Here is a 144,179-nt window from a genome sequence, read left to right as displayed (position 1 = left end):
CAGGAATGACTGACTGCTTTTCTCTGGGGGCTCACTGAGCAGTGGGGCCCTGAGTTCTCGGCTCCTCTGAGGCGGAGATTGGGAGGCTGCCATTTTCACTCTATGCCTCCAAAGCTGTACAGAAAGCTTGCAGGGAACAAAAGCTCCCGAGAGCAAACTCGAACAGATTACTTAGCTCGGACTGGGCAAGGGTGGGACAATTCCGCCTCCGGCAAAGACATTTGGAAACCACGGCAACAGGCCCCTCCCCCAGAAGATCAGCGAGAACAGCCAGCCAAGACCAAGTTTACCGATCAATGAGAATGGCAGAACTCCAGCACTAGGGGAATACTACACATAGAATTCATGGCTTTTTTACCATGATTCTTTAGTCTTTCAAAGTTAATTTTTTTTTGAACTCTTTTTTTCTTCCTTTTTTTTCGTTTTGAATTTTTCTTTTTCCCTTTTTCAACCAACACCTTATCAATCCCTTTTTTAAAAAAACATTTTTACTTTTCATTTTTAGAGTCATATTCTATCCCTTCATAGTAGTGACCCTTATTTTTGGCATATATATATATAAGTTGTTCTCTCTTTAAAATTTTGAGATAGTTTCTTCTAACAGATCAAAATATACCCTAAATCTCTAGTATATGTTTTTTTCTACTCCCTGCCTGATCACATTCTCTCCCTTTTTTTTTCTTTTTTCCTTTTTTAAATCCTCTTCTTTCTTTTTTCAAACAACTTCTTATCAATTCCTTTTATAAAATTTTTTATAAGTTCCATCTTTACAGTCATATTCCATCCCTTCATCATATCAACCCTTATTTTTGTACATATATAAGTTTTTCTTTCTTTAAAATTTTGGGAGGCACTTTCTTCTAAAAGACCAAAATACACCCCAAATCTAGTGTGTGGCACTGATCTATATACCAGCCTGATCATATTTGATCACATTCTGTTTTTTTTTTTTGTTCTTGTTGTTTTGTTTTATTTCTTTTTATCTTTATCTTTTTCTTTTTTTTTCTTTTTCTTTTTTCTCTCTTTCGCTTTCTTTTCCCACTGTTTCAGGTCTTTTCTGATTTGTTTAGAGTGTATTTTCTGGGGACGTTGTTACTCTGCTAGCATTTTGTTCTCTTATTTATCTATTCTCCTCTGCACAAAATGACAAGACGGAAAAAATCAGCTCAACAAAAAGAACAAGAGGTAGTACCAACTGCCAGGGACCTACTCAATATGGACATTAGTACGATGTCAGATCTAGAGTTCAGAATCATCACTTTAAAGATACTAGCTGGGCTTGAAAAAAATATGGAAGTTACTAGAGAAACCCTTTCTGAAGAAGTAAAAGAACTAAAATCCAACCAAGTTGAAATCAAAAAGGCTATTAATGAGGTGCAATCAAAAATGGGGGCACTAACTGCTAGGATAAATGAGGCAGAAGAGAGAATCAGTAATATAGAAGATGAAATGATGGAAAATAAAGAAGCTGAGAAAAAGAGAGATAAACAACTACTGGATCACGAGGGCAGAATTCGAGAGATAAGTGATACCATAAGACGAAACAACATTAGAATAATTGGGATCCCAGAAGAAGAAGAAAGAGAGAGAGGGGCAGAAGGTATAATGGAGCAAATTATAGCAGAGAACTTCCCTAATTTGGGGAAGGAAACAGGCATGAAAATCCAGGAAGCACAGAGAACCCCTCTCAAAATCAATAAAAATAGGTCAACACACCGCCATCTAATAGTAAAACTTATGAGTCTCATAGACAAAGAGAAAATCCTGAGAGCAGCTCGGCAGAAGAGATCTGTAACCTACAATGGTAGGAACATTAGATTGGCAACAGACCTATCCACAGAGACCTGGTTGGCCAGAAAGTACTGCCAGGATATATTCAGAGCACTAAATGAGAAAAATATGCAGCCAAGAATACTCTATCCAGCTAGGCTGTCATTGAAATTTGAAGGAGAAATAAAAAGCTTCCAGGACAAACAAAAACTAAAGGAATTTGGAAACACAAAACCAGCCCTACAGGAAATCTTGAAAGGGGTCCTCTAAGCAAATAGGAGCCTAAAAGCAACATAGACCAGAAAGGAACACAGACAATATACAGTAACAGTCTCTTTACAGGCAATACAATGGCACTAAATTCCTATCTTTCAATAGTTACCCTGAATGTAAATGGGCTAAATGCCCCAATCAAAAGACACAAGCTATCAGATTGGATTAAAAAATAAGACCCATCAGGGCACCTCGGTGGTTCAGTCGTTAAGCGTCTGCCTTCGGCTCAGGTCATGATCCCAGGGTCCTGGGATCAAGCCCCGCATCAGGCTCCCTGCTCGGCGGGAGGCCTGCTTCTCCCTCTTCCACTCCCTCTGCTTGTGTTCCTTCTCTCACTGTGTCTCTCTGTCAAGTAAATAAATAAGTAAATCTTTAAAAAAAAAAAAACAAGACCCATCGATATGCTGTCTGCAAGAGACTCATTTTAGACCCAAAGACACCCCCAGATTGAAAGTGAGGGGGTGGAAAACCATTTACCATGCTAATGGACACCAAAAGAAAGCTGGGGTGGCAATCCTTATATCAGACAAATTAGATTTTAAACAAAAGAGTGTAATAAGAGGTGAGGAAGGACACTATATTCTACTTAAAGGGTCTATCCAACAAGAAGATCTAACACTTGTAAATATCTATGCCCCTAACATGGGAGCAGCCAATTATATAAGCCATGGGAGAAGCCAATTATATAAGCCAATTAATAACAAAAGCAAAGAAACACATCGACAACAATATAATAATAGTGGGGGACTTTAACACCCACCTCACTGAAATGGACAGATTGTCTAAGCAAAAGATCAACAAGGAAATAAAGAGTTTAAATGACACACTGGACCAAATGGACTTCACAGACATATTCAGAACATTCCATCCCAAAGCAATGGAATACACATTCTTCTCTAGTGCCCATGGAACATTCCCCAGAATAGATCATATCCTAGGTCATAAATCAGGTATCAACCGGTACCAAAAGATTGGGATCATTCCCTGCCTATTTTTGGACCACAGTGCTTTGAAACTAGAACTCAATCACAAGAGGAAAGTAGGAAAGAACTCAAACACATGGAGGCTAAAGAGCATCCTACTGAAGAATGAATGGGTCAACCAGGAAATTAAGAAGAAATAAAAAATTTCATGGAAACCAATGAAAATGAAAACACAACTATTCAAAATCTTTGGGATGCAGCAAAGGCAGTCCTAAGAGGAAAGTATATAGCAATACAAGCCTTTCTCAAGAAACAAGAAAGGTCTCAAGTACACACCCTAACCCTCCACCTAAAGGAGCTGGAGAAAGAACAGCAAATAAAGCCTAAACCCAGCAGGAGAAGAGAAATAATAAAGATCAGAGCAGAAATCAATGAAATAGAAACTAAAAGAACAGTAGAACAGATCAACGAAACTAGGAGCTGGTTCTTTGAAGGAATTAACAAGATTGATAAAACCCTGGCCAGACTTATCAAAAAGAAAAGAGAAATGACCCAAATCAACAGAATCATGAATGAAAGAGGAGAGATCACAACCAACACCAAAGAAATACAAACAATTATAAGAACATATTATGAGCAACTCTATGCCAGCACATTAAATAACCTGGAAGAAATGGAGGCATTCCTAGAGATGTATCAACTACCAAAACTGAACCAGGAAGAAATTGAAAACCTGAACAGACCTATAAGCACTAAGGAAATTGAAGCAGTCATCAAAAATCTCCCAACAAACAAAAGCCCAGGGCCAGATGGCTTCCCAGGGGAATTCTACCCAACATTTCAAGAAGAATTAATACCTATTCTTCTGAAACTGTTCCAAAAAATAGAAATGGAAGGAAAACTTCCAAACTCATTTTATGAGGCCAGCATTACCTTGATCCCAAAACCAGACAAAGACCCCATCAAAAAGGAGAATTACAGACCAATATCCCTGATGAACATGGATGCAAAAATTCTCGCCAAAATACTAGCCAATAGGATCCAACAGTACATTAAAAGGATTATTCACCACGACCAAGTGGGATTTATCCCTGGGCTGCAAGGTTGGTTCAACATCCACAAGTCAATCAACGGGATACAATACATTAACAAAAGAAAGAACAAGAATCATATGATCCTCTCAATAGATGCAGAAAAAGCTTTTGACAAAGTACAGCATCCTTTCTTGATCAAAACTCTTCAGAGTATAGGGATAGAGGGTACATACCTCAATATCATAAAAGCCATCTATGAAAAACCTACAGTGAATATCATTCTTAATGGGGAAAAACTGAGAGCTTTCCTCCTAAGGTCAGGAACACAGCAGGGATGTCCACTATCACCACTGCTATTCAACATAGTATTGGAAGTCCTAGCCACAGCAATCAGACAACAAAAAGAAATCAAAGGCATCCAAATCAGCAAAGAAGAAGTCAAACTCTCACTCTTTGCAGATGATATGATACTTTATGTGGAAAACACCAAAGACTCCACCCCAAAACTGCTAGAACTCATACAGGAATTCAGTCAAGTGGCAGGATATAAAATCAATGCACAGAAGTCAGTGGCATTCCTATACACCAACAACAAGACAGAAGAAAGAGAAATGAAGGAGTCGATCCCATTTACAATTGCACCCAAAACCATAAGATACCTAGGAATACATCTAACCAAAGAGGCAAAGGATCTGTACTCAGAAAACTATAAAATACTCATGAAAGAAATTGAGGAAGACACAAAGAAATGGAAAAACTTTCCATGCTCATGGATTGGAAGAACAAATATTGTGAAGATGTCAATGCTACCTAGAGCAGTCTACACATTCTATGCAATCCCCATCAAAATACCATCCACTTTTTTCAAAGAAATGGAACAAAGAATCCTAAAATTCGTATGGAACCAGAAAAGACCCCGGATAGCCAGAGGAATGTTGAAAAAGAAAAGCAAAGCTGGCGGCATCACAATTCCAGACTTCCAACTCTATTATAAAGCTGTCATCATCAAGATAGTATGGTACTGGCACAAAAACAGGCACATAGATCAATGGAACAGAATAGAGAGCCCAGAAATGGACCCTCAACTCTATGGTCAACTCATCTTTGACAAAGCAGGAAAGAATGTCCAATGGAACAAAGACAGTCTCTTCAACAAATGGTGTTGGGAAAATTGGATAGCCACATGCAGAAGAATGAAACTGGACCATTTCCTTACACCACACACAAAAATAGACTCCAAATGGTTGAAAGACCTCAATGTGAGACAGGAGTCCATCCAAATCCTAAAGGAGAACACAGGCAGCAACCTCTTCAACCTCAGCCGAAGCAACTTCTTCCTAGAAACATCACCAAAGGCAAGGGAAGCAAGGGCAAAAATGAACTATTGGGACTTCATCAAGATAAAAAGCTTTTGCAAAGCAAAGGAAACAGTCCACAAAACCAAAAGACAACCGACAGAATGGGAGAAGATATTTGCAAATGACATATCAGATAAAGGGCTAGTATCCAAAATCTATAAAGAACTCATCAAACTCAACACCCAAAGAACAAAGAATCCAATCAAGAAATGGGCAGAAGACATGAACAGACATTTTTCCAAAGAAGACATCCAAATGGCCAACAGACACATGAAAAAGTGCTCAATATCGCTCGGCATCAGGGAAATCCAAATCAAAACCTCAATGAGATACCACCTCACACAGTCAGCATGGCTAAAATTAACAAGTCAGGAAACGACAGATGTTGGCGGGGATGCGGAGAAAGGGGAACCCTCCCACACTGTTGGTGGGAATGCAAGCTGGTGCAGCCACTCTGGAAAACAGTATGGAGGTTCCTCAGAAAGTTGAAATTAGAGCTAGCATATGATCCAGCAATTGCACTACTGGGTATTTACCCCAAAGCTACAAAAATACGGATCTGAAACGGTATGTGCACCCCGATGTTTATAGCAGCAATGTCCACAATAGCCAAACTGTGGAAAGAGCCAAGATGTCCATCGACAGATGAATGGATAAAGAAGAGGTGGTATATATATACAATGGAATATTATGCAGCCATCAAAAGGAATGACATCTTGCCTTTTGCAACGACGTGGATGGAACTGAAGGGTATTACGTTGAGCAAAATAAGTCAAACAGAGAAAGACATGTATCATATGACCTCACTGATATGAGGAATTCTTAATCACAGGAAACAAACTGAGGGTTGCTGGAGTGGTGGGTGGGGTGGGAGGGAGGGGGTGAGTGGGTAATAGACACTGGGGAGGGTATTTGCTCTGGTAAGCTCTGTGAATTGTGCAAGACTGTTGAATCTCAGATCTGTACCTCTGAAACAAATAATGCAATATATGGTAAGAAAAAAAAAAGAAGAAGAAGGTAGCAGGAGGGGAAGAATGAAGGGGGGGAAATCGGAGGGGTAGACGAACCATGAGAGACAATGGACTCTGAAAAACAAACTGAGGGTTCTAGAGGGGAGGGGGGTGGGAGGATGGGTTAGCCTGGTGGTGGGTATTGAGGAGGGCACATTCTGCATGGAGCACTGGGTGTTATGCACAAACAATGAATCATGGAACACTACATCTAAAACTAATGATGTATGGGGATTAACATAAGAATAAAAAAATAAATAAATAAATTAAAAAAGAAAAAAAAGAGTTTGTTTCTTGGTTTTCCTCTCTCTCTCTTTTTTTTCAACTTTCCTTGTTTGTTTTGTTTCTTAAATTCCACATATGAATGAAATCATAGTGTGGTGTTTTTCTCTGACTGACTTATTTCACTTGGCATAGTACTATCTAGTTCCATCCATATAATTTCAATGGCAAGATTTCATTCTTTTTATGGCTGAATAAGATTCCATCTTCTTTCTCCATTAATTATATCTTCTTTATCCATTAATCTATTAATGAACACTTGGGCTGTTACCATAATTTGGTTATTGTAGTAGATAACACTGCTATAAACATCAGGATGCATGTATCCCTTTGAATTAGTATTTTTGTATTATTTGGGTAAATACCCAGTAGTACAATTGCTGAATCATAGGGTAGTTCTATTTTTAAGTTTTTGAGGAACCTCCATACTGTTTTCCACAGTAGCTGCACCAGTTTGCATCCCCACCAAGAGTGGGATTTTTTATAAAGATTTTATTTATTTATTTAAGAGAGAAAGAGCATGAGTGAGGAAAGGGACAGAGGGGCAGAGAGAAGCAGATTCCGCACTGGACAGGGAGTCTGATGTGGGGCTGGATCCCAGGATCCTGAGATCATGACCTGAGCCAAAGATGCCCTGAAGGGGGTTCCTTTTTCTCCACATCCTTGCCGACATCCATTGTTTCTTGTGTTGTTGATTTTAGCCATTCTGACAAGTTTAAGGTGATATCCCATTGTGGTTTTGATTTGCGTTTACCTGAGGAGGAGTGATGTTGAGCATTTTTCATGTGTCTGTTGTCCATCCATATGCCATTTTTGGAGAAATGTCTATGTCTTCTGCCATTTTTTAAATTGGTTTACTTTTTTTAGGCGTGCTGATTTTTCTAAGTTCTTTATATATTTTGAATACTAACCCTTTACTAGATATGTCATTTGCAAAAATCTTCTTCCATTCTGTAGGTTGCCTTTTAGATTTGTTGATTATTTCCCTCACTGTGCACAAGCTATTTACTTTGATGATGTCCCAATACTTACTTACTTACTTATTTATTTATTTATTTATTTATTTATTTATTTATTTATTTATTTTGCTTTTGTTTCTCTTGCCTCAGGAGACATACCTAGTAAGAATTTGCTAGGGCCAATATCAAAGAGGTTACTGCTTGTGTTCTATTCTAGGATTTTTATTGTTTCAGGTCTCACATTTAGATCTTTAATCCATTTTGAATTTTTTGTGTGTACAGTATAAGAAAGTGGTCCAGTTTCATTCTTTTGCATGTTGTTACCCAGTTTTCCCAACACCATTTGTTGAAGAGACTGTCTTTTTCCACTGGATATTCTTGTCTGCTTTTTTGAAAAATTAATTGACCATATAGTTGTGGGCTCACTTCTGGGTTTTCTATTCTTTTCTCTTGAGCAGGGATGGGGAGGTGCAGAGGGAGAGAGAGAATCCCAAGCAGGCTCATGCCCAATGTGGAGTCTGATTAAGGACTTGATTTCACAACCCTGAGATCAGGACCTGAGCCAAAATCAAGAGTCTGACCATTAACTGACTGAGCCACCCAGGTGCCCTAGTTACATTTATTCTTAAGTATTTTATTGTTTCTGGTGCAATTATAAATGGGTTTCATTCCTTAATTTCTCTTTCTGCTGTTTCGTTACTGGTGTATACAAACACAACAGATTTCTGTACAATGATTTTGTATCCTGTGACTTTACTGAATTTGTGTATTAATTCTAACAATTTTTTTGTGGATTCTTTCTGGTTTTCTATGTAGAGTATCATGTCATCTGCAAATAGTGAAACTGTTACTTCTTTTTACCTGATTTAGATGCCTTTTATTTCTTTTTGTTGTCTGATTGTTATGGCTAGGACTTCCAGTACTATGTTGAATAACAGTGGTATATTCCCTCTAAACCCACTTTGTTGAGGGTTTTGATCATGAATGGATGTTGTACTTTGTCAAATGCTTTTTCTTCATCATATGTTTCTTATCCTTTCTTTTATTAATGTGGTATATTCAAAAGGATACATGCACCCTGATGTTTATAGCAGTGTTATCTACAATAGCCAAATTATGGAAACAGCCCAAGTGTCCATTGGTAGATTGATGGATAAAGAAGATATACATATATATACATATATATAAAATATATATATAATATATTAAATATACACCATATATATAAATATATGAGTTTGTGTGTGTATATATTATATATATATATTTATATATATTAGAATATTATTTAACCATAAAAAAGAGTGAAATCTTGCCATTTGCAATGACATGGATGGAGCTAGAGGGTATTACGCTAAGTGAAATAAGTCAGAGAAAAACAAAACCATATGATTTCATTCATGTGTGGAATTTAAGAAACAAAACAAGTGAGCAAACAAAACAAAGGAAATAGAACAGAGAGGCAAACCAAGGAGCTGACTCTTAACTATAGAGAACCAACCGATGGTTACCAGGGGAGAGGTATGTGGGGGGAAAGGTTAATTAGTTGATGGGGATTAAGGAGTGCCCTTGTTGCAATGAGCACTGGATTTGTATGGAAATGTTGAATCACTATTTTGTACACCTGAAACTAATATTACACTGTATGTTAACTAACTGGAATTTATTTATTTTATTTTTATTATTTTTTATTTAAATTCATGAATCACTGAACACTAAACCAAAAACTAATGATGTACTATATATGGGCTAATTGAATTTAAATAAAAAATAATAAAAATATGGCAGTGACCTTTTAAATCTGGAAATTACTTCAGCCAGAGGAACCGGGATTTGAAACAATAACGGCACTGCAAAAGCCATGGCCTCTACTTCCTTATTGGCACCTCTGTGATCAGAGCGGCAATCAAGATCAGAGTACATACCTTCAATTTTTGGAGGACACAGTGCTTTTTGCCCATCATGGCTCTTGCAAGCTACTACTGGAATACACACATCTGCCCACCATGTGGTTGAGGGCTGGGAGATGAAGGCTGTTACTGTGCTAAGAGCTGGACAGACCCAAATTAACCAATATAGCAACCAAGTTTTTCCCTGGAAATTGCAAGTCTTCAATCGACTCCAGATTTCCAAAATAGTTACATTAGACAGATTCTGTCAGTTCAATTGTGTATATGCAAAGAAAGATTTCTGGTACTTCCTACTCTGTCATCTTCCCAGAATCTTCTTACCTTAACTGAGTCTTTTAGAATCAATTCTCAAGTCACATACATGCACACAATCCTGTTGGCATTTTGATTGAGATTTCATTGAATTCTAAAGTACTTCAGATAGAATTACTCTTTTACAATGTTGAATCTTCTAACCTATAAACATGGTCTATTCCTATACTTTTTTATGTCTTCTAAAATTTACATGAGTAATATTTTATAACTTCTATATGAAGGCTTTACATATCTTCTGCTATGTTGATTATTGAATATTGGAAAAAGAATTTTCCTTGTGAATTTTGTTTTTTAAATTGTACTGCTGGAATATGGTAATGAAAGTTAGTTTTGTCTTTTATTTAGCAAATTTTTAAACACATTTATAAATTATAATAATTTATATTTAGATATTTTGGATTTTCTATGGACAGATAAATAATGACAGTTTTATTTCTTATTTTCTAATATTTTAATTTTATATTCTTGCCTTATGCATAATGTTTAACAAAAGTGAGAATAATGACAATTCTTTTATTGCCCCTCAATTTGAAGGAACTATTTTATCTAAATATGAAGTTTTCTGGATGCCTGGGTAGCTCAGTTGGTTAAGCGTCTGCCTTCGGCTCAGGTCATGATCCCAGGGTCCTGGGATTGAACCCCACATTGGGCTCCCTGCTCAGTGGGAAGACTTCTTGTCCCTCTGCCTGATGCTCCCCCTGCTTGTGCTCTCTCTCTATCTATCTCTGACAAATAAATAAGTAAACTCTTAAATAAATAAATATATGAAGTTTTCTACTGCTTTTTAAGAGATTATTTTCTAATTAAGTAAATTCACTTTTTGTTTTCTCTATTCATTGAGATAATCATATAATTTTTCCACTTTCTCTATTATGAAGTGAATTACATTGACAGATTTTCAAATGTTATGCCCAGTTTGAATTCTAGAATAAGTTTTAACATTAAGTATGATCTTGAGTTATCAAAGTCTGATGATAATTGGTATATTTGCTCTTTTCCAGGCTGATCTCCATGGGCCTGGATTGATTGTAGGCTGATGTTCTACCCTGATTGACCTTGTCATTCTTCAATCCTTCTTTATCTCCTTTAGCTTTGCTATCGATACTGTACTATTAGTACCTTACTGCATACTATTTTATCCTTGATTGTCTGTTCCAGCTCTTTATTAGATAATTCTGTTATTTATAATAGCCTCTCATTTGGGGTGTGTGTGTGTGTGTGAACAAGGTTCATGTTTTTTTATAATTAAAATGGTGACATTAATGATAGGTACCAGTTGTTGAGTGCTCTCTATGCATGTCCCATATTTCTCAGAGCCTTCTGAATACATTTTCTTGCTTTGACTTAATTTGGTCATTGAGATAATTTATTAGATGCTCCCATATTACTTTTTGATAAGATAATTTAGAAAGCTGACAATTTATCTCCTTAACCAGGAAAAAAAATATGTTTTGGGACTGTGAACTACTTTGCTTGGTTTTTGAAACCTTTGTGGAAATTTTAATTTTAATTGGGATAGGACTACTCTGTACCACCTTTGATCAACACAATTTTAAACATAAAAATAAGGCTATGAATTAAACAAATAATTTTCTTCCAAAATAGAACAAATTAAAATAATTATATCTTTAAAAAAATGTTACTTCAAACACACACACACACACCAAAATGGAACTAAAGTAAAAATAAGGTACAAAACTATTCCCAGGAAGCAAAGATCTGAACTCTGCTGTAGATGGAGCAACATCAGTCTTGGATAGCTGAGTGACACCAGGACAGTGCTGTGTCACAGCAAATGTTTTCTGATGGCATAAAATAGGAAAGGCCTTCTCTCCACTACCTTCACCTGCATGATTTTGTTGTTGCTGCTCCTTCTTCACTCCCTGAAAACAGAGGATCCGAGAAGGCAGATGGTATTAGAACTGTAAGGACTCATGGCTGAGAAATGAATCTACTCACCATGCCAGTTCTATAACCTGAGACCATGCAAGCACTCTTTCAAGAGTGTGCCACTTCTACCTGGCCACTGTTCAATAATAATTTAATAATAATTTAATTTTCAAAGAACTATAATGCTTTGAAGGGCAGAAAAGAGCTTTTTTGCAGAATAAAGAGCAACTAATTTTCTTACTATATATTTTGTTAAAAAATAACAAGGTCTTTGTCTTCTAGGTTTTGTTTTCAATTCACTTCTCCCTGTGTATAAAAGCATGACAAATGTTTTTATTTTGCTGTAAGCCTAACCAGAAAAATGGATTTTGTAAATTTGTGTCATACTTTTTCATCTTGTAACTTGAAAATACTCATTTGGTATTTTCTTTATCTGTAATAGCTATAGACTATTATTTAATAATAGTTGCTTTGTAGGCAGAAGAGGACAAAAGTTATGTGGCAAAGGTGGTTGCATCCTTGTTCTAACTCAGGGCTCCTTTTGGCTTGAAGAGTCTATTCTTTGATGTTCCTTCCAAAAACCATTTACTTGTTATTGGAAATAATTACATGTAACTACAGTTGTGTAGAAGCAACACAGTTCTCTGCTAGAAAATATAGTGAATTCCATATAACTGTAAATTTAAGGGTATTAATAACAAGTGTTTTGAGTATGCATTTGCTGGACAGTGCCTTAGTGAACTGAATAACATCACTAACCCCATGCTGTAAAGGAAGTGTAGTTCTTTATTTTTTCTTTTAATATTACAAGGAATATTTACAGAAAGATGTATTCTCAGAGCCCAAAGTGATCAAAGACATTACGATTTTGTTTAAAAGATAAACTCTTGCACCAAGGATTTTAATTTAAATATAATCCTTGATGTCTCTAGGATTCAAAGTTGGGCATCTCTAAAGCAATGGTAAAGGAGGGTCTACTGAATACCTGTTACTCTGGGGAATTAGGGAATTCTATGAAGCATGTTGTTGCAATGCAAAGAAGGCTTAGGTCTCTGGGAGAAAGCAGAGCACCAAAATTGGAGAAGAGAGAGGATGCCAATCACAAGATTTCTAAGGATAGCCCTTGGGCTTGATCTCTATAATCATAAGCCTGAGTATGTGAGTGCAAGCATGTAAAGCATGTCAAATAGTACACAAACCCACAGAGCCATGTTTTAATAAAACTAGACATGGAAAGGGCAGCTTATCCAACTGGCAGCAATCCCCATTGGTAGTGACACAAGATGGGGGTCCTCAGAGGGCACAGGGAAGTCAGAAAGGGGAAGTGGAAAATGGTAGATTCTTTGATTGGTGAGGTTCCATATAAGGGTCTCCAGATATGGGCAGTGGTGCTAGTGGTCAAAGTCAGGGCCAAGAAAAGACTCAGTGACTGTTCCTGGACACTCTTTTGTCCCAGGGTAGGAACAGCCTGTGAAAATGTGGATGACAGCCTGCTTTGTCCCAAACTGTATTATCTTTATTTGTGCATTATAACATTGTACTCCTCAGAGAATGGCTCTGAAAGTAATTTAATGACTTCTTAATGTAGGCATTCCTCTCAGCTAATTTCTTGTGCAGCACTTTTTTTAAATCAAAATGTATTACTATTCCCCATAATAGAAGAGTGTACATAGAAGTCCCCCAAGAGAAAATGAATTAGTAACCAGAAGTTTAATCAAGTGCTAAGAGATGACTACCTTTCTATTTGGTATATTATTGTTTCTATTTTCTCAATCTGTTCCTCAGTCTTAAATCCATCCAGAGTTCATTAACCATTCTTATTTTAGAACTACACTTCCTTTACAGCATGGGGTTAGTGATGTTATTCAGTTCACTAAGGCACTGTCCAGCAAATGCATACTCAAAACACTTGTTATTAATACCCTTAAATTTACAGTTATATGGAATTCACTATATTTTCTAGCAGAGAACTGTGTTGCTTCTACACAACTGTAGTTACATGTAATTATTTCCAATAATAAGTAAATGGTTTTTGGAAGGAACATCAAAGAATAGACTCTTCAAGCCAAAAGGAGCCCTGAGTTAGAACAAGAATGCAACCACCTTTGCCACATAACTTTTGTCCTCTTCTGCCTACAAAGCAACTAGCCTATGCCCACATATGGGTAGTGTTTCAAAAATTAAGGGTTTATAAATATTACAAATATTGTTATTTTTAAACACAGCTTCACATCAGTGGACTTATATAAAATTTTGGGAGGAATTATTATACCAGTGGTAGTAGACATCAAGATCCAGCATGAGCTCATGTCCACAAAAAGATATAATATAGTGATCTATGAGGAACTCATTCCTACCTCATAGAGAAATATAAAGCTCTGCCCCATTCTCACTATTTAATCATGTTTCCTGTCAGAAATTATATAAAGTTCACTGGTACTTTATCTCATTGTTGGCTTTATGCATTTGTTGCACTTATTTATTTTTATACCTTCCCCTGTCCCAGTAAGATTCTTGAGGTAGGTTCCAAATTACGTTATAAATTCCTATTTAATATTGATCATCTTCACTTCAGAAGTAAGAGTTCATCTATGATACTACAAGTGACATTCATCACAATGTACACCATGCTTCATTGACCTTATTCTAAGAGTTTTTCTAATCCCAATAAATGAGCATTTGAAAACTGAGAATGCTTCTCCTTTAAATAGGTGAGTAACATAAACAGATCAATACAGGCATCTTTTATTCACATTTTAAAAGACACAAACTTTTGAGAAAGGTGACCAAAAATTTACTAAAAGCACATATAGAAGACCAGGCTTTGGATCTGATCAAAGGTTTCCTGAGTCTTTTAGTTTCTTCTATGTTTAGTATTTCTCGAGCATCTTTAAGGTGGGAATTGCTTAGTAGGGGGAGCTAAGATGGTGGCATAGTAGGAAGACCTTAGGCTTGTCTTGTCCCTCAAACACGACTAGATAACTATCAAATCATTCTGAATACTCAAGACATTGACTTGAAAACTGACAGAACAAATCCCATAACTAGCAGGAGAGGAGAGGCCACATAGAGGATGGTAGGAAGTATGAAGATGTGGTTTGGGGGAGAAATGGATCACAGGTGCTGCAGAGGAAGGAAGCCATAGTTGTGGAGAAAGATGAGAGAGAGGAGCACATAGGGAATGCACAAAGAGAACGCTTCCCCAAAGCCATTGGCTGGGAAAACGACAGGGGCTGATTTTCATGAGTTTTTGCAACCAGTGAGCAGGGTTTGAAGACTGAAGTTTTAAAGGTTGGTGGGCTTGCCTGAGATAGAGCCCTGAGTGTGCTGCCCTACTTCTGGAGAGAAGGCAGGCAAACAACCCTGAGCAGACAGCACAATCTGAGGAATGCCTAAGGCACACAGGCGAGAGACTGTTCGCTCTTCTTGGAGTGCGTCTGTGAGAGGTGACATTCACAGAGATGCCTCTCCTGGGATAAAAGAACCAGTGGACAGCATTTCCCCCCTACCACCCCGCTGTGGGTGACTTTCCCCAACACTGGCTGCCTAGCCTGCTTGCTCCAAGTCCCACACCCCTGCAGTCTGGCACAACTGCTCTTCTTGATCAAACCTGCATCAGTTCCAGCACAGTGAGACCCTCCCCCAGAAGACCAGCACAGACCCCTCCACACACCACATCCCTAAAGTTTGGAGTTTTAAAAGTCAGCAGGCTTGGCTGGGATAAAGCCTGGAGTACACTGTGCTGCTCCTGGAGACAAGGCAGGCAAATAGCATGGAGACAGCATGAAAACGGATATCTGAAAAATGCCTGGGATGCAAAGGGGGGAGATGATTCACTCTTCTGGGAGTGCTTTCCTGAGAGCAGTAAGCACAGAAACCCCTCTCTGGGGTCAACAGAGCTGGCTGGGGTCATTTGCTTCCCCACCCCGTAGCATAAACACAGAGCCACCTACCTGCAGTAAATAGCACAGCGCTAACACTAGCTGTCTAAACCGCTTTAACCAAGTCCTGCTCCTTGCACTCTGCCAGTACTGCCCTCTTTGGGCAAGTGTGCCTCAGTCCCAACACAGTGGGCCCATTTCCCGGAAGACCAGCAGAAACCCCTGCCCACACCATGTCTCCCGACCAGAGTTCTGCAAGGCTTCAGTTCTAGTGGAAATAGCATCAGGTCTCATTTAACAAGCAGACCGGAGCACATCTGCTAAAACTTGCAACACTCCGGCCAAGGTCCGAACGCTGCCCACTGTAGGCGAGGAGAGCCTTTGCAGGCGCCCTGAGCTGGAGGAGAGAGCAGCCAAAACACAGTTGCAGAGTTCAGGCAGCACACAGCAGAGACACTTTCTGAAGCTCCAGGCCCTAGACAGTCTATGACCTCTTCTTCATAAAGCCATTACTCTTGAAGCAGGAAACACACAGAAGACAGAGACTTAGACAAAATGCCAAGACAGAGGAATTCATCCCAAATGAAACAAGATAAGGTCACAGCCAGAGATCTAATAAAAAATATATATAAGTAATATGCCTGATGGAAAATTTAAAGCAACAATCATAAGGATACTCTCTGGGCTTAGAAAAGCATGGGAGACACCAGGGAGACCCTTACCAAAGAGATAAAAGAGCCAAAACAGTCAGAAATGAAAAATGTAATAATTGAGATTTGAAACAGACTGGATGTAATGAATACAAGGATGGAAGAAGCAGAGTAATGAATACGTCATATATAGGAGATAAAATAATGGAAAATAAGGAAGCTGAACAAAAGAGAGAAAGCAGAATTATGGATCATGAGAGTAGACAGGGAACCCAGTGACTCCATTAAACGTAATAACATTTGTATCATAGGAGTCCCAGAAGAGAGAGAAAAGAGGGCAGAAAATTTATTTGAGGAAATCATAGCTGAAAACTTCCCTAATTGGGGGAAGGAAACAGACATCCAGATCCAAGAAGCACAGAGAACTCCCATCAAAATCAACAAAAGCCAGCCAACACCAAGACATATTGTAATTAAATTTGCAAAATATAATGATAAAGTTGGGAATTGATGGAAATTTACAAATTTCCCTAGCAACTATTTGACAGATTTTTAAAAATTAATTTATTAAAGTAACAGGAAGTAGTATAAATTTATAGAACTACTCATTAATTGAAATATGTATTTTTATTCATAAGGTAAGTATTTTATAACCCATTTAGTCATTTTTGTGGCATTTATACTAAAAGGGTTTAGAGTTGAGAGAACTCAGGAAGAAGGCAGAGTAGAAGGACCTGAGCTCACCTTGTCCCATGTTTACAACTACGTATCATCTACAGCCAAGTCAATAAACCAGAGAGCGATCCAACACTGGCAGAACAAACTCCACAACTAAATGTAGAGAAGAAGATGCATCTCAAAGATTAGGAAGGTCAGAAAGGGGAAAGGAGTCTGCTCACAGGAAGGAGGGAGCTATGAGTGCAGAGAGGGCAGAGGAACAGGCCCTTGTACCTGGGAGCTGACATGGAGAAGACTAATCCTCACTGGCTTTAAAAACCTGAGGGGCTGAATTCTGTACGTTTGTAAAACCAGTGGGACATAGAGCCTGGAGCTTTAAAAGTCAGCTGACTTAGCACTGGATGATCTGGGAGGCAAAGAGACAGCAGGCTGCTTGGAAATGGAACACAAAAACGGCAATTTACACAATGCCAGGGGCAAATGGGAGATAGATCTGTTCACACTGATTTTGGAGTGTGTTGGGGGACTTCTTTGAAAAGGAGGGAGCTGACATTTTCATCTCCCACTCCCCAGGATAAGCACAGAGCCATCTGCAGGAGACAGGGCTGCACAGACACTTATAGCTTCAACCCAGGGCTCAGAGAAAATTCTGTTAAAACTGTGCACACATCCTGCCCAGCTGCAACACAGAGCCTGTCTGCACACCCCCAGCCATTGTAGTGCACCATGCCCAGCCACCATGTGGAAAGCTCCCACTATGTGCCATGTACAGCCAAGCATTCCAGCCACTACCCCCATCCCATGCTAGAACCATTCACACTCAGCCATCACTCATGCTGCACAGACAATCATACCCACAGCCACCCTAGCACAGAGCTTCCAGCTGCCGCAGTGCTTTGGGGAGCCCAGCATAGGACCAGTGGCCTAATGCAAATTTTGCTGTACTGCTGCCTGCTCCCAAGCTCCCCAGTGGGCATACCCACTCATAGCTGGCTTGCCTGGGTCCCACTAACACCACAGAGAGCAAACAAAAACCACAACATGCAGACTGTCAGTGCATCTGCACTGAAAGGAAAAGTGACTCAGACACAACAGCAGGGCATAAGAAACACATAAGATACTCCCCTGACATGCCAATTACTGGTGTACAAAGGACATGGCACTGCATGGCACTCCAGGACCTCTTCATGAAGTCACTACTTTGAGAGAAGACACACCTGACTTTCTTAACACAGAGATACAGATGTAGAGAAGTAGACCAAATGAAGAGACAGAGAAATTTATCTCAAATGAAAGAACATGACAAGGCCATAGTTAGAGATCTAAGTGAAAGAGATATAAGTAACATGTTTGATTGAGAACTTAAAGCAATGATCATAAGCATTGAGAAAAGGGTGAAAGACATGAGTGAGACCCTTAACACATGGATAAGGAATAACATAGCAGAGATAAAGGGACATAAAGGGCTTAATAAATGAAATGAGAAACATGCTTGATGGAATGAATAGCAGAATAGAAGAAGCAGAGGAATTAGTGACTTAGAAGACAGAGAAATGGAAAGCAGTCTGCTGAAAAGAGAGAACAAAGAGGAGAATAGACTTAGGGAAGTCTCAGTGATCCCATCAAACATAATAACATTCATGTTATAAGAGTCTGAAAAGAAGAAGAGAGAGAAAACGGGGCAAAAAATTAATTTGAAGAAATAATAGCTGAAAATTTTCCTAATATGGGGAAGGAAACAGATATCCAGACCCAGGAGGCACAGAGAACTCCCATAAAAATCAACAAAAGCAGACACACACCAAGACATATTGTAATTAAATTGGCAAAGTATTGTGGTAAAGAAAAAAAACTTACAAGCAGCTAGACAAAGAAGAGAGTGATTTCTAAGGGAAAACCCATAAGAGAGATAAGAGATTTTTCGACAGAAACATGACAAGCCAGAAGGGAGTGGCATAATATATTCAAAGTGCTGAATGGAAAAAATCTGCAGCCAGGAATACTCTATCTGGCAAGGCTGTCATTCAGAATAGACAGATAAACAGTTTCCCAGATAAACAAAAACTAAAGAGTTAATGACTACTAAACCAGTCTTGCAAGAAATATTAAAGGGGACTGTTTGAATGGAAAGGAGAGACCAAAAGTCATAGTATTAATTTTGGAAACACAAAAGCAGTAAAAATGAATATTTCTGTAAAAAAACAAAGAACTCACAGAAAAAAAGAATGCAAAATATGACACCATATACCTATAATGTGGAGAAGAGAAAAAAGTAAAGAATGGGTTCAAACTTAAATTATCGTCAACTTAATAATAGGCACTGTTATATGCAAAAGATGTTATATACAAACCTAACAGTAGCCATATATCAAAAACCACTAATAAACATGCAAATAATAAAAAGAAAGAAATCTAAATATATCACTAAAGAAAATCAGCAAACCATGAAAGAAAGACAAGAAAAGATCAGAGAAAATCTTCAGAAACAACCACAAAACAAGTAATAAGATAAATAAATATGTATCTATCAATAATTACTTTGAATGTAAAAGGACTAAATGCTCCAATCAAAAGACACAGGATGAAAGAATGGATGAAAAAAAACAAGACCCATCTATATGTTGCCTATAAGAGATTCATTTTAGACTAACAGACACCTGCAGATTGAAAGAGACAGGATGCAGAAACACCTATCATGCAAATGGATGTCAAAAGAAAGCCAGAAGAGCAATACTTATATTGGACAAAATACATATTAAAACAAAAGACTGTAACAAGAGACAAAGAAGGATACTATATAATAATAAAAGGGACAATCCAACAAGAATATATAACAATTGTAAACATTTATGCAGCCAGCATAGGAGCACTCAAATACATTAAACAGTTAATAACAAACATAATTTTTAAATTATTAAAACTAATTATTAAAAAATTAATAATAATAATAAAATAATAGGGTCTTTAACACCCCACTTACATCAATGGACAGATCATCCAAACAGAAAATCAAAAAGGAAACAATGGCTTTGAATGACACACTCAATCAAATGGACTTAACAGATAGAACATCCCATCCTAAAGCAGCAGAATACACATTCTTTTCAAGTGCACATAGAACATTCTCCAGAATAGATCACATATTACACCACAAAACAAGCCTCAACAAATACAGGAAGACCAAAATCATACCATGCATCTTTTCTGACCACAATGCTAGGAAACTAGAAGTCAACCACAAGAAAAAATCTGGAAACAGCACAAATACATGGAGGTTAAATAACATGCTACTAAACAATGAATGGTCAACCAACAAATCAAAGAAGAAATCAAAAAGTGCATTGAAACAAATGGAAAAGAAAACACAATGACCTGAAACCTCTGGAATGTGGCAAAAGTGGTTCTAAGAGGGAAATTTATATAATAATACAGGCCTCCCTTGAGAAGCAAGAAAAATCTCAAATAAAAACCTAACCTTAGAGCTAGAAAAAGAACAACAAACAAAACCTAAAAGCAGAAGAAGCAGGGAAATCATATAGATTAGAGCAGAAATAAATAATACAGAAAAGAAAAAACTTCAGTAGAATAGGTCAATGGAACTCAGGAGCTGGATCTTTGAAAAAAAATTAATAAAATTGATGAACCTCTCACTAGACTTATCAAGAAAAAAGAGAAATGACTCAAATAAATAAAATCCCAAAGGAGAGAGGAGAAACAACCAACATCACAGAACTACAAACAATTCTAAGAAAATATGAAAAACCATATGCCAACAAATTGGACAACCTAGAAGAAATAGGTAAATTCCTAGAAACATATAAACTACCAAAACTGAAACAGGAAGAAATAGAAAATTTGAACAGACCAATAACCAGCACTGAAATTGAATCAGAAATAAAAAAACTCCCAACAAACAAAAGTCCAGGGCCAAATGGCTTCACTGGTGAATTCTACCAAACATTTAAAGAAGAGTTAATACCTATTTTCAAACTACTCCAAAAAGTAGAAAAGGAAGGGAAGGCTCCAAATTCATTCTATGAGGCCAGCATTACTCTGATACCAAAATCATTTAAAGATATCACAAAAAAAAAAAGAGAACTACAGGGTGATATCCCTGATGAACATAGATGCAAAAATCCTCAACAAAATACTAGGAAACTGAATCCAACAATACAGTAAAAAAAAATCATTTACTACAATCAAGTGGGATTTATTCCCAGGTTGGTGTTTCATTATATTCCCAAATCAATTAAAGTGCTATATCACATCAATAAGAGAAAAGATAAGAACCATATGATAATTTCAATACATGAAGAAAAATAATTTGACTAAATACAACATGCATTCATGATCAAAAGTTTCAACAAAGTGGGTTTAGAGGGAAAATACCTCAACATAATAAAGGCCGTATATGAAAAACCAACAGCTAACATCATACTCAATGGTGAAAAACTGAGAGCTTTTCCCCTAAGGTCAGGAACAAGACAAGGATGTCCACTCTCACTATTTTATTCAACATAGTACTGGAAGCCCTAGCTATAGCAATCAGACAACAAAAAGAATTAAAATGCATCTAAATTTGTAAGGAAGAAGTCAAACTATCACGATTTGTAGATGACATGATACTATGTATAGAAAACTCAAGACCCCATCAAAAAACTCCCAGAACTGATAAAAAAAAAGTCAGTAAATTCATAGGATACAAAATCAATGTAGATAAATCTGTTGCATTTCTATACACTAATAATGAAGCAGCAGAAAGAGAAATAAAACAATCCCATTACAAAGGCATCCAAAATAAAAGCATACCTAAGGATAAACCTAACCAAAGAGGTGAAAGACCTGTACTCTGAAAACTATAAGACACTGATGAAAGACACTGAAGAGGACACAAAGAAATGGAAAGACATTCCATTCTCATGCATTGGAAGAACAAATATTGTTGAAATGTGTATACTATTCAAAGCAATCTATAGACTTAATGCAATCCTTATCAAAATATCAACAGCATTCTTCACAAAAAACAATCTTAAAATTTGCATGGAACCACAAAAGACCCCAAATAGCTGAAGCAATCTTGAAAAAGAAAAGCAAAACTGGAGAGATCACAATTCCAGACTTCAAGTTATATTAATCAAAACAACATGGTACTGGCACAAAAATAGACACATAAATCAATAGAACAGAATAGAAAACCCAGAAATGAACCCAAAACTATAAGGTGAATTAAACTTTGACAAAGCAGGAAAGAATATCCAATGGGAAATGGACAGTCTCTTCAACAAAAGGTATTGGGAAAACGGGACAGCAACATGCAAAAGAATGAAACTGGAACACTTTCTTCCACCGTACACAAAAATAAACTCAGGGGTGCTTGGGTGGTACAGTTGGCTAAGTGTCTGACACTTGGTTTCGGCTCAGGATGTGATCTCAGGGTTGTGGGATCAAGCCCCACGTGGGGCTCTGCATTCAGCATGTCTGCATGAGAGTCTGTCTCCCTATCCCTGCCCCTCTTGCTTGTGTGCACTCTCTCTCTCTAAAATAAATAAATAAATCTTAAAAAAACCTCAAAATGAATTAATAACCTAAATGTGAGACCTGAAACCATAAAAATTAGAGAAGAACACAGGCAGTAACTTCCTTGACATCAGCAGTAGCAACTTCTTTCTAGATAAGTTTCCTGAGGCAAGGGAAACAAAAACAAAAATAAACCACATCACACTGAAAAGCTTCTGCACAGTGAAGGAAACAATCAACAAAATAAAAGGCAACTTATAGAATGGGAAAACATATTTGCAAATGGCATATCTGACAAAAGGTTATTATCCAAATTATATAAAAAATTTTTACATCTCAACATCTAAAAAACAAATAATCCAATTAAAAAATGGGCAGAATGTGCTATGGTGAGTGCTGTGAATTGTGTAAGACTGTTGAATCACAGACCTGTACTCTGAATCAAATAATACATTATACGTTTAAAAAAAATGGGCAGAAGACATGAATAGACATACAATGGCCAACAGACATATGAAAAGGTGCTCAACATCACTCATTATCAGGGAAATACAAATCAAAACTACAATGAGATATCAGCTTACACCTGTCTGAGTGGCTAAAATCAACATCATAAAAAAGTGACAGGTGTTGGCAAGGATGTGACAAAAAAGGAACACTTGTGCACTGGTGGTGGGAATGCAAAATGAGGCAGCCACTGTGGAAAATGATATGGAGATTCCTCAAAAATTTAAAAACATAACTACCTTATGATTCAGCAATTGCACTATTGGGTATTTACTGGAAGAATACAAAAACACTAATTCAAGGGGATGCATGGACCCTTATGTTTATAGCAGCATTATTTACAATAGCCAAGACATGTAAGCATCCCAAGTATCCATTGGTCGATCAACTGATAAAGATATCTTATATATACAATAAAATATTATTCAGTTGTCAGAAAGAATGAAATCTTGTCCTTTGCAACAACATGGATGGAGCTACAGAATATATGCTAAGAGAAATAAGTCAGTCAGAGAAAGATAAATATAACATGATTTCACCCATATGTGGACTTTAAGAAACAAAATAGGCAAAGGGGAAAAAAAACAGGAGAGATTGTGCAACAAACCAAGAAACAAACTTTAATTATAGAGAACAAACTGATGGTTACCAGAGGGGAGGTAGCTGGGGAGATGGTTTAAATAGGTGATGGGAATTAAGGAGTGTACTTGTTGTTATGAACACAGGGTGAAGTATGTAAGTGTTGAATTACTAAATTCTATACTTGAAAGTAATATAACACTGTATGTTAACTAAATGGGATTAAAATTAAAAATTTAAATAATAAAAAAATAGGGGCGCCTGGGTGGCTCAGTTGGTTAAGCGACTGCCTTCGGCTCAGGTCATGATCCTGGAGTCCGGGGATCGAGTCCCGCATCGGGCTCCCTGCTCGGCGGGGAGTCTGCTTCTCCCTCTGACCCTCCTCCCTCTCATGCTCTCTGTCTCTCATTCTCTCTCTCTCAAATAAATAAAAATAAAATCTTTTAAATAATAAAAAAATAAAAGGGTTTAGAATTGTAGTTACTCTATATACAGTTGGAGAGTGGCCTCCAGTAAGATTCAAAGTATTGCTACTAACTCCTGTGTAATTCATTAGACAGAATTTTCATTCTACAGATGAGAATAATCCCTAATAAAATGTTGGTTTGTGTACAAAATAGAAACATAGTTGTGAGGTTTCTGTCTTGTTTTTTTTTTCTGTTTTAAATTAGCATTGTGGGCTAATAAGAAGCAAAATTAATCTATATGCTACCTGCTAACTGTCAGGCCATGGACAGTGAGAGAACTGTCACATGTTTGGGCACAGGATGGATTGGACACATGAAAGCAATTCTATGATGTTATAGCTTAAGAATCCAGATGATCAGTGCTCCTCACAGAGGGTCCATGTTGGGTCTGCTCTTTGCTTGTTAAGTGATTGTGATTTTTGGTGATTAGACAACACTCAGAGAACAAAAAGATAATAAATGAACAGAGTACACTATTGATGACCAGTGGTCTAATTCACAAATATATTTCATTTTGAATACTGTAACAAGTTATTAGTTATGAAAACCCCTAAATAATCCAAGATAAAATGGCCTATGAACATGAATAGGTGCCCTGAGTTTGAGAGCAATGTCTTTACATTTATATTTTGCCTTGTATTTGTGAAAGGGCTTTCATATACAACATTGCATTTGATCTTCTAGGTACCTTTATGGAACAGGTATGCCTTTCACTTTTACAGAAGAGGTGGTGGAAAAATAGAGAAATTAAGTAATATGTTTAAATTTTTGAGGTTAATCACAGGGGAAAGCCTGCACTAAAACCCAGGTTTTTCTTTTCAAATCAAGCGATCTCTCTAGTGCCTCATTTTAAATGACTTCTTCAGACTAGGTATAATAGAAATACTACCTTAATTAATTTATTATTCAAAATTCTGAATTCACAAAATATGCTTTTTGTTTCTGGACCCTTCAAATAAGCCAAGAAAAATAAATATTGAACATTTTATATAATTAAATGAGGATTGTCAAAAATTTTGTATTTCCCCCAGCATATCTGGGTGATATAAGAGATGAATCCAATACACAGAGAGCAAATATTTATAAATTTTTATCTATCAGATCAATTCAAACTCAAGTTCACCCCCAACCCACAGGCATGTATGTACAACTTTGTTTTAATTTCATAGTCTATTCTGTTGATAAGCCAGTTTGACTTGAGGATAAAACAATAAACTTAGATGTCACCAGATGTATTTTCACTAAATACAATAGAAAAGAAAGTTTTCTTTTTTTATTTTTCTATATATAGCACAGAATCATAAATGTAGTCCTTCACTTCAAATTGCATTCCAGGGGTTTCAAGACCCAGACTTCCTGGTTTTTTCAAGGTAATTCTGATAATGGGTTATTTTAGTTTCCAATGCATAACACACTTATATGTGAAATTGTCAAATTTAGTATTCCACCAAAAGTTGTCTTTTACAGTCAAAATTTAAACTTCAAGTATTAAAAGAAAAAGTTAGAATTTATCTAGTGTTTATATCAGACATGAATTCATTTAATCCTTCCAATCACCTTATGATAAAATATAATTAATCCATTTTAACAAAGTGAGTACAAGAATCTGAAAGGGTTAAGACCGCCTGCCCCAGGGCACATACCTGGCACTGGCTTTGGAGTCCTTCCTTCCTGTGTGACATCTAGTCCACACTCCTGTGGGAACAGATTCACAATCCCTAAGGCAGATCCAGGCTCTGAAATGTAAGTGTACTGGGTTTGGATCACAGATTGGAGACACTGGGGAAGTGACAGAGTCTGAGAAGGAAACAGCAACCCATCAGGTCAGGGTAGATGCTGACTGAGAATCATACTAGTGCATATATCCAAGAGCATTCACTGCCTGGCTGGATGCTGATTCTCCCAAACAGACTTCTGAGCCAAAATTTTAGCAAATGTATTCTTCTCTTCATATTTATCTGAATTTTAAAATGTAATTGCAAAATCCACTGAGAAATTCAGCAGCAAGCTAACTTCCAATAACAACCTCCACAATGTCATGGGCATGTACTGAAGAAAATTCCACTAGAGTAGGCCTTTATAAATGTGCAAAAATATCTTTCTGAAGCTCAAATGTGGAAGTCTAATGTTTTTAAACATTCATATAAATGTATAATCATAAGAGAGAAAAGTGTACAAACCATAAGCATATAGGATGATCACATCACAAAATTAGAAAAATACCATGTGGGCGCCTGGGTGGCTCAGTTGGTTAAGCGACTGCCTTCGGCTCAGGTCATGATCCTGGAGTCCGGGGATCGAGTCCCGCATCGGGCTCCCTGCTCGGCGGGGAGTCTGCTTCTCCCTCTGACCCTTCCCCCCCTCATGAGCTCTCTCTCTCTCTCATTCTGTCTCAAATAAATAAATAAAATCTTTAAAAAAAAAAAATACCATGTAACCACCATCCATCCAGACAAATAAATAAAGTGTTAACAGCCTGCAAAAGTCCTCATGTGCCTTTCCCAATCACTAATCCTTCTTCCTCCCCAAGGGAAACCACTATGGAGACTTCTAAAGTTGCGTATCACATTTATCTGTTTTTGAACTTTATAAAAATGGCATCACACAATAAATATTGTTTGTGCCTGGTGATTGTTTAGAAGATTTTTGCATGCTGTTACATGGAGCAGTTATTCATTGCTGTGTGGTATTTGCATGAATATACCATAATTTATTTATTCAACCTATTATAGATGGACATTTGTTTCCAGATTTGTCCATTATAAATAATGCTGTTAGGAATATTTTTGTACATGTCCTTTGGGGCACAGATGCACCCATTTATATGAAGTATTGAAAGTATTGGGTCATAGAGTGTACGGATGTTCAATTTCAGTAAATTTTAGTAAATAATGTCAAGCAGTTTCCCAAAGTAATTATACTTTATTTTTTAAATTTTTTAAAATTATATTTCAATTAGTATACGAGTATATTAGTATATAAGAGTTTCAACTGAAACATATCCTTGTTGATGCTTAAGATTGCCAGTATTTCCAATTTAAGTCATTCTCAGGCTATAGGGTGGTCCCTCACTGTGGTTTCATGTGTATTTCCCTGGTGACTAGTGACACAGAGCATCTTATCAGATCTTTACTGACCATTCAAATTTCATCTGTGGTAAACAAACAAACAAACCCCCCCCCAAAAACAAACCTGTTAAAACTGTTGCTGATTTTTTTTTCTATTGATTTTAGGAATCTTAATATATTTTCCACATAAGGCTTTTGACAACTAAAATTATTGCAAATATTTTTCCCACTCTTTGACTTTTCATAAACAAAAGTTTTACATTTTAATATAGTTCAATTTATTGGTCTTTTATGTCTTTGATATACAACTTACCTAGAATTGATTTTTGTGATCAATTTTGTGATCAATTTTGTAATCCATTAAAATGGATTAATTATATTTTATCATAAGGTGATTTTTTTTTTCAATATGAATGTCAAATTGAATCAGCAACACTTGCTGAAAAAGACTATCTTTTCTCCACTGCACTACAATGTCCCTTTGTTATATACAAGGTGACTGTGTAATCGCTGTTCCTTTTTGTTGATTTCTCTGTCCTTGTGTCATTACCCTATTATATAAGTTACTATACTATTAGGGGTTCTGGTTCAAAGTAGTGAGGCAGGAAGATCCTGAATTTACCTCCTCCCATGAATACACCAAATCTACAGCTATGAAGAACAAGTTCCTCTAGGGGAAACACACACACACACACAAAGTAAAAACCGGCAGAACAACCTCTTCACATCAGGCAGAAGAGAGGGAAACCACCCTGAAAGTGGGTAGAAAAGTCTGAGACACAATCTTGCTAACCTTCCCCACACACACACAGGGTGACCCAGAACCTGGAGGAAACTCACAAAATCAGAGCTTCTCTCTAAGGAATGAAAGGTTTGTTCAGCACACCAGACACCCCAACTTTTAAGACCAGTACCTGAAATATGAAGCCCTGAAACATCTGTCCTTGAAGACCACAGAGTTGTGCTGAACTAAGCAAAAGCTCTTCAAGAGCCCCGGGGGTAGAATAACCTGCCCCAGGGCCCAGAGAATAAGCAGCCCTTTGAAAAACACCCAGACTCAGTGTGAAAGAGACTCATTTGTTAATTTTAAAGCATTGATTTTAGAGGCAAGGTCCTGCTGCGATACTCTGGATTCTGGAGCCAATGTGCAACATCTTCCTGATCTCCCTCTGACTTGCTAAACCTGGTGGGCACCATTTTTTTCTTCCTGTTCTTTCTTTTTAATTTCACTTTTTCCTTTTTTTCTTTTCTTTGCCATTTGCCATCTTTGTGCTCTTCCTCTGCCTCACTGCAACCACTAAGTTCCACCTTTGCACTTTCCCTCTGTTGCACTCCAAAGCTGAAGTATCTCCAAGAAGGGAGCTTCTACACATGTCTGGAACCCTGATTTTTATGTCTGGTGACCCAGTTTTTATGGCTACTACTCAGAGGACACCTCTCGATTGTCTGACTCTGGAGGCCAGGGGTCTTGTATTCCTGGTCCCAGGACTGTATCAATCAGAGAGAAAGTTCTTGGCAGACTCCCACTCCTAGGGCATTACACAGAAAGCAGACTGAAGTACACACCAGTCTTTCTGAGAAAGAGGCCTATTTGTCTGTATAAGAGCTTTGACCTCAGGGGCAGGCTTCTAGTTTGGCAAACTTCTAGGAGCCTCTGGAGGGGCTTTGACAGAAGGGAGACCTGTGGACACAATCTCCGCACTGTCCTTCTGCCTCACTGTAGCCCACTGGCATCTTCCAGAAAGGAGCTTATTCCTTTGACTGGTGCCATGATTTTTGTGGTTGTTGCCAAGGTAAACCTCCACATTGTTTGGCTCTGGTGGTCAGTGGGGCTTATATTTGTGGGTTCACAAGTCTGTAACCTACCGAAAAAAAAAAGTTCTATAAATGGTTACCAACCCAGGGAATAGCAAGCAGAAACAGACCCAACAGCTCAATCTTTCTGTGAAAGAGGCTTATTCACTTACCATCATAGCTGTAGCCTAAGAGGCAGGCTTCTCGTTAAACACACATCTAAGGATGGCCTATAAGCCTTCCCTGAGAACATGGAGGGTGGGCATTATCTTCACTATCTCCTTCTGCCATGCTCCAGAGTGCCACTGTCTCCTAAAGGGGAGCTCTTATATGTGCCTAGTACTCAAGTTTTTATACCTGGTGCTCTGGTTTTTATGGCTATTGCCCAGGGAATATCCCTAGATCTTGTGGCTCTGATGGCCCAGGGGGCTTGCCATCCTGGGTCCCACAAGACTGTAACAATTGGAGAGACAGTTCTTGGCAGGCTACTACCCCAAGGGCATTGCACACACAACAGACTAAAATACACCTCCAGCATTTCTGTGAAAGAAGTCTACTTGCTGGTCCTGGAGTTTTGGCCTTAAGGGCAGGCTTCAGGTTTGGCACACATCTAGGCATTACACAGGTGATCTCAGGAAATGTAGGCTGAGGATGCCACCTTTGCATTCTCTCTCTGCCTCACTACAGCTCACTGTTATCTCCAAAAAGGAGTTGGTACTCATCTGGAGGCCCATTTTTTGTGGCTGCCACTCAGTGGACACATCCAGATTGCCTGGTTCTGGAGTCTAATGGGAATTATACTTGTGGTCCCACAGGACTGCATATACTTGCATTCTTTAAAAGCTGCTGCCTGAGGTTTGGGCTTCCAGTCAGCCTGAATTTAGGTGCTGACTGAGATCTTCCCTTTTCAGACACCAACTGGTCTTGGTACACCTGAACTACTCAGAGATATTAAAAATGAAATAGGCTGCTTGGACAAGCACAAGGTTTTAGAGACAATCAAGAGCTAAGGCAGGGTTGAATAAGAAGTTTCATCTCCTACATAAGGCTAACACTTCAAGACTGGGAGGCATGGTTGTTTCATCTAATGCATAAAAACCAACACAGAGAGCCATGCAAAATGAAGAAATAGAAGAATATGTTACAAATGAAAGAACAAGATAAAACCTCAGGAAAAAAAAAATAGAAATCGAGATAAAGAGTTCAATGTAATGGTCACAAAAATGCTTACTGAACTCAGGAGAGGAATAGATGAACACAGCAAGGATTTCAACAAAGCAATAGAAAATATAAGAAAGTTCCAAACAGAAGCCACATTACTGAGGAGAACAGTCACTGAAATTAAAAAAAAAAAAAAAAAAAAAAAAAGGGGAATTAAACAGCAGACAAAATGAAGCAGAGAAAAGAATCAGTGAACCAAAGACAAGGACTCACCCAATCAGAGTAGCAAGAAAAAAAATAGAAAAAAAGGAAAGACAGCTTAAGAGGTTTATGGGACATTAAGTGTATGAATTATAGGGATATGAGAAGTAGAAGAGAGAGAGAAAGGGGCAAAAACATATTTGAAGAAATAATGGCTGAAAATTTGCCTGATGTGGAGAAAGAAACAGACAACCTGATCCAGAAATCCCAGAGAGTTCCAAATAAGGTGACTCCAAGGATACCCACACCAAGACATTTGATAATTATTTTTGCCAAAAGTTAAAAACGAGAGAATCTTAAAGGAAGCAAGAGGGAAAAAAAAACTTTTTATGTACAAGGGAACCCAAATCAGACTATCAGCAAATTTTTAAGCAGAAACTTTAAAAGCCAGAAGGGAGTGACATGATATGTTCAAAGTCCTGAAGAAAAAATAATTCCAACTAAGATTATTATACCCAGAAGAGTTATCACTCAGAATTGGAGGAGAAATAGTTTTCCAGATAAGCAAAAGCTAAAGAAGTTCATCACCACTAAACCAGATTTACAAGAAAAGTTAAAGAACCAGTTTTAAAGCTGAAAAGAAAGGGCACTAATTATCAACAAGAAAACATATGAAAATATAAATTGCACTTGTAAAGGTAAATATAGTAAAGGTAGTGGATTAACCACTTATATAGCTAGTATGAAGATTAAAAGACAAAAGTAGTAAAAATAACTGTAACTGTAATAATTAGTTAAGGGATACTCACAAGTTAAAAATAAGTAAAATGTAACATCAAAAATGTAAAACATGGAGCAGGATGAGGAAAAATGTAGGGCTTTAGAATGAATTCACATTTAAGTTGTTATCAGTTTAAAACAGACTGTTATAAATATAAGTTATTTTATGTAAGCTTCATGGTAACCATCAAGCAAAAACTTAGAGTAGATACACAAAAAATAATGAGGAAGGAATCTAAACGTACCACTAAAGAAAGTCATTTAAACACAAAGGAAGAGATCAAGAGAAGAAAGGAACAGAGGAACTGTAAAACAGCCTAAAAACAATAAGCGAAGTGGCAATAAATGTATACCTACCAATAATTATCTTAAATATAAATGAACTAAATTCTCCAGTCAAAAGACACAGGGAGGCTGAATAGATAAAACACAAAGAAACAAACAAAAAACCCAAGACCCATCTTTATGCTGCCTACAAGAGACACATTTGAGATGTAAGGACATACACAGACTAAAATGGAAGGTATAGAATGAGATATTACGTGTAAATGGAAACAAAAAGAAAGCTGGGATAGCTATACCTATATCAGACAAAATCAACCTTAAAACATTCTGTAATAGACAAAAAAAGGCTATTCTAATGGTAAAAGGCTATTCATAATGATAAAGAATTCAATCCATAGATGATATAACATTTGTAAATATTTATGCACCCAAAAAGGGAGCACCTAAATATATAAAGTAAATACAAACATATCTAAAGGAAGAAAATGACAGCAATCCAATAATAGCTGGGGACTTTAACATATCACTTACATCAATGGATAGATCATACAGACATAAGGAAACATTGGCTTTAAACAACAGGTTAGACCAGATGGACTTAACAGATATTTATAGAACATCCCATCCAGAAGCAACAGAAAACACATTCTTCTCAAATGCATATGGAACATTCTCCAGGACAGATTATGTGTTAGGCAAAAAACCAAGTCGTAACAAATTTAAGACTGAAATCACATCAAGCATCTTTTCCAACCACAATGGTATGAAACTGGAAGCCAATTACAAGAAGAAAACCGGAAAATTCACACATATGAGGAGACTAAACAATATACTACTGAACAACTAATGGGTCAAAGAAATAAAATATTACCTTGAGATAAATGAAAATGAATATAGAGCATACCAAAATTTATGGGACACAGAAAAAGCAATTTTAAGAAGGAAGTTCAGAGCCATAGATACCTATGTTAAGAAACAAGAAAAATCTCAAATAAAATCCAACTACACCTAAAGGCACAACAACAACTACAAAAAAAAAAAAATGCATTCCAAAGTTAGTAGAAGAAAGGAAATAACAAAGATCAAAGCAGATTAAAGAAATAGAGACTAAAAAGACAATAGAAAAGATCAATAAAACCAGAGTTAGTTCTTTAAGAAGATAAACCAAATTGACAAAACTTCAGCTACAGTCACCAAGAAAAAAAAGAGAGATGGCTCAAATAAATGAAATCAGAAATGAAAGCAGAGACTTTACAACTCATACCACAGAAATGCAAAGGATCATAAGAGACTACTATGAACAATTAATTATACACCAAATTGGAAAACCTAGAAGAAATTGATAAATGTCAAAAAAACATACAACCTTCCAAGACTGAATCATGAAGAAATAAAATACTAAAACAGACCCATTACTAGTAAGGATATTGGATCTTAATAATAATAGTCCAGGACCAAACAGCTTCACTTGATTTCTACCAAACATTCAAAGAAGAGTTAATGCCAATCTTTCTTAAACTATTCCAAAGAATAGAAGAGGAAGGAACACATCCAAACTTATTTTTGAGGCCAGCATTACCCTGATGCCAAAACCAGAAAGGTCACAAAAAAGGAAAACTACAGTTCAATATCCCTGATGAATATAGGTGAAAAAAATCCTCAACAAAATATTAACAAATCAAATTTAACAATACATTAAAAGGATCATACACCATGATTAAGTGAGATTTATTCCAAACTTGCAAGGATGGATCAAAATCTACAAATCAATCAATGTGATGCACCACATCAAGAAAATGAAGAATAAAAATCTTATGGTATCTAAAGCTGAAGAAATAGCATTTAACAAAATTCACCATTCATTTATGATAAAAACTCTCACCAGGGTGAACATAAAGAGAACACAACTAACGTAATACGCAACAATAAAAAGCTGAACCTTTTCCTCTATGATCAGAAACAAGACAAGGATGCCTACTCTCACCAATTTCATTCAACATAGTATTGGAAGTCCTAACCATAGCAAATAGGACAGAAAAATAAATAAAAGGCATCCAAATTAGAAAAGAAGTAAAATTCACTATTTGCAGATAACATAATACTATATGTAGGAAACCCTAAAAACTTTACAAAAAAAAAAGTTAGAATTAATGAATAAATTCAGCAAAGTTACAGGACAAAAATCAATATAGAGAAATCAGTTGCATTTCTATACACTAATAATGAGCTATCAGAAAGAGAAGTTTGTTTTTTTTTTTTTAAAATCCCATCTACAATCACATCAAAAAGAACAAAATGCCCAGGAATAAATTTAAACAAGGAGATTAAAAACCTATATGCTGAAAACTATAGGACATTGATGAAAGTAATTGAAGACACAAATAAATGGAAAGATGTTCTATGCTTATGGATTGGAAGAATTAATATTGTTAAAATGTCCATACTATCCAAAGTAATCTTGAGTATAGATTCAATGCCATCTCTATCAAAAGCCCAATGGCATTTTTCACAGAACTAAATGAAACAATTCTAAAATTTGTATGGAACCACAAAAGACTAAGTATCTTAAGCAATCTTGAAAAAGAAAAACAAAGCTGAAGGTATCACACACCCTGATTTCAAACTACATTATAAAGCTATGTATTCAAAGCAGTATGGTATTGGCATAAAAACAGACACATAGATTGGTGGAACAGAATAGACAACCCACAAATAAATCCATGCATCTGTGGTCAACTAACTTATGACAAAATATCCAAGAGTAAACAATGGGGAAAAGAGAGTTTTTTCAATAAATGGTCTTGGGGAAACTGGACAGCAATATGCAGAAGAATGAAACTGGAAAACTATGTTCATACACAAAAATTAACTCCAAATGGATTAAACAATTGAATGTAAGACCTGAAACCATAAAATTTCTAGAAGAAACAGGCAGTAAACTCGTTGACATTAGTCTTGGTTATGAGTTTTGGGATTTATACAAAAACAAAGTCAATAAAAACAAAAATAAACAACTGGATCCATATCAAATTAAAGGCTTCTTCACAACGAGGAAACCATCAACAAAATGAAAAGGTGACCCCCCAATTGGGAGAAGATATTTGCAAATCATATATCCAATAAGTGGATAATATCCAAAATATATAAAGAACTCATGCAACTCTGTAGCAAAAAAGAAACCAAAAACCCAAATATTCTAGTTTAAAAATAGGCACATGATCTGAACAGATATTTTTTCCCAGAGAAGACATACAGAAAGCCAACAGGTACATGGAAAGATGATCAACATCACTAATCATCAGAGAAATGCAAATCAAAACCACAATGAGATGTCACCTCATGCTTATTAGAATGGCTATTACCAAAAAGGCAAGATAACTAGTGTTGTTGAGGATATGGAGAAAAAAAGGAACCTTGTGCACTGTTGGTGAGAATGTAAATTGGTGCAGCCACTATGGACAACAGTATGGACTTCCTCAAAAAATTAAAAATAGAACAACCATAGGATCCAGCAATTCCACTTCTGGGTATTTATCTGAAGAAAACAAAAAGACTAACTCCAAAAGAGAGCTGCACCCTCATGTTCATTCCAGCATTATTTACAATAGCCAAGATATGGAAGTAAACTAAGTGTCCATCAACAAATAAATGGATAAAGAAAATGTGGTTTATATATATACAGCAGAATATTATTTGGCCTTAAAAAAGAATGCAATCTTGCCATTTACAAAAGGATGGATGGAGGGGGCAGAGCAAGATGGCAGAGGACTAGGAGACCAGGATTTCGTCTCCTCTCAGGAATTCAGCTGGATAGGGATCAAACCATTCTGAACACCTACAAACTCAACAGGAGATCGAAGAAAAGAATAGCAACAACTCTCTCATCAGAAAAGCAACCACTTTCTGGAAGGTAGGACGTGCAGAGAAGTGAATCCGAGGCGATATTCGGGAGGATAGATGGCGGGGAAGGGGCCTCCATCGGCTGCTTCTGGCAAGTGATAGAACCACGGAGAACAAAATTGGAACTTTTAAAAGTCTGCTCCGCTGAGGGACGTCACTCTGGTGGCTAAGCGGGGGGTGGAACCCTCCGGGACAGTGGGGTCTCAGGACCCTCGGGGTCACAGAAAGACCGGGGGTGCCTGAGTGTGGCAGAGCTCCTGGGTATCGGAGCAGGGAAGCCGGCTACAGAGGCGGAGCCCAGGCGCGGGCTCTCAGCTCAGGGTTGCCATAAACCAATCGGGGGCACAGTCTGGCCCCTGCTCCTCCAGCAGGGACCCAACAAGCGTCATATACGGGGAGACTCACCTTCCTCCCCCAGGAGGAGATGCACGGGAGTGCACCGCAGGGATCTGCTGGGTTTGGAGAGTCCACCCGGGGACGGGTGACAGAGATAGAAACGCACGGTCACAGGCCGGTGAGCACGGAGTGTGGCCAGAGACTGGGGAGACGGGAGTGACTGACGGCTTTTCTCTGGGGGCTCACTGAGGAGCGGGGCCCTGAGTTCTTAGCTCCTCCGGGGCGGAGATTGGGAGGCTGCCATTTTCACTCTATGCCTCCAAAGCTGTACAGAAAGCTCGCAGGGAACAAAAGCCCCGGAGAGCAAACCCGAGCAGATTACTTAGCCGGGAGGGGGCAAGAGCGGGGCAAATCTGCCTCCGGCAAAGACATTTGGAAACCACGGCAACAGGCCCCTCCCCAGAAGATCAGCGAGAACAGCCAGCCAAGACCAAGTTTACCAATCAATGGTAACGGCAGAACTCCAGCACTAGGGGAATACTGCACATAGAATTCATGGCTTTTTTACCATGATTCTTTAGTCTTGCAAAGTTAATTTTTTTAACTGTTTTTTTTTTTTGAATTTTTCTTTTTCCCTTTTTCAACGAATATCTTATCAATCCCTTTTTTTAAAAAAAAATTTTGTATTTTTCATTTTTAGAGTCATTTTCTAACCCTTCATAGTAGTTACCCGTATTTTTGAGAATATATATAAGTTGTTCTCTCTTTAAAATTTTGAGATAGTTTCTTCTAACAGATTAAAATATACCCTAAATCTCTACTATATGGTTTATTCTACTCCCCTGCCTGATCACACTCTCTCCCTTTTTTTTTCTTTTTTCTTTTTTTAAATCCTCTTCTTTCTTTTTTCAAACAACTTCTTATCAATTCCTTTTATAAAATATTTTATAATTTCCATCTTTACAGTCATATTCCATCCCTTCATCATATCAACCCTTATTTTTGTACATATATAAGTTTTTCTTTCTTTAAAATTTTGGGAGGCACTTTCTTCTAAAAGATCAAAATACACCCCAAATCTAGTGTGTGGCAGTGATCTGTATACCAGCCTGATCATATTTGATCACATTCTGGGTTTTTGTGTTGTTGTAGTTTTGTTTTGTTTGTTTTTGTATGTTTTTATCTTTTTCTTTTTTTTCTTTTTTCTCTCCTTCCGTTTCTTTTTCCACTGCTTCAGGTCTTTTCTGATTTGTTTAGAGTATATTTTCTGGAGACGTTGTTACTCTGCTAGCATTTTGTTCCCTCATTAATCTATTCTCCTCTGCACAAAATGACAAGACGGAAAAAATCACCTCAACAAAAAGAACAAGAGGTAGTACCGACTGCCAGGGACCTACTCGATATGGACATTAGTACGGTGTCAGATCTAGAGTTCAGAATCATCACTTTAAAGATACTAGCTGGGCTTGAAAAAAATTGGAAGTTATTAGTGAAACCCTTTCTGGAGAAGTAAAAGAGCTAAAATCTCACCAAGTAGAAATCAAAAAGACTATTAATGAGGGGCAATCAAAAATGGGGGCGCTAACTGCTAGGTTAAATGAGGCAGAAGAGAAAATCAGTGATACAGAAGACCAAATGATGCAAAATAAAGAAGCTGAGAAAAAGAGAGATAAACAACTACTGGATCACGAGGGCAGAATTCGAGAGATAAGCGATACCATAAGACGAAACAACATTAGAATAATTGGGATCCCAGAAGAAGAAGAAAGAGAGAGAGGGGCAGAAGGAATAATTGAGCAAATTATAGCAGAGAACTTCCCTAATTTGGGGATGGAAACAGGCATCAAAATCCAGGAAGCACACAGAACCCCCCTCAAAATCAATAAAAATAGGTCAACACCCCGACATCTAATAGTAAAACTTACGAGTCTCATAGATGAAGAGAAAATCCTGAGAGCAGCTCGGGAGAAGAGATATGTAACCTACAAGGTTAGAAACATTCGACTGGCAACAGACCTATCCACAGAGACTTGGCAGGCCAGAAAGGACTGGCAGGATATATTCAGAGCACTAAATGAGAAAAATATGCAGCCAAGAATACTCTATCCAGCTAGGCTGTCATTGAAAATTGAAGGAGAGATAAAAAGCTTCCAGGACAAACAAAAACTAAAGGAATTTGCAAACACAAAACCAGCCCTACAGGAAATCTTGAAAGGGGTCCTCTAAGCAAAGAGAGAGCCTAAACACAACATAGACAAGAAAGGAACACAGACAATATACAGGAACAGTCACCTTACAGGCAATACAATGGCACTAAATTCCTATCTTTCAATGGTTACCCTGAATGTAAATGGGCTAAATGCCCCAATCAAAAGACACAGGCTATCAGACTGGATTAAAAAACAAGACCCAGCGATATGCTATCTGCAAGAGACTCATTTTAGAACCAAAGACACCCCCAGATTGAAAGTGAGCGGGGGGAAAACCATTTACCATGCTAATGGACACCAAAAGAAAGCTGGGGTGGCAATCCTTATATCAGACAAATTAGATTCTAAACTAAAGACTGTAATAAGAGATGAGGAAGGTCATTATATCCTACTTAAAGGGTCTATCCAACAAGAAGATCTAACAATTGTAAATATCTATGCCCCTAACATGGGAGTGGCCAATTATATAAGGCAATTAATAACAAAAGCAAAGAAATACATTGACAAAAATACAATAATAGTGGGGGACTTTAACACCCCCCTCACTGAAATAGACAGATCGTCTAAGCAAAAGATCAACAAGGGAATAAAGACTTTAAATGACACACTGGACCAAATGGACTTCACAGACATATTCAGAACATTCCATCCCAAAGAAACGGAATACACATTCTTCTCTAGTGCCCATGGAACATTCTCCAGAATAGATCACATCCTAGGTCATAAATCAGGTCTCAACCAGTAACAAAAGATTGGGATCATTCCCTGCCTATTCTCAGACCACAATGCTTTGAAACTAGAACTCAATCACAAGAGGAAAGTCAGAAAGAACTCAAATACATGGAGGCTAAAGAGCATCCTACTAAAGAATGAATGGGTCACCCAGGAAATTAAAGAACTAAAAAAATACATGGAAACCAATGAAAATGAAAACACAACTGTTCAAAATCTTTGGGAGGCAGCAAAGGCAGTCTTAAGAGGAAAGTATATAGCAATACAAGCTTTTCTCAAGAAACAAGAAAGGTCTCAAGTACACACCCTAACCCTCCACCTAAAGGAGCTGGAGAAAGAACAGCAAATAAAGCCTAAACCCAGCAGGAGAAGAGAAATAATAAAGATCAGAGCAGAAATCAATGAAATAGAAACTAAAAGAACAGTAGAACAGATCAACGAAACTAGGAGCTGGTTCTTTGAAAGAATTAACAAGATTGATAAACCCGTGGCCAGACTTATCAAAAAGAAAAGAGAAATGACCCAAATCAACAAAATCATGAATGAAAGAGGAGAGATCACAACCAACACCAAAGAGATACAAACAATTATAAGAACATATTATGAGCAACTCTATGCCAGCAAATTAAATAACCTGGAAGAAATGGATGCATTCCTAGAGATGTATCAACTACCAAAACTGAACCAGGAAGAAACAGAAAACCTGAACAGACCTATAACCAAAAGGAAATTGAAGCAGTCATCAAAAATCTCCCAACAAACAAAAGCCCAGGGCCAGATGGCTTCCCAGGGGAATTCTACCCAACATTTCAAGAAGAATTAATACCCATTCTTCTGAAACTGTTCCAAAAAATAGAAATGGAAGGAAAACTTCCAAACTCATTTTATGAGGCCAGCATTACCTTGATCTCAAAACCAGACAAAGAACCCATCAAAAAGGAGAATTACAGACCAATATCCCTGATGAACATGGATGCAAAAATTCTCACCAAAATACTAGCCAATAGGATCCAACAGTACATTAAAAGGATTATTCACCACGACCAAGTGCGATTTATCCCTGGGCTGCAAGGTTGGTTCAACATCCGCAAATCAATCAATGTGATACAATACATTAACAAAAGAAAGAACAAGAATCATATGATCCTCTCAATAGATGCAGAAAAAGCATTTAACAAAGTACAGCATCCTTTCTTGATCCAAACTCTTCAGAGTATAGGGATAGAGGGTACATACCTCAATATCATAAAAGCCATCTATGAAAAACCTACAGCGAATATCATTCTCAATGGGGAAAAACTGAGAGCTTTCCCCCTAAGGTCAGGAACGCGGCAGGGATGTCCACTATCACCACTGCTATTCAATATAGTATTGGAAGTCCTAGCCACAGCAATCAGACAACAAAAGAAATAAAAGGCATCCAAATCAGCAAAGAAGAAGTCAAACTCTCACTCTTTGCAGATGATATGATACTTTATGTGGAAAACACCAAAGACTCCACCCCAAAACTGCTAGAACTCATACAGGAATGCAGTAACGTGGCAGGATATAAAATCAATGCACAGAAGTCAGTGGCATTCCTATACACCAACAAGAAGACAGAAGAAAGAGAAATGAAGGAATCGATCCCATTTCCAATTGCACCCAAAACCATAAGATACCTAGGAATACATCTAACCAAAGAGACAAAGGATCTGTACTCAGAAAACTGTAAAATACTTATGAAAGAAATTGAGGAAGACATAAAGAAATGGAAAAACGTTCCATGCTCATGGATTGGAAGAACAAATATTGTGAAGATGTCAATGCTACCTAGAGCAGTCTACCCATTCAATGCAATCCCCATCAAAATACCATCCACTTTTTTCAAAGAAATGGAACAAATAATCCTAAAATTTGTATGGAACCAGAAAAGACTGTGAATAGCCAGAGGCATGTTGAAAAAGAAAAGCAAAGCTGGCGGCATCACAATTCCGGACTTCAAGCTCTATTACAAAGCTGTCATCATCAAGACAGCATGGTACTGGCACAAAAACAGACACATAGATCAATGGAACAGAATAGAGAGCCCCGAAATGGACCCTCAACTCTATGGTCAACTAATCTTCGACAAAGCAGGAAAGAATGTCCAATGGAAAAAAGACAGTCTCTTCAACAAATGGTGTTGGGAAAATTGGATAGCCACATGCAGAAGAATGAAACTGGACCATTTCTTTACACCACACACAAAAATAGACTCCAAATGGTTGAAAGACCTCAATGTGAGACAGGAGTCCATCCAAATCCTAAAGGAGAACACAGGCAGCAACCTCTTCGACCTCAGCCACAGCAACTTCTTCCTAGAAACATTGCCAAAGGCAAGGGAAGCAAGGGCAAAAATGAACTATTGGGACTTCATAAAGATAAAAAGCTTTTGCAAAGCAAAGGAAACAGTCAACAAAACCAAAAGACAACCGACAGAATGGGAGAAGATATTTGCAAATGACATATCAGATAAAGGGCTAGTATCCAAAATCTATAAAGAACTCATCAAACTCAACACCCAAAGAACAAAGAATCCAATCAAGAAATGGGCAGAAGACATGAACAGACATTTTTCCAAAGAAGACATCCAAATGGCCAACAGACACATGAAAAAATACTCAATATCGCTCGGCATCAGGGAAATCCAAATCAAAACCTCAATGAGATACCACCTCACACCAGTCAGAATGGCTAAAATTAACAAGTCAGGAAACGACAGATGTTGGTGGGGATGCGGAGAAAGGGGAACCTTCCTACACTGTTGGTGGGAATGCAAGCTGGTGCAGCCACTCTGGAAAACAGTATGGAGGTTCCTCAAAAAATTGAAAATAGAGCTACCATATGATCCAGTAATTGCACTACTGGGTATTTACCCCAAAGATATAAAAGTAGGGATCCGAAAGGGTACGTGCACCCCGATGTTTATAGCAGCAATGCCCACAGTAGCCAAACTGTGGAAAGAGCCAAGATGTCCATCTACAGATGAATGGATAAAGAAGATGTGGTATATATACACAATGGAATATTAAGCAGCCATCAAAAGGAATGAGATCTTGCCATTTGCAACGACATGGATGGAACTGGAGGGTATTATGTTGAGCGAAATAAGTCAAAAAGAGGAAGACATGTATCATATGACCTCACTGATATGAGGAATTCTTAATCACAGGAAACAAACTGAGGGTTGCTGGAGTGGGGGTTGGGGTGGGAAGCATGGGGTGACTGGGTGATAGATACTGGGGAGGGTATGTGCTCTGGTAAGCGCTGTGAATTGTGCAAGACTGTTGAATCTCAGATCTGTACCTCTGAAACAAATAATGCAATATATGTTAAGAAAGAAAAAGAAGAAGAAGGTAGCAGGAGGGGAAGAATGAAGCAGGGGAAATCGGAGGGGTAAACGAACCATGAGAGACGATGGACTCTGAAAAACAAACTGAGGGTTCTGGGGGGCAAGAGGGTGGGAGGATGGGTTTGCCTGGTGGTGGGTATTGAGGAGGGCACATTCTGTATGGAGCACTCGGTGTTATGCACAAACAATGAATCATGGAACACTACATCTAAAACTAATGATATCATGTATGGGGATTAACATAAGAATAAAAAAAATAAAATAAAACATCAGGATGGATGAACATGGTAATGTATCTTCTCTTCCTTATGATTTTCTTAAAAACATTTTCTTTTATCTAGCTTATATTGTTATAAGAATATAGTATATAATACATATATCACACAAAATATGTGTTTATCAACCATCTGCACTATCAATAAGGCTTCCAGTCAACAGGCTATTAGTAGTTAAGTTTCAAGTAAACTTTTGACTGCATAGAAGGTTAGCACCCCAACCCCTGTGTTGTTCAAGGTTCACTGTCTTACTTTTTCTATGTATATTAATTAAACTTTCTAATCAAAAGACAGAAATAGAATAGATAGAATACATAAAAACATGATACAACTATATGCTAGCTACAAGGGACTCATTTTAGATTCAAAGACACAAACAGGTTGAAAATGAAAGGATGGAAATAGACATTCTCTGCAAATAGTAACCAATAGAGAGCTGAGGTGGCTATATTGACATTAGAAAAAATATACTCTAAATTAAAAAAAAGGTTACATGAGACTAACAAGGTCACTATATATCAATACAAAGTTAAATACAACAAGAAGATAAAATAATTATAACCATTTATGAACCCAATAACAAATCCTCAAAGTATAAAAAGAAAAATTGATAGTATTGTAAGGGGAAAAAAAGATAGTTCTTCAACAATAATTTGAGATTTCAATACCCACTTTCAATAACAGATGAAACTAAATGTTGGAAAGGAAACATTTTTTTCCAAACCTTTAATATTCCTCTAGCTAGTCTAATAATTAAATTGACTAAATTAAATTGATTAAATTAAATTAAATGGGACAGATTAACAGGAGAAAAAAACAAATTTTTACTACATACACACAGGGAACCAGCAATGAAATTGAGACCCAAAGAAATAACCAAGGCAGGTAGTCTTTATTCTTCCTAGACAAAGAGGTAATAAACTTGTGAGAAGCTGACAGGAAAAAAAATAAACATATATCTAGGAGCTTCAATTAGTAAGGAATTCTAAACAGAGTTTGGGCTGGGGTAGTAAATTACTAAAAAATAACAAGGGTTATTTATATAGCCTTCTTAGCTCTAATTTCCTATCTTTGGTGATAAGGATGTCCCTTTACCTCCTGGTACAGGGTAGGTATCTCTTTCACACAGGAATTTATTTCCTGCTCTCTGAAGATTTTTTTTATGTAACTTTTAATTCAAAATAATCAATATGCCAAAGTGGGACTTCTGGGGCAACCTGCCTTTGGCCCCTACATAGACAGCAGATAAGTAAGAAAATAGAGGACTTAACACAATAAAACAACTAGATCTAAGAGCAATATACAGAACACTCTACCCAAAAAACAGATTGTCTCCTGTACATGGGGCATTCTCCAGGATAGACCACAAATCAAGTTAGGCCACAAATCAAGTCTCAATAGATTCTAAAAAGATAGATATCATAAAAAGTATCTTCTCTGACCATAACTGGGTGAAATTAGAAATCAATAATAGAAGGAAAATTGGAAAAGTAAGATATATGTGGAAATTAAACAACACACCTTAAAACAATCAATGGTTAAAAAATAAATCACAAGGAAATTTGAAAATATTTAGAGAAAAAAAAATGGAAACCCAATATCTCTAAAAGTTATAGGATGCAATGAAAACAATACTGACATGAAAATTGATAGTCCTAAACACTTACTTTAAAAGAGAAGATCTCAAATCAACATGCTAACTTCACAGCTTAAGAAACTTGAAGAACAGACTACACACAAAGCTAATAGAAGGAAAAATAAGTGAAATAGAAAACAGAAAAACAGAAAAAACTCAACACAACCAAAAGTTGACTCTTTGAAAAGATTAACAAATTTGATGAACTTTTAGTTAGACTGACTTTTAAAAAAGTAGAGAGAGGGAGAACTTAAATTACTAAAATCAGAAATGAAATGGAGACATTACTACCAATCTTAAAGAAATAAAAATGATTATAAGAGGGCACTATGAGCTATTGTATATCAACAACTGGGTAACTAAATGAAATTGTCAAATTCCTAGAAACACAAAATCTACTGGGACTGAATCACAAGAAATAGAAAATCTGAATAGATCTGTAACTAGTATGGAGATCAAATCAGAAATCAAAAACTTCTAAAAAAAAAAAAACAACTCAGGATCAGATGGCTACTCTGATAAATTCTAACATACACTTAAAGAATTAACAGCAATCCTTTCCAAGATGTTCCAAAAAGTTGAAGAGGAAGGAACACTTTCTAACTCATTTTGTGAGGCCAACTTTACCTTAATACCAAAACCAGACAAAATCCCTAAAAGAAAATATAGACCAATATCCCTTATGAATATTGATGCAAAAATTCTGAACAATATACTAACAAACCAAATTCAGGTGCATATGAAAAAGGATTATATACAATGACCAAGTGGGATTTATTCCCGGAATGCAAGGATGGTTGACATCAATCAATGCAGTACACTAAATTATCAGAATGCATAAAACAAAAACAAACAAAAACTTATTGGTCATATCAATTGATGTAGAAAAAGCATTTGACAAAACTCAACACCTTTTCATGATAAAAATACTCAACAAACTAAGAATAGAAAGAAACTACCTCAACAAAATAATGGTCATATATGAAAAACCCAGTTGCCATCATGGATGGATAAAGAAAATGTGGTTTATATATATACAGCAGTGATGAAAGACTAAAACTGTTTTTCTGATTAGAAACAAAACAGTGATACTCATTTTGCCCCTTCTTTTCAATATAGTATTGAAAATTATACCAGAGAAATTAGGAAAGAAAAATAAACAAAAGTCATCTAATTGGAAAGGAAAAGTAAAATTATCTCTGTTCACAGGTAATATCATCTTGTATGAGAAACACTAAAGGTTACACACACACACACACACAGATAAATTGACAAAAAAAATTCAGCAGAGTTGCAGGACATAAAAATCAACACTTCAGGGCGCCTGGGTGGCTCAGTCATTAAGCGTCTGCCTTCGGCTCAGGTTATGATCCCAGAGTCCTGGGATCGAGTCCCACATCGGGCTCCCTGCTTGGCAGGAAGCCTGCTTCTCCCTCTCCCACTCCCCCTGCTTGTGTTCCTGCTCTCGCTGTCTCTGTCAAATAAATAAATAAAATCTTGAAAAAAAAACTTTAAAAAAAATCAACACTTCAAAATCAGTTGCATTTCTATACACTAACAATGAAAAATCTGAAAAGAAATTTTAAAAAATTCCATTTATAATCATAGCAAAACTAATAAAATACTTAAGAATTAACCTAACCAAGAATGTGAAAGACTGTACAATGAAAACTACAAAATATAGCTGAAAGAAATTACAGAAGACTTAAATCAATGGAAAAACGTTCCCTATTCAGTGATTGGAAGACTTAATATTGCTATGATGTCAATTCTACTCAAAGGGATATGCAGATTTAATGCAATCCTTATCAAAATCCCATTGCCATTATTTTGCAGAAATAGAAAAACATTTTCTCAAATTCACATGAATCTCAAGGAACACTGAATAGCTAAAACAATCTTGAAAAAGAAGAATGAAGTTGGAGGACTCACACTGATTTATGAACTTACTACAGAGCCACAGTAAACAAAAGAGTGAGGTATAAGCATAAAAAAAACAACTAAAAAGCCCAGAAATAAATTCTTGCATATATGATCAAACGACTTACCAAAGGGTGCCAAGGGTGATCTCACTGCCATTCAGTGAGAGACAAAAATAATCTTTTCCACAAATGGTATTTGGAAAACTGGACATTCACATGCAAAAGAATGAATTTGAACCTTTACCGAACACCATATGCAAATATGAACTCAACATAGATCAAAGATGTAAATGTAAGAGCTAAAACTATCAAACTTGAAGAAAACAACATAGAGGAAAGCTTCATGACTTTGAATTTGACATTGATTACTTGGATATGACAACGAAAGCACAGGCAACAGCAACAATAAATAGACAAACTTCATCAAAATTTAAAATTTTGTGCATCGAAGGGCACTATCAACAGAGTAGAGAAGCAACATAAATAATGGGAAAAAATATTTTCAAATCATATATCTGGTAAGGGATTAATATCCAGAATATATTTAAAAAAAAATCTATCACTCAAAAATGAAAAAAAACAAAACAAAACAACCCATTTCAAAACTGGTCAAACCTGTATGGACATTTCTTGAAAGAAGGTATACAAATGGCCAATAAGCACATGATGTGATTCTCAACATCACTAATCATTAAATAAATGCAAATCAAAACAACAGTGGCTGTTAAAAAAATCAAAAATAGAAAATAGGTATTGTTGGGGCGCCTGGGTGGCTCAGTCGGTTAAGCATCTGCCTTCGGCTCAGGTCATGATCCCAGCGTCCTGGGATCGAGCCCCGCATCGGGCTCCCCGCTCAGCAGGAAGCCTGCTTCTCCCTCTCTCATTTGTCCTCCTTGTGTTCCCTCTCTGGCTGTCTCTCTCTCTCTCTGTCAAATAAATAAAATCTTAAAAAAAAAAAAGAGAAAATAGGTATTGTAATCAATTTTTTTTTATTCTTATGTTAATCCCCATACATTACATCATTAGTTTTAGATGTAGTGTTCCATGATTCATTGTTTGTGCATAACACCCAGTGCTCCATGCAGAATGTGCCCTCCTCAATACCCACCACCAGGCTAACCCATCCCCCCACCCCCCTCCCCTCTAGAACCCTCAGTTTGTTTCTCAGAGTCCATAGTCTCTCATGGTTCATCTCCCCCTCCGATTTCCCCCTCTTCATTTTTCCCTTCCTACTACCTTTTTTTTCTTTATACATATTTATTATTTATTTATTTATTTATTTATTTATTTATTTATTTATTTTATTCTTATGTTAATCCCCATACATTACATCATTAGTTTTAGATGTAATGTTCCATGATTCATTGTTTGTGCATAACACCCAGTGCTCCATGCAGAATGTGCCCTCCTCAATACCCACCACCAGGCTAACCCATCCTCCCACCCCCCTCCCCTCTAGAACCCTCAGTTTGTTTTTCAGAGTCCATCGTCTCTCATGGTTCGTCTACCCCTCTGATTTCCCCCGCTTCATTCTTCCCCTCCTTCTACCTTCTTCTTCTTCTTTTTTTTTTTTCTTAACATATATTGCATTGAGAAAATAGGTATTGTTGAGGATGTGGAGAAATTGGAACTCTTGCTCTTAGGAATGCAGAATGCTGCAGTCATTGTGGAAAACAGTAGGCCGGCTCCTCAGAAAATTAAGCATATAATTACCCTATGATCCAAAAATTCTACTTCTGGGTATACACAGAAAAGAATTGAAAGCAGGGGCTTAAACAGGTATTTGTATACCAATGTTCATAGCAACATTATTCACAGTAGTTCAAAGGTGGAAACAATCCAAATGTCCATGGACACATGAATGCATAAACAAATTTTGGCTATATGTATACAGTGGAATGTTATTTTGCCTTAAAAAGGAATGAAATACTAATTACATGCTACAACATATATGAACCTTGGAAACATTATGATAAGTAAAACAAGGCAGACACAAGGGAGAATTATTATATGATTCCACTGATATGAGGCAGACACAAAGGGAGAATTATTATATGATTCCACTGATATGAGGTACCTAGAACGGTCAAATCCTTTAATGACAGGAAGTAGAGCAGTAGTTACCAGGAACTGGGGGTAGGGAGAGTTTTTTAATAGAATTTCAGCTGGGGATGATGAAAAAGTTCTGGAGATGGATAGTGATGATTGTTGCACAACAACATGAATGAACTTAATGCCACAGAACTGTACACTTAAACAGGGTTAAATTTTATATTATGATAAATTTTATATTATGCATATTTTACCACAATTAAAAAAAAAGATAATTCATTGTTAATGTAAAAGACAATTGAGTAACAATTAACCTATGCAGAAGTAATGTGTGACAACAACAGCAAATAGGACAGAAAAAAGAATAGAAATATATTGTAAGATTCATATACCATACATGAAGTGGTATAATGTTACTTAAAGGTAGACTATGTAATACTTTAAAGGTATCTATTTTAAACTCTTGAACAACTAGTAAAAACAAAATAAAACAGATATAACTAACAAGCCAGTAATACAGGGAAAAATGAAATCAGAATAAAAAATTATAAATCTTTTTAAAAACCTCAATTGCTTCCATTTGCCAAGTAATATAAGTGAAGGGGTCAGGCTAAGTGTAAAAATAAATAGACTACACTGTTCTAAGAAGCCCATTCCCAACATAAGTGGAGCGGGGTAGGGTGAGAGGATGGGAATGTATGCTTATTATTGCTAAATCTACTTTCAATTTTTTTCTCTTTTAAGAAAAGTCAGAAATCTAGAGTATTTACTTACTCATTCCTTTGCTTACTTATTCATTTATTTATGTGAAACCTGGTTTTTAATTGTTGTCTCTGATTTATTTTAAAATAGTACTGGCTAATTAAAACATGGTCATAGTCTATATGTAGCCTTCCATGAGAGTTCTAATTTAAATAAGGTGACTGCTCGATTCGGCAACACATATACTAAAATTGCAATGGTACAGAGAAGATTAGCATGGCCCCTACCCAACGATGACACACAAATTCACGAAGTGTTCCATATTTAAAGATAATAAATAAATAAATAAATAATAAAATAAATAAATGATGAATTAAAAATACAGAGTGTGCTTTCTATGAATGGATCGTTTATTACATAGCGCACCCTGTACCTTCTACCCTTGTTCCTACTCTTTCTTTTGCTTTTTCTGATATTTTCTGTCCAAATACTCTTTCAGAGTCCAGATCAAGTGTCATCTTTCCCTCGGAATTTTCCTTCTTCTAGTCAGACATGACCTTTCTGTTTTCTTAACAATCAAGACTCTTTTGTTTCTGTTTGGCAAAACACTTAAAAATCTGCTATGAATACCTGAGAATCAATCGGTTTATTATTCCATTAATGAAATAACTCAAACATTTATTAAATTCCTGCCATGGACTGGCACTGCAATGTTCTTACGTGCTTTTAGCCTGGATTTGCTTCCTCCCAACACTTTCTCTATACAGTTGCCAACGTGAATCTCTTCTAGAATCATGTCTTTCCCCTGACCAACAAAACTATTCAGTAGCTCCTTGTTTGCAGGAGGAAGTTAACTCCTTCTCCACATTTCCTGTCTTCTTGTACCTGGCCCTTGTATATCTGCTTCATCTTACCTTTTGCTTTCTTTACCCTGATTCTTCATAAATACAAAATTACCCACAGTCCCACAAAATTGCCTTATTCTATACAAGCAGGCTCCTGGTTTAGGACATCCTCCACTCAACTTGTCAAATTCTGCTTCCTCATAGTGACACTGGCTCTGGGTTTTAGCCATTTCTACTACACCTACCCACATAAACAGAGCCTCCCTTCTGTTTTGGATGGCACAGAGTGGGTGTTATTGGGGCAAGTGGTCCACCCATTGCCCAGTTTCCCCAAGTTCAGCTATTTTAGTCTCTCACACTGGAAACTAAATTCTTATTGAGACTGGTTAACCCCAAGGTTATGTGGAGCTGGGGTGCCCTCTACTGCTTTCCAGAACTGTAACTATTTTGCTTTATGTCATTCAATAAAAGGGAAAATGTTAATGGAACAAATGGGAATTCAGCTGATAGACTGTTATTTCTCAGGGCAAACACTGAATTCTATATCAAAACAAACAAACACTATTAAAATGGTAATAAATATTCTTCTAAGTATGAGTTTCTATATAATTTTGATATGTCACTATTTCACTATCCCCTCAGGCCCACCTAACCTAAGGCTCTGTTATATGTTCATAAAAATTAAGAAGAAAGACTGGGTTATCATTTCATCACATGGAGGAGGTAAGTATCTAAGCCACATGCTTAAATACAATTTTAAAGATTAGATTTTATTTAAGATAATTTCCATATGTTCAATAATATGCACTGAAATTAAATTGATAGAAAACGTACCCAAAACATGGAAAGTTTAAAATTAATTCATCAAAAGAACATAAATTCACTTACAGTGGATATTTCATTATTTGTCAATGATACCCTGATAAGGTATTATTGTGGAGATTTAATGTCCATACCTCTCACTAATCCAAAAGTAATCTCTGACTTGTCCACATTTTCTTTTTTTGCAAAAATTTCTGAATAACTTTGTTTCATAATCTGGAAAGCTTTAAATTCACTAGTTATTTGAACTCTTTCATTTGCCTTATGCTGTTTAATCCTGAGAGAAAAGTAGCTGTCACTGGTATATTTAAATCTAGAATTCTAACACCTAAAAGCTGAAAATTATATTAAGTTGATTCTGATTGTTTTTAATTTAATGATTTTGACTGTCAACAAGCCTATCTCAGTGATTGGTCTTTTGAAAAATTAGAAAATGAAGAAATGTATGTGTTTAAGTTAACCAGTTTAGAATCAGAAATGCCACCGGCGCCTGGGTGGCTCAGTTGGTTAAGCAATTGCCTTCAGCTCAGGTCATGATCCCAGGGTCCTGGGATCGAGTCCCACATCAGGCTCCCCCTGCTCTGCGGGGAGCCTGCTTCTCCCTCTGCCTCTGCCTGCCACTCCCCTGCTTGTGCTCTCTCTCTCTCTCTCTCTGTCAAATAAATAAATAAAATCTTAAAAAAAAAAAAGAAAGAAATGCCTTTCAGATGAACATCTTATCTAATTTATATTTCATCAGAACCACTAAAATCAGAATTATTTAATACTGTGGCTAAATGTATATCCAGAGTAACACCTCCTGTATATTTGTGATATTCATACATTTTTTATGTCCTATTCAGAAATATATTTACAATTACCCATTTTTGAAGAATCCCAGAATTTTTGAAATGTGCAAAAGTACCAGCAGGTAACTTAGATTTGAAATACATGGTATTAGGCACAAGAATAAAGTAACTTCACACCCTGAAAGATTAAAGATCCTTTCCGGAGCAGAGTTAGAGATCTGCCTTTTCTCACAATTATTCTGTTAAAAGTGACTATTGACAATGCAGCGTCACAAAAGCTGTGGAACGATAGTATAAGTCTCATCATTTTCTTGGTGGTTTAACTTTACATCTTGATCATTTTCTCTCGGATGTTTTCATAGTCAAGAGGCATCCACCTCCTGAGGAAACAAGATGCTGCAATCTGGAAAATTAAGGTCTGTGCTTGCTTTTGCATCCATCTTGTTTGTGCTGCTTGAAGGGGACCCTATTTCCTTACGGTTGTCGTTAGTGCCGCCTCTCAGGATCTGCACCACCGAGACAGAGACAGACATAACCCCACAATCCCAGTCCTGAAACCTACGTGTGCATGGGTACCAGCAGCAGTGCAGGGCACCCACGTCCTGGTCCCAGGAGCACTCCTTGGGGGAGCTTCCGCCCGCTTAACCCCGGAGCTGCTCTCAGGTCTTCAGACCCACATGCCCTTGCTATCGACACACCGTTTCTTGTCAATAAATAACACTACAGAAAAAAACAAAAAGAAAAACACAACAATGTATATTGCGATTAGGTATGGGTTTAATTCTAATCTAATCCAGTTTTGCTCTTTCCCTCCCGTAGCAATGAATTACAGGTAAAAAAAAAAAAAAAAAAGCCTCGTAAAGGAGTTTCTTCCTTAAGAGAATAGGAGATGAGGGCATGAAGGAGTGTGAGGACTGAGGAGGAACACCAGGTTAGGGAGGTACTCAGATTTGGACCTAAAGAGAAAAACTCGGAGCAACGGCCTCTGGCTACCGCTTTGCTGACAGTCCCCCCTCCACCCTTGCTGTAAAAAAGGGAAACCAGTGGTTATTACAGGAGGCTCCAAATATGCTCCTGAAGGCCTTCAAGAAACTTCAGATATATGGCCTATCCCAAACCAGGCCAAGCGCGGGCCCTGAGCCCTCCCCCTCTGCTGAGCCGGCCGGAGGGCGCATTTGGTGAGAGTCTGGCGGCCTCTACCGGAGCGCCTCTGCAGAGGAACGTTCCTCAAACCCAGAGACGACATGTGGCGCTCAGGAGAGGTGAGAGCGAGCGCGCGAGTGCACTGGGGGCGCGGGGGGATCTGCAGCGGGGCAGCGCGCGGCCTCGGGCGCGGCGCAGAGCGGAGCCGCAGGGCGGCGGCGGGAGCGCGGGGCGGCGGATCCGCTCGGCCGGGGAGAACTGGGCAAGTTCGCGCTGGCAGCATGGGGCGGTGACGCCGCACCGGCCTTCCGCGCCTGCCAGCCGGGCGAGAGCAGGCGGAGGAGGAGGAGGACGATGCACCCTCGCCGACGGCTCGCTTCCCTGGCAGTGGGGTAAGAAGATGCGGGCGACGGTGAGAGGAAGGGCGGCCCCAGCGCGGCGCGCACCCCTCCCCTCGGGGCTCTGGAGCCGCGAACTGCATGGCCGGGGAGGGGAGGTGGAGAGCAGGCGGGGCGCCGCGGGCGGCCGGGAGCGCAAACTTTCCCCCGGTGACTGCGGGGGCAAAGCCAACGCGGGAGGGCTGGGGCGGGCCTGAGCGGTACAGCCCGGCCGGACGGGGCACCGGGGCTCACCGCGCGCGGGCCCGCTGGTAGGACTTGGGGTGTGGGGACGCCCGCCGCCGCCGTCCCTGGAGCCGGAGAGGCGAAATCGCCCACTTGGAGGGCCCCGCCAGCCCCGGGGCTCTGAGGCGCGCGGCGTCCCGGCGCTGCTTGCGGGGTGGGCGCGGACTCCGCGGGGGTGTCGCGGGTGGGTTGGGCGGGCTGCTCGAGACCGGGGGTCTCGGAGCCGCCGCTGCACAGCGCGCTCCTCGCGGAGGAGGCTCAGACCTGAGGCTGGAGCAGTGGAGGTGTGAGAGGGCCAGAAGCGAGAGGGGAAGGGTCGGCGAGCGGGAGGCGCTGGGCGCGCTGCTGCGGACGGGGTGGGAGGCCGACGCTGCCCGGCCGCCGGCGCCAGGTTGGCCAGGCTGCGGCTCCGCAATGCCGCCCCCGCGCCCACCTGTGCCCGCAAGCCCCCGCTTTGTGGTCAGGGGGGCGGTGGGAGCGGAGCCTCTCTTTGGGGGTCCTGGCTGAGGGCTGAGGGCAGCAGGAGGCGCCGCCTCGGCTTCCCGCATGCAGCGCCGAGTGCTCGCCGCCCGGAGTACGGCCTGGGTCAGGCGACAAGCCCCAGGACGCGCCCAGGCGACCACCGCATGGCATCCTGCCCTTCTTGACATGAGGGCTTTAGCTTCTGAGGTGGAAGTACCTGTTGTATGTTTCCCAATTCCGGAGTTTGCCTGGGGTCTCCTTGGGAAAATGTTCCTTGTGAACACGCGGTGTTCCTCTGTCGTGTGCACCTATTTGCGTTATGCGCATATTGAGAAATATGTGCCTTAGCTAAGGTTAGTTGCAGAGCCCAGGGACTGTGCCTGCCTGGACTTCAAATGCATTAATTAGGGCCCAGCACAGAGATGAGAGACTTCCCCAAATGCAGTGATTATTAAGTTATTTAGTTATGGGGACAGAATGCTGAGAAAGTGGCAACCCTCTCTTACAAGCAGTTCTTATATTATCGTGATCCTGTAGATTTGTTTCTTAAATGTGCCTTTTTTCCCCTCTTTCCACATACTTTCTCTCAGCACCTTGCAGAACAAGGACTAGCTTGCTGGCTTTGAACGCGTGGCAAATATTTCAGAAAGGTAAAATGATTCCACTTGTGGATTTGACAGATGCAAAAAACAGTTAATCAGATAACTTCAAACATTTATTCTAATAATAGGAGTAATGGGTCCTTTGGTAATATGCTGAAAAGTAAAACATAGTATTTGAAACGTGTAAAAAAAATTAGAATGAGTCTGCACTCTGAGTAAAAGTGGAAATTGAGCCATATTGTAACTCCTTTTCATGCCCCAACTTACTGCCCAGTTGACATAGCTAACAAGCCCATGTGGAGCTGTGCTGGGGAAGGACGGCCAGGTTCCTTTCTTTGTAAATTGTGCATGCTGGCCGTATGATTTGATTTCAGGAACTGTGACACAAAAACATTCATGTTATATGTTTTCTCCCTTTGTGTACCTTTCAGCTTCAAGATCAAGTTGGAGAAAGGAACAGTTATTCTTACAGATTCATCTGCTTCAACTATTATTCTCATTGGGAATGGACAATGGAATGTTTTCTAGCTTTATCATGATAAAAAACCTCCTTCTCTTTTGTATTTCCATGAACTTAGCCAGTCACTTTGGGTGAGTTACCATTTATGCTTTTATTTTATGGTTTTGGTGCACAAGTGCCTTTAAGAAACTTTGTTGACTAGTACATCAGCAAGCCCTCACTTGCATCTTTGCAGTCCCCTGCCCTTCCATTTGTTGTAAATAAATAGAGTCCTTGCCCTACCCCACGCTCTCATTTTGAGCAGGGCTGTGCCACGTGTGGGGTCTCTGAAGTGAGTCAGAGGAAAGAGGCAGATTATGTTTTCAGAAATGGAAGCAGAGGTGGTTTCAGAGTCAGCTGTGTTCTCTCCTACTCAGGTTAAAGCAAGATTCCTGAGTTCACATGCATGAAGGACACTTACTGATTGTTAGACAAGACTGTTCAATGTTTTGGTTGCCCTCCTTGGTTCCATTATGCAAAGGAATTGCCTTGAAAGCCAAATCCATACTATGTGGCATTGACAAGGACTTGCAGTGGTCCTGGCCTGAGCCAAAGGCCTTGAACAGCGGCCACCTGAATGCAGGTGCAGATACTAGGAACTACACGTATCTGAAGATCTGCAAGACACACTTGGGCATCAGGCATTATCGATTCCTTTAAGCTCTTTCACACTGACCTTTAGTATTGGCGTACTGATTACGATCCTTTTTTGTTTTGTTTTGTTTTCATCAAACTAGGGATAACCAACATTCCAGGCAAATGTTCTTATAGGTACTGATGTTCCTCCTCTCCTCCCTAAAATTGTTCTGGCTAATCAAAAGGATTATAACTTGAAGTTGATGGAGTATAATTAAGAAATTAAATTTCATGACAAAAGTTGCCAACCACTTGTTCTGTAAAAATCAGTTCTAAAGTTCCATAGTGTACTCCACACTCACGTAAATCATGGACGGATCTTGAGCACACAGTGGCTCTCCTACCCCCCAGAGACCCCTTCTCTCTGGCCAGTAAGGAGGACCCTCCCAAATACATGACATTCTCTGTCCTGTGGACATTTTCTGCTCTTCTGATCTTTCCAGGTCTCTACAGAAGAGAGAGACTGTGACCATCCCCAGGTGCCATGGCTGGTAAATGCCCACACTGGGACTGTAATCCAGGTCAGCCAGGGACATGCGCATCCCTCAGCACTGTGAGGGGGGCAGCACGTGCATGCTGACAAGCACAGGACATGCCTGTGCTGCAGCCCTTTCAGCCAGAGTACTCCCTTAGGACAGGGCATTCGTTGTTATTCTTGCCTTGCTGATCATCTTGACTTGACATCTCTCCTATTCTGCCTTCAATTTCCTTATCTGTTCAATGAAACTTTTCCTTTCCAAAGTCTCTCCCAGCTATAAAATCCTATAAACTGTGATGTTCCTGGTGTTCCCCTGAATGAAAACTTTGTAACTGAACTCATACACAGTACTCAGATTTCCAAGTTAATACATTAGGTAGTTAGTATGTTTACTGACATACTGCATCTATTTAGCAATATTTCAGAGGTGAGGAATATGCTAGGATTGGAAACATTTTCTTTTTAAGATTTTGGTCGAATATATTATCATGAATTTGCATTCTGTAGGCAAGAAGTTTCTACACTCCCTGGTGGCTGCAAGTCTGAAATATGAAGTAATGTGCATATATGGAGGTTAGCCATTAGATGCAGCTATGCTTTATTTCTTATTTAATTTGGTGGCTTTCTGAGGTCAACTTCAAAACAGAGACATAATTGTTATTTTCCAGAAGCTAACACTGAACAAGTGGTATAAGACCCTTCAACCTCCCTAGAGAATTAGCCGTGGGAGAAGTTTTGAATTTTAGATATATGCTCAACAGTCCATCCTAAAACAATGCCTACTAACTGCAGAAAATCTGGGAGACACAGAATATCACATAAAAAAAGAAAATGTCCTTAATTCCACCACACAGAAACAATCATCTTTTATATTTTGGTGTCTTCTTCCATTTGCTTCTATGCATATTTTTATACATTTGGGATCATATTGCACCTTCAGTTTCATACTGTGCTTTTTTCATGCTTTTTTTGTTATTACAGTTTCTTTAAAATATATGATTTAAAAATGGATGAATATTATTACAGTGCATGAATGCTTCATCATCTGCTACTTCTCTAATTTGGGGTGTTTACATTCTTTCTGATTATGCTGTTATAAATTTTCCTATAACGAACATATTTGGCTTTAACTGTTTTAAGTATTTGAGACCATTTCTATTAGAAGATATTCCTGTAAGTGGACTTTACATAAGGTTCCCTGAGTGCTTTTAACTCATGACCCTGTGTGTCCAGTTGGCATTCAGTGAAGTAGGGTCTCTAGCAAAGTGGAAAGGTAGGTTTCAAAAAGTCTGGCAAGCCGCAAAAGCCATTTTAACATCTGGGAGCACAAGTTTCTATTGATTTTCCTTCTTATACAAGGAGCCTTCTTATACAAGGTTCCTCTCACTTGCTTATTACTCTAAATGTACTTAAGAATGACTTTGTTAAATTGCAAAGAAACTTTCATAACACTCATTTGGCTTAAAATCTTGACAAAATAATAGCTATTACAATATGGAGCACGTATTGCTATGTTATCTGTTTTAGGTAAATCCTAAGAGGAACCTTAGGAGCTAAGCACCATTAGCCCAGTCTTATAGTCTGGGAAGGTAAGAGGGAGGGAGAGCTAAGCCAGCCAGGAACTGCTAGGATTTCTTACTTAGCACTCCTTAGTGATTGCTGCCCAGAGCTTGCTGGGCAGGTCTGAGTCAGACCAATCTATAGAGGAGGGGAACGTAATTCTGGAAGGCATTCTCTGCATTGGGGTAGAGAGAGTTTTCTGTTCTGAGATTAGGGGGGGAAAAGAGTGGTGGTAAGCTCTGTCATTTCCCCCTAAAGAAAGAATTTGTTTGATTGGGTTTCAGAGAAAGATGAAAGGGGATGCATGCAAGGCCCTAAATTTGAACATTTCGGGACAAGAGAAATACTGACTCCTGCAAATGTATGAAAGAAACCAGACAACTGGTGGAGGGTAAACAGGGTTACAGAAGACCAGTCAGGGAGCAAAAGGAAAGAGGCAAATGTGAGCTTTTGTGCATATAGTCAGTGTTTGTGACAAGTATGTGGATTTGGCAATCAGAAAATTTATAAATGTGATAAGTAAAATATATTTGGTGACTATATAAGATAATTAATGTGAAATTGCTTTGAAAATATACAAGTATTATTTCTTTTGCTTCTCCCGATTTGATCAGAGTCACCAGCAGCTCATTTTCAATAGCCTTTATAATTCTTTTATTGGTTTTAAGTTATATAACAGAGCATGAGTCAAACATATAATGGGACAGAGGCCTTATTTGACTGTCAGCCTTATGCTATGTCACATTTAGAGATGTGGTATTATTTGAAGCATTATAATTATTTTAACAAAACCAGTAATCAGAAGTACACGGTATCGAAAAAGTAGCACAGAAACGATACTTGAATCAATGTAATGTTCAAATACATAATATTAAATTTAAACTGGAATTAATTTATTATCATTTGAAAAATCACACTTCATTGGACTTGACTGACCAGTGATAATTATAAGATAAATTTGAGGATTATCAACTTAATAATAAGGTAAAATCTGTTTCCATTCATTTATTTGTATTAAATATATTTTAAGGGTTTATCTATTGGAAAAGAAAAACTGCATTAACATTTTATTCCATGGGAGCTACTATTTAAATATACTTTAGAAACCATGTTTTATAATTAGCAATTAAAAGCAGATTCTTGTAGAAGTAACTTATGAACACGAACAGATAAAGTTATTCTTTATCTGTCTATATGAGTATGCTAACCTGGACCTTTGGTTTCATGAAGAGAGCTTTCTCATACACTCTCTCAAGGACGGTTCTTTTCTTTTAACTGGAGCAGAAAGTACGTTCTCTCTGAATCATTCAAGTACTTACAATGTCTTTTTAAATGGCAAGTTCTCTCTTGTGAATCCCCAGTTGGCAAGTTCTTCCTGCACTGTAGCTGCAGGTTCATGAGGCCCAGGACAAACGGCCATTGTAACAATTATAAAAACACATGGAAGCATCACCTAAGCAGTTAGGACACCTGCAGGTGGTGGGACATCTAAGTGGAGGCCCCAGGGATGGCCAGAGATCAGAAAGGTAGTTCTCCCATATAGCAAAAATTTTAGGTGACTAGGACCTTGCTACAGGGTAATACCCAACATTTTTTTAAGGTACCGAAAAAAAAAAATACTTCCAAATTATATGCTTTAGAGAGGAAACTTTTAGCATGTTCATCATGCCAACAGGCAGTGAGCTAAGCAAAGCTTAGAAGGACAGTTGGCCAGCGCTGACCCAGCCGACCCGGTCTGGCAATCAGCTCCAAGATGAGTCACTGGCTTGGTTCAAGGGGAGAAGGAGAATGTGGGCTTTTGGATTTTTACAAAGGTGCAATTGCATAACATACATATTTTAATTGGTGTGAATTTCAGAGGAAAATATTAGAATCAAAAGTGAAAAGAAATCTTATAGAACTCTGTTGGTAGCAACAGTAATTAACAGTATTTATGTGGGTATATCTCAATTTGTAGAAGGCCATTTCAAAAAATGTACTATTTAATTTTCTACTACAAAAAAACTCCTTTTGTAGATGAAAAGAGTTCAGGCTGAAGAGCATAGGGAATTGGGTCTAAATTTCATGGAAAGTGGGAGAATCAGGATCTGTATCGGGGGTCAGGGCCTGGGTCAGTGTTCTCCATTGTAGGGCCTTCTCCAGAATGTCCTGATATGTCGGGTGCAGTCTAAAGGGAAAGAATGGGGGTGGAAATCTATACATCAGAAACAAAACAACGTCCTAATCTAGAACTCAGATAACACCGTTCTAAAGATAGTGTGTCTACCACTGCTTGAATAAAATCAAACACAAAATATGTCCTATGAAATAAAATATTATAGAGAAGTGGTCATGTGAGGAAAAGAAAGATATGCTAGGAAACAAGCTTTAGCGGTTCATTGAAAACTCTATTTTATTTGTATTTATTTAACAATTCATTTCAAGATCAAAAAGCAAACCTAAAAATAAATTAAATCCACGACCAGATCATTTTCAGTTTTAACAAACAAAAAAATTGGGCCATCGCTGTACAATCGAATTGGTTCCTGTTTTAGGACCCCTGTCAAGTGTATAGGGATAGCGCCACGTATCACTTTGACAGAGCGCAGTCAGGCTGCTCTGATCCCTGTTGCTGCACACTTGCTGTGTGGCTACAGAAGAATTTCTAAACCTGCCTGCGACTCAGTTTCCTAATCTCAAAGTGGAGTTAATAATGGATCCCACGTCACAGGGCTGATGTGGAGGATACGTTGCTGAATGTATGCTAAATGCTGAATTAAGGCCAGGTAGGGAGGGGGTGCTAAGTGTAGGCTAGCTATCTTTTCAGATGTTGTGACCAGGAGGCACCCAAGGTTTACTAGACCAACAGGGCAAGCACGGTGCTGGGCCCAGGGCCAGAGCACGGCAAAGTCAATAACCTTAATCATGTCTGCAGGGTCTCCCTTGCCATTTAAAGTAGCACACCCACAGTCACAGACTGGGATTAGGGTGTGAGTATCACAAAGGACGTCGCCTTGCTGCTGCATCAGTGTGCCAGGCACTGTTCTAGGTGCTGAGATCCTGCAGTGGGCAGAGTAGAGCCTGCCTGCAAGGACGGTGCATTCTCCTGTGCAGTGAACAAATACATGTCAGTTGGGACACAATTGTTATGAAGAAACATTCAGAGTAAGAGACAGTGAATGTGCTGGAGACAGATGCCTTAGCAAATATCTGAGGGAAGTGAGGACATGAGCACTGCTATGTGGAGAAGGTTGAACAGGTGAGAGGAACAGCAAATGCACTGACATGCATGGCATGGAGGGGACAACAAGAGCAGTGTAAGGAAGGGGAAGATAGGGAGGAGGCATAATCAGAGAGGCAGTGGGGAGGGGAGAGGGTCAGATAGTGGAAGGCCTTGTAGGCCATGCTAGGTAGTACCAGGAAGAGCAGTTGGCTGTTATTTTGTAGGTCAAAGAGGGTCTTTGAGTGGTTTTAAGTAGGAGTGAAGTATGATCCAATTGAGATGTGACAATAATGTGACTTAAAGTTTAAAGGTTGCTCTGGCTGCGGAGTGGAGGATAGAATAGAATCTGGGGTGGGGGTGGTTAGTAAAGGAAGGAGCAGTGAGGGCAGTTGAGAGGACAATGCAGCGACTCAGGGGAGGGATGATTTCGGACAGCAGGATTTGTTGATGGGTTGATATGGACATGAAAGAAAGGAGTCAAGGATGACACCCCCTGCCCCTAGGTATTTGACCTAAGAACATGATGGGTTCAATTGCCTATCATTGAGTTGGAGAAGACAGCAGGAGAAAAAGTTTTTGCAAAAATCCTGAGTGCAGTTATGGACATGTTAAGCCCTGTTAGATATCCAAGGGTCCAGACAGGCTCTTGGACATAGAAGTCCAGAGGTCAGAAAAAGCCTGGGCCTGGAAACATGAATTTCACGTCTTTCATCTATAAGCCATTAGATTGGATGAGATCAATTAGGATTGATTGTGAACTAAATAAAGGTCCCTGGACTGTGCCCTAAGTTTAGGAAGGTAAGGGGGTGAGGGCAAGCAAGAGGAGGAGGCCAGTGAATATAGGGTAGCATCCTGAGGCCAGGTGGAGGAACTGTTGTAAGAAGGGAGACATGGTCAGATGAGGACTGAGACTCGATCGTCAGATTTGGCAGTGTTCAGTAACCTCCAGAAGAGAGGCTCCTTTGGGATGCAGGCAGTGAAAGCCAGACTGGAGTGGGTCCAGGAGAACAGAGAAGAGGCAGCAGAGGTTTCTAGTGTAGACAACTCTTCAGCGAGTTTTGAAAAGAGAGGCAAAGAATGGAAAAATAACTGGAAGGGAATATAAGGTGAATGAGAGATGTTTTAAAGACCTGCTATGTTACAGCAGATGTAATTACTGATGGGAATGATTAAGGAAGGAGAGAAAACTACGTGAGATAAACACCAGGATGGTTTGTGTGCAGCATAATCACACATATGGGGCATCAAGTGTGGTTGGGGAGAGTCTAGGGAAGTGTGGGTAGGGTTAGATGAAGGGGGTGTGGCCTGCTAGATGGGAGACCTGTGTTTTACCTTGTAAGCTGTAGGATTCTGAGCTGCGCTGCAGTGATAGGGATAATGTGCAATGGAAATTTCGGGAAAACATCACAAAATGGTGCCACTTAGAGGTACTTATTTAATGAGCTGAAAGTGACAAGCAAATAACCTGATCTATTTCTCAGAAGTAATTAAATACTGGGGAAAGAATGCAGAAATGCAATTTAAGAAGACAGAGAAGCTGCCACTTAAAAGCAATCTAGTTCAGTTCCCAAAGTAAGTTCATTGCCATTATTGATCCCATTTTATGTAAATCAAAAATGGCTGTCAACATAAACAGAGATAATATCACCAAGAAATGCATCACGCCTCGCCTTCAGTAGCAACATTTGTGGTACAGTTCTCAATTAGCAATAATCGCGCCTCGGATAAACCTCATTGGCTACGATACTGCCATTGCGCAAAGCTTATGGTACAGTTCTCAACAGATTTTTCTAAACCCCAGAAATGATGACATAACTGTTGAACTTGTATTCTTTTAAGTGCCAAAATAAGACACCCTCAGGTATCACCTGATAAAATGAAGTACCTTTAAAGCTGGAATCCGCAGCATATTTTTATTACTATCATTATTATCGTTAGAAATTATAATACTGATAGATAAATAGATAAAGTTATGTTGGAGTAAAATCCTTCACAGTTCCTCAAAAAGAAACTTACTCTGACATTGAACTAATAATATAACTCCCCTTTCAAATAATGCATGGATTCTACTGCAGGGTTAACTCTGTGTGGTAACTGGCTAATTTGGGTGATAGCTTGCTTGGGATTCCCTATCCTGCTGTATTCAGACCTCTCCCTGCGTCCCCCCTCAGAAACCTTGCTGATGGCTCCATCCATCCCCATCTCTGTCACCACTGCTGTGGTCTGAGTAACTGGCCTCTATACCTCTGGCCTTGCCCCTGCCAAGTCCATCATCCACAAAGTGCCCAAGGGCCACAAGAAAAGAAAGTGCACCCTGTTTAAATGCTTTGAAGCTCCCACTACCTTCAGGACTGACCCTAGGAGTACAGCATATGGCATGTGAAGTCCTTTATGGTTTAATGTGTGCTATCTCTCCACTGACATGCATTACTTCACTCACCAAGGTTCTTTCTTAACTTCTGCAGGCATCATTGTTTTCTTTCCCAAGGCCACTGCTCACAACCCCTTCAACATTCCCTTCTTTGGCTTGAGACTCAATTCTCATGCTTAAAAGCTCAGGTCGGTTCTCTTTTCTGCTAGCTCTGGACAGAGCTCCGTCTTTTTTCTTTGGGTTCCTAGAATGTCTTGTGTATCACGTAGATCCCCATACTTACCGTGTTCTATTGAAATACTCTGTGAATATGACTGATTCTTTTAGAACACAGCTGTGTCCTACAGGTTGGGGATACTATCTTTGTCATCTTCACATACCCAGTACTCACCACAATACCAGATACATATGTGGTTGACATCCAAAATACGTTGTTGAGCTGAGCTGTTGGAATAAGCCCTGAGCCCAAGTATATAGCCTCTTAAAGACATAATGGGGGAGGGAAGCTCTCTGATGCATTTAGAGTCACTCTGGCAGTTGGCTTACAGGGCAGCCTCTTCATTGGTAATCTGGGTAGGCCCAGAGCCACCATGGCGGCACATGAAGATCACTTGGGGACCTTAAAAAAATACTGGTCCTTATTTCTCCTGAATCAATTAAAGCCAAGTCTCTAGGACCCAGAAATCAGAAAGAGTTAATGTAGGAGTCCAGAATCAAATGCCTTGAAAAAGCCAGATATAAGACAAGGGGGGGGGGGGGGTGGAGGGGGAATTTACACAGTTGCAAGAGTTTACCCTTTCTGAAGACATTCATATTTATTTTTCTTAAACACTCTGTTAAATCCATTAGTAGACCAAATTTCTTGGGCTTCTCATTCCCCACTGCACCTCATCTGAAGTCCCTGAATGACCCAGAACTTCAAGTCTGATGGAGTGCCACTGACAGCTTTTTGAGAAGCCCTTCCATACCTCTGAGCTTCACTCTGCTGTCCTACTGCCCACCCATGTCCCTGGGCATTTCACAGCCACTGCCTTCCTTTCTCAGCTTAGAATATGGGGCTCCATGGCCTTATTTCCTTATTTTTCAAACTAAAATCATTGTAAAAGAGTTTAAGTTTAGTGATCAAGTCCTTGTGTCTTTTGTATGGACCAATATTTGAGCAAGGAAATCTCAGGATGTTTTAAGAAGAATGGTTGGTTCTACATTTCCTTTATTTTATTTTTAAAAGATTTTATTTATATGAGAGAGAGAGCACGAGTGGTGAGAGGGGCAGAGGGAGAAGCAGACTCCCCACTAAGCAGGGAGCCTGATGTGGGGCTCGATCCCAGGACCCTGAGATCATGACCTGAGCTGCAGGCAGATGTTTAAGCGACTGAGCCACCTAGGCGCCCCCTACATTTCCTTTATGATCCCCTTTCTAGAGCATCAGTAATCTGGCAGTGTTGGAACTATTCACATGAACTAGATGTGACATGTTTTTGTAGACAAAATGCACTAAATATAAGGAAACAGTTCATATTTTAGGAGAACCTAGTTAATTAGGATTAATACTGAAGGGTCAGCCACCAAACTTTTCAAATATTTCTAGTATGTCCAAGGCTATGGTCAATAATAATGGGGATCTGGTCTCAGCTCACGAAAATCCACTCCCCCAGAGAGCTGAGCCTTTAGCTTATCCTTGAAGCAACTGTGTACTCACAGTTAACCTAAGGATCAGCAGAGCTCCTTGGTTAAAGTCAATACATTTAAGAAAAACTGAATTGGAATGTCGGCCAGCTCGAGCCTACCTTCTGAACCTAAATGGAGTGAGCGTTCAAAGAGATGAGGGCGTCTTGTGTTTCCATCTGGAGGGAGGCCTCATAAGATGTAACTGTTTATTATTGCTCACTGAAGGCATAGCCCAGTGTTTTTGTATTATTTTTCAAGCGGTTTCAACTAACCACAATGCAACAAAGCAAACTGAAGTTACTCTGTACCTTAGAAGTAGTCCTTAAAGATTATGCACCTTGAGAGAGGCACAAGTAAGTTTGCCAAATAGCTGTGAGATTCTCCTGTGTGCAGTCATATCACATGCATTCTGTGAGACAGGAAGGGCCTGCAAATTAACCATTTTTGAGGATGATCTGTGACCTCAGAGGGCTTCCCAGTTGTTCCTGAGAGAAAACTTCAACTCCTGACCTGACAAGCATTTTCAGAGATTCTCTTAGAATTTGTTTCCTACCTCCTAGGTCCTAACTTCTGTAAATACAGAGAAGTCATAGCAAATCTCCAGCCATGGCCTCTATTGTAAATAGGCCCACAGATAATTACAAGATAGGGCAAATATTGAAATTGATCAATAAATGGAAGGTGAGATTTGGAATTCTTAAGCCTTGCATTCATTGCATTGCTATTGGCAATGATTTGGGTATTTGTGAAGTAGGATTCAGAGCCAGACGGGCTGGTGTTTCTTTGAAACTGTGGTGAAGCAGAAGGAACACCAGAGGGCCAAGGGAAGCAGTGGTCATGGAGATGACCCCTACAAGTACACAGTGTCTGGAACATCTTGGATGGTCAGTGATGTAGTCAAGGTTTGTCTCCTAACAGCCAGGGCTGTTCAGATCAAAGGTAACTTAAGAACACTTCACAACAGATAATAAACAGCTTAGAAAAATATACTTGAAACATTGATATCCTTTTTCTTTTCTCTTTTTCTGATCCATAGTGATATTTTTATTTTTTAATTAAAAAATTGAGATATAATTGATTATATAATGTGTTGATTTGATACATTTATATATTACAGTGTGATTACCACTGTAGCCTTAGCTAACACCTCTATCATTTCACATAATTATCATTTCTTCTGGGACACCTGGGTGGCTCAGTCGGTTAAGCATCTGCCTTCGGCTCAGGTCATGATCCCAGGGTCCTGGGATTGAGCCCCGTGTCGGGCTCCCTGCTCAGTGGGGAGCCTGTTTCTCCCTCTCCTTCTGCCTGCCGCTCCCCCTGCTTGTACCCTCTCTCTCTCTGTCTAATGAATAAATTTTTTTTAATTATCATTTCTTTTTCATGGTGAAGGCATTTAAGATTGAATCTTTTAGCAATTTTGAAGTTTATAATACAATACTATTAACTGTAATCACTATACTGTGCATTAGATCTCCAGAACTTATTCATCTTCTAGTTACAAGTTTGTACTCTTTGACCAACATCCCCAGAATCCCCCACACCTAACCCCTGCTAACTGCCATTCTACTTTCTATTTCTGCAAATTTGTCTTTTTTAGATTACACAAGGAAGTGATATGCTTTTTCTGCTAGTGTGCATGCTCTCCCCTAAGTTAAAGAGCCAGTGAAGCCCCCCCCAACCAGACACTTAGACATAGCCTAAAATTAAATAACCAAACTTTTTGATAAGAGTTATGAATACCATAAGAAGTGGACAGTGAGGCCAGATTTAGTTTGAGCAGTTTACTTAACTGGGCAAGTACAAAATGTCACTGTTTTCTTTCTCTCACAAATCCAGGGGACAGCATTAAGGCCTTTTGTCCTGGTATTAGGTCTGTGAGGCTGAGTGCTTCATCATTCTAAAGTGTTGAACTACAGTGGATGTCAGAGAAAAGGGAATTTAATATTTTCAAACACTAAGTCACAGAGTAAAAAAATTGTGTCTGTGGGCTGCATACGAACAGGACTGAATTTTAGCTTGTTAGAGTTTCAACTATATGCTTAATGATGATGTGAAAATTAGATCAAAAGAACTTTATCCTCTCTCATTCAAAAGGGAATAGCTTCAGAGCAGTAAAGAATTGATCTGTTTAGATGCAATCAATACAAATGACTGAGTTTCAAGAACTGGGTGAGGCAAGCATACATCGATTCTGCCCTCAGCATCCAACCGCTGATGGGTGGTCTCACCCTCATTTCAGACAATTTATGGAAAAGAAATTGCCATTAGTAGAGCTCAGGTACCATAGGAGGCATGTTAGGGAAATTCCAGGGATCTCCTGTTTTTCTCCCAAGTGCCTGGGGTGCTAACTTCTTGGGACTCACAGCTGGCTTTCAGCTGCATGAGTTCTACTTGAAGCCAAGCCGTATGTGTAGGTTGAGTTCTTGGTAATTCCAAACATCTTGCTTTTTGCAACATTTGAAAGCAGCTCTAGAAACCTGTGGTGGGATCCATGTTCTTGAGGTGTATTACCATCTTCTAGACTTAGGACTTTCTTTCCCCCAAAATAACTTCCTCAGCTTGCCCCCATCTGCTCAGGGCAGTTTCTCATTTCCAGCTGCTGCAGATCATCTACACAAAGTTTTGGGGCCTGGATAACTGCACTGAATTGGACAAACCAGAACTGTTCTTGGTTTTTCTTGGAAGGTTCAGCCTACTCTTCTTGGGCTTTTAATGTAAGTCTGACATGCTGGGTCATTCAGAATACTGTGCTTCCTGAGTCCCTGATCTGAGGTGATGCTGAGTAAACCCTAATAAGGATTTTCAGACTGGTCTTTATAATTCATGGCCCCTGGGTCATGTGCCTTGGCTGGAGCTGAATGTGCCAGCAACAAGCAGTGCTGATGAGTGAGGAAGCCCAGAGACCTGTCACAAACTTGATTGTTTCTGTCTCCACGTGCTCTAATTCTGGCATACCGCTCATGGCACGAATGCTCCCAATTAGGGATGCAGTGAAATTTGGGCCTACCAGTCTTTCAAATTGCGTCACTTTTGAACATCCTCTCCACACCCCACTGCTCATTACAGATGATTCATTAACAATATGAAGACTCAGTTTTTCTGTGTTTAAACCAAACTTCTGAACTCCCCTAGGAGTGGATGAGGTTCTGCTAGTCTATGTGGAGTGGCTAATGTTTTTAAAATGGCTATAATCTTAATATAAACTGTGCCTCAGAATCAGGGAAAGATGGATTTTGAGCATCATGTTAGGTTGATGGATGACCAGCCCAGAGCCAGCACACTCTGGAAATTCAAGAATTAAGGCTTGTCTATGAAAAACAATAGCCTAGATTAGTAGAGGAGATGGTTTTCAGGTGCCCTCTCTGCAAGACAAGTCACCATAGCATTTTCTGGTTTCTATATTTTGAGAAGAATTTGTAAAAAATACTTAATGCAAGTTTGAATTCTTGTTTCTCTGTTTAAAAGCTTTTCACAGATGCCAACCAGTTCAGTAAAAGATGAGACCAATGACAACATCACAATATTTACCAGGATCTTGGATGGGCTTTTGGATGGCTATGACAATAGACTGCGGCCTGGCCTTGGAGGTGAGTAGGTTCTCCTTAGCTGCAGCCCACTAAGTGCATGCTTAAACTCAGTCTCAAGCTCACACTGCTGTGATTCAGACAATTCATTCAAGAGTTCCTTACCAGGAGTTTGAACTGATGGTTTTGCAAAGGCTCCTGCATCCTTTATTGTCATTTCCCAGGTACAAAAAGCTGGGGGATGTGGTCTCTCTGCAAACTCCCTTTTCCTCAGAAAATCTATCCATTCTGCTTTGCTTAGGGAGGAACCAGTTCTTAAGTGTTACTAAAGCCAAGATTACCTTATGTTAAGAAATAATGCATAATCAACTGCCTACTCTTGTATTGATGCAAATCCTTTTCACAAATCCACTGTTTAATGCAATTGCTCTTTACATCTTTATATATTATGTTTAACTTTTTCACTAGGACCATAATCATTGTATTTACTTTAACCCCTGGAAGTTGATAAAAATAAGTGGATAGCAAAATGCGCTCTCAGGGCACAATTAGAACAGCTTAATTTTGTGCGGAGACTCATGTGCTGTTTCCAGGCATGTGCAGTGCACTTGTCTCTAGTTGATTTAGTTGTGGTGCATTTGAACTTGTTCCATTAGGTAAGTCAGAGACCCTCTAGCAACTACATTCCTAGAGGAAAAAGTTATTTTCCATTATTGCATTTTTAACAGGGAGATTCACTTAAAGCATGAATTGCCATTCTCTACCTTTTTGGCAAGAAAAGTCCACAAAGCCTCCTTGACACTGTCTTACTCCACCCTCCGAGTTATGCCCCGGGCCTCTTATGTCTAGCAGCCCCTGTCCCTTTGAACACATCCACAAGGATCAAAGCATGTAGAGATCCAGTGAGTTGTTGCTATACAATATTCTCTCATCCACTCAGCATGTGGCACACTTCTATGGGGCAGGATCCTGAGAACACCACAGAGAGCCAAAGGAGCTGCCTGTTGGGGCTAGAATCTCAGTGGGCACCGAAAGCACACAGCATCATACTAACACCTACACACACTTAACTACACACCATGCACATATATGATTACCACGCAACGAGATGTCCAGAGAAAAAAGTCCCCCTCTCCCCCCACCCCGGCCCCCCAGCTGTGACTCAACAATGCTACCAGTGGTGTGGCATTATTTATAGTGAACTGTAGTATACTGTGAATGGTCCCCATTCATGACCACAGGGGGTACAGGGCCTGGGTGATGCCCAGGGAACACACACTTCCCCCCAATATTATTAGCTACTTGGATTGCTTTATAAATTTAATAATTGTAACTGATATAATAGTCTGTCATGGTAGAAATTTCTAACAATTCAAAATGCAACATAAGGTAAGATGGGTCTTCTCAAGCGGTCCTGTCCCAGGCCACACTGTGGACACCTTCTCATACGGCCTTTCCCCAGAGACCACCCAGTGCTGCAGTTTTGACTAGACATTCCTTCAGATCTTATCCCCTCATCAAAACTGCCTAACCCTTTCAAAAGCCGGAGATTGTCGAGAGCGGGTATCGCATTGTGAGGTTGGGAGTATTGTTCAGGTTTAGGGAGGAGGAAACTAAAACCCAGGATCCCTTTCCCATCTGTTGAGGACAGATTCTCACGGGGCAAGAAGTACAGTGAGAGCCAACACCCTTTCCTTACACGATGGGCATTTTATTTCCTGCTATAGTTCCGAGCAGTTTGGCTTCATTTGGTGTTTGTCAAGTTTTCCAAATTCAACAAACACATTATCAAAGCCCCGTGATTGCCAAGAGTGAAACCGGTTCCTAGACTGAGGACGTGCAGACGCTGTGATGGGTGGTTCCATGTGAGCTCCAGCCCAGGCAGGAACCTGTGTCTGTGTTTCAGAGCGAATCACGCAGGTGAGGACGGACATCTACGTCACCAGCTTCGGCCCGGTCTCCGACACGGAAATGGTAGGTCTCAGGGCACAGCCCCGCCCAGACCGTTCTAAATAGGCCCTGAACCAGCTCCCCTGAGGGCCTTCGCTACTGACACATCACCCGGTTGCCTTCCTTTGCATTAGGAATATACCATAGACGTGTTTTTCCGACAAAGCTGGAAAGATGAAAGGCTTCGGTTCAAAGGGCCCATGCAGCGCCTCCCTCTCAACAATCTTCTTGCCAGCAAAATCTGGACCCCAGACACGTTCTTCCACAACGGGAAAAAGTCCATCGCCCACAACATGACCACACCCAACAAGCTGCTGAGGCTGGAGGACGACGGCACGCTGCTCTACACCATGCGGTGAGCACGCACAGCTGCGGGGAGAGGACGCAGCGTCCAGGGCCGAGGGGGTGCAGCCGGCCGCGCGACTGGCCAGGGCGCAGCACGGGGCCCGCGCCCCCGCCTGTCCTGCCCCGAGGGTCCCACAGCCTCGTGGGGTCAAAGAGTGCTTCGAGTTGGTGAGCACGTGCGGTTTGGGGTAGTTTTTAACCCTTTGCCTGTCCATTCTGGTGTCCCTGTGGATTATTTACCTGAGCTGCTATAGGTCCGTGTGTTTGCGATCTATACTTGTTGGTTCAAGATAGAAAGCATCTTTGGAATAGTGACCTAGGTAATGGAAGTTAGGGAAAATTTATTTTATACAAATTTTATTTTAAAAGCTCTAAGGAGAATTTTTTTTTTATTGCAGTTGTGCACCCTTGTAAATTTTAAAAGCCCATTTCTTATATGTTTTGATAACATTCCAATGCTGAGGTTAAATTTTAGTATTTCTAATTTAAAATGATCAGTAGTCATTTTTTAAATTCTGAATTATTCATTACATTTGAGTAAATCAATACATTGGCAGCGAGAAAGGCTCCTTTATAGCTTTTCAGTTTCCATGGTGGGTCTAAGTATTTCTAAAAAAGATTTTTTTTTAATTTAAAAAAAAGCACTAAAGCTAAGTTAAATTTAAAAAAAAAAACCAGCATATATTTGTATGGGCATTATTGGAATTTCTCTCTCCACCTAACTTATAAACTATGTTTGAAAGAAGTAATCATAGTGGAAATAACACTGATGCTGTCATCTTCTGAGGCTACATGCCCTAACATATGTTCTGAGGAATGTTTTGACACATTGTGTCCCAGACCTATTTGACAATAGATCTCGATTTTTCTTGTAACAGTCCAATAAGGATTCTGATAAATGAGCCTATAATACACACCTTAGCATTTTGTACTATTTCTCACCCTTTCCTTTTCCCTACATTGGTCTTGAACATGTTTTGCCCATGGATGGAAACATGAGTTGTGAACATCAGTGCCCTGGGACAGCACATTCTTCATGCAGAGAAGTATTTTGAAAAGCTACAAAATATCTCAAGTGTTGAAAATTAGTCCTTGGTCATCATTCTTGTAAAAGGGAGTCAGTCTGTGCAGTGAATCCAAGGGTACTTTGTTCAGCCTTGTGAACAAAGAGCAGGTGTGGGGAGAGTCCCAGGTCTTGGAAGATGCTGGTTGGGATGAATGATTGGATGCCATTAATGTGGGGGCACCATTGAGCCTGCTGTTTGCCTTCATTCTGTTCATAGAATAAAAATGCCTCTAGTCCCCACAGATTATTGACCTTGAGTCACATCTGGTTTCTAACACTGAAAGAGTGTATTTAGGCCCAAGACAGCGGGACGCTTTAATCTTGTGCATCATTTCTTGAACAGGGTTAGGTAGGCCCCCTGTTTAGAAGGGAAGGGGCAGCAGAGGGGCCTCTTACTGAGTGTCTACGGACCTGGCAACTTCACAAACAGCCTGGCCACTACATGATACCATTTCCATTAACCAACAAAGAGAATGAGGCTCAGAGAGGTTTGGTAATCAGCCTAAGGTCACACAGCTAGTGAGAAAGGCAGCAGGAATTTGAATTCAGCTCTAAGCAATTTCCTTGTTTGATCCACCACACTTGAAAATTGGAGGATGCAGCATTACTAGACATATACTAGCCTTTTTCTTATTCTTGTCAAATGTTATGCCCAGAAGGAAGATGGTGAGAGCCGAAGCAACTTGTCAGCAGTAATTTTTCCTTGTTTATGCAGAAGAAGTCTGCTAATGATTTGCAAAGTTGATAATGAGTTTTCTTTTTTAGTCATATACATTTGGAAAGTGTACATAGTTCCACTTGAAAGTGCTATGAATTTTATGTGATAGAACTATAGCTATAATTTGATAGCATTTTACCTGTTGATTTAGCAAAGACGGTGTGATAGGACTAATCACACAGCTGTTGGTGTCTCAGTGCCCCCACCTTGTCATTGTCAGAGCCTTTCTGTTTGGCATTTGGGTCACTCCTGTCAAGCCTTGCAAAAACAATGATATACTTAGATCTGGTAATTCCCATGTAATGTCCATCTTAAGGAAATAATTAGGAATATAGATTAAGCTTTATGCACAAAGATTTCTATTATTATGTTACTTGTGATATCAAACATTGGAAGGAATCTGAAAAATGGGCATTTTCCAACTAAAACTATTTTTACTTTATTTTTAGGAGAGAGAGCGTGAATGTGCAGGGACGGGGCAGAGGGAAAGGGAGAGAGAGAATCTTAAGTAGGCTCCACGCCCAGCACAGAGCCTGATCTCACGACCCTGAGATCGTGATTTAAGCCAAAACCAAGAATCGGAAGCTTACCTGACTGAACCAGCCAGGCACCCCTGTTTTTACATTTTTATCCAGACTTTGGACCTAATGAAAAAGATGAAATATGAAAGTGTAGAACATACTGGGGTTCATGTGATGCACTGAGACAAATGTCTAATAAAATACTGTCACCAACTTCTAAAAAGTAACTCCGTAAAGATTATGGTACGTGGATGGGGTTTATTTGTGTAAAATCCCCACCATGCTCCAGAGATCATTTAAAGTAGCATTCAAAGATAACACACAGTTCTTACGATGGGATTCTTTAAATAGGTGATTCCAAAGAAGCCAAGGGAACATAAGCTATTGCTGTCATTTGCTCCCAAAATATCTGCCAAAAAGTCATAGGTGCTTGCCTGGAAGTCATTGCCAATTTTGGTTCTGAAGAACTTTCTACCACCGATGGGTTATCTGCTTATAGGATATAAAGGTAAAAATCATCAGTCGCTCAGGATAATTCCATAGAAAGCAACAAACATTTCCGGTTGGACGCTCAAGGAGATGACACTTACAGAGTACTGAACAATTTGTTGAGGACAGTCTTTCAACAAACAGAGTGATACATTTTACAGAACCATCCCCAGAGTTGTGCTTTAGACATTAGACAAGTAGCCAGGAAACCTCAAAGGGAAACTCAGCACAGTGATTTCCTGGGCCTTCCCTTGCAGGGCTGGAGAGAGGAGGTGCGAGCCCAGAGCTTGACATCAGTCCATCTAGGGACCAAAGGACTTGTCCTTCTGGCCAGCCTTGCTAATTGCTCCCCCCCCCCCCCCCCGGGTAGAACTGGTGGTTGTCATCATGTAGCAGTAGGTCCCTATTCCACGCCCAGGCAAGCCCATGCAGTCTAGGATGACCATGTCTCTCAGGGAGCATGCCAAATCTGATGATCCATTTTCCTTTATGAACACCTGAGCTGGGAGACAATGCCCTCCTCTCATCCCCCTGTTCCCCACATCATCTAATAGTGCAAACTCCTGTAAGACCCACAGTGAGGACCACTTTAGGGCAATTCCCCTGGTCTTTGGGCCTCTGGCAGAAGAGCAAGTCTCTCTTAGTTTCTTGTATAAGAAACCACAATAGGCAAGAAAGAACTTACTAGAAGGCAGTCTCTGCTGGGACCACACAGTTCTGCCTGTCTCAGAAAACCTGGCTGCCATTCTATCCAAGATCACCTTGCAATAGACGTGTAATAGAGACATCCGGGCAAATATTTTACAGTGCCTTGGGCCACTGGGGGGGGGGGGGTGGGGTCATAGAATGCACCGTATGTAGTAAAAGTACTGGACAGAGTCATGCACTGCATGCCACTCCACATTGTCACTTTCACACAATACCTATTTGCCTGTGCTATTTTTATTTGAGAAAGGCATATTTTTTTACAACTTTTATAAACATCTTTATTACGTGTGTTTTTAAACACGACTCTAAATGCATTTAAAAATGGCAACACTGTTCTTTTGCTACCAAGCAAGTACAGAACTTTTTTAAATTTAGTTATTACAATTGTTTTTAAACACTTCTTCACATGCATTATGGAAGATCTATCATCTGTTCCCTGAAATAACACTCTTCTCAAAGTTTCCTGCACATACAGATCTCATAAGCGTCTTTATCACATGTGTTTTTAGCACTTGTCTTAATAGAAAGGCGTATCTTTATCACTGCTTACACCCCATTTAGATTTTCATCAGTAGAAAGCACTGCTTTGAATTGAGGGACTATGAGGTAGTGAAAAGAGCATGGGCTTTAGGATTACGCTGACTTAAGTTCAAGTCCTGACTCTGTCACTTAGTAGTCATGAGTCCTTGGTCATTTTATCTCTTAGATCGATTTTTGTTGTTTTTTATTTCTTTTCTTCCTAAGCAGTATAGCTGTAGGGTCTGAGAAAGTTTGTTTGAAAAATAGTGGTACAGACACTGATTCCTGGAATGGCCACTGGGAGGCAGCATAGTCATAATTTTGCATAATCATTGGCAGCATCCGTTAAAGTTAGAAGACAAGTAATTACGTGTTTGACTTGTGGATAACAAATTTAAAGGAAATTATACATTTATAAGTAGACGTTTTTAACAGGGCACTGATACGTATATGTACCCCTATACACACATGTAGGCATCTATATATCTGTGTTTATACACACATACACACACACCAGTGTGTGGATAAAAATGTCTTTCATGATACCAACAGATATGCTGGCTAAATCTTGCAATATTTAAGATAACATTTATTTTAATGACAAGGATCAAAATACGAATTAAAAATTTGTAAAACATGGAAAATCACCAAGTATGAATGCAGCTATAATAACGCTCAGACCAAAAAGAATCACTGTTAAGTTTGGTGTGTATCATGTACACGTGTTTATGTGTGTGTACTCGTGTATACATCTGTGTATATCGGTGTATGTCTGCACACATACTCTCCCTATAGCTTTTGAATGGTCTCACTCTCTGAAAAGTGTTTTGTAAGTAGCTTTTATAATTTAAAATATATTGAAAACTTCTCCCCCCATCATTTAACACCATTCTGAAACTTCATGGTCCATCACATTCCGTCATGTGGATATCCTGTCATTATACTGTGGCTGACAAAAATTCATGTCATTTCCATTTTTCCCCTATCATAAGCAACATTGCCATGCAAGCTCATAATTATATCTTCGGGATAAATTCCAAGAACTGGCCAAAAGATAAAACTTTGATACCCACTTCCAAGTTGTTCTTTAGAAAAACTAGCAATTTCCCTTTCACCAGCTGTGGGAGTGGAAATCCTCTCTATTACTTCCTCTTTCACACTTTATATATAAAGATGAAGATGGAATGGTTTCACTAAAACACTAAAACACTTGTGTAGCCCCTTTTTGCTACACAAGATGTGATTAGCAACCACTGTCTAAAAGTTGACTCATCCTGAGATTTCTAGTAACATTGGCTTTCTTTTTTCCCTTTGGGAAATGACTCCCACAGAATAGCGTGTGCACTGTCTTGACTGAGAATGATTAAATTTGGGGACGTGCAACCTGACCTGCAAACTACGCTCTGATCTCCATCACACACACATCCACACCCTCCCTCAGTTTCCTCAGCCATGGAAAACCGAGACTTCCCCTGACTTCTTCCTGAAGTCTCCTGCTCTCCATCAGCCTGTTGCCCCGTGACTCACCTCTGCGTCCTTTGTGTTTTGTGGCACCCTGAGTAATCTCTTTCTCTGCGCCTGGCACCTGGGCTGGCCCTCAGGAGGAACGTCCTGCATCTTTATGCAGGGACAGTAATAATAGAATGCATGAATGCATGACACTGCCTTCTCATAATCTAGGCCCTCCCACTTCTCAGACCTTAGTTTGATGGATTGAGACAGGAGACCTACAGAATTTCTCTTTTACAAACATGCTCAGTGCATAGGTTTCCACCAGTTTATGAAGATTTGAGTTGATGTTTGGCTAACAATTTGTACTTGTGGTACACAGATGAGGATATTTTAATACATATTTCTTGCATATTTGGTTTGAAAACTTGACTGGAATTATCCTGGGTCAATTCAGTCTGGTCAGTCTGGACTTTTGGACTGTTAGGCACACATTTCTTGAAGGACAACCTCATCCTTTGCAAATGGGCCATCTCCAGCACATTTTTGTCTTCTGAGGTCCAGACCCCACAGAGGCTGTCAGACACTCTCTACTAGCGAGACAGAAGCCAGGCTCCTGGTGCAGCTCTTCACTTTCCTGTCCAGGCAGGGACCTTCTTGGAAATGAGCCACCTGCAAACTCGGGGCCACGTCTTCAAAAGGTTTCCAGGAATCTCTAGTGACTGCTCTTTGGATGTGATGGTTGCAGGCTCTGGGTGGAAAGCCCCAGGCAGCTGCTGGCTAGGGTCTTGGCTCCAGGCCTCCAGCCCCAGGCCTCCAGCCTCACAAAGGTAGTGTCTGAAAAGGAAGAACCACTTAAGCTGGTCTGCTAATTACTTTTCCAAAAACATATGTGGCCTTTATTATGTGCTGGGTGCTTCAGAAATGTAAACTCCTAACACCCTAAGAATTTAGTATCATCATTATGTCCATTGATAGATGAGGAATTAGACTATAACTAAAGCCCAAATGCCAAATCCACCTGCTTGTATCTATTTTAATATAATATCTAAGAAGTGTAAAATAGGAAGCTATGCACTCCCTTTCTGCCAACGCATGTGAAAATAATGTCCACCAGGTGGTGCTATGCCAATTTAGGATAGAGAGTTCCTGAGTGCCCTGCTATTTTATCAGATTCAAGTAAAGCACTGGTTTCACTAAAACACTTTCAGGGAAAATAAACTGTTGCATTTCTGGGGTATTTTGCCATGGAAGTTCAGTTGGCATATCTGCAACTGATCTGAGGATGCTCGGAGCCAAGAAATCCATCCTCCATTTGTGGTAATCTATAAATGAACTTTGAGGGCAGAATTTCCATTTTTCTCATGGGTGAGTAATACTCCATTTTATAAATAGACCACATTGTCTTTATCCGTTCATCCATAGAAGGGCACTTAGATAGTTTCCATGTCTTGGCTATTGTGAATAATGCTGCACTGAATATGGGAATGCTGATATCTCCTTGAGATCTTGAGAAGTGCAATTGTGGGATCATATGGTAGTTCTATTTTTAATTTTTTTGAGGAGGCTCCATACTCTTTCCATAGTGGCTGTACCAATTTGCATTCCCACTAACAGTGTACAAGGGTTCCCATTTCTCCACATCCTTGTCAACACTTTCTATCTCTTGTCTCTCTGATGATAGCCATCCTGACAGGTTTAGTTTAATATAGTCCACTCATTAAGTTTTGCTTTTGTTGCTTGTGCTGTTTGTTGCCAAAATATTATTGCCAAGACCAGTGTCAAGAAGTTTTCCCATGTGTTTTCTTCTGGGGGTTTTATGGATTCAGGTCTTATATTGAAGTCTTTAATCCACTTCAAGGTATTTTTTGTGAGTGGTATAAGATGGGATTCAAATTTCAATTGTCTGCATGAGGTTGTCCAGTTTTCCCAACACTACTGAAGAGACTATTCTTTTCCCAATGAGTTTTTTGGCTCCTTTGTCAAACATTGGTTGTATACGTGAGGATTTCTTTCTGGGCTCTTGATTCTGTTCCATTGGCCTATGTGTTTATAATAAAGCACAATATACCATAGTGCTTTGATTACTACAGCTTTGCAATATAGTTGAAATCTGGAAGTGTGATCCTCCAGCTCTGTTCTTCTTTCTAAGGACTGCTTTGGCTATTTAGGGTCTTTGGTGATTCCATATGAATTTTAGGATTGTTTTTTCTTCTTCTTTTTTTTTTTTTTCTATGAACAATGCCATTAGAATTCTGATAGGGATTACATTGAATGTATAGATGGCTTTGGGTAATACGGACATTTTAACAAGGTTGATTCTTCTGATTCATAAATACAGGATTTGTGTTTGTTCGTATTTTCTTCATTCAGTTTCTTTTATCAAAGTCATGTAGTTTTCAGCTTACACATCTTTAACATCCTTAGTTAAATTATTTTTAAGTCTTTTATTGTTTCTAGATACTATTGTAAATGGAATTGCTTTCTTTATTTCATTTTCAAATGTCTCATTGTTAGTTAGAGAAAAAACTAATTTCTTTTTTTAAAATTTTTATTGTTATGTTAATCACCATACATAACATCATTAGTTTTTGATGTAGTGTTCCATGATTCATTGTTTGTGCGTAACACCCAGTGCTCCATGCAGAACGTGCCCTCTTTAATACCCATCACCAGGCTAACCCATCCTCCCACCCCCCTCCCCTCTAGAACCCTCAGTTTGTTTTTCAGAGTCCATCGCCTCTCATGGTTCATCTCCCCCTCTGATTTCCCCCCCTTCATTCTTCCCCTCCTGCTATCTTCTTCTTTTTTTCTTAACATATATTGCATTATTTGTTTCAGAGGTCCAGATCTGTGATTCAACAGTCTTGCACAATTCACAGTGCTCACCATAGCACATACCCTCCCCAGTGTCTATCACCCAGCCACCCCATCCCTCCCACCCACCCCCACTCCAGCAACCCTCAGTTTGTTTCCTGAGATTAAGAATTCCTCATATCAGTGAGATCATATGATACATGTCTTTCTCTGATTAATTTATTTCGCACAGCATAATACCCCCCAGTTTCATCCACATCGTTGCAAATGGCAAGATTATATTCCTTTTGATGGCTGCATAATATTCCATTGTGTATATGTATATATATATATATATATATATATATATATATATATACCACATCTTCTTTATCCATTCATCTGTCAATGGACATCTTGGCTCTTTCCAGTTTGGCTATTGTGGACATTGCTGCTATAAACATCGGGGTGCACATACCCCTTCAGATCCCTACATTTGTATCTTTGGGGTAAATACCCAGTAGTGCAATTGCTGGATCGTATGGTAGCTCTATTTTCAACTTTTTGAGGAACCTCCATACTGTTTTCCAGAGTGGTTGCACCAGCTTGCATTCCCACCAACAGTGTAGGAGGGTTCTCCTTTCTCCGCATCCCTGCCAACATCTGTCGAGAAACAACTAATTTCTATGTGTTGATGTTGTATCATGCAATTTTACTGAATTTGTTTATTCTAACAGTTTGTTGGTTGAGTTTTTAGGATTCTATCTATATAAGATCCTATCATCTGCAAACAAAGAGGACTTTTACTTCTTTATTTCCAATTTGGATATCTTTTATTTCTTTTTCTTCACTGATTGCTCTGGCCAGTACTTGGGTGCTATGTTGAATAGGAGAGGTGAGAGTAGACACTATTGTCTTGTTCCTGATCTTAGAGGAAAAGCTTTCAAACTTTCACAATTGAGTATAATGTTAGCTGTGGTCTTGTCATATGACCTCTTTATGTTATGATCCTTTTATACCAAATTTGTTCAGTGTTTTTATCACAAAAGGGTGTTCTATTTTGTCAGATAGTTTTTTGCATCTATTGAGATGATCATATGATTTTTATCTTTTATTCTATTAATGTGGTGTTTCATATTTATTGATATGTGTATATTGAAACATCCTTGAATCCCAGGAATAAATCCTGCTTGATTATCGTGTGTGGACCTTCTTTTTTTAGTTTTGATTTAAATTCTAGTTAGCTAACATACAGTGTTATAGTAGTTTCAGGTGTACAATATAGTGATTCAGCACTTCCATATATCACCCGATTGTCATCACAAGTGCCCTCCTTAATCCCCATCACCTATCTCACGCATCTTCCCACCTCTCTCCCCTCTGGTAACCATCAGTTTGTTCTCTGTAGTTAAGAGTCTTTTTCTTGGTTTGCCTCTCTCTCTCTTTTTTCCCCTATGCTCCTTTGTTTTGTTTGTTAAATTCCACATATGAGTGAAGTCATGTTGTATTGTCTTTCTCGATTGACTTATTTTGCTTAGCATAATACTCTATAGCTCCATCCATGTCAGTGCAAATGACAGGATTTGATTCCTTTTTATGGCTGAGTAATTATCCATTGTGTGTGTGTGTGTGTGTGTGTATAACACATATTTTTTTGATCATTCATCAATCAGACACTTGGGTTGCTTCCATAATTTGGAATTGTAGGTATTATAGATAATACTTCTTTAAACAATGGGGTGCATGTATACCTTTAAATTAGTGGTTTTGTATTCTTTGGGTAAATACCCAGTAGTGCAATTGCTGGATGGTAAGGTAGTTCTATTTTTAACTTTTTGAGGAAACTCCATATTGTTTTCCAGAGTCTCTGCACCAGTTTACATTTCCACAAACAATGCAGGAGGGTTCATCTTTCTCCACATCCTCACCAGCACCTGTTGTTTCTTGTGTTGTTGAATTTAGCTATTCTGACAGGTGTGAGGTGATATCTCATTGTGGTTTTGATTTGTATTTCCCTGATGATCCGTGATGTTGGGCATCTTTCATGTATCTGTTGGCCATCGGTATGTCTTCTTTGGAGAAATGTCTGTTCACGTCTTCAGCCCATTTTTTAATTGGATTATTCATTTTTGAGGTGTTGAATTTTATAAGTTCTGTATATATTTTGGATGCTAACCCATATGTCATTTGCAAGTATCTTCTCTTATTCCATAGGTTGCCTTTTAATTTTATTATTTCGCTGTGGAAAAGCTTTTTATTTTGATATAGTCCCAATGGTTTATTTTTGCTTTTGTTTCCCTTGCGTCAGGAGACATATCTAGAAAGAAGTTGCTATGGCTGATGTCAAAGAAGTTACTGCTTGTGTTCTAGGATTTTTATGGTTTCAGGTCTCACATTTAGGTCTTTGATCCATTTTGAATTTATTTATATGTATGGTATAAGAAAATGGTCCACTTTCATTCTTTTGTATGTTACTGTCCAGTTTTCTCAACACCATTTGTTGAAGAGACAGTTTTTTTCCATTGGATATTTTTTCCTACTTTGTTAAAGAGTAATTGACCATATAATCATCGATTTATTCCTGGGTTTTCTATTTTGTTCTAGTGATCTATGTGTCTATTTTTGTGCCAATATCATACTGTCTTGATTGCTACAGGTTTGTAATATAACTTGAAGTCTGGAATTGTGATGCCTCCAGCTTTGCTTTTCTTTTTCAAGATTGCTTTGGCTATTCAGGGTCTTTTGTGGTTCCATACTGTGGTCCTTTTAATATAGTGTTGAATTGAACTTACTAATGTTTTGTTGTGGATTTTTGCATCTGTATTCATCAGGGACATTTATCTGCTCTTTTCCTTTCTTATGGTGCCATTGTCCAGCCTTGATATCTGGGTAATGCTGGCCTTATAAAATGAATTTTAGCATGTTCTCTCCTCTTCATTTTTTGGAAGAGTTTGAGAAGGATTGGTGCTAATTCTTCTTTAAATGTTAGCAGATTTCACCACAGAAACCCTCTGGTCCTGGGCTTTTCTTTTTTGGAGGTTTTGATTGCCGATTCAGTCTCCTTACTCATTATTCACCTGTTTAGATTTTCTTTCTTTCTGATTCAGTCTTGGTAGTTTGTATGTTTCTAGGAATTTGTCTCTTTTAGGTTATCAAATTTGTTGGCAAATATTTATGTATGTTGGGTCCATTTGGTCTAAAATATGGGACAAGTTCAATGTTTCCTTATTGATTTTCTGTCTGGATGATGTATCCATTATTGAAAGTGAGGTATTGAGTCCTCTAGTTTTATTGTATTGTCTGTTTCATCTTTCAGATGTTAGTGTTCAATTTAGGTTTTACATTTACATTTAGTATTACAGTTAGGTTTTCCAGTGTTGAGTGCATATATATTTATATATATTGATGAATTGATCTCTTTATCATTATATAATGACCTTCTTTATCTCTAGTTACATTTTGGCTTAAAATCTGTTTTGTCATATATAAGTATAGCTACTCCTCCTCTCTTTTTGTTTCCACTTTCATTGAATATCTTTTTTCATCTATTCGCTTGGAGCACATGTATGTCCTTAAGTCTAAACTGGATCTCTTGTACGCTGCATGTAATTGGGTCTACTTTTGTTATCCATCCAGCCATTCTATGTCTTTTGATTGGAGAATTTAATCCATTTACATTGAGTAATTACTGATAGGTAAGAACTTACTAATGCCATTTAATTAATTGTTTTCTTGTTCTTTTGTAGTTCCCTTGTTCCTTTCTTCCTCTCTTGTTCTCTTCCTTTGTGAATTGATATTTAAATGAGGCTTCCATAAAACATAGATATTACAATCTATTTTATGCTGATAACAATTTATCCTCAATCACATACAAAATCTCTACTCTCTTATTCCCCCCTTTTATGTTTTTAATGTCAAAACTAATCTTTTTATATTGTGTGCCTATTAATGAATTATTGTAGCTACAGTATTTTTAATACTTTTTTCTTTTAACTTTTATTAAGACACCACCACATTACAGTATTACAGAGTATTCTGAATTTGGCTATATACTTAGATATACTGGTGTGTTATATATTTTCATATTTTTTCTTTTATATATATATTTTTTTAACTTAATTTTATTATGTTTTGTTAGTCACCATACAATACATCATTAGTTTTTTTTTTTAAAGATTTTATTTATTTATTTGAGAGAGAGAATGAGAGAGAGAGAGAGAGAGCTTGAGATGGGGGAGGGTCAGAGGGAGAAGCAGACTCCCCACTGAGCAGGGAGCCCAATGCGGGACTCGATCCCGGGACTCCAGGATCCTGACCTGAGCCGAAGGCAGTCGCTTAACCAACTGAGCCACCCAGGCGCCCCCATCATTAGTTTTTGATGTAGTGATCCACGATTCATTGTTTCGTATAACACCCAGTACTCCATGCAGTAGGTGCCCTCCTTAATACCCATCCCTGGGCTAACCCATCCCTCCAACCTCTCCCCTCTAAAACCCTCAATTTATTTCTCAGAGTCCATAGTCTCTCATGGTTCATCTCTCCTTCTGATTCCCCCCCTTCATTTTTCCCTTCCTTCTCCTAATGTCCTCCATGCTATTCCTTATGTTCCACAAATAAGTGAAACCATATGATAATTGACTTTCTCTGCTTGACTTATTTCACTTAGTATAGTCTCCTCCAGTCCCATCCATGTGGATGTAAAAGTTGGGTATTCATCCTTTCTGATGGCTGAATAATATTCCATTGAAGATATGGACCACATCTTCTTTATGCATTCATCTGTTGAAGGGCATGTCAGCTCTTTCCATAGTTTGGCTATTGCGGACATTGCTGCTATGACCATTGGGATGCATATGGCCCTTCTTTTTACTACAACTGTGTCTTTGGGGTAAATACCCAGGAGTGCAATTGCTGGGTCATAGGGTAGATCTGTTTTTAATTTTTTGAGGCACCTCCACACTGTTTTCCAAAGGGGCTGCACCAACTTGTATTCCCACCAACAGTGTAAGAGGGTTCCCTTTTCTCCACAACCTCTCCAACATTTGTTGTTTCTTGCCTTGTCAATTTTTGCCATTCTAACTGGAGTAAGGTGGTATCTCAATGTGGTTTTGATTTGAATTTCCCTGATGGCTAATGATGATGAACATTTTTTCATGAGTCTATTAGCCATTTGTATATCTTCTTTGGAGAAGTGTCTGTTCATATCTTCTGCCCATTTTTTGACTTACTTGTTTTTTGGGTGTTGAGTTTGAAAAGTTCTTTATAGATCTTGGATACAAGCCCTTTATCTGTAGTGTCATTTGCAAATATCTTCTCCCATTCTATGGGTTTCCTCTTTGTTTTGTTGACTGTTTCCTTTGCTGTGCAGAAGCTTTTTATCTTGATGAAGTCCCAAAAGTTCATTTTTGCTTCTGTTTCACTAGCCTTTGGAGATGTATCTTGAAAGAAGTTGCTGTGGCCAATGTCAAAGTGGTTACTGCCTATGTTCTTCTCTAGGATTTTGATGGATTCCTGTCTCACATTGAGGTCTTTCATCCATTTTGAGTTTATCTTTGTGTATGGCATTAGAGAATGGTTGAGTTTCCTTCTTCTGCATGTGGCTGTCCCATTTTCCCAGCATCATTTATTGAAGAGACTGTCTTTTTTCCATTCCATATTTTTTCCTGCTTTGTCAAAGATTATTTGACTGTAGAGTTGAGGGTCCATATCTGGGTTCTCTATTCTGTTCAGTTGGTCTATATATCTGTTTTTGTGCCAGTACCATGCTGTCTTGGTGATCACTGCTTTGTAATATAGCTTGAAATCAGGCAATGTGATGTCCCCAGCTTTGTTTTTCTTTTTCAGCATTTCCTTGGCGATTCAGGGTCTTTTCTGATTCCATACAAATTTTAGGGTTATTTGTTCCAACACTTTGAAAAATGTCGTTGGAATTTTGATCAGATGGCATTGAAGGTATAGATTGCTCTGGGTGGCACAGACATTTTAACAATGTTTATTCTTCCAATCCATGAGCATGGAATGTTTTTCCATCTTTTGTGTCTTCTTCAATTTCTTTCATGAGTGTTCTGTAGTTCCTAGGGTATAGATCTTTTACCTGTTTGGTTAGGTTTATTCCAAGGTATCTTATGGCTTTTGGTACTATTGTAAATGGAATTGTTTCTCTAATTTCTCTTTCTACAGTTGCATTGTTAGTGTATAAGAAAGCAACTGATTTCTGTGCATTGATTTTGTATCCTGCCACATTACTGAATTGCTGTATGACTTCTAGTAATTTGGGGGTGGAGTCTTTTGGGTTTTCCACATAAAGTATCATGTCATTTGCAAAAAGAGAGAGTTTGACTTCTTCTTTGCCAGTTTGAATACATTTTATTTCTTTTTGTTTTCTGATTGCTGTTGCTAAGACTTCTAGTACTATGTTGAACAATAGTGGCAAGAGTGGGCATCCTTGTCGTGTTCCTGATCTTAAGGGAAAGGCTCTCAGCTTTTCCCCATTGAGGATGCTATTCGCTGTGGGTTTTTCATAGATGGATTTTATGAACTCGAGGAATTTTCCCTCTATCCCTGTACTCTGAAGAGTTTTAATCAGGAAAGGATGCTGTATTTTGTCAGATGCTTTTTCTGCATCAATGGAGAGGACCATATGGTTCTTTTCTCTCCTCTTATTAATGTGTTCTGTCACATTGATTGATTTGTGAATGTTGAACCACCCTTGCATCCTGGGGATAAATCCCACTTGGTCATGGTGGATGATCCTTTTGATGTATTGTTGGATCCTATTAGCTAGAATCTTGGAATCCATATTCATCAGGGATATCAGTCTTGAAATTCTCCCTTTTGATGGTGTCTTTGCCTGGTTTGGGGATTAAGGTAATACTGACCTCGTAGAATGAGTCTGGAAGCTTTCCTTCTGTTTCTATTTTTTGAAACAGCTTCAGGAGAATAGGTATTCTTTCTTCTTTGAATGTTTGGTAGAATTCCCCAGGGAATCCATCAGACCCTGGAGTCTTGTCTTTGGGGAGGTTTTTGATCACTGCTTCAATTTCGTTACTGGTTATTGGCTATTCAGGTTGTCAATTTCTTCCTGTTTCAGTTTTGGGAGTTTATAGGTTTCCAGGAAGGCATCCATTTCATCAAGATTGCTCAGTTTGGCATATAGTTGTTGATAATAATTTCTAATAATTGTTTCTATTTTTTTGGTGTTAGTTGTGATCTCTCCCCTTTCATTCATAATTTTATTAATTTGGGTCCTTTCTCTTTTCTTTTGGATAAGTCTGGCCAGTTGTTTATCGATCTTATTAATTCTTTCAAAGAACCAGCTTCTAGTTTCATTGATCTGATCTAGTGTGTTTCTGGTTTCTAATTCATTGATCTCTGCTCTAATCTTAATGAGTTCTCTTCTAATGAGTGGCTTAGGCATCGTTTGTTGCTTTTTCTCTCCTTCTTTAAGGTGTAGAGTTAGTTGGTGAATTTGGGATTTTTCTATTCTTTTGAGTGAGGCTTGGGTGGCTATGTATTTCCCCCTTAGGACTGCCTTTGCAGTATCCCATAAGTTTTGGACCAATGTGTTTTCCATTCTCATTGGTTTCCATGAATTGTTTAAGTTCTTCTTTGATTTCCTGGTTGACCCAAACCTTCTTGAGTGAGTGGTCTTTAGCTTCCAAGTGTTTGAATTTCTGCCAAATTTTTTCTTGTGATTGAGTTCCAGTTTTAAAGCATTATGGTCTGAGAATATGCAGGGAACAATCTCAGTCTTTTGGTATCAGTTGAGACCTGATTTGTGACCCAGTATGTGGTCTATTCTAGAGAAAGTTTGTGTGCACCTGAGAAGAATGAGTAGTCTGTTGTTTTAGGGTGGAATGTTCTGTGTGTATCTTTGAGGTCCATCTGGTCCAACGTATCATTCAAAGCTCTTGTTTCCTTGTTGATTTTCTGCTTAGATGATCTGTCCATTGCTGAGAGTGGAGTATTGAGGTCTCCTACAATTAACACATTGTTATCAATATGACTCTTTATTTTGGTTAACAGTTGGCTTATGTAGATGGCTGCACCCATGTTGGGGGCTTAGATATTTACAATTGCTAAATCTTCTTGTTGGATAGACCCTTTAAGAATGATATAGTGTCCTTCTGTTCTCTAACTACAGTCTTTAGTTTAAAATCTAATTTGTCTGATATAAGAATTGCTACCCCAGCTTTCTTTTGAGGTCCGCTGGCATGGAAGATGGATCCCCATCCCTTCACTTTCAGTCTGGATGCATCTTTAGGTTCAAAATGCATCTCTTGTAGATAGCGTATGGATGGGTCCTGTCTTTTTATCCAATCTGCAACCCTGTGCTGTTTTGTGGGAGCATTTAGGCCATTCATGTTGAGAGTGATTATTGAAAGATATGAATTTGTTGTCATCATGTTGCCTGTGAAGACCTTGTTTTTATAGATTGTCCCTGTTAATTTCTTTTCTATATCACTCTTGGGGTCTTTCTCCTTTTATAGAACCCCCCCTTAATATTTCTTGCAGGGCCCGCTTAGTGGTCACATATTCTTTCAGTTTCTGCTAGTCTTGGATGCTCTGCATCTCTCCATCCATTCTAAATGTCAGCCTTGGTGGATAAAGTATTCTTGGCTGCATGTTCTTCTCGCTTAGTACTCTGAATATGTCTTGCCAGCCCTTTCTGGCTTGCCAGGTCTCTGTGGATAGATCTGACATTATTCTGATGTTCCCCCCTCTGTATGTAAGGAATCTCTTCCCCCTAGCTGCCCTTAAGATGGTTTCCTTGGTTCTAAGATTTGCGAGTTTTACTATTACATTGCCAGGGCATTGGCCTGTTTTCCTTGATCTTGGGAGGGCTCCTCTCTGCCTCTAGGACATTGATGTTTGTTTCATTCCCCAGATTAGGGAAGTTCTCAGCTTTGATTTGCTCAAATATATCTTCTAGTCCTCTCTCCACCCCCTCAGGGATTCCAATAATTCTGACATTGGAACGTTTCATGGTGTCACTTATTTCTCTGATTGTATTTTCATGGATTCTGAGTTGTTTTTCCCTGGCCTTCTCTTTTCCCTTTTTATCTATTAAATGGTCTTCCAGGTCACTAATTCATTCTAATGCCTTGCTTACCCTCACTGTTAGATTATCTAGATTAGATTGGATCTCATTGATAGCATTTTTTTTTCTTAAGATAGAGAGAGCATGAGGAGGGGAGGGTCAGAGGGAGAAGCAGACTCCCCGCTGAGTGGGGAGCCCAATGCAGGACTCGATCCTGGGACTCCAGGATCATGACCTGAGCCAAAGGCAATCGATTAACCAACTGAGCCACCCAGGCGCCCTTCTTTGATAGCATTTTTAAGTTCTGCCAATTCAGCTTTCATTTCTACCCTTAGAAACTCTATGTTGCCATTAATTAATTTCTCCATTCTAGCTATTGTCTTCACAATTGCTAACCTGAATTCCATCTCTGACATCTTGGTTTATCTGAATCCATTTGTAAATCTGTGGCATAAGTCATAATCTCTGAGTCTTTCTTATCTTGGGGTTTTCTCCTCCTAGTCATTCTGTTGATGGGTGGTTGAGGGAATGTATGGAGTCCAAATTATTGACCACAACCCAAGCAAGATGCACCTGTTTTCTAGGGACCTGAGGGTTGCTGGCCTCTTGTTTTCCCAGCCTGTCTTCTGGGGGAGGGCCTGCTGTGCTATTACTCAGGCAACCCTGTTTGGGCAGATTTGTCCTGCCCCCTGTGGTGGGGGATGGGCTCGGTGAAAACTGGTTTTGGGGGGCTTTTATTCATTGGCAGCTTTGCCTGGTGGCTTTCCCCATCTCTTCTGAGAGTCAGAGCAGAAGAGACTGCTTCCAACCCTCTGCCTCAGAGCAGAGAGATCGCAGTCTGTTCTTCAGTGAGCTCTCCAGGTCACACTCTCTCCATTTCTGTCTGTGCTGCTATAAACTGCAGTGTCCTGGGTTGTGCATCCCTTAGCAGGGCTCCCAGTGGTGGCCTCCAGATCGGGGCACGTCTCTGCCCTTTGTGCTTCTAAAACTGCCAGCCACACCCAGTTCCCACGCGTAGCCCCGCCACTCCAGGTTTCTGTCCGGGAGGCTGCCCTAAAGTCCTCTCCCCGCCGCTACCGGTCTGCAAGTCTGTGCCCTATCCCCAGCTCGGGAGGCTATCGCTCACCGATGGTGTAGGATCCCCACAGCCAGGCTCCCTCCTCCTTCCATTTATCCTCCAATATCTGCCCGGGGAATCACGGCTCCCGGCTTCATACCTTGAAAACAACCTCCTGCGATATTCTGTTTGTAGAGATCCAGATCTGTCTTCTTACATCTCAGGCTGTTTTCGTGGGTGTTCACAGTGGTCTGGTAGATATCCAGCTCAATTCCGGGGACTAGTTGGAATAGGGTCACCTACTCCTCCACCATCGTTTCCATATTTTTTTCATATTACTAATCATTGTCCCTTAATTTCAGCTTGAAGAACTATTTTCAGCATTTCTTGTAAGATAGGACTACTGGTGATGAATTCCCTCAGCTTCTGTTGGCTAGGGAAAGTCTTTTATGACACATTCATTTCTGAAGGACAGCTTTACCTGGTAAAGTATTCTTCACTGGCATTTTTTGTGTTTTGTTTTTTGCTTTAGTACTTTAGTTATATCATCTCATTCTCTTCTGGCCTGCAAGGTCTTTGCTGAAAAATCCACTGATAATCTTATGGGGGTTCCTGTATATGAGAGAATTTTTTTTCTTACTGCTTTTAAAATTCTGTTTGTCTTTGATATTAGATAGTTTTATTATAATTTGTCTTGGAGAAGATTATTTGGAGTTGAAATTTTTGGGTGACCTATTAGCTTCATGAATTGGGATATCCAATTTTCTCCCCAACTTTAGGACATTCTCAGGTATTATTTCTTTAAGTGAGCTTGTGCTTGCTTCGGCAGCACATATATTTCCTTAAGTAAGCTTTCCACTCCCTTTTCCCTCTCTTCTCCTTTCTGATTATAGTACCTTTTTCCCTTAATAGTGTCCTATAACTTCCATAGGTTTTCTTTATTCCTTTTCATTCTTTTTTATTTTAACTTCTCTGATTGGATAACTTCAATTGATTTATTTTCTAGCTCACTGATAGTCTCCTTTGCTGGTAAGTCAGCTGTTGTAGCTCTCCATTGAATTCTTCAGTGTAGTCATTGTCTTCTTCAGCTCCAGTGGTTCTGTTTTTGATTCTTTTTTTCCCCCTATATTTTTGTTGATCTTCTAATTATGATCTTGTGTAATTTCCCTGAAGTTGTTAAGTTATTTATCTGTGTTCTCCTGTAGCTCTCATAATATGTTTAGAACAATCAATTTGAATTCTTTGTTGGACAAATCCTGGATCTCCATTTCTTTGGAGCCAGTTAACAAAAAGTTTACTGTGTTCCTTTGGTGGAGTCATAGTTCACTGATTCCTTATGAATTCCATGGCAAGCACTACTGCAAGCAGCTGTAATGGCTGTTGGGTTCTTAGCATCGTCTCCATGGTCTGTGGCTGGGGACCAGGGCAGGTGGCTGTGGTGCACACTTGGTTGTAGGAGCCAGCTGCTGGTGCCTGTGTAGTGGCAGAGACTGGTTGCATGTAGTGGTGGGAGCCAGGACAAGCAGCAAGGCCTAGGGCCAGCTGTGGGCTCACTGGCAGCACAGGGGCCCCGGCTATCTGTGTGCACGACCGTGGTTCCTGGGTTACACCACAGGCACATGGTAGTGGAGACTGGTGACAGGAATCAGGATGGGGCATGCTTGTGCACAGCCAGAAAGGCTAGCTGCAGTTCCTGGGCTCCGGTGGGGGCACCGTGGGGAGGGACCCAGGCAGCTGGCATCATGAATGTGAATACCTGTGGGGCCAGAGCTGACAGAATCTGCAGGGGTTCCGTGGTGTCTGGACTAGCCTTTGGTTTCTTCGGTAGTAAAACAAGCTGGGTTTGTCTACAGAGCATAGTACTGTGACCTGTTCTTGCTGCTACTGTGTGGTTGCTACTGGCAGCCCCCATGTTTGTTCCTCGTTCTTCACCACCTCTTTCTGTCTCAACTTTGCCAGTCTTGGTTGGGAATAACTGAAAGAGGAAACTTAATGTGGTGCTTTGAAAGGCCAGGGAAGCTGGTCACTCATTCAGCTCTTGCTTTCCTGGTGGGGGTACTCTTTCTGCCTAGGGAGTGTCTTTTTGGCTCTGAGTAATAATAGCTTGTGGGGGGGATGATGCAGCCAAGCGAAGCTGTCTTCCTTTCCTTTCTGGGTGGTTATCTGCAGGCCTTTGCTCCACTGTGTCACTAAAGTTTAGTAAGTGGACTCCAGTTCTCTAACAGAGCTGTTTTTGTTCGTAGATAGCTAATTGTTGATCTTTGTGGGGTTACAGATGCTGGGCTCTCCTAAGTTGCCATTTTGGTGATGTTACTTCCCTACAATCTTTTAATTGGGGTGATTTTTTTTTGAAAAGTATTTTAAAAGTATGAATAACCAAATAGACTATAAATATTTTAATAGACTTCCAATAAGAAAATAGTAAACAGTGCTAATCTAATTTTTATTATTGAAATTATTTTTGTTTAAAATTGAACCTAAAATTTTTTCCATCATGCTTTAGGCAATATTAATAAGGTCAATAAATACACACTAGTAAATGTAAGCCTAGGAAATGTTATTTTCCATTAGCATTGAGACATAGAGAAGAAAAAGAACATGGGAGAATAATAGGAGGGGACCTTTAGGCTAGGGGTAGGGCCAGAATGGCATCTTTAAGTCACTTTGCAATCGTGGCTAGAAGGATGTAGCAGCATTGTGTGGGTAAGAAAAGGGCTCTGAGTAGATGTGCAGAGCTTAGGAAACAAGGGGAGGCTAATGTGGGGAGTGAGGTCCATTCTAATGCATTGGGGACCTCTGTTGTGATTTAAGCTTAGGAATCTGCTGCCTTGTGAAAAAATACGGCTTAAAGAAATCAGGCTTCCAAGTGACATCAAGGAGCTGTTATGGGGTGTTTGCCATATCTAGGTAGGAGATGAGGACAACTCTGCCAGAGGCAGAAGCCATGGGGAAAAAAAAACAGAGTCATTTTGGAGGGAGAACTGACAGGATTTGCTGATAGAACTGAAATGGAGTGATATATGAGAAGTGTCCGAAGTGATTCCCAGATCTGTCTTGCCGAAGTTGTGCTATTCCTCAAGATAATGATTTGAAGGAATGAGTGAATGGAAGCACTTGAAGGGCACTGGGGCTTCTTGAGAAGGTCAGAGAAAGGTTGAATTCTGTTTTAAATAATTTGAGCTTGTGTAGTCTCTGAGACCGCTAAGTGAAGGTATGTAGTGCAGACAAAATGCAGTCAAACTAGATGTTTGATGTTTGGCTCTCAGCATATTACTAAACCCTTTCCCTGAGTGTAGGGCAGCAGAGACCAAGCCCTGGGCAGCAGCCAGTGAGTGCACCGGTGCTCATGCTTGGGGGGGGCAGGGGAGTTGGCAGATGGGCATTAGCCTTTCCTGGAGGGCTCTGGGTGGTGTCTACTGCACTGGTTTTCACCTGCATCTTGTGCTCTGTCAGGCCCCAAACATACAAGCTATGTTTTGCTTACCTGAATAACTAAAAACTTCAGATGCTTCTGAAGGACATACTCCTTCCCCTCCCTGCTCTGCTTTCTTGATGCACAACTGAGCTAGCGAGAACATCCTTACTGAAGATGTCAGTGCTGAAGTTGGAGCAATGTGTGGGCACGTGTGTGTTGAGGGGTGGGAGTAAGGGGATAGGCCTTAATCTCCCAAGTGAAAGTATATTATTAAGCAGGGAGAGGAGAGTCAAGACAGATCTGTTTGGACAGATCTCCCTGAGTGTTCATTTAAATAACTAAGCAGTGACCCCAGGAGCAGACCCATAGTCTGACTGCTTCCCTGCCTTCACTTAACCATCATTTTCTCTCTACTTGCTGTATCCATTCATTAATATAAAATTCCTTGAAAAAATTGTGCATTGAACACCATCTGTAGAACCTGGATGTCACTGAGATGGAGGCTGGCAAATTTGGGAAAACAGCAGTGAGTAAGGGGAAGCCTGGCTTTGTAAGTGGGAGGGGGAAGAGGATGGGTTCACAGAAGTCATACCTGAGCTGAGTCTTGAGGAGGTGCAGCAGTTGGGGTGAGGGGTGGAGTTACAAGGGTGTCCCAGACATAGGGACGAACATGTACAAATGTGAAAGTAGCAGTTGAAAAGTGTGTCCTGCAGCAGGAATAATACCTAAATGGTGGACTGGGACTGATTCAAAGGATCCCTGTATTCAGAGCTAGTTGCTTTTGCTTTGGGCTGCAGGAAGTTTTAGGGCAAGTGTCAGAAGAACCTTTCCTGACCACCCACATAGACCCCACATCTACTTTCCTCCTCAGATATCTGTAGAGTAGTAGGAATCACTGTTTCCATTTAACAGGAGAGGACATCATGAGGTCAGAGGCCATGTCAAAGCCACCAGGTGAGAAAGTCCCACCCCTCACAGCAGGGTGCAGGAGGCCTGGACCCCTGGCCTGGGACCACCATGAACAGCAGCTACAGCATTCACTTGGAAAAAAAAATCAAAACAGAAAACCTTCTGGAAGGGATCCATGTCTCCATGTAATGACTACGATTCTTGGAATACTTGGACTACTTAAGGAGAGACTAGCCATGTGTCTGGAGCATCAACCTTGTTCATCAGACTGGCTGGCAGTGGTCTGGCTCTGCCACTTCGCCAGGCACTATCATCTCTCAGAGTCTCAGTTCCCATCAGGAAGATTAGAATAGTCACTGTAGCATCTCCTCGAGCTGGGGGATCATCAATGAGATGGTGCAGGCAAAGCTCCTGGTACGACACCCCATGGGCTGCAGCCTCACACAGGAGGTGCTTCTGTCTGCACCCCCATCCTACACGCGACGATACATGTTTTCTCACAGCTTCAGACTGTTGCACTTTCTTTGTCACCTATTTATAATAGCTGGTCCAAGGCTGGCAAGGATCTTCTCCCCGTCACATCCAGTTTCCCTCAGTTTTCCTTCATCTTCATCTCTTGGCCTCCAGAACACTGGGGCACTAAAGCATTTGTTGTCCTTCACTGCTTGAGCCTTTGTTTTCCTGTAATCTCCACTCACCAACAGCGTTCCTTTCCTTACTCACTACGAAGGATGCTAAAATGTGTTATTCGTGGCCACTCAAGGTGTGTTGTGTGCTCTGTCGAAATGAGGTTGGGCATATATTTTGCCCTATTTTGTATGTGATTGAACTGAGACTTGGCCACATGGACCTAGAGAGAATAGGGTTCCTGCAGTGTTTTGTCTTCTGGCATCACTCTTGGGTTTCTTCTCTGAAAATCCATCTGCTTCTGTGGATCCAACTACTGTCTGTCTACCTATATGCTTTAAAATACGGTCAAGCCCTAATTAATGGCCTACAGGACACCTCCTCATGCACATTCCTCCAAAGTTTGAAACTCATCCCAGTGTTCTCAAATAGTGACTGTTTCCCTAGTTAGTAGTTAACCAGCTGGTTTTCCTATCATTGCCTGCTTTTTATTATTTCTCTACCATACTGCCCTGGCCCTTCCGAGAGCCACCATCTACCCAGCTAGCACAGTGCAGACCAGTCATCGCCACTTGTAGGGCATCCACTATGTACTTGGGACATGACTGACCCATGAAGGGGCTTTTTACTGCTTTTTTTATCACACTGCTAAAAATAATGCACCATTTCTAAGTCGATGACCCTTTTCTGAGGAGCCTTGAGCTCAGTAATTTGAAGAATAGTGAGAGAAACCTGAAACTGATTCACAGAAACTCAGAAACTCCAGATAGTCTAGAATATTTGTCTAGCTTTGTGGGAATGACAGACTGTCACAAAATGAGTAGCTTTAGATTCCATATATAAATGAAATCATATGGTATATGTCTTTTTCTCTCTAACTTATTTCACTTAGCACAATACCCTCTGGGTCCATCCATGTTGGCCCAAATGGCAAGATTTCATTTTTCTTTTATGACTGAGTAATATTCATTCATATATATATATGTGTGTGTGTGTATCACTATTCTTTGTCCACTAAAAAAACAAAACAAATGAACAAGGAAAACAGAAACAAACTCTAAATACAGAGAACAAACTGGTGGTTGCCAGAGGGGAGGTGGGTGGGGGGATGGGTGAAATGGATAAAGAGGATTAAGAAGTACAAACTTCCAGTCATAGAATAAATGAATCATGGAGGTGAAAAGTACAGCACAGGGAATAAAATCAATAATATTATGATAGCTTTTTATGCTAACAAATGGTAACTACATTCATTGTGGTCAGCATTTCATAATGTATAGAATTGTTGAATCATTATGTTATGCACTTGAAACTAATAAAATATATTGTATGTCAACTATACTTCAATAAAACAAGGAGGCCGCCATTGTAGAAAACAGATCATCTTGAACTGTGAAGTGTAAAGAAGAGATTGAGACTCAAATCATAGTCATGGAAATTGAGAGCAATGACACTGATTGACAGTTCCAGATAGAAAATCACTGTCAAGTCTCCGAGAAAAGGAAATCTTCTCTGCTCAGTGAATAAAGGCCAACAGAAAACTCAGTGCAAGTACTTGCATTATGGAGGATGCAGGCTGCCACTCTGATGTGGCTGCCCTTGGGTCAGTCTTCTCAACATCACTTAGTACATCAAGTGTATGTGCACCCACCTGCTGCAACACCATCCTTTCTGTTAGCTCCCCAAAAGAAGGATGGGGTATCATCATTTGAAAGATTCTGGGTTGTTAAAACATGTTAAATAACGTTCTAAAACCAGCTGAAATTTGCCATTCATTATCTATAGCATTCAGAAATCTGGAAGAAGAGATTCAGGAATTGAAAATAGCACCATCTGTAGTGTGGAAGACTGGCACTGAGGTTGGGATCCTGAGGGCTTTCACATCACTACTTAGCATGCCCTATGCCCTAACACCTCTTTGTAAGCCCAGTGGGCTATTGTTTTTCTGTTCTTCATATAATTTATCCTGTCTTTAGTATTTCTTTCCTTCAATTAGTTTTAGGTTTAATTTGCTTTTCTTTTTCTAGTTTCTTAGTATATGAAATTAGGTTGTTTCTTCTTTTTTAATGTAGGCATTTATAGCTCTAAATTTCAACCTAGGGACTGTTTTTGTTGCATCATGTAAGTTTTGGTATGCTGTGTTTTTCATTTCCATTCATCTCAAAGTTATTTTCTGATTTCTCTTGTGACTTAGATTTATTTGTTACTTAGGAATGTGGTTTAATTTCCACATGTTTATGAAGTTTTCACTTTTCCTTCTGTTACTGATTTTTAGTTTTATTCCACTTTGGTCAGAGGAGATACTCTGTATGATTTCAATATTTTTAAATTTATTGAAACTTGTTTTGTGGCTGAACACATGGTCTATCCTGGATAATGTTCCATGTGTTCTTAAAAAATGTATATTCTGCTGTTGTTGGATGGAGTGTTCTGTATATGGCTGCTTGGTCTGGTTCGTTTACAGTGTCTTCTGTTTAAGTCTTCTATTTTCTGATTAATATTCTGTCCAGTTTTTCTAACCAATATTGAAAGTGAGGTATTGAAGTGAGGTTCATGTATGTGTATAATTTCTATATATTCTTGATACCTTGAGGCTTTTATCATTATATACTGTCCTTCTTTGTCTTTTCTCACAAATTTTGTCTTAAGTTCTCTTTTGGTTATGGTTTGAATAGAATGTCTTTTTCTATCTTTTCACTTTCAACTTCTTGTGTTTTGGAAACTAAAGTGAATCTGCTGTAGGCTGTATAGTTCATATTTCTTTATTGATTCTACCAGTCTCTGCCTGTTAATTGAAGTTTTTATTCCATTTATATTTAATATAATTACTGACAAGAAAAGACTTTGCTTTTTTAAAATTTGCTTTCTATATGTCTTATTTCTTTTTTGTTCCTTAATTCTTCTATTAGTACTTTTTTTTAAAGATTTTATTTATTTATTTGCCAGAGAGAGACACAGCAAGAGAGGGAACACAAGCAGGGGGAGTGGGAGAGGGAGAAGCAGACCTCCCATGGAGCAGGGAGCCCGATGCAGGGCTCGATCCCAGAACCCTGGGATCATGACCTGAGCCAAAGGCAGATGCTTAATGTGACTGAGCCAAACAGGCGTCCCATTAGTACCTTCTTTTGTGTTCAATTGATTTTTTTTCCTAGTGTACCATTTCAATTCCATCTCATTTCTCTTACTGTATATATTTTTAGTTATTTTCTTAGTGGTTACTCTGGGTATTTAAATTAACATCTAAATTCATGACAATCAAATTTGAATTAATACCAACTTAGTTTCAGTGGAATAAAAAAACTTTGCTTGCATTGCTCTGTTCCCTTATATTGTTATTGTCAAAAATTACATCTTTTTACATAGTGTAGACACTAATGTAGATTAATAATTCTCATCTTATGCATTTGTCTTTTAAATCATATAGAGTAAGAGAGGGATTATAAACCAAAAATAAAATAATACTGGCATTTATATTTATGTATGTCATTAAAATCTGGAACAGTTCCCCAAAAAATGAAAACTCTCAGTCTTTGCAGATAAGTTCTGTGTGTGTTGGGGTGCTCCTTCAATGCTTATCCAGGCAGTTTACAACTTCCATAGCTTTCATGTCTTGCTTTTGCAGTGCTTTTTTAGCTCAACTGGAGATAAGAACTTAGTCTTCTTGGGTCTTTTCTGAGCATGCATCCAGGCCTGGGCATGCACATATTTTTCTAGATTCTTTGGAATATGAGGAGATTTCAGCCCTTACTTCCCCAAGTATCTCTTTCCCTAGCCTCTCCTTCCTAGACTTTTAGTCTGTCTGTTGCTTGCCCCAGCTGTATACATTGCCTGATGGCTGTGGTGAATATATTTGTGTTTGAATGTTTTGAACAAATGGTCCCTTAGAGGACGCCTCAGCCTTGGAAACTCTGAGTCAGTTGAAACTAAAGCAAACCCTGAGTCAGTCCTTCAGGGACCCACCTTTAGCTACTTCAGCAACCTGCAGCAGGAATATGGGCTGCCATTTTCAAGGTCACTGTAGAGCTAGAGAATGGGGGCTGGTGACAGTGTAAGTTCAAATGCCACAGAGCTTGCTCACTGAAATTTGGGTATTCTTTTTCTTCACTAAGCATTCTCCTGGCTGTTGTAAGTTCTTTGTTAGATTCCAGTTTTCTAAAAGAAAAAAAAAAGATGATGCTGACAGTTTTTGTCAGCTTATTCATTGCTTTTGTGGATGCTCCCTAATTCACTACTTTTGCTGATATCACTGTTACTTCTTCCCAAGCATTTTTAAAGCATCTATTATGTGTCAGGCATTGCAGTACATATTTATATTCAGGACTTAAAACAGCACTGTAAAATAAGCTTTAGAATCCCCTTTAGAGGATAGTTTGGGCCCAGAAATGTTAAGTAACACAGCAAGTATACAGAGCCTGAGATGAGAGTTGAAGCAGGGTCTGTTTGATTCTGCTACCTCTTCTCTGTGCTTTCTCCTGTATTATAGTCTTGGTTGCCTTATGCTTTATGATTAAAGACATACTTGAATTTCATTTTGAGAAAGGAACTTCTTTGCATATTTGTGCTATTCCTTCTTTTCAGCATTTTTTTAAATTGTTCAGGCTTGTCTTTATTTTCCTACATTTGATCTAATAAGAATTATTGATGGGCATGTGAATATGTATAAAAATTTAAACAAAATATTTCCACTCTCAGGTTAATCATTACAGTGCCTTCCTGAGAAACAAGAGTATTAAGAATAGATACAGCCACGTTAATCAAAATAGATCAATAAATTTTGTTTCCTTTTGATAAGAAATATGCTAACTTTGAAAAATTATCACACATATACGAGTTTTCTCAACATAAATGAGAATTGCTGAAATCTTTCCATTAGCTGAAGAGGAATGTGAAGTTCAGAGAGAATTTTTAGCCCAGCATAATTCCAATGGTTGGTCTCATGTACATTCTTATTACAATAAGAGTACAAAATGAATAAATTAGCCTACAACTTACTTCAAGCTTGAGTTACAGATTTCACTAGTAAGTTGTAGAATTTGGCACCATTGCTAAAAAGAAGACATTTGTTATGTTAAAACACATTTTTTTTTAAAGTGTGGAACTCTACAATTGTATAAGTCAGAACATTCATCATTTTAGTATATTCTTACTTGAACTTTCAGATAGTTTCCTAATTTCTGCTTTTTACAAGGTTGCCCTTCACTGAATTTAAATTCTATTACATTTTAAGCAGGTCACTGCACACTTTATTCTATTAGGTCTCCATTGACTACTCCCTATTCCCATACCTCACTAACCCCTGATGAACATGGTATCTCATCTATTTGTGATCACAGGCAAAACCCCTGCTTGTGATTTGGGTGGGGCCAGGGTTAGTTCTATGGTGAAGATCCCTTAGGAGGTTGGCTAACCAGGACAAGCACAATGGCCAGGTCCTGAAAGTAACTAGGCTTACAGTTCTGGTCTGGACCAAACACAATTGCAGTAGATCTACAATTATCACAGAAGGGACCAGTACACACATTACAGTTAGTAAAAAGGCAGTGAAATGGATGAGCCTGGCAATGACCTTTGGGTTCCAAACATACACTGTTCCCAACGTGACAATGTTTAGATTCAAAAAATTCAGTTTTTATATAGTTGACTGAGTTTTAGAATACATTTTTCCTCAAAACATTACTATAAATTGTAATTACGTTCCCAAGAACTGGTAATTCCTAACTAACCAATAGTATGCATGGTACATCATGTTAGTGATTGTTCATAACAAGACAAATGCTTTGTTGCATTCTTTTATTAATGAAAAAGTTTGCAGGTTTTTTTCTGATGCAGACATACAAGGGAGAAAGCTCCAGTGGGGCAGGGTTTTAGCATCAGGACGGTATCAAAGGGAAATTTCTGAAGGAGAAGCAGGTCTATGTGTATTCCTAGCACTAGTAAATTATTAAATATGTATAATTTATACTTTTCTATAATATATTTACATATTTTTGTTAATAATAATGCTAATTCTCTGTAATTGAATACATGAATAAACATCTCTTCATTTGTCAATCTAGAGGTGAGTCAAATATAAGAAGAGGAGGCATATACTCCTCAAAGCTGGGCTTCCTTTCAGACAGCCCCTCACAGTGGAAAAGATCCTTCTCACATGCAGTGTGAATCTACAGTTCCATCAACAATGAGGATATGACTTAGCTATAGAGCAAGGAGAACTCTCCAGCAGCATCTCTACTGAAGGGTTGAAGGAGCCCTTCACTACCCCATGCAGGTGGGAATAAGCCACAGGCAGCACAGTGAGGCTACAGTACAATAAGGATGCTGCCTACAGGAATGCCAGGTGAGCAGCGCCCCTTTGCTCTATCTTGAAACCCTGCAGCCCTTCAGATGGGAGCAACTGTGGTAAATAGAAAGTAATCTACGTTAGGAATTCATCTGTTCTTTACAAGGACTCATAGGGCTAGAAACGTATCATGACCAAATTAAGCCTTATTTCTTTCCCGTAACACCAATCATTAGATGCTGTGTTAATATTTACTTCTAAGAGTCCCCAAATAAATTTCATATATTGCCTGAGAGTCACTGTAGCATCTTTACAGAGAGATTATATTTCCACTGAGTGAATCTAGCTGAAGTATGGTGTACAGCTCACAACACTTTGCATGAGATGCTATTTCATTAACAAGGTCTGAATTTTCACAGTAGTTAACAATTTGTGAGCTGTTTATAAATTGGCTAATATTACCAAATTTCTTTCTTAACTTTGGAAAATGATTTCAAAATATACATGGGGCTGCTATTCAGCACACTAACAACTGACCATTTGACTTATAATACTATTTTTTTTAAGGGAAACTACTGTATTAGTTTTCTATTGCTGCTGTAACAAATTAGCATGAACTTAGTGATTTAAGACAATGTACATTTATTGTTCACTGCTCTGGAGACTAGAAGTGTGATGAAGCTTTTGGCAAGATTGTGTCTCTTTCAAATTCTCTAGAGAAGAGTATTTCCTTGCCTTTTCCAGCTTCTACAGGATGTGTGCATTCCTTGGCTCATGGCCCTACATCACCCCTTCCATCATCACATCTCTTTCTTTGACTCTGACACTCCTGTTTTCTTCTTATAAGTAGCCTTCTATTACATTGAGCTCACCCAGAAAACCCAGGATAATCTTCCTATCTCAAGAGCTTAATCCCATCCTAATCTGAAAAATTCCTTTTGCTGTGATAGGTAAGAAGGATTAGGACATGATCATCTTTGGAGGTTATTATTTTGCCTACCACAATCTGTCTTCTGGTTCTCCCCAAAACTCATGTCTTTGCCACGTGAAAAATATATTAACCCCATCCCAGTATCTCTAAATGTCACAACTCATTACAGCATTGAATTAAAGACCCAACTAAATCTCAGCAGCTCAAAAGTTCCAAATATCATTATTGAAGTTATCTAAATAAACTATGCAAGATGATTGGGGTATGATCTACCCTGAGGCACAATTCCTTCCCATTTGTAAATTTGTGGAACTCAAGAAACAAGTTTCTGTTCCCCAAATCAAATGGTTGGACAGGCATATGATAACAGTCGTAGATACTCCCATTTGAAAGGGGAGAAAATGTCAGGAAAAAATGAAGCACTCTTCCCTCTCTCTGTCCTTTTCAGTCCAAATTGGCAGTGTTTCTGCTGGTATAAAATTCTCAAAAGTTTTTAGGTCTCCTATGTGTGTCTCAAGAATTCATACCACTAGACAAGAGGCTCCTACTTAAATCTTTCATGGATAATCTAATCTTTATTCCTGGCTTTTGCTTACACGGTTAAAGCTTCTTTGCCACTTAAAGTAACATATCTATAAGTTTGGGAGTGTGGGGTCCCATGAGTCACATACCTAATCTCAGAGAGTCCGCTATGTAACTGAATACTCTGACCTTTTGATACTTTTGAGGCATTAGCAAAAGTTTGTCCAACCACACCCTTATCTTTATTTTAAGAGCATTCTTTCCTGACAGTTAATCTCTTAATTACAGCATCTCTTGCAACCTGGATAGACTGAGAATTTCCCAAATCAAGTCCTGGTCCTTTTTTGTTGACAGGTCTTCCCTCATCCTCTCTTTTTCTTCTCACATTTTGCTATAAGCAGCAGGAAGAAAACAGGCCACAACTACAACACTTTGCTTGGAAATCTCATCTAAGTATCCAATTTCATCATTGTATCCATTGCATATAACACCCAGAATTCTTTCTGGATTCTCTAGGGGAGAATCTGTTCTGTTCCCTGCCTCTTCCAACTTCTAGAGGCTACCCGCATTCCTGAGTTCATGGCCACATCGCTCTGATCTCTGCTTCTGTCATCACATCTCCTTTTCTGACCCTCAGACTCCTGCCTCTCTCTCATAAGAACCCTTGTGATTACACTGGGCCCATCTGGATAAACCAGGATAATCTGCCCTACCCCAAGGGCCTTGATTTAATCACATCTGTAAAGCTTCTTTGCCACTTAAAGTACCATATTTATAGGTTTGGGAGTGTGGAGAGTTAGGACATGGGCATCTTTGTGGGACCGTTTTTCTACCTGCCACCACCATACCTTCTGCTGCACTTATGTAGTATTTCCATGTAAGTGAAGAAGGCTCAGATCTGAAGAGATTACTAGGTAGACATCTGGAGGCTAACCCCCTTTTCACACTTATCAACTATTTTTTTTCTCAAAAAATAAAAGCAGTTGTTATTATCTTTTTTTTTCAAATGGGAAACTGGACCAGAGAAGTTAGGCAGTTTTACAAAGTTTACACAGTTAATTAATGGCAAAGCTACCCTAAAATTTGGCTGTTTTAACCACCTTAAAGTGCTCTCCACTGTGAACTGCCCCTGGTCAAGCAGAGAGCTCTCTAGTGAGTTTAGGACCCTAAACCCTTGATTAGTATGATATAAATCCAAGTTGAAGCAAGTAGTTTATCTCACAAAATGCCCTTTCCTGACCCTAAAAATAAAATGTTGAAAATTGAGACATGTGTTTCAATAAGTTAATGTTTGAATATCTTAACAAAAATGGGAAGTATAATAGAAATTTGACCTCTGGGGGGGAAAATGCTGGATTCTTGGATCTACCAGTAATTCAGTGGTTTTTCCATAAGGCACATTTCTTAAACTTTTAGATTTTATTTCCTTCATCTGAAAAGTGAAAGTTTCTAGTAGGTGGCCTGGCTGGCTCCTTTGAACTATGACAATCTATTATTCCTTAGACTGCTTTGATCTCAATTCTGTATGAAGGAAGTTGGTTATATATCAAGGCATTCTACATTTTAGGGAACCCATCAATGGAAGGCATCCTCTTATCTAGAGATATTTTTTGAGTATTATAAAAGCATAGGCTATTTTTGAAATGTTCAAAGAGATCAAAAATTTGAATGTCATTCCCCTACTGAGGCTGAAACATTTGCTATTAGAGGATTTAGCTGAATAATACATTCATCCTTTAGAAGAAAGATGCTATCATAGATTTATATTTTTCCAGTGTTTGGAATTCTACTTCTAAGGAGGTCTGTTAAAATGGGGGAACAATCCATGAGGCTTTAATGATAGCACTTATTGAGATGGTAATTGTAGATTTACTGTCTTTTTTTAATGTTTTTACTGGAATTATTTTTTCTTTAAACATATTCTTTTTAGTTAGATCCAGCTAAATTCTGTCCACCAGTCTCTTCCCACCATCACTAAACCCTCTGGTCTTGCAGCTGTATGCTGAAAGCAGACTCCTTAGTGTATAATCCTTACCATCTTTAAATGTCAGTGCAGTAGCTTTCAGAAGGTAACCAGCTCTCAGGGCCAAACAGCCAGAATAGAGCAGGACATGAGATGAACTGAGTAAGTAAGAGCTGAGACCACCATGACAGAAAGGAAGACTTCTCATCCCTCTTATAAATACATGGTGTTGGCCAAGAAAAAAAGGAAGGCATGAGGAAAAGGGGAAGAAGCCAGGAGTGGGCAGTGTGCCCAAGGTGGGAAGTCAAGTCTCCTTGAGGGGATCTTCTCTGACAAGTAGGGGCAAACAATAGAAAAGCCAGGTGGTGGTGCCTCTGATGGTAATGGAGATGGAAGCAAAGTACCGCCATGAGCACGGAGGGAAGAGGCATTGACCCATAATTCACGACACCTTCAAGGACTCAGCCAACACATCTGGCTTCAAGTCAGCCTCCAGACCCTGTGGGCAGTAGAGTGTTTCCTGGGGAACAGAGGCTCAGTTATATGAGGTGGCAGACGTGGCTGTGTCTAGAGAGAGGATTACTCCATGGAGAGACCATCTTCACATCACCCTGATGATGGGAATGGGGCCCACAAAGTTGTCAGCATTTTGGGAGGGCAACTTGAAGACTGCAGTAATGGGTCTGCAGGACCTGCGGCTGGACTAAGACAGTCAGGATCACCTGAAGCATCTCCGCTTACACCCTACCTCACACTGCTCCCACTGACTGAGCCCAGGGTCGTCCTTACACCTGCATCCATAAACCGTTTGAACAGAGGCTGCAGACCAGCACAGAATCTCCAAATCAAAACTGTTCTCCTTTAAGCTCCGACAGCCCCATTATTTATTCTCGCATTTATTGCTTTGTACCTGGCACTGCAGCTTTATATATACTTCTTATCTTCCTACTAAAAATTTGCTTCTGAAGAAAATTTTAGATTTTCTGAGTTCATTGTGAATTTATTCTCTAAAACATTTTTGACTCATTTAAGTTCTTTGTCACACTATATGCTTTACTTTAAAAATTTCTTAAATTTGCTAACAAACAGCTAAAGTTATTTTCTTTTGTGTTGGCTGAATGCTCTCTTCACAGAGATTTTTAAGTCATAATTTTCTTAATTCTAATAAGTAAATACTTTATCTACTTCATAGTCTCTAATAATAGTCCTTTTGAAGAGGTCCATTGCAGATTATTTATCATGTAAAACAATCTAAAAGTCTAATAATAATTTCTTTAATATATATCCATTATTATTATTATACATAATTGATTTAATGTTATACATGTTATATTATATATGTGTATATATATATTATACATATAATATATGTATATACACATACATATAGCCCACACATCTGCATCCTAGAATTAAATAGCTCATCTTTCAAAATCATGATTATGTAGAGATTTTCACATCGGAAGTACCCTGTTCCTAATGTTAGGTATATGAAAGACTGAATTTTGTATACCAAGAACAAAAAGAAAATACATGTACATGTCAGGAAACTCTGGACAAAATTTACCGGGTTAATTTATAAGTGAAATGATATCTATTTGTAGTTTTCTCCTTCACAATTCTCCTGTACATTCCCATATCTTTCTATGAACATATACAGTGTATCATTTTAAATACCATCTCCCTGTCTGAATGTGATACTTGGTGTTGTGTTCTAGTCCATGTGCACTCCCACCTTTTAAGCATTATTCCATCCCCTCAAACCAGAGGCAGCAGAGGATTTCTTCTCTTTGATGGACACAGACCTTTCTTGCACTGACTCATATTTTTGTGTCATTCATTCAGAGAATACATACATTGGGGCGCCTGGGTGGCTCAGTCAGTAAGCCTTCAGCTCAGGTCATGTTCTCAGGGTCCTGAGATCGAGCCCCACATCAGGCTCCCTGCTCTGTGGGGAAGCCTGCTTCTCCCTCTCCTACTCCACCTGCTTGTGTTCCCTCTCTCGCTGTGTCTCTCTCTGTTGAATAAATAAATAAAATCTTAAAAAAAAAAAGAGAGAATACATACACTACTCTGCAGTTGTCAAGTGTGAATTCTGTGCCCAATTTAATAGCAAAAGTTTACTCTGTTTTAACAGGAGGAAGTAGTGAAGGCAAAAATGAATGTTTTTACATTTTTATTCTCACCCTGGGCACATAGCCAAGATCCAGACTCAATATAAGAGGGAAGGACCAATAGTGCTAATATCGTATCGAATTATTATTTGTCCAAAAATGTAATTATAACATCTGTTTAAGGGTGAATGTTTTATATTATGATTTCATTCTATATAAGTAGAATAAGAAACTTAAGAAACAGATTAACTCATTAATGAAATTTAGGTTCACTACCTAATTAGTAAGTCTGTAGAGAAATAAAAGCATGACAGTGTGGCAAATTTGGAAGTGTACAGAACCCATTACTACTTAGCATGTGGTGGACGTGCCATTACGGAGTCACAGTTGTCAGGGGTCCGGGTTCAAATCATGACTCCATGACTTAATAGCTCTATATCCTTGTCCTGATCCTTTAATATCTGTGCATCACTTTCCTGCTTTGTAAACTGGGATATTAACAGCAACAAATCTCCTAATGCTATTCTGATTAGATGTGTTAGTGCAGCTAAGCATTTAATACAGTGCCTGGCGTAGACCTGGTGGATATTATGTCCATTACTGTTTGAGTCATTGATGACAGTGGTAGTAGATGGTGGTATTATTATCTGGAAGACCAGGCTTGGATTAAAAACAATTAGGTTGTACCAGAAGATTGCTGTCATAACACAATTTCACCTACTCTTCAGTGTCATGTCATCAGTCCAGTACACAATAATTATAGCCAGCTTCTGGTCAAAATTTAGACTGAGCATTTATTACACATTTATATTTTTTGAGCGTATAAACTATTTTAGAAAATACTTATATTTTCAGCCTTGTCAAAGGAAGTTTTTTAGATTACTCTGAGTAAGGGATGGAAAACAAAGAATAAATCATTTTTAAAGGCATCTGAAAATTGCTTTACAAGTAGTAATGTATGTACAGACACACACACCAAGCCACAGAACCGAGTAAATTTGACTTAAGCCATATTTCTAAATGATATCCATCTTCAATGCAAACCTATATAATTTGGTGAAACAGTTTAGACAATTTCATGAAATATGGTAATTAAAATAATGAGTGAAGTACTTAACATGGCTTTATGGAACATGGTGCTGCTCAGTAAATAGTCAGAATTGGCGAGTCATTTAAAGGTCTTCGTCTCTTACTTTTCAGCTTGACCATCTCTGCAGAATGCCCAATGCAACTTGAGGATTTCCCGATGGATGCCCATGCTTGCCCTCTGAAATTTGGCAGCTGTAAGTTATTTTCACAAGTAAGAACCATGGATATACTTTCGGGGTTATTTCCACATTCATTCAGAATTTAGGTTCCATATGTGAATAAGCATGATATGGGTGGCAGTCTGCTTGAGAAGACTGGAATGCTGTGGATTACTTATACCTTTGTCCTCACAGACTAGTTTCCTTGTCTGTAACTGAGAGAATATGAGCGGAGGCACAAACCATCTAGAAGATGATCCTGGGGAAGTATTTCCAGGCCTTCACCTGGCAGTTCTTTGTTGTTTTCACGTCGCAGATCGCAGGTTGCCTCCTGCAAGGGGACACCCTTCCAGACCCACTTTCCAATACCCAACCAATATCTTTTTTGTTGAATTGTAGTCATTGCTGTCTTAACACACTTCTTCTAGAGTGTTCATGAGAGCAATGACATTGTCATATTCACCCTCACTACTCACCTTGTACACATATTGGGAAACATGTTGCTTGAACAAATAATTATTCATTAGGTGAACATCTCTCTGATTCTGGTAGGAAGTCTTGAATTCCAGCCATTCCAGACAGTGGAGTGATGACACTGGCCCCAACATATGCCTGCAGCCTCATCCTCACTTCTGAGATGTTGGAAGGCAGGGTTAGAACCAAACTCTTCCCTTCTTTCTTTATGCTCATGCTATGTGAAGTTTTCATTTTTGAAAGCAGAAGAATGTGCTCTTTGAGATTGAGCATCAGATTTGTATTAAGGTACTACATTTTTTTATAATCTATAAACCAGTATTGTTACATTATTATTAATTAAGGTCCATAGTTTATGTTAGGGTTCGCTCTTGTGTTGTATATTCTATAGGTTTTGATAAGTGTATAATGACATGTATACACCATTATATTATCATACAAAGTGTTTTCACTGCCCTTAGAATCCTTTGTACTCCACTGATTCACCCTCCCTTCCCTCAGTCCCTAACAACTATTGATCTTTTGACTGTATCCATAGTTTTTCCTTTTCCAGAATGTCATACAGTTGGAATCATATAGTATGCAGCCTTGTCAGATTGCTGCTTTTACTTGGTAATATGTATTTATGGTTTCTCCATGCCTTTCATGTCTGAAGAACTTACTTCCTTTTAGTGCTAAGTAATATTCCATTGTCTGGTTGTACCATAATTTATCCATTCACCTGTTGAATGACATCTTGGTTGCTTCCACATTTGGGCAATTATGAAGAAAGCTGCTGAAAACATCTGTGTGCAGGTTTTTGTGTGGACATACATTTTCAATTCCGTTGGTTACATATCAAGAAGCACCAATGATGGATCATATAGTGCGAATATGTTTGGCTGTGTAAGAAATTGACAAATTGTCATTCCCACCAGCAAAGAATGAGAGTTCCTCTTGCTCCACATCTTCATCAGCATTTGGTGTTATCAGTATTCTGAATTTTATCTATTCTAATAGGTGTGTGTAATGGTATCTTATTTTAATTTATAATATCTTTATGACATATGATACTGAATAGCTTTTTATATGTTTATTTGCCATCTGTTTATGGTGTTTTGGTGAGGTGTCTGTTCAGGGCTTTTTCCCATTTTTAATCTGGTTGTCCATTTTCTTATTGTTTAGTTTCAAGAGTTCTTTGTATATTTTGTCTTTCAGTTCTTTATCAGATATGTGTTTTGCAAATATTTTCCCCAAGTCTACAGCTTATCCTCTCATTTTCTTGACAGTGTCTTTCGTCTAGCAGACATTTATAATTTTCATGAAGTCTAGCTTATTAATTCTTTAATGGATCATGTCTCTGGTGTATCTAAAAACTAAGGTTATCTATAAAAAAATCTATATCTAGATTTTCTTCTGTGTTATCATCTGAGAGTTTTATAGTTTTGCATTTTATGCATGGGTCTGTAATCTATTTTGAGTTAATTTTTGTGAAGATAGAAGGTGTATGTCTAGATCCTCCTTTTTTTAAATTTGCATGTGGATGTCTAGTTGTTTCAGCACCATTTGTTGAAAAGACTATCTTTTATCCATTGTATTGCCTTTCCTCCTTTGTCAAAGACCAGTTGACTTGGTTTGTGTGGGTCTATTTTTGAGCTTTCTAATCTGTTCCATTGATCTATTTGCCTATTCTTTTGTTGCCAATACTACACTGTCTTCCTGCTATAACTTTATACTAAATCTTGAAGTTGGGTAGTGTCAGTTCTCTGACTTCGCTCTTCTTCAGTATTGTGCTGGCCATTCTTTTGCCCCTCCACATAAACTTTAGAGTCAGTTTGTCATTATCCACAAAATAACTTGCTGGGATTTTTATTGTTATTGCATTGGATCTATAGATCAAGTAGGGAAAAACTGACATCTTGACATAATTTAGGCCTCCTATTCATGAACATGAAATAACTCCATTTGTTTAGTTCTTCTTTGATTTCTTTCATTAGAGTTTTGTATTTTTCTTTATATAAGCCAGATTACCTTGGCACGAAAACCAAAGATATTGCAAACATGATAAAACTTTGGATCAGTATCCCTCATGTATAGAGACACAAAAAATCCTTGACAAAGTACTAGCACATTGGATTCAACAATAAAATGAATAATACACAATGACCAAGACCAAGTAGTTTATTCCAGAGATGCAAGACTGAGTTATAATCCACTATTTTAACATTGTAAACAAGAAAATTAACATAATAGGGGCACCTGGGTGACTCAGTCGATTAAGCATCTGACTCTTGGTTTCAGCTCAGGTCATGATCTCAGGGTTGTGAGATCAAGCCTTGTGTCAGGCTCTGCGATGGGTGTGGAGCCTGCTTGGGATTCTACCTCTCTCCTCTCCCTCTGCCCCTACCCCTGCTCACACACACTCTCTCTCTAAAAAAAATAAAATCTTAAAAAAAAAAAAGAAAACTAACATAATAATATCAGTTGGTGCAGGAAAAACATTCTCAGAAAACTAGTAATAGATGGGAAATTCCTGAATTTGATAAAGTATTTCTACAAACAACCACAATGAAAAGCTATAATTAATATTACACTTAATGTAAAAAAAAAAAAAAAAGACTGAATAGTTTCCTAAGACTGAGAATAAGGAATTGATGTCTGCTTTCACCACTTTTACTCAGCATAAAGCTGGAAATTCTAGCCTGTGCAATAAGACAAGAAAGGGAAATAAAAGTGTGCAGAATAGAAAAAAAAAGAAAGACGGGGTTTTTACTTGTTAATCTTTGTATCTTTTATTTCCTTGTCCTGTCTTATTGCATTAGTTTAGGACTAGCATTTTCCTGTCTAGTTGTTTCACATCAATTCTTGAGAAAGAGGTATTGAAATCTCCAAATATAATTATGCATTTGTGTATTTCCACTTTCAGTTCAGTTTTTGCTTCACATATTTTTCAGCTATTATTTGGTGAAGACACATTTGGGATTGTTATGTCTTCTTGGTGGATTTGTATAATATCCTTCTCTGTCTCTGGTAATTTTCTTTGTTTTGAAGTCAGCCTAATATCCACATAGCCACTCTTGCTTTCTTTTTGAATAATGTTTGAATGGTATTTTTTTTCTTATTTTTAGTCTCAACACTTATATGTCATTATGTGAAAATAAGTTTCTTGTAGACAGCATATAGCTGGGTCAGATTTTTAAATTAACTTTGTCAGTCTGTGTCTTTTAATTGGTGCATTTTCATCATTTATATATAATGTATCTATTGATATGTTAGTGCTTAAGTCTGCCATTTTATTTATTTATTTTTGGTTTTGTTCGTTATTTTTCTCATTTCTCTATTTTCTTTTTTTCTGCCTTCCTGTTGGTTAGCTGGACAATTATTATGATTAATTATCATATTATTATTACATTTTTATTTGCTTATAGTACTTTTTCTATACAGTTTTTCCTCAATTTATAATGGGATTACATCTTGATAAACTCATTATAAGTTAAAAATATTGTAAGTTGAAAATGCATTTATTATACCTAATCTGTAGAACATTATACCTTAACCTAGCTTATCTTAAATGTGCTCAGAACACTTACATTAGCTGACAGTTGGACTAAATAATCTAACACAAAGCCTATTTTATTATAAAGTGTTGAATATCTCATGCAATTTATTGAATGCTATACAAAAATGAAAAACAGAATGGTTGCATGGGCATAGAATGGTTGTAAATGTGTAAATTGTTTACCCTTGTGATCATGTGGTTGATTGGGAGCGGTGGCTCAGTGCCACAGCCCAGAACCACATATTGCTAGCCTGGGAAAAGATCACAATTCAAAATTTGAAGTGCGGTTGCTACAAAGTACGTATTGTTTTTGTGCCACCATGATGAAAAGTCATAAGTAAAATCATCTTAATTTGGGAACTCTGTATATTTTTGTATAACTTTTTTAGTTGTTGCTATAGTTGTTTACATACAGTTGACCCTTGAGCAATATCACAGAGGCACCAACTTCCCACACAGTTGAAAATCCATGTATAACTTTTGACTTGCCAAAACTTAATTACTAATAGCCCACTGTTTACTGGAAGCCTTACCAATAACCTAAACAGTCAATTTATGCATATTTTGTACTTACAGGTATTATATACTGTATTCTTACAATAAAGTGAGCCAGGGAAAAGAAAATGTTATTAAGAAAATCATAAGAGAAAATACATTTATAGTATTGTACTATACTTATATAAAAAAAATCCATGTATTAGTGGACCTACATGTTCATATCCATGTTGTTTAAGGGTCAACTGTATACATAACTTATCACAATTTACTGGTGTCTTCATTTTACCAGATCAAATGAAAAATAAAAACCTTACCTCCCTTTATATGTGCTTATCTTCCCATAACTGTAATACAGTTGCCTAAAGATGTTCTTTTTGAATTACAAACTCAAGACAAGAAGGAAATTCTATTATATTTACCCATATTTTTACTTACTGTGTTCTTTTTTTATTTTAAGTGTTCCAAGATTTCTTCTTTAAAACTAAGTTATTTTATAATAAAATAATAATAAAAATAATAACACGATAAAATATTTTATAATAGAACTTACTTTATAACTGCTTAGCAAATTTCCTTTAGCCATTTTTTAGGATAGACTACTGGCAATAAATTCTCTTTGTTTTTCTTCATCTGAAAATGTTTTGATTTTTCCCTTCATACCTGATGGATATTTTCACCGGATATATTCTGTTCTGATAGTTCTTTGACACTTGAAAAATGTGCTACTTTATTCTTGCTTCCTTGCTTACTGATGAGAAATGTGATGCCATTCAAATCATTTTTCGCTTATAGATAAGATGTCATATTTTTCTGGTTGCTTTCAAGATTTTTTCTTTGTCTTTAGTTTTCAGAAGTTTAACTATGATGTGTATTGGTGAAGATTTCTTTGAGTTTATCTGGCTTGGGCCTTGCTAAGTTTCTTGAATCTATAGATTTTTGCCAAATTTAGAAGTTTGAGCAATTATTTCTTTGAATACTCCTCTTTCTCTTCTCTTTTCCTGAATCCAATGTCATGAATATTAGATATTTTTTTATATCCCCATAAATTCTGAAGCTCTTTTCATTTTTTCCTGTTTTCTCCATTTTTCTTATTATTTAATTTCTGTTGTTTTATCTTTGAGTTTACTAATTCTTTCCTTTTTTTCCCTCCATCCTGCTTATGAATTCATGTATTGAGCTTTGTATTATGGTTATTGTATTTTTCAGTTCTGTGAAGTTTAATTTGTCTATCATCTTGACTGGGTCATGGCAAGCCCAGATATTTGGTCAAACATTATTCTGGGCGATGTCTGTTAGGATGCTTTTGGACAAGATTAACATTTAAATTAATAGACTGAGTGAAGCAGATTGCCTTTTCTAATGTGGGTGGGTCTCATTCAGTTAGTTGAAGTCCTGAACAGAACAGAAAGGTTGACCTTCCTGTGATAAGGGGAAACTCCTCCTGCCTGACTGCCTTCATCAGGACCATTGGTCTTTTCCTGCCTTTGGATTCAAACTGAAAACATCAGCTCTTGGGTCTCTGGCCAGCCAGTTTTCAGACTAGAACTATACCATCAGCTTTCCTGGGTCTCCAGCTTGCTGACTGCAGGACTTCTCATTTTCACATGAGCCAATTTCTCATAATAAATTTTTTAAAAAAGAATATTTATGTTCTATTGGTTCTATTTCTCTGGAGACTAATACATATATTGGTTCTGAGAAGTGGGTGCTGCTGTAACAAATAATTAAAAATGTGGATGTTTTCTAAAAAAAATAAAAGAAAATGTGTAAGTGTCCTTAGAATTGGATAATGGGTAGAGGCTGGAGAGTATTGTGGTGCATGATAGAAAAGGTGATTCTGGTGAGAGCTCAGAAGGAAAAAAGGACAGCTGGAGAGAAAGTCCTTCATCTTCTTAGAGAATCCATAAATAATCATGAACAGCCTACTGGTAGACATATGGTGTGAAAGGTCTTCTGGTGAGATCTCAGCAGAAATGAGGAACAAGTTAGAGGAAACTGGAGGAAAGGCAGTCCTTGCTACAAATTGACTAAATTGTGTTCAAGGCAGTTGGCTGAATTGTGTTCTAGTGTTTCATGGAAGGTAGAATTTGTGAGCAATGAGGTTGGATATTTAGTTGAGATTTCTAGCAAAGTGTTGAGTTCCTCATCACTGCTTATAACAAAACATGAGACGCGAGTGATGAATTCAAGAAGGAATTATTAAGCAAAAAGGAACTAGAATTTAAAGATTTGGAAAATCTTTAGCCTGCCCGTATTGTGAAAAACGAGGAAGCTTGTTATGGAGAGAACACCAACGGTGTGACTGGATAATTACTTCATAAAATTGACACCCATGATGTTGATCGTCTGTCTCAACATAAACCAGGAAGAATGACTCTGAAGGCAATTCAGAGATGATAAGGGCTGCCAGTCCCATCACAGGCCTCAGTTTCAAAGGGCAGAACTGCCAACCCACAGAGCTGTATGGGGAGAGCCCTTACAGAGAGCCTTGGCAGCAGCACCCCAGTTGGGGTGATACTGCCACCCCACTGGGCCCAGAGGGCAGAGCACTGAGTCAAAGAGGAAGATTCTCAGGCTATAAGAATGTGCTATAAGAATGTGCTTTGCTAGGTTTGGGACTTGCCTGGGACTCACCCTTTTCCTTCTGATTTCATTTTTGGAATGGGAGTGTCTATCCTCTGCCTGTCCCACCATTGTGTTTTGGAAGCACATAATTTGTGTGGTTTCACAAACTTACAGCTGAAGAAGGATTTTACCTCAGGATGAATTGAGTCTCACCCATATCTGATTTAGATGAGACTTTGGACTTTAGATGTTAGAGTTGATGCTGGAATTAGTTAAGGTTTTGTTGCTATTGGGGTGGAATGGAAATATTTTGCATGCAGGAAGGACATGAATTTGAGGGGGGCAGTGTCAGAGTGTTATGTTCTGAATTGTGTCCTCTCCCCCCATTCCTATGTTGAAACCCTAATCCCCGATGTTACTGTGTTTGGAGACAGAGCACAGTTAAGCAACAAACACTTAACACAGAGATTAAGTGAAGTCATAAGAGTGGAACCCTAATCCAATAGGATTGGTACCCTTGAAGAAGAGGAAGAGGGAGAAATCTCTCTCTCTCTGCAAACACATGCAATGAGGAAAAGCCGTGTGAACACACAGCAGAAAGGCATGCATTTGCAAGCCAGGAAGATAACTTTCACCAGAAACAAATTTGCTGGCACCTTGGTCTTGGACTTCCCAGCCTCTAGATCTGTGAGAAAATAAATCGTGGTACTTTAACTACCCAGACTACGGCATTTTGTCGTGGTAGTCCAAGCAGACCAACACAACTTCTAAAACTTCTGTTTGGTCTTTCCTTATCTCTTTGGTTTCTTTGCAGAGACCTTATAATTTCTCATTTGTTTCAAGCGTATTTGTAATTGGTCATTGCAGCCTTTTATGATGGCTGCTTCAAAAATTCTTTGTCAGGTAATCCTAGTATCTCTGTCATATTTGTTTTGATACGTATTGATTTTTTTTATTCAGTTTGATCATCCTAGTTGTTGGTATGATAAATAATTTTCTGTTGGAACCTGGACATTTTGTGTATTGTGTCGTGAGACTACTACTCAAGTCTTCTGTTTTAGCTGGCTTTTTTTTTTTTTTTTTTAACACTGCTCTGGCAGGGAAAGATGCAGCATAGCCTCATTACTGCCAGGAGGAGGTAGAAGTCCAGGTTCTCCACTCAACACCCATGCACAGGTTGCGTGGGGCCCTTTATTCCTGCTGGATGGGTGCCGGATTTCCAGCTGCATACCAGCTCTCCACAGACACCAAATGTAGGGTGGTCTCACTAGCACTGAGCAATAGCAGAAGTCTCAATTTTTACTGATTCTCTGCTGACACAGGAGGGACCTGCTCATGCTGGATTAATGTGGGCCTCCAGGCTCCCCACGTGGCTGCCAACACACTGTAAGGAATGGGTGTCATTACTGCCCAGCAGGAATGAAGGTGCTGGTTCCCTTCTCTGATGCCACTACCCGGGTGGGTTGGGTATCTGATGGGAGTGGAAGTCTGGGCTCTCCACTTTCTTTTTGGTCTGTGGTCAGGCAGGACTGCAGTTTTTCTGTGGTGTGTGACTGGACTTCTCCAGTTATTGTCTAAAAGTTTTCTGTCTTGATAGGCTGGCCCTTTTCCTGGTCCTTGGGCTAGAGAGAGCACAGGCTTATGGTAGTGGTGTTACTGTGTTTTGTTTATGCCCATTGTGTTTCTGGGTTGCTAAGCTTCTTGGGCTCCCAGTCTGGGATGTATATGGCAAGAATAAAACCACAGAACCCACTACTGGGTCATCCCTTGGGTCCCAAGATCCCAAGACCTGTCTGCCTTATTCTTTCTAGCTTTCAGATTCTTCGTATATTTTATATCACGTCCAGGTTTTCTAGTTATATTTAGTGGGGGGATTAGGGGAAAACACATCTCCATTTTCCTGGAAGCAGAAGTCCCCTTACATGTATTTTTATTTTTATTGGTACTTCCTAGGTTTCTTGAATTTCTAAATTTGTCTTTCATCAAATTTGAGGAATACTGGCCATTGTTTCTTCTAATATTTTTCTGTTCCGTCCTCCTTTTTCTATCTGGAGTTCTAATTATATTCATTTTTTAAAGAATTGTTTTCTTTCTTTATTCTTTATATTGGATGATTTATATCAGTCTGTCTTCAAGTTCACTGACTTTTTTTTAAAGATTTCTTATTTATTTATGAGAGAGAGGGAGAGAGTACGAGGGGGGGAGGGGCAGAGGGTGAAGCAGACTCCCCAGTGAGTAGGCAGTCTGATGTGGGACTCAATCCCAGGACCCAGAGATCATGACCTGAGCTGAAGGCAGATGTTTAACCAACTGAGCCACCCAGAGCTCCCAAGTTCACCACCTTGTTTTTGTCATTTTCAATCTTCTGCTAAATTCATACAGTAAATTTTTTATTTAGTATCTTTGTCAGTTTTAGAATTTGTATATGGTTCTTTTAAGTAGTTTCAATGTCTCTGCTAGACTTACTCGTGGTTTTCCATTACAGAACATTACATTTTTTCCCTTTACACTCTTAAGCATAACCATATAGGCTGCTTTAAAATCCTTGTGTGCTAAATCCAGGATTTGAATCCTCTTGGGATCGTTCCACATTGATCCTCTTCTCTCTTGAGTATGGATCATATTTTCCTGTTTCTTTTACATTTAATATTTTGAATTCTTTCCTGAATATTTCACTGTTATATTACAGAGACTGGATTCTGTTAAATTTAGAGTGTCAATTTTTTTTTTTTTTTTTTAGCTAATTAACTTGACCAAAGGAAACCTCCAAACTCTGACTTTCCTGCAGTAGGCAATAGCTGAAATGGTCAGGCGGTTCCTCTACCTTAGTTGGGCTGATAGGATTATGCTCTAGGTATGCATAATTCAGGGATAAGTGTAGATATCTGGGTAGAGTTTACATACATCCATTACATTAAATTTGGGGCTTCTCTGTGGCTCTTTCCTTTCCAGGATTTTATACCTCATTTTTCAGACGTGCTATTTTGATAGCTCTAGACTCTTTCTTTTGGTTCTTCAAGCCAGTAAGACCAAGGGATGTATCTAAGCCTTAGTTACCTCACAGCTCTGACTCAAAGCTTTTTAAGTAAAAAGGCATTCCCTTCTTCTAAGTGGCGACTCCCTCCAGTTTCTTCCTGTTTGTTTACTCTCCAGGGCCTAACTACTAACTCCAGAATTAATAGTTGTGACCTGATTACAACCACTGGCAGGGGAGGTTTGTTTGACTCCAGGGGTTTCCTTTTCTACTATTTCTATCATTTCAAAGAGATTTTTGGAATTAGGAGAGGTGACTGTGTGTGATGAGCCAAAAGTTTAGGTTGGATGGAGATAATATATATTTTTTTCAAACTATGAAATTAAACATACATTTATTTGGGGGAAGCAGTATAATGGAAGGGGACTTTCACCAGGATTTATTTAAGTCATTTGTTGCCATGGGGTGGCTGTGCACGTCAGTACTTGACAAAGCCTTCAGAAGATCCCTACGGCATCTTTTTTGGGAATCACTGATTCATGTCTCTGAAGGGAAATGAATTGTTCATGTCCCCAAGAAGAAGATGAGTTGTATGACTTAAAATTATACCCCTCTTTGTATATGAAAATTATGTTCTTGATTTGATCAAAGGCAAAACACTGAAAGTGAAATTGTCATTTTTTTCATCAGTAGTTAAATAAGTTCAAGTTAATGTGATATTCAGATATAATGACAATGGTGTACAGAACAGGCAGCACAAAAGCAATTTTTGGTGAAAGAAAATATGTGACCCTCTAAATCCTTCTTCGCTAAATTATCTCATATTCAACAGCCAACCAACCGCAGTTAAGTCATTTATTGCATTCAAAGATAAAATACACATCTGATAGGATCTCATCACTTCTACAGTCAGTCACACCAAATGAGATCAATTAGCATGTGTCTATGTGTATGTGCATGTATATACATATATTTTGAACTCAGTAGAGAGCCCAAAACCAATATAAACACTTCTTGAACTCAGTAGAGATTTTGAACTCTCATGCTAAATTTCTTATTTTTATCTGCCTGATATTTTGAAGATTGGTTTTAGATGTTGATTGTTTCTTTATATCTGCTGTTAATATCATTACTAAAATATACAAAGCAATTGGAAGGATTTTTTTTTAAAGATTTTATTTATTTGAGAGAGAGAGATAGTGAGAGAGAGCATGAGGTGGGGGCGGGGAGAAGGAGAAACAGGCTCCTCACCCAGGAGGGAACACAATGCGGGGCTTGATCCCAGGACCCCGGGACCATGACCTGAGCCAAAGGCAGACGCTTAACCCACTGAGCCACCCAGTCGCCCTGGAAGGATTTTAATACATCATGTTTATATGCAGTTGTCCAAGGGCTAGAAAACTGCAGAAACTTCACCTTTCCTCAGCATATGTGGTTTCAGCACCAGGCTTAATAATTTTAAGAGAAGAAATGTTATTTAATTAAGTGTTTTTCTTACTTGTCTTTCATTTTTTTGATTTACTAAAAATAGCTGCTTGGCCAAGTAGTTCACTTACACCATGGGCATCTAAGCATGGTGCAGAGGCTAAATGTGATAGTATAATGAGTTTCAAATTACCCAATCCAACAGTTCTCTGCTATTACGAGACAAAGGAATGCAAATAGGTGTCATTATTCTAATGAGCCACATGCTCTGGCTTCTCTAAAGCAGAACTGAATTAACAGACATTTCTGTTATTGCTATCTCCACTCTGAAGAATTCAAACAAATGTTGAAATTAGCCCTACTTTACAGAGGGATGTTTCCTAGTCCACGAGGAAATTCCGAGAAGATAATGGCATGGTTTATATTTGGAAGCAAATGCTTACATCAAGACTTTTATAAAAGAAAAAAAAAAACTTAATTTTTTTTGTTCATTTTATTTGTGGAATGATGCATTAAATAGTAGATTAAGTCGTGAGACAACATCTGGATTCATGAAAATATATGCTAAATTAGATACAGATGCCTCTTTGGTAAACATCCAGCAGGGACAATTTCACAAAATCAGGGTAAATCTCACTGTAGTGAGCTATTAGTTCATTCAAACACGTGGAATTATGACACTATTAACTGCATTCATCATGCCCAGCATGTAGCAACTCAGCATGAGTGTGGGTGATGTAGAACACAGATTTCAGAGTATCTAATGTGGGTATGCTAGTCTGTGAGGTCTTAAAAACACATTGAAGTTGTGTCTAAGTTTGGATGCGCTAGTTAACCTTGGTTACTATTTAATAGATACACTGGGTGTGTTCTCCTTTCTGCTAGGTGCAGTGAGAATCACAGAAGCATGAGTGATGCTCTGCTCCCAACGAATTGATGGACACATTACATAGTAAGATTAAATACTGTTGTGCAGCTGAAAGCCAGTTGGAATTCAGACAGGGAAACTCATCATGGGGATGATATTTTAAACTGAACCTGGAAGGATTTGGGTAGAAAGCATAACTGACATAAGGGCAAAGCACAAGGGACTGGGGGTCGGTTAGTGGAGGGGATGAACATGTCCTTTGGGGAAATGACAGGATGACCTTATGAGTCAAATGTGAAAGTATAAAAGTAGTAGGCAGACTGGGAGTTGTTTGAGGAGCAAGGGGAGAATGTGCTGGACTCATTATTAGAGAGGTGACACCAAGAGCTAGGAATTACCCTGAAGCAGTAGAAATGCTGAGAGTTGAGAGCAGGGTGGTGACCAGATGTGACAAGTGGATATACAGGATCAAAGGGGGTCATGAGTCAAAGATGGCATTATGATTTTAGGACCATGTAACTTAGGAAATCTATGTTCCGTGAGGAAATTGAACGTAATTAGAAGGAACTACTGGTTTCAAGGTTTAAAAAAGCTGTTGGTTTATGAGATAGTGGGAAATTACATGAAGGGATTTCCTGCTGTTACCTCTAGCCTTTTGCTCTGCTTCTCACTCCTTTCCACAACGGGACGGTCTTTTCTGCTGGGTGGGTGACAGTCCTTAGTCCTTCTTTCCTGATTTGTTCCCATTTAAATCCATGGACATGGAGGGTGCAGTCTTTTTGGCTCTCTCTTGTCAGACCAGTCAGGGCAGTGACTCTGTAATTTTACAGACTGGACTGTGGAGTGGTTATGGGACATTGGACTAGCAAATCTCAACCTTCCCCTATAATTCCTTTGGTAACAGGGCAGAAGTGTCATCTGTTTTTCTCCATCTGTAGATAGCTACAGATGGAGCTATGTCTCAATTGATTCTAGGCAAGGAAAAAAGCATGACAAAGCCCCTCTGATCTAACTGTTACCTGATGGATTGAAAGCAGGGATATTGGGTATCTAGTAGGCTGTTAGAGAAAATGTATCTACATACATTTATATTTTAGGAAGTTTGTAATCTAGATTATGCAATTGATAGGTCAAGTGTTGACTTGGATTTCGGCTCAGAATACTGAGGTTTAGGGAAGTTGAGGATCCTGCAGAAGGTCACACAGGTGGTGGGTAGTGAGGTTTTCTGAATCAGTTACTCTGCGCATTCCCACCTTCCATTTCAGAGGAGAAAGGAAAGCTGAGGACATGGCTGTCAGACAACTTAAATTCTGTATGTTTTCAGATTACCCAAATTCTGCTTTTTGGGTACATCCTAATCTACATTTCTTCTAACATCATAGGCAATGAATGCACAGAGTAAAACAGATTTCCTACCTGGTTATTGGCAGTTCCTGGTTTCCCAGGTGCCCGTGTAGCCTGGCAGATAAGGCTAACCAGTGGTCTTCACACATCCGGTTTGCTTTTGACTGACAGAAAGTGAATTCAGGTAGAAATATCTTTTCATAGGATTGGATCTGACACATACCCAGAATCCTTCCCACTGTATGAGTACATTCCTAATATTTATTAAGCACCTACTATGTGTCAGGCATATGCTACATACTTGATATTGATGAATGTACTTTGTCCTCACAATACCCCTAGGAGATAGGAGTTATTTCCCCCCAATCTACAGATGGGGAAATAGAGGCTTAAAGCGTATATTGCTTGTTGAAGTTCAGAGTTGTGTCACTGTATTTCTCTCATAGTTTGGCAAACATGCATTGCTTTTGAAAGGCCTTGTAAATAAGGATTAATAGTGACATCGCCACCTCTTCATCAGGATTTGCAAAGCTAGACCTAGAAAAACAGAAAGTGTCAGCCCAGGAGAAGGAGCCACTCGGAAAACTCTGATGAATTCCCAAGTCAGTTAAGAGTGAAAACATTTCAAACCTTCCTGCCTTGCTCTGCTGATATATGGTCAACAGGGGGCGAGCATTATGTTTCTGGAGCTCTGACTCATGACAAATGATAGCAGAACAAACCTGATTGCCTCATTTACCATTGGGCCTGGCTAAGAGATTGAATGCCATGCAGCTGACACAAAGAGAAGAATTTAGTGCTGCTAAATACCCAAGATGAAATGCACACGAGTGATCATTTGTTCCACCCTTAATTTGAGGAAGAGAGCAGAACCCACCAGTGCTGCACTGATGTGCCAGAGGCCACACTGGTGTTGTTATTATTAATGCAATTAACATTATCAATAAACATTTAATACTTCCTAACAGTTTGAAAAGTAAGATGATATGAATTATTAGTATGCATTGTGATGCTCATCTGTCACTTTGTGATTTTAAGTAACTTTTATCTGGTTACAATTATTATTGGGTCTTTATTATAAGATAATTATTATTACACACACACACACACACACACACAATGGAGAAAGAGGCTTGTGTGCCCAGCAAGTCTGCAGGTATCAGAGCCAGCCTCGTCCCCAGCCAGTGATCCCTGCAGCACAGACATGCCTCCCTGGTCACCATACCACTTAGCCTCAGGGCCCAAGGAGAGCCATCTGTAACTGTGTGCCATCTCCAATCTCCCCATAGGAAGTGATGTCCAGCACTGCAGACAGGAGAGCAGATGGGGTGGGGTCTGTGCCTTCCATAGGCTTGTCCCAGTCTCCACACCTACCTCGGTGCCTCCACCACTCCAGGACTCCCATCTGTATCCTCACTTCCTCACTCGGCCTCCCTGCAGGCCACCAGAGGGAACACTTGCTCCCTAGACCTCTACCACATCCCAGAACACTCCATGTGTCCTGATGTCCTTTCTCTCCTGATTCTCATAGGCTCTTTGCTTCCTTTCCCTTCTTTCCTGAGCAAATTAGGCACCAAGTAGACAGCTCCACCACGGAAGCATTGTTTCCTGTGTTCTGTACTCTTTGTAGACACATCTGTTTCCTAGATTTCTTGACTCTCAGAACTGACCCTGGTCACTCTGACCTGTTGCCTTGAAATTTGAATTCCCTTGTGAGCTTCAGGATTCACATTTTCCAACCTACTCGTATTTCCCAAGGGTTAGGGGGGAGGTCCTTCTCTTGACCAGAGTTCAGACTCACAACTCCCCTGGGGACTGGGAAATGGAATGAGGAGGTATTAATGGGACATGTGCAGCCCTCCTCACTGGAAATGTAGCCACGGGGAGGGTGGGGGGACAGCTTCACAGGGCAGCAGTTCTCCCCAGTATGAGGCAGATGAGCTGGGAATAAGATACAGGGCAGTGCACAGGACAATAGAAATGGAAGCTGCCTGAGTCAGTCTGGGGACAGTAAGAAGCCAGGGGATCCTATCTTATCACCATCTACTGTCTGCTCCACACTCACAGCCTTGGCCAGAATCCAGGGGGGTGCTCTGCTCACGTCCATGTCTGAGTGCCACAGCTCTTTAATGTTCAGGGTCCTATAGCATTTACACAGCAGGAAGGAGATAGAAATCTCGCTGTTATTTATGTGGAACTCAGGGCACCTTCACAGTCTTAGCATATGCCCAGTGGTGCCTATGACCAGACATTTGGAAAGCAGCTTGCCAAGGCGCAGGGCATCACCAGCCCCCATGAACATCCTCAGCGCCCAGAGCCACCCATCTCCTCAGTAGAGAAGGGAAATTACAACAGAAAGCACTTGTGTCGGGGGGGGGCTCCAATGCTGCCCATGTGAAAAATACACTTCTGTATTACTTAAAACTTGAAAATAGAAGGTCATGTTAATTAAAAAAAAAATACCACTCAGCATTTACCTGCAATGTGTGTTAAGTCTAGCATCCATGGTATTTCATCAATTGCTATAACAATCTATTCACTTCCATTTCATATCAGTAATATGCAGATAAATCTCAGAATTATATCAGTAATTCTCATGGTTCTGACCCCACCCCACCCTTGCTTAGCAACTTTCTGATAAGTTAGCCTACCATTTGGCCTTTGCTCAGGGACAGGGCACACTGGTTATTGGAAAAGTCTATTATTAAGTATCACACATCTAGGGGGAGAACATCTAGCAAAAGATAGAGAATGATACAACCTTATTGAAAAATATTTCAATATGGAAGACTCTTTTGGGTACTTCTCAGCCTATCAATAGTGATGCTGTCAGCTAGGAATGTCTGGGCGCTTGCCTGGCCATATTACTCATAGTGACATTTCTCTGAGTGGAGCCAGTGCTGTGCTGGGATTAGCCCTATGGTTCTCATAATGATTGCAAGACGCACCTCAGCAACAACCATTAGGGAACTTTGAAAAAACATATATTATTCACAAGTCCTGGAAGGTACACTGCATGCCTAGGGCCACACAGCGAGGTCATAGGTAGAGAGAGGGAAAGGGAGAATGCAGACCTAGGGTTCTTCCTTTATATAGGGATCTAGGTTGGGGTGACAGGGGTTTGGCAGTTTCACTCTTTATCATTGTCAAATTTAAAACATAAGAGCAAGAATTAGGGCACAAGAAGGGAAAAGTGGGTGACTCCAGTGGCCAGCTATCTAGGTCACCCCAAGCTTTCTAAAAGGGGAACCTCATGGGTGGGGCGGCCTGGCTCTTTATTTAGTTGTGTAGCTGGCAGTGTGATCAAGAGGGATGTCTTCGAAGGGAGTGCCTCCGAAATCAAAAGCTTAACATCAGGTGCTTACATTACAATAAAAAAAGCTTATTGTCAGGCACTTTCACTACGAAGACCTAAATACGTGGAGAGATACATCATGTCCATGATGAAAAAGATGCAATACCAAAAGATATCATGTCTTCCCATACATAATCTATAATATATAGATCCAGTTCAGTTCCAATATAAATCTCATCAGAGTATTTTTAAGGAAGCCAATTCCGACATGTATCTGGGTGAGCAGAGGACCAAGAATAGCCAGGGCCCCCTGAAGAAGAAAAGAGGGGGACCTGACCATTCTAGCTATTGGCATCTTCTGAACAGAACAGAAAAAGGGAGCAGAGCAAAAGATCCAGCAAAGAGAAGACCTGTGCATGATGGAAACCGTACTTGGCAGAGCAAAGTCTGCAAGTGAGTGGGTGGGAGAGATGGCTTGATGAGGTCGGTGGCAACACAGAAAACCACACGGAGAAAATGCCATTGGATGCCTTTTATTTGGAAGATATATATAAATACAATCACCTCCCGGTGATTAAGGCCCTAAGGGTGAAGGATGACGCATTAAAACTTTGATAATGCACGTGTAATATAGTGTGACCTCACACTTAAATAAGATGCAGAGTGATGAAAAGATGGATAAATTTGACTAAAACTAATGTTTATCAAAAAAGAAAAAAAAGCCATCAACACAGTGAAATAGCCACAAATTTGAAGATATGTGTAACACATAGAACAAAATGTATCAGAATATATAAAGGAAACATGAATCAAATGGGTAAAAACATGAACAGATTTCACAAAGAAAACATAGGCAAATCCAAAAAGAAAAAAGCTTCGTTCAGTGACTTCTGCCCAGAAAGTAAAACCACAAAGCAAACAATGCAGTGGTTATCATAAAATTCAGAATACCACCTTGTAGAGAGGAGGTGAGCTTTCAGTGAGTCATGCACAGAGGGTTTTGAAGCTTCTGCTGTTTTCCTCTGTATTAAGCTCAGTGTTTCAACATACATGCTGATTTTATTATTTTTCAACTGTTACAGGTACTCTTTTGCACATAAATGAAGAATAAAGGTAGTGATGTACATTAGCAAAGAAACATCCACACTTTTTAGTAGGACTCTTGGTCATTCCTGAGACCATTCTCTTGGCTTCTATCTGTTAAGATCTCTGATCTAAGTGGATAGTTTTGCTGGTTCAGCCTAACTGCTCTAGGGGTCCTTCACGGTGCAGTGAGCTAGCCCCTCCTGGTGGAGAGTTGCAGGGCATGTTGTCCTACTTAGGGAGGCCTCCCCTGCCGCAAGGGCAGCAGACCTCTGCAGCTGATCCCTCATCTCCTGAGACATCTACAGATTCCTCACCTGGGAGGGTGCATGGTTCCTTTCAACCTGGAGTGAGGGTCATGCTCTGTTTAAGTAGCTAGGAGCAAGCATACAGCTTTGTTCGAAAGGTGTCAGAGTGGTTGGATGTGGCATCTGTTCAGACTCGTGGACTTGATTATGGGGCAGGTGTGCTGGTTTACCTCCAGGGTCCTCAAGAAACATCTGGAACAAATAAGCCTGTCAGTTCTTCAAAGCCAATTGCTCTTGCCGAGGTGGCCAGATCCTGCTAGGTCCTGGGGCCACTCCTGAGCCATCATCTGAAGCCTGTAACACAGGCCTCCCGGACAGCACATTCCCTGTGCCCTCCCACGCCGTGCCTGCTGGTCCAGTGGCTTTGCTGTTCTCCCCTCAGCTTCTCAAACTCTAGACCCTGCAGCACCCTAGGAAGGCATGCTCCGCCCTCTCCTTTTCTCCACCAGCACTCCTCAGGTGATCTCACCAGCCTCTGCTTCAGTTGACATCCATATGCTGGTGACGGGAGAAGTCACATCTTTACCCAGGACCATACCCATGAACTAACTTGTATAACTGTCCACTCAGCGTCTCTAAATAAAGCCCTTGAAGGTCTCAACTCTGACACATTGGCAATGGCGCTGTTGCCTTTTCACCAAAGCCAGGTCCTTCCAGAATCTTTGCCATCCTCCTACGTGCAAATGACCTGTCCAGATGCCCAGACCGGCCACCTTCTCCCTCTCACACCTCACGTGATTCGTTAGCGACTGGATGACCCTTTCCTTTAACATGTATCCCTAATTTCTCCTCTTTTTGCCCCTGCCCACCACTATCATCTTCCACCTGGATTATTTTAATACCGCCCTCAGCAGTCTCCCGTTTCTGTCTGGTTCCCACCTCCATTCTATTCCCCCATCTCAGCCAGATGGATCCTTTTAAAGCATAAGTTAGCATATGTCACTTATTTGCTTAACCCCTCACCCCCACCTCTGTGTTTTCTGACTAGCTCAGAGCAAAAATCAGAGGCCTTAAAATGGCCTTGAGGCACCGTTTTATCTGGTCTTTTCCTCTGCCCTCTCCCCTCTGCCCTGTCCACCCATAGTGCCTGCCTGGCTTCTCAGGCATTGCAGGCACACTCCCGCCTCAGGATCTTTGTAGCACCCATTCCTCGGATGATTGTCCTCCTAACAGCCACGTGGCCAGCTCCTGAACATTTCTTGGGTCTCCTAAGTTAGGCCTTCCCAGGCATCGCCATTTAAAATTGTGTGTAGTTCTCTATAGCATTAACACACCTGTTACATGTTTTATGTCTTTGTTTGTTCTCCATCTACCTGTTCTAGTTTTCTATTGCTCCATGACAAGTTATCACAAATTTAGCAGTTTAAAGCAATATATGTGTAACTAACCTATTGTGGTAATCATTTCACAATTGTACACATTGTACAACTTAAGCTTACACAATGTTACATGTCAATTATATCTCAATAAAGCTGGAAAAAAGAAAAAAGAAAACAATACCCTTATTGTCTTAGAGTTCTGTAGGTCAGAATACACTGATGTCTCTGTGCTGGGTCCCTTTGGCCAGAGTTATAGTGTTGGCAGGGCTGCATTTCTTTCTGGCGGTGAAATCTACTTCTAGCTTCATTCAGGTTGTTGGCAGTATTCAGTTCTGTGGGGCTGTAGGTTTGAAGTCCCTGTTTCCTGCTAGCTGTCACTTGGGGGGATCATTCTCACCCTCTAGAAGCTGCTCACACTCCGTGGCCCCTTCCTCCATCTTCCTGATGGTCAACGACTTCAAGCCTCAGATCTCTCTGAGCTGGGTCTCTGACTGGCTCCAGCTGGAGAAAGTTCTCTGTTTTGAAGGGCTCAAGTGATTATATTGGGTGTACCGGGATAATCCAGGATAATCTTCTGATTTAAAGGCCCATAGCCTTAACTCCATCTGTACAGTGCTATTTGCCATATAAGGTAACAGTCACAGGCATGATACCAGGGGGAGGAAGTCTTACCTACCATGCCACCCTCCCACAAGGACAGCATTGGACAACAGGACAAGCAGTACCAGTTGCAAAAGTGGAACGTTTATCATAGCTCACGCACTCAGGCGCTGCTCATGTGCTCTGTGCATGAGGTCATTAAAGAGCTTGTATCATGATAGCAGGAGCCCGAAGAAGTAGCTGCTATTACCGCCCCATTTTACAGATGGAAGAACTGAGGCACAGAGCATAAGTGACTTGCCCAAGACCACAGAGCTGGGAGAGCCCCCAGCACTGTCGTCTCAGTCCATGCAATAGTGTACCCTACAGACAAAATACATACTAGGAAGCACCAGGCACTGATTGCTGACCACTCAGATATTTAGAAATGAGAAGGACCTGAACAGTGGTGACGTCTGCCCTGGTCTGACCACCCTGTGCATTCTTCAGGTCCTTTAACTTTGACCTTCCAATCATCTCTCTTGCTACTTTTACAAACATCTTTGGTTGTGCCAGGCTGAAAATAATTCCACGTTTATACCACCTTCTGCCCCTCCCAATACAGATGCATATCCTAATTCCGAAGTTGTCTATGTCTGGACCAATGGCACCACTAAGTCAGTGGTGGTGGCAGAAGATGGCTCGAGGCTGAACCAGTACCACTTGATGGGGCAGACGGTGGGCACCGAGAACATCAGCACCAGCACAGGTGAGACCCAAGTGAATGCAGAAGGCTGCACCCTGGGAGAGCTCAGGGCTCCTGTGGCATGTTTGTGGGGAGGATGCCCCCCAGGCTCACCTCAGTTCTGCTTAGCAGTCTGGGGCATGGCTGTCATTGTGCAGTACTGGCCACAAGGAGCCCTCCAGTTCGGGTCGCAGTCCCTGCAGTGGCACACGGAGGCACCAGCTGCAGTGGCTGGTAGTATTAAGGGCAGTGGGAGGTATAATCTCAGGTGTGTCTGCCTTCGAGTGAGCACACGCCTGTGATTGCATGCTCTGCCTGGAAGCCACATGAACCTGCTTGTATAGCACAGCTCCTGCTTCAGGCACTGAGACACAGAGGCGGCAGTCTCTGCAGGAAAGGGAGACAGCTTCCTGCAGGTGCTCCTGTTTACCCGCTCCCCTAACTTCTGTTTTGAACATTTCTAAGAAGATTTCCCAGGGGTTGAATTTTGGAAAGCACAACCAAGCAGCATAGAAACAGCTGAGGCCTCACCAAGAAGGAAGGGGCTCTCGCTGTCACATGCATATGCCTGGGCTGAGTACCACAGGCCCAGCACAGCCTGGCTTCACCTAATGCAAAATGGGTGAGATGTCCAAAAGAACAGAGCGTGTTCTGCTTGCTGCACCTGCAAGGTGTGTCCTTGGTTGACTCCTGGCCACAGGAGGCCCAGCCTTAGCAGTCAGGAGGCTTGGCTGTTAGCAGAAGAGGAGACTGCAGGGCCACAGAGAATCTCCACAGCAGAGAAGAAAAGTGTAGCAGGGATGGTGTGGGCCCTTGTCGCGGGGATGAGTTGTAAGCCCCAGAACGTACCCTGGTCAGCACCACTCTTTGTCCGCACTGCCAAACCTCACAGCCGGCAGGAAGCTCACGGACGTTGAGTGCATGCCTCCTCTACATACAGGCTCCCAGAGCCTGCCCACTGGCCTTGTGCTGGGCATCCTGGGGAGAGGGGAGAGAGGCTGGCAGGACTGGGAGGGTGGTAGCCTGACCTTATGGGAACAGTGAAAAGGCGGCATGGCAGATGTGTGGGGTAAAGAATCACCATGCTAATGGAGGAATTGTTTCATATGGTTCTTTAAAAATGTGTAAATGGGGTTTCTGCCTCTTCGCATTCTAAAAAGATGGTCTTTTTAAAAAAACATTATCTGATATTGTTACCTTCAACTCAAAAATAAAACAAATGAGATAGGGGATGAAGGGATGGGCAAAATGGGTGAAGGAGAGTGGAAGGTAGGGCTTCCTATGAAGGCATGAGTAAGTCATGGGAATCAAAGGCACAGCATGAAGAGTATAGTCAATGATGCTGTAATAGGGGTGTATTGGGACAGATGGTAGCTACACTTGTGGCAAATACAGCATAACGCATAAACTTGTTGAATCACTATGTTGTACACCCAAAACTAGTGTCACATTGTGTGTCAACTAAAATCAAATTAAAAAACAAAACAAAAAACCAGAATGAAAAGAACAACAGTAAAAGCATTTTAAGTACGAGAGTAATATCAAACCCTAATGCAGAGAAATAGAGTGGCATTTCCCCTCTTCTCAGATGTTAAGGAGATGCAAAATTGGATCGCGATAAAGGTCTGGTCCATGCCATCAGAAATACCTCGTCCTCCTTCTCTTTGTCCCTGTGACAGAGCCAGCTCAGCCGCTCTCTGCTGCGACCCACCTCGGAACTATGGGGAAAGCGTGGTCTGCCGCCGCTGGTGTGTGGCAGTCACTGCTGAGAACTTTGCTCTCTTTTTCTGTAAGGGGGCATATTTTGCTGCATGAGGTTCCCTCTGCCTCTGACATCTGGCCAGCTGTGAGAAAAGGCAGGGACACATCCACAGCTGGCCGTGCTGAGCTCTGGGCTCTGATTCCAAAAGCAAGCGTGGAGCTGTGTTATCTGGCTCAGACGTCCCAGTGCTCCACACTGGTCTCCAGCAGACCGCCCCCTGAATAGACGGCTCCCACCGGGTCTGCTTCGGGGGCCTCACGCCCTTGCTCCCCACTTCGCAGTTCCACCCGGCCACACCGTCTACTCGTTGCAATTCAGTGAAAGAACTCTTGTCCTCAGATCAGCTTAACTCTGCCTCTGCTTCTCAAAGCAGCCTTCCCATCTCCCCAGAGCGCAGTCACAGAGATGAACAGTACAGCACAGGGAACAGTCAATCATATTGTAATAATGTTATATGGTGATCGACAGTGGCTACACTTATCACAGTGAGCACCGGGTAATGTACAGAATTGCCGAATCAATATGTTGTATACCTGAAACTTACATAACATTATATGTTAACTATACTTGAATAAAAAAAAAAAAATTTCTAGCCCTGGAGACTCTCCAGCTGACAGCCATTCACACGCCCTCCCACTGCAGCCCATCTCAGCTCCTTACCAGTTCACCATCAAGGTAGCATCATTCTCAGCAATGAACGGAAGGTCCCCGCGGACCTCCCACACTGCCAGGCAGATCCAGAGAAGGCACTGGGGCATCGCCAAGGAAATGCCCCAATCTCCCTGGTAGGTGGCGGGAGGGAAGGGCTGCCAGGGCCCGTGGCCTCCTCCAGCTGCTGGTGCTCACCCTCCACCTCTGTCTGGCAGGGAGCACGGAGCAGGGGCTGGTCACCCCTAGCTTCTTCCAGCCTTCCCTGGCTGGGAAATAGGGAGAAAAATTCTGCACCTGCAACAGGGCTCTGTGATGTCCTGAGTTCTAACTGGAGAGGCTAAATCCTAAAATCCTGATGGCAGTAGCAGCGAGGGGGTGGGCAGAGAGTGACACAGATTGTGACCAGGGATTAAGAAAACACACAAATCTGATTTTCCCCAGGAAAAACATCCACCAGCAAAGGCTCTTCAGAGGCTGTGGCTCAGAAGACTTATTTATAAAATGACAGTGAAGAAATCCCTGCATCCTCCATTCTCTCCTTTACTCCAACAATACAAACTAATAGTTTTCCAAGGGGAAGGTGGAGAGAAGGACCAGCTCTGGTCCAGGAGCAGGAGTGACAGGCAGGATTCCAGGACAGGTGGTTATCCTGCATTAATTTGCTTATTTGTAGGCGAATACACAATCATGACGGCTCATTTCCATCTGAAGAGGAAGATCGGGTACTTTGTCATCCAGACCTACCTTCCCTGCATAATGACCGTGATCTTGTCACAGGTGTCCTTTTGGCTGAACAGAGAATCGGTCCCTGCCAGGACAGTGTTTGGTGAGTGTCCCCAGGCCAGACCTGCACAGGTGTTTTGGGACTGCTTCTAACTACCTCCAAACAACAGCCTCTAAACTCCTAGTGCCTACTGTCTGTTCTGTGACCTGGAAAACAAATAGACCAATTCGTTAAGAAGTCAACGTTAAGGATTAGGATTCAGGATGGCCCTCTAACAAGGGTTTAGAAAATGATGCATGGTCTATTTGATCGTTGTTTCCATTTTGAAAAGCCTTTGCTGGTAGCCTTTTTTTAAGATTTGAAACTGCCGGCAATCTGTCTTATGTGAGATTTTGCTACAGTGTTTTCACACTTCTCCCAAAGTACTACTTTGTATGGTTATCAGGCAGTTTTCTTTGAAATGTGAGTGCCACTTTAAAATGAACTCCTAAGGGGCATTCAATCCATCACATGTTATATGGTAATAATAAATTACATATCTATATATCATATATACCATCATATTTATGGGGTATATGATATGAATATGTGGATATCTGTATATATATATATACATAATGCATATATATTGTACATAGATATGCACATATACATATACATGATAAGAATCTGGAACAACATCATTTGGCATCCCTAAGACATACGTTAGGTTTAGCAAGATCTAGTTCAGGAGGTGCCTCGGCAGAGCAGACATAGTTGAGCATTTAACTCTTACCTTGAAGCTCTGCTTCCTCACATTTGAGTAGCAATACTAAAGGTAGTTTTGCAGGTCAGTTGTGGTAATGGATGCTGACATATTTCTAAACTGTAAGGTACACTTCATGCCTCAGCTCTTACTATTGCAAAGAAGGAAACCATGACCTGCATTTTATGTTGTAGGGAGCTGAGAGCCCAGGGAGTTTCTAAGTGATGGCCCAGGAGTACTCCTGTCAGAGCATCTTTCTACCTACATGGCCAGCTTCACTTGCCTTGCTTCATCTAGCTTCAGGAATGTTTCAGAGGGGTGTGGAGGTTGGTTCATGGCCAGGCAGTGCTCCCCAGCTCTTCAGGGGAATATTAGCAGGTGGGCAGGGGAAAAAAAAATTAGTTTGAAGAATGCTGCATATTAGTTTCTGTTTCTTCTGGGAGCTTCCCAGTGCATGTTGGGATGTTAAAGGACCCAAGAAGTTGCGAGAAGCCTGTTCAAGCTCATGCACAGAACACTTTCCCCCAGCACAATGATTAAGTGGATTTCTAAGAAAAATCAAAGATGCCTACTGATTTCTCACTAAGCATTAATTCCACGCATGGTACCATGCTCAGTGGGTACATATAAATACCTTTGAAGGGTGATGTTGGATGAAAACTCAGCTGCTGTGACCACCAGCGACATGACGTACTGGGTACTCTACTGATTTCCTAGGGCTCCATAACAAAGTACCACGCCCTGAGTGGCTTAAACAATGGAAATTAATTGTCTCAGTTCTGGAGGCTACAGGCCCCAAATCAAGAGGTCAGCAAAGCTGGTTCCTTCTGAGGACTGTGAGGGAAGGTTCTGTTTCAGGCCTCTCTCCTAGCTGGTAGCTCCTTGGCTTGTGGCAGATAATTCCAGTCTTCGCACGCTGTGTGCATGTCTGTGGCACTAGTCATATTGGATCAGGGCCTGCCCTAACAATCTCATTTTAACTTGATTACTTCCGTAAAGGCTGTATTTGCAAGTAAGGTTACATTCTGAAATTATGGGGCTTAGGACTTCAACATGTGGATTCGGGGGAACACAATTCAACCCGTAACAAGTGCATTTCACCCACACCCCATACACATAGGTGCACCCTCGTGCAGACAAAACTGTGGTAAGGAGGAGGGCACAGAGCATGTGGAAGCTGCATGGGCTGTGAAGGGTCCTGCAGACCTGGGTCCGAATATGGGTTCTCATTTGCCAGCTAGTGAAATGGAGTACATTGCTAAATATTTTTAAATCTTTAAGCTTGTTGTCTGTGAATTGGGGTAATGACACCCATCCAGAATGTGGCTTAGATCAGTCTGGCACTTAGTGGATACTAAGAGAGATGGCTCATAATCTGCCAGTCCTGGATGTCCCCCTCCAACAGTCTGGCCTTGTTGCATGGTCATTGCAGAGTTTCCACAGAAGCCAAGGCAGACAGCCACAGGCGCCTCGCACAAGGGCTTTGAGGGGACACTGATCCCTCTTGGATAGAGTGAAGTGCTGAGATCCAGATTCAGACAGAGTATTTCTATTGCAATTGGCTGCTCGGTTCCTGGAAGTCTGCAAGTTGGGTGAATCATGTAAAAGCAAGTCTGACTCTTCAGTTTGCCTTGAGCCCCGTACTCACAGGGTGCATAAGCAAATTTTATTGAAACACTTCACTAGATGGCGCATGAATGTCATTACCTGTTCTCAATTGGGTATTGCCCCATTGCCACAGAGGAATACCACCTATTCAACACACCATTCCTGGACACGAGCTGTCTTCTGGGCTTGGTTCAGGACAATAGGGACACAAAGTATGTGTATATATCAGACCCAGTTCCTACCCTCCTCAGTTTATATTCTAGAGGAAGGAGCCAATTAATAAGATAAATCAAGTAAGCAATATAAATGCTATGAATGTGTTAAATGTTAGGAAAACAGGAGAGAGGGAAGTTCTGTCTGGGGATAAAAGTAACCAGTTCCTTTCCTGTCTTCATCTGTCAGGGTCAAGGATATTATACTAGGGTCTGAGTGCCAATACTGATTCCTGTTTCCATTCTCCCTGCCTGACCCTCCTTGCCCCTGCCCCGTTGCTAACAACCACAGGGGTGACCACGGTGCTGACCATGACGACTCTCAGCATCAGTGCTCGGAACTCTCTGCCCAAAGTGGCTTATGCAACAGCCATGGACTGGTTCATAGCTGTGTGCTACGCTTTTGTGTTCTCCGCGCTGATCGAGTTTGCTACTGTCAACTATTTCACAAAGAGAGGCTGGGCCTGGGATGGCAAAAAAGCCTCAGAAGCAGCCAAGGTCAAGGTAAATTTTCCCCCTTCATTTTCCCCCTTCCTCCAGAGAAAATGTACCTGATATAAAATATCAAATACAAGACAGGTGTTTCTCCTCCCTATCTCCCCCCACCCCACCAGTGAAAAAATAACCCCTTCCCTTATGTCCAAGGACCCTATCAAGTCTTTTTTTTTTTTTTAAGATTTTATTTATTTGAGAGAGAGAGAGCATGAGAGGGGGGAGGGTCAGAGGGAGAAGCAGACTCCCTGCTGGGCAGGGAGCCCGATGCGGGACTCGATCCTGGGATTCCAGGATCATGAGCTGAGCCAAAGGCAGTCCCTTAACCAGCTGAGCCACCCAGGCGCCCGACCCTATCAAGTCTTATTGCAAGAGGTCCTGTTTCCACTTTGTTTTGAATCATCCGCTTCGATCAAGCAAGAGGTCTGATGTCGTGTGAATGGCTTGGGCTTGCGAAGACTTAGGCCTATTATTTTTGCTAAAGTACCTCCTGTCTGTTCGGTGATTACTTGTCCAGTTTTGAATTATACATCTTCTGTTCACTCTTTTGTCACTTCAAAGCAGTAGATTTTCTGCAGGGTGGCTCTAAAGACGTGAGGAGAGCAATGTGACCTCCTAGAAGCCTCAAAATATACCCAGTTCCACTGAGGAGATGATTTGGTTCACTTAAATGATGCACAGTAATTGTGGAAAGCATTAGTCTGTTCAAAGCAATTAAATGCCAGATATTTAGAGGATGATTGGTGCCTAAATCTAAGGAATAGTTGAAGAAAAGAGGTTACACAGAATTCCAAGCTGAACCATGTCCTTGGGGGAGATGAGAATAACATTTATGGAACAGAAAATAAAACAGCACAGCATAAACTGCTAATTATACCATGCATTAAACAAATAGGTAAAGCCTTTCCTCTGAGACAAGAGCAGGCCAAAGTTAACAGGGTAGACTTCAAGTAAAAATCTGTCCTTAAAAATAAAAAATCTGTCCGTGAGAACTCAGCATGAAGGGAGTCCTGGAAGGTATTACAGAAGACTGGAATTGTGTGGCCTGACCTCCCAGCCAGGGCCACAAATCAGGAATGGCAACCCAGGACACTCTTTTTGTTGAGAACATTCAGCTCTGTCTCACTGATGGCCTCATGCTTGCTTTTTGCATTTAACACAGCAATTTCCTTCCTCCTTCCCAGGAGTCCCCTCCCATGCCAGAGTTTCAGTCATGGAAAACCCATTTCCAAGTCCAGCTTCCCCGGTTGGAGGAGGGCCTAGTGGGATCCATGCTGGGCCCTCTCAAGGGAGAAGGGACGGGAGGGAGGGCCTTGACAAGTAGCAACCTCAGGAGTGGGTGTTTTGGGGGTTGGGGACCAAGTGGGAGAATAGGAGTGAGCTGACCACAGTGGATGATTGGTGGTGACCTGGGAAAACATTTGTAGAGGCGGACTGGGGATTCTTGACAGAGCATCTGGATTTGATGATGAAGACAAAAGGAGCCGTGGAGGAGGTTTGTGGGGGGAGGAACAAGAATGGAATCGGGAGAGAAGACTTCCCAACACCCAGCACTGTGTTGCCAGAAATTAAATGATTACTAAGGGCTGGGTCTTGGTGGCCACGTGACAGTGGACTGGAGATAGCCAAGTCTGAGTAGGAAAGCAGATGGGAGCTTATTACAGGAATTGAGGCCTCAGGCTCATATCTATGAGTCTAAGAGAAAGGGATGAATGGAGAGCCCCAAAATGTCATGTAGGCTCACCATCCTTGTCAGCCACCACTTCCACACTTGACTCCACTGTTGTTACTACTTGCCATAGATCCAAACCTGAAAGGAGAGGGACAGTTGAAGCTAACATGGATTGCCTAGTCCTAGATTAGTACTGATCTTTTAGAATAAGCAGCACACTTCAGTGTCTTGTGCAACTTCAAGACTACATGTTCTCCAGAAGGCTGTAGTGCTGGGTATCCTACCCCTTAGGCCTGAAAGGTGCTGTGCAGTTGAAGCATCAGGGCATCTAAAGGCATTCAGGTGGGCAAGTCACACTGTTAGACATGGGTAGTACACATGAATTAGTAAACATAGTATTAGCCTACTCACATAAACTGACTTTTACTTAGAAGTAGAGAGCTTGAAAAATAGACTAGGTTCACCATTGTCACATGTTGGGTCTCCAGAGGCAAATGCCAGCTAAGAGTTTGGGGTGCAGGGTATTTTTTAAGGGTGAACACCAGTGAAAGAACAGACCTTGTTTAGAGCAACATTCAGTAGAGGAAGAAGTTGAAGTCAACCCTGAAGGAGTTGGAGCTGGAGGATGTCTTCCAGCCACTCTTCCTGCAGTTGGGCAGCAAGTCATTCTGGAAAGGGGACCAGGGCACATCTCCAGGAACACTACAGCCATTGTGACTGTGCTGAATCCTGTGCTGCTGCTCATCTCCCCAAGTAAAACATGCACTACCAGGACAGATTAATAGTGTCTCCTAAAGTGTCAGTTCTTTTCTTGGCCCCACCAAGAAATGGGAGCCATTCAAGGTAGTTAAAAAAAAAAAAGTTTCTCTGGCAGAACAGTGTGGGTGCACACATGATCATTGGTATATGGAAGAGCTGTAGTATTTCTGAAGAGTGGCCCAGAGGGTCCCTACTCTGGCGCAGGACTGTTGTGGCTTACCTCACCATGTCCCCAGGTGGTCACCATGCTCTTTGCCTCTGGTTCCATATTTACACTACCTCTCTTTTCACTTGCTTCTTCTTGCTCCTTGCTGCATGTGTTTCCTTTCTACTTCTTATCTTTTCCACAGTTTTAATGGTTGATATGTTTCTTTTAATTTACTCTCCTGTGTTTTCTCAAGTAAATTTTACTTAATGGCACTATATTAATGGAACAGAATTTTTGCAGTATTTTATCATGTACATTTGCAAAATGACAGCAATGTTTAAAGAATCTTACAATGAAAATCTCTCTATTATGAACATTTTATTATGCATGTGTCACTGCTGTCTGTTTGTCTGTCATCTATCTATCCATGCATTCACTCATCTTCAATCCATCTTATATTCTTATCCATTTCAAAGTAAATTTTAAAGGACAGTACATTTCCCAGTAAATATATTTATATACATATAAATTTATGTATGTCATTAACTACAGTTCAGTATTTGTTTACCATTTGATTCTTTCAAAGAAAAATTTGCATAGTGTAAAATACAAAGATATTAAGGATACATTTGCTGCATTTTGAACATGTTCACCTTTGTAACGCAAATCCCTGTCAAGATAGAGACCATCACTAGCACTCCAGAAAGTTCACCATGCCACTTCCCAATCAACAGAGGCCTTTCCAGTCTCCACCTCAACAAAGACAACTACTGTTCTGATTTTTTTTTTTTGCCATGAATTATTTTGCCTGTTCTAGAATTTTTTATTCAAGACTGGCCATGTGGGGTTGTAGGCTTAGAAGTCTGTGGAGAACTGCCCTCCCCAGAGCTAAGCTAATGTTTCTCTATCTCTCTTTTGAGAGATAAACCTTTCGAATCTTCAAAAATGAGTTGACAGTTGCCTGCGAATGTCATGCCCTTACAATCTTATTATATTTTGCAGAAAAAGGAGCGGGAACTCATATTAAATAAGTCAACAAATGCTTATACTACTGGGAAGATGACCCACCCCCCCAACATCCCAAAGGAACAGACTCCTGCAGGGACCTCAAATGCATCTTCAGCCTCAGTAAAGCCTTCTGAAGAGAAGACTTCTGAAAACAAAAAGACTTACAACAGCATCAGCAAGATTGACAAAATGTCCCGAATTGTATTCCCAGTGTTGTTTGGCACTTTCAACTTAGTTTACTGGGCAACATATTTGAATAGGGAACCGGTGATTAAAGGGGCTGCCTCTCCAAAATAACCCACCACACTCCCAAACTCCAAGAGAGCCATACTTCCAGCAGAATGGTACCAAGGAGAGGTTGAGCTCATAGGGATTTTCCATATTCGGGCACTATCTTTCAGGAAATTTTTGCATGTTTAATAATATGTACAAATAATATTGCCTTGATGTTTCTATATATAACGTCAGATGTTTCAAAGATGTCACATTGATAAATAAAGCAAACAACTTTCTAGAAAAACAGGAGACAATGGCTCTGACACTCAGACACTCAGTATCTTACACTGATAGTTTACAAACAAGATAAGTATATTTTTAACTGTTCCAAGTGTTACCTAACGATGTTTTTTATACTTCAAATGTCATTTCATACAAATTTTCCCAGCAAATAAATATTTTAGGAAATGCTCCATGATTATTACTTGACCAACTCTCTTGCAAGAAACAAAGATCACAAAGAGCACATTTTTCATTAAAAAGGAAACTGTGGGCATTTATGTACAAAACTAATTGCCTTTGATAATTCTTACTGTTCTGAAATTAGAAAGTACTGCATGATCTTACATTAAGAAATAGATTAGGCAAATATTTATGCAGATAAATTTAATAACAGAAATATATGGTATGTTAGATTAACAGATAAATTATTTCCCCAAGGAAAAAAATCAACTCTTTTAAAAATCTTTTTTTTTTTTTGAAAAGAAACATTTCTCTCCCCCCCCCACCTCCCCACCCAACTGAATACTGATCAGAGAAAGAAAAGGAAGTGTTAACACAACAAGCGATGTGATGACAGTCTTGGCATTTGGCCCATGCATTCACTGGCTGAAACATTGACCACCTCTTGCTGCAGCCAGCGCGTAGTGCTTCAGTGGTGAGAAATTGTAATTGAGTTATTTTTCATTTTGTTTCCTTGTACTTATTTCATGATTGACTTATTGCTCTGTTAGCTTTTGTATATGAACCTTAAATGTTCATTAAAAAATAAAAAATGAACCAATCCTGTGGATAAATGTCATTTTTTGAAAAAAAAATCCATATTTTGGTGGGCTCATTTCCTAAAAATGACATAAAGAAAACCAGTCATGAAATTGCTTGCAAAAAAATCTCTTGGTGGTTCATGTCTGTTTGAATCTAATTCTCTAGAGTACCATGGTAAAGAGAAAGCAATTGCAACCACAGGGTAAATGAGTAAAACGAGAAGTCCATTGCCATCACATATGTCACATGGGTCTCTACCTGATAGAATCCTACCTGAGGGTGTTCCCACAGTGGGTGCTTGCTATGGGCAAGGTAACTGCTCAGTCCTCGCTCCTTCCTTTTGCTTTTTATGGACAGTGATGCAAAGTACTGCATTTGGACCATCTACTTACTGTTGAAGGGAAGTATCCAGGAATGACATGTATAAAATAAACACTTCCTGCCTCCTCTGTGACTCAGCTGGATTTATAAAAGGGGAGTTATGATGGTTAGCACACAGCATCAAAATTAGGCCTGCCTAAATTGACTACACAGTGGTACATAGTTCTTTAATACCAGTTTACTTCACTGTGTTTGGTAGACACAGTCACGGCCATGGACACACACATAGGCAGACATTCAGCAACACCTTTTATCTTGAATAACCATGTAAATGCCCCTAACATCCATTCATTGGGAACTCCAAGTATTTATCCTGAAAAGGCTTTTCATGGGATTCAGTTATCATATTTAATCAGAGTAGTAAGAGAGATCATTTTGTTCTTTAAAAAGATGGGTACCCATTTTTCACTATCTCTGCCTGGTTTCAGGATATCACACATAGAAAGATAAAGGTCAACAAAAAGGTGCTCTTAAATCTTCAAGCAAGAAGCATTTCTCAATTACAAATGGTGCTATATTTGTAGAATTAATGTATGTGCTTTTCCTTAGGCCACAGCATAAAATCTGCTATAACAAAAGGCAAACCTAGCTCAGTATGAAACTTTTGTTTTATCAATTGTTTAGTTATAGTCTGCCTATATATTTCTTCACGGTTTAGCATTGCATTGTAGTTTGGAGAAATATATACTATAATTTAGGTCTAGATGGCTATACAAGCAGACACCTTAAACATCTAATGGAAAATGATGTCTCCATATCAAGTTGCAATAATTTTCTTGACAAGTTCTAGCCTTTATTACAGAGAATCCTAGGAGCTCTGCTGGATGAATTCCAGTTTGAATATATGCCTATTGCATTTACATGCTGCTCAGTCTTAAAAATGATTACTATTTAGTGAAAAAGATCACATTAGTTTTTTGCTCTCTGATTTTGTATGGTAGATATTTCAGTGTTTATTATTTTTAATGAAGACATAATAAAGAATCACCTTGGGAAGAATGATAACAAGGCAAGAAATAAAAATTTTTGGAAATAATTATAAATTACAGTGCCCTACTTTTAGATTGAGGGTATGTATTTAAATGTATCTCTTTTGACATTACCAGAAATAGAATATTCTAATAAGTTAGCAATCAATATTACTTCTGTATTTCTCAGGAATCCATGGACCTATCTAGGGCACGCTTTGGCTAAAGTTGGCCTAAATGCTTGTATAAATAATTGGGTTCAATTGTTTTTAGAGTAACCACCAAAGTTAAAATGGTATAGCAAACACTATCCCACCTCATTGAAGGTTGACAAAGAGGTTGTAAATCTTCTAACCTATTTGTATGTGAATGCCTTAGAAATAGTGTTCTATGTCTCCTATGGAACAAGCTATGGGAAATAGGTATAGCAAATGAGAAATTTGTTTTACAAATAAAGATATTGAAACCCAAAGAGGTTAATCCATTGGCTCAAATCATATCACATGTTAGAAGACAATGCAGGCCTAGATTTTAGTTCTCATAGTTCACAACACCATGTGATTGCTTCCAGGTGGAAGTTCATTTAGAACAAAAATGTAACCTAAAATGAAAAATCTTGCTTTGTGCTCTGGTTGAATGATTATCTATTAAGAACACCTTAAAAGATATTTTTGGTTTGTTTTTTTGTTTTTGTCTTTTTCACTGAAAGCATGACCTTTTTTTTTTTTTGTATGTCAGTACTGTATTTTATTTATTACACATTCATGTATAATAAAGTTATAGAAAGATACAAGAGGAAAAACCATTGATGTGTAATAGTGCATACATGGGAGGCAGAAGGTGAGGAATGGAATGGGATAGAATTTACAAAAGGTTTTAACTACATCTGTAACATTTTATTTTTAAAAAGTTGAGGAGCACCTGGGTGGCTCAGTCAGTTAAATGTTAGACTCTTGATTTCAGGGTCATGGGATTGAGCCCCACATCAGGCTCCATGCTCAGCGGGAGTCCTCTTAGGATTCTCTCTGTCCCTCTCTCCCTCTGCCCCTCCCCCCTTCTTGTGCTTGCTCTCTCTCTCTCTCTCGCTTTCATTTTTTAATTTAAATTCAATTAATTAACATATAATGTATTATTGGTTTCAGAGGTACAGGTCTGTGATTCATCAGTCTTATATAATACCCAGTGCTCATTACAACACATAACCTCTCCAATGTCCATCACCCAGTTACCCATCCCTCCATCCCCCTTCCCCTAGCAACTCTCAGTTTGTTTCCTATGATTAAGAGTCCTTATAAGACTCTTATGTCTCCCTCTCTGATTTCATCTTGTTTTATTTTTTTCACTCTTCCTCTATGATCCTCTGTTTTGTTTCTTAAATTCCATATACTAGTGAGATCATATGATAATCACGTTTCTCTGATTACTTATTTCACCTAGCATAATACCTTCTAGTTCCATCAACTTCATTGCAAATGGCAAGATTTTACTTTTTGATGGCTGAGTAGTATATATATATATATACCACATCTTCTTTATCCATTCATCTGTCGATGGACATCTGGGCTCTTTTCACAGTTTGGCTATTGTGGACATTGCTGTTATAAACATTGGGGATACAGGTGCCCCTTCGGATCACTACACTTGTATCTTTGAAGTAAATACCCAGTAGTTGAAAGCATGACCGTTAAGTGTGTTCCTTTTTACATAAAAATTCTGTGTTTCTGTGATCTTAGAAACTCCTTTTGATGGAATGGACCTGTTAGTGTAGCACTCTCTATCCCACCTCCCCCATCTAAAAGACAAAGAAACAGTGAGTGGGGGAATTGGTAGAGGGAAGTGGTAAGGAAGGAAGAGGCAGGGAGCAGATGGGTGGAAGGAGGAAGGGAGGGGAGAGAGAAGCCCTGATTGACTGGAGCCAAGTATCTTGAGGTGATTGCTCCTTCCAGAGTACTGACATAAATGATTATGGTTACTGCATTGGGCGGTGTCTACCTCAAGGAGAAAGCATAACTATGATGACATCAAGTCTTCAATCAACATTAGCTTCCATTGTAAGAACTAGCTTCAAATCAAAAAGAACTATTTTTTGAAAATTGGAAATGTCATAGTTCTCTCAGTGAAAACAGTGTTTTAAATATTTAATAATTACTCTTAATGTCTTTTTTACAATACTAGTTACATCTGGGACAATCAATGTCATGAGCAAACATGGTGAGAATTTGAATATGAATAACTCTGATCATTGCAATCACTTGCCAGGTTTGCAGTGATATAAGGTAATGCTGCTGAAGTGTGCAAAAGGTTCATTTCATCAAAGATTTGCATGATTATCTATTTGTCACTGTCATTTTCAATAGACTGTCTCAATTCCAAACTCAGATGCCCTGTATCTTATCTTGAAATGATCATGGGTTCTTTATGGAAACCTGGAAAAATATTTACTGCTTTGAATTTCCCTAATATAAAAGTCTGAAGAAATGAATTTCCTTAGATTTTCTGAGTTCAAATTAAAAGACAAACAAAACCAAAGATCAGATACTATATTTTATAATGTATAATCTTAGAAAGCAAATTTTGAAATGAGCTGTAATTGACCCAGTTCTAATTTAGGTCCAATCTATTCTACATTCTTCATGTTGCTACCACTGCCTCTCTAGCAGCCAGCACTATTCCAGGGCAGTGACAGGTGCTCAGTGAATGTGAACTGAGAGAGGAATGAATACTAGAAAGTGGATAGACTGGATGTCATGAAACCTCTTTGGGGAGGGGTGGTTGTATCCCATGCAAGGAAAATATTTTTTAAGAAAGTATAAAATAAAAATTTCAGGATTTTTACGAACTTATCCATATTTTCACATAACGACACTACTGGGAACACATCCCCACATGGCAACAACTGGCTTGGTCTGGCTAACAGGCTGACCCCTTAGGTAGAGTGACTATAAAATTTATTATCTAGGGGTGAAACTTCCAGATGGTAGAGTACCTCAGTAAATTATGACAAATAATGGCAACACTGGCAAGATTATCAAAAGCAATCATTCCAGAACTCTGGAAATTTAACCAAAGACATACAACAAATAAAAGTACTTATTGAAGAAAAACTACTGAACCTAAGTTGGAATAAAGAAGTCTATGACATTTTAACTTAGGAATACTCCCATCTCCCTACCAACTCTTTAGAATGATAACGTGAAGACCAGAAGCCTTGCCACCACCAGAGGGAGCTAATGTGATTTGGAACTCCACACACACACACACACACACACACACACACACACACACGCACACAAAACCTGTCCCTAGGGCTTTGCCACTATTTGACCTGACCTGGAGCTTCATGGAAAAACTTTATTCCCAGGGTGTAGTTGGTAACAGTAGAAACCAGTAGTAGTCAGGGAAGGTACATATCATGCCTTCATAAAGCTGTGATATCAGCTGTGCAAGAAGGAGCCCAGACAAGAATTTAAAAGGAAGATCTTTCTAGGTAATTACATGTCCACAGTGGGCTAGGAACACCTCTGACATATTCCTGGGAGATCTGGAATGCTGTTTGCCTGTTCAGGGTTTTATGAACAGTAAAGAAATTGCAGAGAGAGCTATGCTGATACAGGAATGACACCTAAGAAGCCAGGACTAAAAATTAACCAAGAATTAAAACAAATAGAGACTTCACACTACATGGGATACAAACACTACTGAACTGGTCCTGGGAAGTCACTAAAAAAAACAAATCTAATTCCCAATAACAACAACAACATAAAAGTACAATAACAACAAACTGGGGAGATGGGAAGGATGATCAGATTTCAAAGTTACTAAAATATACACGTAGTTTGTTCAGTTTTCAACAACTATTAGGAGATATGCAAAGAAACAGGGAAGTACAACCTGTATACAGGAAACAAAACAATCCAAAGAAACTGACCCTGAGGGTGCCTAGATGTGTGCCTTAGTAGATGAAATTTAAATGAGATTTATAAATATGTTCAAAGAAAAGGAAACTATAAAGAAAAGTGGGACAACAATATTTCATTAAATAGGTAATAGCAATACAGAGAGAAATCATTTTTATGAAGAAACAAATAGAAATTCTGTAGTTAAAAAAACAATAACTGAAATGAAAAATTCACTAGAGGGTCTCAATATCAGATTTGAGCAGGCAGAAGAAAGAACTAGCAAACTTGAAGACAGCTTAATAGAGATTATTGTCTGAGGAACAGAAAGAAAAAGAATGAAAAAAATAAACAGAGCCTAAGATACCTATGGAACACCATCAAATGGACCAACATGTGCATAACAGGAATTCCAGAAGAGGAAAAAGATAAAGATATTTGAAGAAATAATGGTCAAAATTTCCTAGAGTTTATTAAAAACATTAATCTACACATCAACGAGGCTCAATGAACTCTAAGTATAGTAAACTTAAAGAGATCTACATTATAATCAAGC

The 144,179-nt window shown here is 39.5% G+C and overlaps 1 protein-coding gene, 1 non-coding gene and 1 pseudogene across 2 annotated transcripts; 2 read left to right on the top strand and 1 right to left on the bottom strand.

The window, feature by feature from the left end:
* The first annotated feature begins 48,647 nt into the window (after positions 1–48,647).
* LOC123325771 lies at positions 48,648–48,758 on the top strand. Its single transcript, XR_006540629.1, has one exon. It is a non-coding gene; the product is annotated as a U6 spliceosomal RNA (small nuclear RNA).
* A 3,671-nt stretch (positions 48,759–52,429) lies between these two features.
* On the top strand, positions 52,430–138,307 carry GABRA5 (gamma-aminobutyric acid type A receptor subunit alpha5). Its single transcript, XM_021680472.2, has 10 exons — positions 52,430–52,440; positions 54,147–54,306; positions 67,598–67,719; positions 69,563–69,630; positions 69,741–69,961; positions 106,276–106,358; positions 127,218–127,361; positions 130,424–130,576; positions 133,332–133,543; positions 137,113–138,307. Exons 2-10 carry the CDS (start codon positions 54,221–54,223, stop codon positions 137,413–137,415), a joined length of 1,392 nt encoding a protein of 463 aa, XP_021536147.1. The 5' UTR covers positions 52,430–52,440; positions 54,147–54,220; the 3' UTR covers positions 137,416–138,307.
* LOC123325977 lies at positions 61,687–61,854 on the bottom strand (annotated as a pseudogene).
* Positions 138,308–144,179: the final 5,872 nt, after the last annotated feature.

This window comes from Neomonachus schauinslandi, chromosome 9 (assembly GCF_002201575.2).
Source record: "Neomonachus schauinslandi chromosome 9, ASM220157v2, whole genome shotgun sequence".
Lineage (NCBI taxonomy): Eukaryota > Metazoa > Chordata > Mammalia > Carnivora > Phocidae > Neomonachus > Neomonachus schauinslandi.
The sequence above is the reverse complement of the archived record's forward strand: the minus strand, read 5'-3'. Positions and strand labels throughout refer to the sequence as shown.

What these genes read in the sequence shown, in the direction of transcription:
- GABRA5 (XM_021680472.2), top strand. Translation starts at nt 54,221, where the DNA reads ATGGACAATGGAATGTTTTCTAGCTTTATCATGATAAAAAACCTCCTT. An exon ending in CCCTGCCAGGACAGTGTTTG is followed by an intron (nt 130,577 to 133,331) that starts GTGAGTGTCCCC and finishes TAACAACCACAG; the next exon opens with GGGTGACCACGGTGCTGACC. An exon ending in CAGAAGCAGCCAAGGTCAAG is followed by an intron (nt 133,544 to 137,112) that starts GTAAATTTTCCC and finishes TATATTTTGCAG; the next exon opens with AAAAAGGAGCGGGAACTCAT.